The following is a 144,179-nucleotide window of genomic DNA, read 5'->3' as shown; positions in this document are numbered from 1 at the left end:
TTTTTTTTGAGAAAGGATGGGAGAGAGAGAGAGAGAGAGAGAGAGAGAGAGAGAGAGAGAGAGAGAGAGAGAGATTGCTTCCTTCTTATATGTGCTCCTACTGGGGATCAAACCCTCAGCCTAGGTATGTGTCCTGACAGGGAATCAAACCCACAATCTTTATTGATACATGGGACGATGCTCCAACCAACCAAGCCATCCAGCTTGGGCTTGATCATATTATAAACTTTCTAACCTCTAGCTATCTTATTTGTTCAGTGGAAAGATTACTGATATTGAAGAACCTAATTATGGGATATTATTTTGATGAAATGAGTGCTGGAGAAATACTTTTTATGACTGTAGCATATTTATTAGTCTATCTTTACCATCCAGTTCTAATAGATATTTGATACATATTTATTTAACCAAATACAACTGCAAATAGACATCTGCTCATTTTCATAAGTATATAAATAAGCTTGGAAGAGAATCATTATTTGAACATATTTATTATGCTACGCAACTTAGTAATGGGTGTGTGTGTGTGTGTGTGTGTGTGTGTGTGTAAATATTTGGACTTATTATCAGGTTGTCCCTTTAATTTCATGGACACTTTTGATATTTAATATTAAAATTTTCATAGATGGGATAAATGGAAAACCAACTTTTAAAAGCTGCCTCAAAGTTTTATAAGTCTAGTCATATTTAGCAAGAAAATGTAACTGGCTTGGGTGGAAAGTTGTCAGTAATAGTCTAGAGATTTGAACTGTACATAAAAAAACCTGTTAAATCCTTGAAAATAATTAAATTCATGGTTATATGTGTTTTTATATGTATTCCTAACAATAGACAATTTTGAAAAAATTATTATAATTTGTGACAACTTCACTAGCAAACATGATAAATTAGAGTCTACAGTGGGATTGAAACGAAATAAAAACGTTTGCAGCTTCTGAAAAGAAAGTAGCCACTAGAGGGCACTGCTGCTCTATATCAAACCAACTTGTAGCGACAAGAAAGACTGAAGATTTAAAATCTAGGTTGAATGTGGCAAATTTAAATTGTAATATGAAATGCTTTAAAAGAAGAAAAATAAAATTTGTTACAGTTAATATTATATACTCGACCATTTCAAAACTTTGAGCACTAAATTGATGCTTCATCAAACTGATTTTACTAGTCTTTGAGATGTACATTTAGAAAAAAACACACATGCAGATATTTATGTCACAGTAACTCTGCTTAAACTCTTCTTAGATAAATCCTGTTATATATTTATAACATAGTATAGAGCCATGTTTACATCCCACAGTGAGGAGGTAAAGACGGGTAGTACAATCACCAAATTAAAAGGGAAGAAATTGAGCTGTAGAATGTCACTGCTTGTCTAAGTTAGAAAGAGAATATGTGTGTGTGTATGTGCATACACAAGCATATAAATGGGATAAATAAATACTTTCTTCCATAAAGTTAAAATAAAAGACATGCAAAATTAAATAATGGGTTATCTACACTCATATAACACAAATTTTGAAAATAGAAAATGCAATTTAATGATTATATTTCATTAGTATGACCTTCAAGAAAATACAAAAAAGTGTGCTTACTATGAACTAAAAAATGAGTGGGTAATATAGAAATATGAGAAAAATTCTCAAGTAAAATCATGGAAATAGAGTTGAGATAAGATATATAGAATGCATTGCAGAGTTTTATATGATAAATATGCAAAGTGTTGCATATACAAAATTTAGGAGATCATCGTGGGTTGGTGTAAATGAAAGTACTCTATTGAGGGTCTTGAAATTTGAGAAATTTGAACTTGGTTTTGAAATTTGAAAAAAATTCACATTGGTGGTGAGGATGTGACAGTGTGGAAAAAGACTCAGAGATCTGGATGGTGCAGACACATACAGATGCCAGTTAATACAAAAATTGGTCTGTTTTCATGAGGAGGGCTACGGAGGAGTAGTTGAAGAAATCTAGAGATACATTGGGATTTATTGTGTGCAATTTTGAATTCTAACTGAGATGCTTTGATTTGATGGAAAGTATTTAAATCAGATCCATGGCCTGCTCAAAGCAGGATTTAGAAAGGTCAATCTGTTTGCAAGGAAGATTCCTATGAGGAGGAGCTAGAGCAAGAAGACCTTTGAAGACTGTTTCATAGAACAAATGTGAGATGGTATGAGCCTTATTAGGACAGTGGTGATGGACACAGAGAAGAAAGAACTAAAATAGAAGTCATGTAGAAATAGCAAAAAGTATGGATTAAATGTGGATTAAATGTGGAAGTCTCAGAAAGGAGAGGAGAGGAGAAGGGGACATGAACATTTAAACATAGAAGACATGAAGCAAAATGAATAGAAACGGTATCAAAAAGACAGAAAAATCTGTTCAGTTTTAGATATATCAAAATGTCTTTCATTGATTCAATGTAATGGTCCTCCTCAGAGATGCAGGACGGAGCTGCAGAAAAGACTTCGATCGTCAGTAGTGATGTGACAGTTATACTTAGGGATGCTAAATTACCGAGCAGGAGGGGACACATTTCTGTATGAAAAGGAAAAGAAAAAATAAGGAATTGAAGGCTAAAAAGTGGCTTCATCCACATTTAATAGAGAAAGATTAATCACCATTGAAATATTCAACATAATTGCCTTGGATATGAAATGGAGAGTTGAGATCAATGAACCAGAGCCAGAGAAAGGGCGGTTCCCTCAAGTAAAAATGCGGAAAATATCGTGCAGGCCAATAACTAGGAACAGGTCAGTGTTATACCAGAAAGTATCATTTGATTGAAGTGCTGGAGAAAGAAGGAAGAAGTTGATGGGTTTAGAATGGAGAGAAGGGGGAATAGAAGCTGGAGTAAGCCATTATATGTGAATACAGGCAGTGAAATGAAATCAAATGGGAAATTAAAGGGTCAACTATCAGGTTTAAGTATTGTGTTATAATGGAAAATATATCACTGAGGAAATAATTGTGTTGTGATATTTGGGAAAAATTGTTTTCTAGTTAGGAAATATTGTGTGATACTATTTAGGAAAGCATGTTGTACGTCTACTGTCAAGGAGGAAAAATAAAGAAGAAAGAGAGTGAAGAGAATTGGAGGACAGAGTGAATGTCAGAGGAGACAGAATGACGTAATGGCCTGGGAAATAATCCTGAAGAGACATGTTAGACTATGAGTTTTGATGGGGCTATTCTTAGCTATCTCAAATCTATTGAAGTTATATAAGAGACAAGACAATCAGTAAAAACCAGGTTCATTTCAGTCAACTTTGTGTTGTAGAAGATGAGATGACATGCAAAAAAAAAAAAAAAAATAGCACAGAAGGTAACTTCTCCTGCCTCACAATGTTCCTGATATTTAATGCTGAATAAAAATTCTGCTGTGTGACTTATATTTTCATTGAGACTGTTCTGTTGATCTGCTTATTTAAATAAAATAAGTGAAAAGCAAACTGAGCCTTCTTATAATCCTGAAAAAGAGTCAACGAAACTAGAGCTTGATGATCTATGTTCTAAACCTACCTGCTTTTGTCACTTTAGTGTCATGAGCTTTTATTTTTAAAAGGACATTTCCATCTTTAAAAGCCAGACATTAAAAGTCTGAAATATTCTGTAATTCACAAAGAACAAAGCAGCAAACCTGCAGGGTGCGTTTGATTGGGGCTGGATGGAGACCTGTTGGTGAGATTGCCTGCCTGTCAAATTTTCTCATTCTTGTGCTAATCTGGATGCAGACCCACTGACCTTGCTCTGCTCTTTGCTTCCTATGAATTTTCTCCTTCCTGACTAGCTGCTCAGCCTTTCACTCATCCGGCAACTTTTCCAGGGACTCCATACCTGTGTACTTCTGATCCCCAAACTGCCTGTCCAAGCTGATTGACTACCAAGCTCTGACCTCTTGTACCTAAATTGTTGTTGATCAAATAGTGCTTACTTTAGTGCTAAATTGCTTCCCTCAGCTTGGTATAGGATATGTTGACGTCTGTAGACTGCCTGCCTGAACTCCTGTACCATCTTCATCAAGCCCTGCTTGGCCTTTCCTAATCCTGGCCCATTATCCTTCTCCAGAAAATATTTCCCCCAAATTCACACAGAACAGTAATTCAAGATAGTTCCAAGGTTTTTAATCCTAGGTGATGATGATACCATTGTTATAGCCTGGTTATTAATTAACTAGAGGCCCAGTGCAGGAATTCATGCACAGGTGGGGTTCCTCTGCTTGGCTGACAATCAAGGCCTATCAGGGGACCAGCTGGCTGGGGGGAGGGGTTTAGGGAGGTTGGCTAGTGGGGAGGGGGTGTGGAGGGGCCACAGGAGGTTGGCTGGCCCAGGGGGTAGGGGTCACAGGAGTTTGGCCAGCCGGCCCCCCCATCAGGGTCAATTGAGGGGTCCAGCCAGGCGGGTGGGGGAGGGGCCACGGGAGGTTAGTTGTGGTAGCACACTGACCACCAGGGGGTAGCTCCTGCATTGAGCGCCTGTACCCTGGTGGTCAGTGCACATCATAGTGACTGGTTGACTGGTCATTCCGGTCATTTGGTCGTAAAGGTTGCTTAAGCTTTTATATATATAGATAACTGGAAAAGGGCAAAGGAAAGCTGCAATTTAGATGTGGGCCCAGTAAGGTCTCAGTGACATGGAAAGGTGCTTACCAATCAGTCACACCTGGGAGTGAGTCATTGGCCAGAATAGGTGTGGCCACTGCAAGGATCCAAAATCTGAGATATTTAACTCCTAAACAAAGGGAGTTCTCTTCCTGGGTGCTCTTGGCTCTCTGGTGCTCCTGGTTGATGGGGGTCACAGAATCTGCACTTGCATTGTGGGCCATATGGACTATACACAATGGACTCATGGACTTTAGCTAGCCTGATGCTACACCGGACTCAGCTCCACTATGGAATGAAAACTTTGGGCACTGGCTTTGCTTCTAGCTTTATTGAAGCCCCAGTTGAACAATTCCCAGGGCTGGTTTAAGGGATCTGGGACTTTGGAAACCGAGGGATATAATTTCACACAAATAAAAATCATTCATTCTCCTGTGCAAGTCTTAGAAAATTCTTTTCCTCGAAATATTGCAAGGACCTCATTCTTACTAGCAATGAAGGAATTTCACCCATGTAATTCTCTGTCAGCAATGATGCAAACAATTATGATGGCACTGAATGGATAGAGAACAGTAAAGGAGATAACATATTTTATTTAGGGTTATAATAGATGTATTGTATTTTGAAAGCTATCTTGGATGCTCACAAGAATAAGGATATTATTTGCTACTATTCTACCATCAGGTAAAAAAAAAAAAAATCCCTGCCTAATCTTATTATAATGTATTTATTATCTAGGTCTCCCTATAGTGGAGTTCTATTTTATGCTTTGTAAGGTTCTAGTTGTGGACTGATATGATGGATTTTTTCTATGAGTAAAATTATGTAACTCTCTTAAGAAGAACCATTTTAGACTCAATTAGGGCTGAAAAAAACAATTATATTCACTACACACATATATATCTTACCAATATGTGTTCAATATCAGAGATAATACCAACAATATTTCTTTCCTGAAAGACTTATTTTGGCATGATATTTAGGAAAGTGGAAATTGTTCTTATTTGTGTCAAAGTTCTCCATGAAGTTTCTTCCTAAACTGTTCCCAAGCCACACCATTCACAGGAAATGAAAATATGTAAGGTGCTTCCAAAGAAATGTATCAGGTTTCTCAAGGTTTGTGGTGATCCTGAGAGCCTAGAATATCATAACATCTGCCTAATTTTAACCGATAGCCATAATGGAGGGGAAGTTCTGCTTGGAAATCACCATCTACCCAATCAACCTGGAAATGTGAGAATTACCCTTAAACCTGCCTCCTACTGACCCTCATCTTTAACCTCAAATACCTAGACACATTTTTAATCCCTTCCTTTCCATACCTCTAGTTCAGGTAACGTTGTATTTTCCTAGAACTCTTGTCATACCTTCCTAAACTGGTCTTCCTGAATCTAGGATTTGTCCCCCTTCTTTGACATTGATCACATTGCCTTCTCTGCATGGAATGCCCTTTCAACACCATTAGCAAGACTAGGGATTCCAATTTCTGAATCTCAGCTCAAGGGTCACTTCACGATGATGTTCCTGATGCTCCAGCTCTTCGTATTAATGTGGTGCTGCCAACAGGCTGTGTGCTTCTTCTCTATTTCTAGAAAACTCTGCTCATCTTCCTGCTTCTGCATGTAAAACCAAGAATCACAATTGTGCTTCTGGGTCTGTTTCTCCCATGAAACTCAGAGAACATTAAAGACAAACAACATGTGTTATTGTTTCTCCAGAACTCAGTTTAATGCTTAATATATAGTAGGTACTCAATAATAAACAAATTAATACTGTACATATACTTTCTGTTTTTATACTTCACTTACTTTCTGATTTTCCATGGGCAAGAGCTCATATTTGTGTCACACTTGACACAGAAACAAATATACTGTATTTTTTCTCTCTCAAGGTCTTATGTGAGAAGGGCTCATACCATATATTTCTTCCTAATAATTTGTACATTGTGACAAAAATCTTAGAAACTCAATAAGATTTTACTATAAAAAATGGATGGTGGAAAGTTTAGGAAAATGTTATGTAGATCAGTGGTCGGCAAACTCATTAGTCAACAGAGCCAAATATCAACAGTACAATGATTGACATTTCTTTTGAGAGCCGAAAACCGACTTTTGTGCATGGGCCATGAAGTTTCAATCGCACTGTATGTGCGCACCCGCATGTGGTATTTTGTGGAAGAGCCACACTCAAGGGGCCAAAGAGCCGCATGTGGCTTGTGAGCCGCAGTTTGCCGACCACTGGTGTAGATACTTTGAGAAGTATCTACACATTCCCAAGATCTAGACAAGAAGAGTTCATTTTAGGTGAATTTAGGATTACAATTTAGGTGAATTTAGAATTACAATGAAAACTATGCAGGGCATTGAATCTCTCCCAATACTAATTATTAATGTAACATAATAATATAATATTATTAATATACTACATTGGAAACCCCTCTTTGGTAAGGAGATATCTGTGAAGAACTTGGGATAAGGTGGGGAAGGGGTTGATTGATTGCTCTTGCCTCATACCACCATTTGCTATTCTGGGAATTCAAAACTAAAAATAATTAAGGAGGTGGGCAGACAGGATTATTTCAACTCAATTTAGCATTTGACACATATTCTTTGTTTATTGCTGTAAGTGCACTTTGGAGTTGTTTCATAATGGGTCATGTGCCCATCACCTCACCAGAACTGTGGATGCCTGCTCTCCAGTTCTTATTCATATTTATATATCAAACACATAGAATAGTTTGTAAGTCAGAGTAAGAGCACAGATATACTTTAATGGTTGAATGAATATACTTTTTGATCAACAATGTGTAAATCACTGTTAAAGTAAATACTGCCAGGAATCCAAGTATGAGTCAGACACATTTCATACACTCAGTCCAATAGGGGAGGGGATGAAAATGGGATGAGAGAGATGGGTAATACCCAAAGAAGAACTTGACAATTTTTATGAGAAAAATACATACAAAGTACAATAGCCATATGTACGCAAACTTTCATTTTTGAAGCTCAAATTTGACAAACAAAGCAGAATGGGTTTCCTGTCAAGAGATCATGGTACTCTGAAACCTAGATTTTTGGATTCATCATCAGATTCTAAAAATATTTTGACATGTTGCATCTATAATGTGAATCTAATAAGGCAATATATAATAGCGATAAATGGAAAGCCTATGTAACCAAGTAGAACATTAAAAAAAGAATAAAAAAAAGCCTTAGATTTTATTAAGTCCAATACAAATCAATAGTGAGTTAGTTTCTAAAGTATTATAAGTATCAAACTTCATTGATAGTATGTATGGTTTCTACAATAAGACAATTTCCTCTCCGCTCTGGGCATGTTGGAATTCACTGACTGCACTAACATTTAAAAAATATATTTTTATTGATTTCAGAGAGGAAGGGAGAGGGAAAGAGAGACAGAAACATCAATGATGAGAGAGAATCATTGATTGGCTACCTCCTCCATGCTCCCTACTGGGGATTGAGCCCACAACCCTGGCATGTGCCCTTGACCTGAATTGAACCAGGGACCTTTCAGTCTGCAGGCCAACACTCTATCCACTGAGCCAAACTGACTAGGGCTGCATTAACATTTTATTGATTCATTATTTGCTTAATTTATATCCTGTCTAATTTCCAAAATAATTTGAGACAACCACCATGGCTGTCTTTTCATATAAAGATTCCAGACAAAGTAGAGTGTAAAAAAATTAAACACATTCAAAATGATGACTGAAGTCAAAGCTGTGAACATTAGCAATAATTGAGGCACTAGCAATATGTTTATTTATTTACTAAAAAGGATTCATTAAGCATGAATACCTACTATGTACCAGGTACTGTAGTAGGTCTTGAGGATTTCACAGTGAAGGGGAAAACTAAGGAGGAAAAACTCCCTCCAATGTTTAGGAAGCTTCGGATCTAGCTGAGGAGACAGAGTCAAATTATCTCAGAAATACATGTATAATTGCAACTATGTTAAGTGCTAAGAAGGCCAAGCATGTTATGTTCTGAAGACACAACTAATGGGAAGTATTAGATTTGGTAAAGGTGGTCAGTATGGGCTCTCCTAAGAGAGTGAAAACTGAGTTTAGATCTTGTTGATAAATAAAGTATTGTTACATATATATTCCTCGATCTATTGTTGATAGATGTGGAAATTAACATAATATTTTAAGAAGGTAATTTTGTAGTAACTATCAAAATGTAAAATGTGAACATCCTTTTGCCCAGTATTTTGGACTGCAAGCTTGTGTCTCCCCAAAATTCATATATTAAAGCCCTAATACCAAATACCATCCCCATGATGGCACTAGGAGACAGGACCTAGGGGAGGTAATTAGGTCAGGAGAGTGGAGTCCTCTTGGTGGAATTAGTGCTCTTATAAGAAGAGACATGAGTTTGCTCCTTCTCTCTCGCTCAGCCATGTGAGGACTGTGGGAGCAGCAAGTCCGGACACAGACAGCAGCGAGCTGTCCCCCACAGTGCACCATTTTCTAATGATCTCCTGGCTTTCCACAAGCCTTTTGATTTGCAAGAACTAAATATTATAGAACCCAGGGCATTTGTGGAAACATTTGACCTTTTCTCGTTAGCATTTGAAGATATATATTTTATGCAGTTTAGAGCAATACTTTCATTCCATCATTCTCTGAGAAATGTAAAAATTCTTTAAACAATTCCCTTGTAACACAGAACTGAGGCAATTTTTCCCCCTGCTTTTAGTGGTTGGGTTATTTATTTTCACCAGCCCCTGTTTTACTACTTTCCCCTAATCCTGATGTTTTTATCGGAGCTATTTTACATTTGGAAATAGGTTAACTCAAAAAAAAAAAAAAAAACTCAAATAAAACAGGAACATTTTTAGGTGCTTTCCCCAATACATATTAAGCTTAACTTGGGTTTGTGTTTTTTTAAAGAACTAAAGCAAATTTTAGGGGGCTTAACTAATGTGTGCTATAGCCCAGACACTCAAAATATTTAAAAAGTGAAAATTAAGTTTATTTATCTACAACCTTGAGAAAAAAGAGGATCAAAAAGTTCAAGATCCCCAAATTGAGAAGAAGCCACTCGGGTGCCACAAACAGCAGAACCGGGGCAGGTATTGGACGGCAGGTAGTGATGGCGATTTTGTTGTTAGATTTAGCATTGCTCTGCCTCCTTATTTCACCAATAGCTGGAAATTAGGCTTTTGTATAAAGTTGGTCAGTTTTTAAAACTGTTTCATTTGCTGAATCAATGAGCACACATATGAATCTGTAGGTTGGATTTAGACCTCAGAAACTGTTGAGCTAATTGCAGTGAGGAGGGAACAAAATAATTAAGGCCTTGAGTTGGAGGACAGAGATAAAGGAACTGGGCCATGGTGGATTCTAGGCAACTCCAGAGGGAAGGGAAGTCACCCTGTCACAACCATGGCCATGCTAATCAGCATGAAAGGCTTCAGACAGGGCTTTCACAGCTGCTGGCAAGTTTTGTCTTTGGGGCTATTTCTGCTACAGTGAATTACATTATAGTGCTTGACTTCTCAGGAAAATGAGAGAATATAAAAATCCAGAGACCACCCTAGTTCTTGGTAGCTTAGCTGGCTTTCAATGCAGGCATTTTCAAGAAACAATAAAGGGTCATGCCTATAGAGAGCACTATCTATACCAGGGGTCCTCAAACTTTTTAAACAGGGGGCCAGTTCACTGTCCCTCAGATCGTTGGAGGGCCAGACTATAGTTAAAAAAAAAAACAAAAAACTATGAACAAATTCCTATGCACACTGCACATATCTTATTTTGAAGTAAAAAAACAAAATGGCAAAAACACCTGCATGTGGCCCGCGGGCCGTAGTTTGATCTATACTAATAAAATGCTAATTAGACTGGAAGACCTTCCAGGAGACCTTCCAGACATTCTTCTGGACAAAGCCATGGTGGCAGGGCCAAGGTAGAGGCGGTTAGAGGCCAAGAGGAGAGGGCCGTTGTGGGTGATCAGGCCAGGATGGACGGCAGTTGTGAGTGATCAGGCTGGTGGGGGGCGGGGCCATTGGGGGTAAGCAGACCAGCAGGGGGGGCCAGTTGGGGGTGAGCAGGCCATCAGTGGGGGTCAGTTGGAGGTGATCAGAACAGTGGAGGGGGCAGTTTGGAGTGAGCAGGCCAGCAGGGGGGCAGTTGGGGGTGAGCACACTGGCACAGGGGGCAGTTGGGGGTGATCAGGCTGGTGGAGGGGCATTTGGGGGCGAGCAGGCCAGCAGGCAGAGTGGTTAGGGGCAATCAGGCAGGCAGGCAGGCAGGTGAGCGGTTAGGAGGCAGCAGTCCTAGATTTCGAGAGGGATGTCTGACTGCCAGTTTAGGCCTGATCCCTGTAAACCAGCAGTAGGACATCCTTTGAGGGGTCCCAGATTGGAGATGGTGCAGGCTGGGCTGAGGGACACCCCTGCCCCGTGCATGAATTTCGTGCACTGAGCCACTAGTTACTCTATATTGTTATTCTTAATGACATATTACTCTTGATTTTTTATTTATTTTTAGATCTTAGTATAAAGCTTTCCTTTGGCTCTTATTTCTCCAGGTATTAACAATGGTTCATAGACATGTTCTTTAATTAAGTTTCAGTGTAGAAACAAACAAACATATACACAAATAAATGTAGGGATAATTCACTTTTAAATTGCCTAGACATGCCTTTCTTGAAGTATGATATAATTTACCAGTTCAGCTGTCCTAGCATTTACAAGAATAATAGACACACTGGGCAGATATTCCTATGGTGAGGTTATCTCACTGGAAATATACTTAATGGAACATCTAGTCAGTATTTACTACAGAGTTAAAATTCCCATAGTGCCAGGATACACATCTGTGTATTTGACCACACTCTCCTCTTCTTGGCAGAACAATCAGAGAATGTTCTTGAATGGTCTTTTCCAGAGAAACTTGACTGAAGAGCATCATTTCTGATTCTTGTAAAACACACATTCGAAACACATGATTTGTTTGTTTATTCCCTTTCCTCTTGAGAAGTTGGGTCAATAGGCACACGGTTGACTACCTAAGATATTACACACTGTTGGGTGGGAGTATAACTATATTGAGGGAAAGGATTCAGATAAGAAGGAGAGAGAACTACCACAAGGGAGGCAGAAGTAACTTTCTGTCTAGAAAAGTAAGCATTATTGACAAAGAAATAGAGAAAAGAGTGATGGGCAGATACGAGTAAAGAAGATGTATGTGATTATTGTCTATTGAATAAGGTATTGCAGATATCTATACAAGAGTTCTCTAAAAGGTCAATATTGTCCATTCCTCCCAAATGCCTTTTATGTTTATCCTTAATCTTATCCACTTAAAAGACAAAGGAGTTTTATATAGTTTTCCTCAGGGTGATCATTAATTTTAGTTTTTTTGTTTTTGTTTTTGTTTTTGTTTTTTTGTTGTTGTTAATCTTCACCTGAGGATATTTTTCTATTGATTTTCAGAGAGAGAGGAAAGAATAGGGAGAGAGAGAGAGAGAAAAATTGATTGGTTGCCTCTCACATGCCTGGAGCCTGCAACTGAGGTATTTGCCTTTGGCTGGAATTGAACCAGGGAACCTTCAGTTCACCCGCCAATGCTCTATCCACTGAGTCAAATTGGGTAGGGAGTTATCATTAATTTTATGTGTCAAGTTGACTGCACCAAAAGTTGCCCAGATTAAATGCTATTTCTGGGTGGATCTGTGAAAGTGTTTTCAGATGAGATTAGTATTTGAATTGGTAGACTCGGTGAAATACGTTGGCCTCCTCAATGTGGATGGGCATCATCTAATCCATTGAGGGGTTATAAAGGAGAGATTCACCCCTTTTGCTTCTTGTCTGCCTGTGGATGCTGGGACATTGGTCTTCTCTTGTCCTTGGACTAGGGTTTATTTATATCATTGTCACCCCTCATCCTCTGGCCTTGGAATTTGAACCGGAACTACACCACTGGCCTTCCTGGGTCTCCAGATTGCAGATGGTAGGTGGTGGGATTTCTCTGGAGAACCCTACCAATAAAAAGACCCTCATTCAGGGCATTACCTTACGTTCTTCTAGACACCACCAGTGACTCCCCCATCTTTGTAAAGCCCTCACTTGTGGGTCTCATTGAATTTTTCTTTTAAGGAGAACCTGCAATTTCTTCTCACAATGCTACATGGTATTTGGAAAAAGCATAAAGTTAGGAAGGTGGAGAAGTAAGAATGGCACTTCTTGGAACAATTTTTCTCTCTTTCTCTCTCCATGAATATGTGTGTGTGTGTGTGTGTGTGTGTGTGTGTGTGTGTGTGTGTGTATTATTGATTTCAGAGAGGAAGGGAGAGGGAGATATAGATAGAAACATCAATGATGAGAGAGAATCATTGATCGGCTGCCTCTACTGGGGATCTAACCTGCAACCCAGGCATGTGCCCTTGACTGGAATCAAACCCGGGGATCCTTTAGTCTGCAGGCCGATGCTCTACCCACTGAGCCAAACTGGCTAGGGCAATAATGGCACTTCTTCGAACAATTTTTTTTCTCTTCACATGCAGCTTTTTTCTTTTCCATCCATAAAATCACTTTTATTATTTTTTAGGGATTCTCATTCCATTCACCTTTCAGTCTGTCTTTCAGATACATTCTCATGTCAGCTTCTGTTTCCATTAGCTACTGTCTCCAGCTGAACTGTCATAAGGATTATTCTCGGTTACATTACATATCAACATAGACTTTTATTATTATAATTTTACTGTAACTGTTTCCAGAAACTAAAATTCTGTATATAAGAGTGCACGTGCACATGTGCGCGCGCGCGCGCGCACACACACACACACACACACACACACACACACATAAAACTGTATTACCACCCACACACCCTTTATGATCTTAGATTACATAATATACTCTGCTGTCTCCTTCAAAGTTTCTAAGAAGTGAATTGTTCTGGAAGCCTAGTGATCTAAATCTCACCATCACTTTCCCCTAATTGAAAAGCATAAGCCCTAGGTAGCTAGCATGCCTCTTGTTCTGTAAGAGACAATAAGTCCAGTTAGATAAGTCATAGCATATCTGTCAATGAGGGTGCAACTCAAGTGATACCACTTGTTTCACCTTCTGAAAATGTAGTCAGCACTCTCAGCTCTGAGTGAAATATACCGACCCCCAAAATATTAAACCAGAAGCATAGTATCCCTCACCGATTTGTTCCAACCTCAGTGGAATTTATATAATTGTCCCTCAGAATCGGGTCTTGGTAGCCTAATTTACTGTGGCTCTGCTTTACAGTAATGACCCTGGCGTGGGACTCGGTGAACAGAGGACACCTGCCATTAATACTCTCATCGCAGTGACACATTAATGATGAGCACCAGAACACAAATTTTCTTTCCCCGGGATCTCAAACACATATTTTTATCTTCCTAGTAGCTTCTCTTAAAATTCTTTATTGTCAATGGCAGATTAGGAGCAAGGGAACGCAGGCCTCTGGAAAGGGTTCCCTACATGAAATCTACAATTAGGAGTGAAATCTACAATCTACAGCTGACAAAACAGAGTCCCAGGCACACGCAGAGAGCATGGCAGGGGGAAGTGGCCACTGGAAAAGTTAGGAAGCAAATACTTAGCTGACATTGCAGTACCAACAAAGGTACATGGATTTTTCTCCCTTAACTGTCCATCTTTTATTGTAACGATCAAATTAGCAAGTGTGGTAGAGTGCCATGCTCCCGGGAAGGGGCAGTCATTTCTTCTCCTCTCACTCTTCCTCCTGGTTGACAGTTCCCGAGGGGGACAGCAGAAATAAATGTAGGCCTGCCCTGATGGAGGTGAGCCAGCTCATTAGCAGCTGTCATCACAGCATTTTACCTTCAGCTCACAGATGGAGACAAGGGCTCTTTGAAGGCAATTCTGAGGCAGCTCTGCATAGAGCAGGATAAGTGGGGATCCCGTAAAGTGCCGTTTCCTTGGAAACCAAGTGCAACAAATACCCTGCTGTCATCAGTTCGGATGTGTACAGTTCACACATAAATGCTGGGTTTGGGGAGAAATTTGCACAGTGGATGCCTGTGTTATAGATACACAGAAGCGAGAGATCTTTAGACTGCCAATCAGCTCCTTTGTGGAGTCATGAACCCCTTTGAAAGAATAGCATGTTGGAAGATCAGAAATAAATTACTCCTCTTCGACATGTGCATGACACTGAGTTCCTGTGCGAAATGCAGTATTTCCTTGCACAATTTAGAAAGCGGTATCAATTTTAATTGAATTCTATCCTGTGTTAACATAGAGGCTTATCTCACTCATTTAAATCCCCAGATTCTTAGTGGGAAAACCAGCAGTGGAGCTTTTTATCTTATTCCTCAAGTAACAATATCATCTCCAGTTCATTAATACTCATTCAATTCAAAAGACAACTAAAAAAAAAGAAGTATTATTTTTCATAATGCTTTTTTACTTAAGCCTTTGAAGCAACAGGTTTTAAGAGGTGTCTGACTTTAAATTGTGTGTGATTCAACTGTAATGAGTAAAAAATAGGTTTAAAGAGTGAATAGCTTGTAAATCTGGATTTTAGCTCTTAATCGCATAACATGTTTTTAGCTAATAATTTAGTGTTGTTAAGTTTATATTTCGGTATTTTAGAAAGTGCCACTGATACCATAGACAAGCAATCTTTACATTGTTTGTACAGTTATTACCCATCTTTTCCGTATTTCCTACTTGAATCTTCCCTCATTTTTGGGTGGCATTCTTTCTTAAAATAGAGGTAGGTATTATCCTGATGTTACATGTACGGAAACGGAGGTACTAAGAACCTGGGGCATTTATCCGTGTTCACATGGTGAGTTACTAATAGAGCCAGGTCTTTGAATTTCCCTTCTTACCATTTAATCACCAGTTTATGATAGGCTACAACTCTAAGTAATTATGTGTAATCATAATGGTTGATTGGTTAATACAGACACATGTACTTACTTAACTTCAATTTCATCTACTTAGGCTTGAAATATGGCTTTGTACTTCTAGACTGACAGAAGAATGGAACTCTTCCTTTTTTATGCCCTGCATATTAAATCTCCCTTGACTCTGGCATTACTGTACCATGGCAGCATCTCGTGTATGGCTCCTCTATGCAAGGAAACTCGTCTTCATTTTTATAACTGTTAGTCATAGAATTCTAAACATATTACAAATGATGCTGAAGTGGAATATTTTTACTCCACTGTGTGTTTCTAATGAGATTTTACCATAGAGCATGACTTCTCATCATATTAATATTTAATCAAGCAATAAACCTGTCTTGTTACGAAGCTCAAAGCCAACAGAATTCTCTCTGGTGAAGGTTTTTTTTTTCTATTAAGTTGACAAGAATTTTTGTTGCTTGATCTCATTATTATAAAATTGGGGTAAATGTTTGAGTGTTCCGTAAGTGCCTAAAGGATTTCTTCTTAACTCTTCTAGCTAAATTTAGTAAAGTATCCTAAAGTGAGCTTTCATATATTTTCATAGAGTTCTGCTTCTTTAGAAGTAATCTCAAAAAACATGGGCCTATTAGATAAAGGGTTTTGAAATAAGATGACAAAGGAAAAATAGTCACTTGTTTAATTTAAGTGCTTGCATTATAATATATTGAGAAATTAAAACAAAAATGAGTGTACCAAGGAAGGCAATGATGATTCGTATAATACTAGGAAAATTGGCCCAATATGAAAGCAATGTACTTAAATTGTACTTAGATATTTATTTTGTACAGGAAGGTGGGATGGGGCAAGGTTACACAGTCACCATACTGTTTTTTTCCTCCCAGGGACACCAAAATACACCCCACCACCTATGATTATGATGGGGTGCTTCTGACTGAGTTTTGGCCAATAGTTTCTGAGCAGAGGTGATATAAGCCACCCCATTCTTGTTCTTAAAAACCATCCTGTAATATCCTCCAGGCTTCTCCTCTCCACCTGCAGTAACCTTGAAAGCGTCCTCTTCCAGATGGTGTAGCTGCAAGACAGAAGAAGCCTGGGCCCCTATGGCTTATAATTGTGCCGTCTTCTATTAAAAGTACTTGTAGGACACAGCTAACTTCTTCAAATTTCTTAACATTAATTTACTAGCTTTCCCGTTGCAGGAAAAAATCCTGCAATAGGATTTCCTGCTGCACTCTACCCTGCCTCCGTTCCTCCCTTGTTCGCCCGCCTCACCTTCTCCTCCAGCCCGCCCGCGTTTCCCTTCGCCCCCGGCCCCACCTCCGCTCCGCCCGCCCCGCCTTCTCTTCCAGCCCTCCCTTGTTTTCCTTCACCCCTGGCCCCGCCTCCGCCCCGCCCTTCTCCTTCCCCCGGCCCCGCCTCTGCCCCGCCCTTCTCCCCGGCCCCGCCTCCGCCCCCGCCCCCCCCCCCTTGCTTGCTTCTTCGAAGCTTTACTCCCTTCTGCAGCTGTTGGCTTCTTTGGACACTGTCTTGATATGCAAATTAGCCGCCATCTTTGTTGGGGCAATTTGCATACTCATCCTGATTGGTTGGTGGGCGTGGCTTAGGTGTAGCGAAGGTGCGGTCAATTTGCATATTTGTCTATTATTAGATTAGATAGGTTGATTTTGACCATCATTGTGAAATCAAATAAAACACACAATCCTTTAAGTTATCTGTTGAAGCTATTCAAAATGGTATCCTGGTCATGACAGAGTCCAGTCCTTTTTTAAAAAAAATATATTTTTATTGATTTCAGAGAGGAGGGGAGATGGAGAGAGAGACAGAGAGAGAGAAAAAAACATCGATGATAAGAGAGAATCATTGATTGGCTGTCTCCTGTACACCCCCAACTGGTGACCGAGCATGCAATCTGGGCATGTGCCCTAACCAGGAGTTAAACCGTGACCTCCTGGTTCATAGGTCAATGCTCAACCCCCGATTCACACCAGCCAGGGCAGAGCCCAGTTCTTTGATTAGCCTTCTGATTTTTGTCTTTGACTCTGTCCTTCTCATAATCCGAAAATTGAATTTATGGGTAACTATTTTAGTTAATAGTCAGTATCAAGCAAGTGTGCGAGTAGTGTGTGTGTATTTTACCAAAGCAAGAGTATGATGCTCATCTCACTCCAGGCTTCTGTGTGGCATTTGTGGCTTTAGTTGTGAATGGAGCAGCCCTAGTCAAGGACTCGCGGAGCAACCCGAGGCCTACAGGAGCCTTAGCATTGCTCAGGCTTGATCAGACCAGGGACTATGCTAGAGAGACTGGAGCTCTCCTGAGCTGTCTCATGTTTAACATGGCTGATACTTGTGTTGCCAGCAAGCCTGCCTTTATCTTTAATATATAGAGGAAAACAATTGCTATTATTTAGCCTCTGTACTGATGACAGTGCATTCTTAGTGATTATTTCGAAATGGCCATCAAAACATTGGGTTCTCATTGATTGGTTTGCCTGATGTTTTTCTTAGGATTGACTCTAAGGAATTGACAGAGCAATCATTATTTGTTCAAAAGGGATCCCTCTCTAATGTGCAGGTTGTTTATCCCTCCTATTTATTCTAGCACTGTGCAATGACTATTTTTGTCAGTCTCTCAAATTATTAGTTTGCAAAATGAATAAATATGAGTATAGTTGGATCTTTGCTATTCCTTAGTTAAATTCTGTTCCACAATATACATTTGAAGGAGTCAGGAGTATGTCTCTGCATTTTATGAAGAATCTAAGCAGGGGGCTTGGTCTAAAGGGTCTGGGGAAGTATAAATGTTGCAGTCGATCTATTAAGTACTAGTTCCAAACAAATGCCATGGAGTACAAGAGTAATTGCCAACATTTGCACTCTTAACTCAATTTCCTCCAGAAAGAACAGCTGAAAAAAACTATTAAAAATCCATTACCTGTTGTTTAAGAAGCAAAATAACATTTTTCAGAAGCTCCTTATCAAGCAATTGGATGCAGCAAGATGATATACAATGGGAGTGAGGGTTAGGCTGGCATTGACATTTTGCTTCCTAACTTAAATGATTAAACCTTCACCAAATTAGATCAAGGACTTTAATTTCTTTTCAAGCCTTTATGAATTTTCTCTAATACAGAAATGATCCGAGACAGAACACTCAAGAAAATTAAACAGAGACAACAATGAAAAAAAATCTTCATTGCACCCTGTGGAGGGCACTCATGGACCATCAAACACAGAGTTTCTTGGGCAAATCTCTCAATACATTGTCAAGGCAAATTCAGATTTGTTTGCTATATATTCACAATGCATTCATGAAGCAAGACTTGAATGGGAGAGCTAAGGCTAACGTGAAAGCAACCACTCTTTATTAAGTGGTCATAAGCACTTTTATACACTTAGAATCTAGTCATGGTGTTAGTTATTAGATACCTTATCTCCATCTGACATGGGCAGCACTAAATCCTAAGCAGCTTAAGGAAACATAGCATCTTTCAGAGCAGCCAACGATGGACTGTCCCTGGACCAAGCAAGGTCAGAAAGCTATTGGGTCTTTCCCCGCAAGGCGAGAGCAGGAAGGGCCTCTGTCCATGGCATGGTGGTGAGTGGGGCTCACAGGTCAACATGGCCACTGAGAGCCCAAAGTCTGCACTTTTATCATCTAAATAGTAGAGATGCCCAGGTTGGCTTCTGGGGAGGCTTTAGATCTCCCCTCAAAAGAGAAATAAGTCTCGGTCAAATACTCGGTTTGTTGTCTGAATATTGTTTCAAGCTATTTAAATACATGCAGGATTTAAATGAAAATATCCAAGTGCATGCCACTAACAATAATCTGGGAACGCTCAACAAATGGAGTGGTCTCAAGTCCCACCCCATTTTCAACTAACTGCCCACATTTAAATTTCTCCTCGAAACAACCTACATACCTTAGACATAACAGGATCAGCAGAGCAAAGACACAAACGTCCTCAGGAAAGAAAAGAAACAAAAGTAAAGCAGGTCATCACAGAACTTGTTCCTTAGGCCAGCGATTTTTAACTGGTGTGCTGCAAGAATTAAAGCATGCAAGACCTGACTACTTAGTCAGGGGCACTGCCCGCTTTTCCCTTAGGTTGTCAAAACAAAACAAAACAAAACAAAACAAAACAAAACAAAACAAAACAAATGACAACAGCCAACACACACAAAAAAGCTGTCTGGTGTGAATGAATAAAAATTATACTTATTTTTTTGTCAGGTTGGCAAAAAAAACATATTTTTGGTATTCTGCAGAATTTTGATCATAATTTTATGTGTTCCACGAGATGAAAAAGGTTGAAAATCGTTGCTTCAGGCCATGACTTTAAAGACAAGGAAAACGAAATACTGGGGTAGAGCAGATAAGCTCGTGTCCACACACCTGCAAATTTAAGGAGGCATCTATCTATGAGGATGAAGAGGGAGTTGGTATATCTGGGCAGAGGGAAAGTTGTGAAAGAAGGAAAATAGCATTTCCAAGTATTTTTAATAGGATCTGTGAAAATGACATGTTCACTGAATGAAAGGCCACCAATTTGATAAAATAAGGAAAAAGAAAACAACCGAGAAGCATCCAGTGCCTAGAATATTCTGTACAAAAACTTGAAAGCGTCAGCAATCAATAAGGTTCTCTTCAATTAGACTAGAATACGCCATTGTAATTTGCTGGCTGCTGAAACGTAAGAACATATTTTAAAAGTTGTATGTGAAAAAAACAAGTTGTATTTGTTTAATTGTATATTACTCCTAGTTCTAAAAAGTAACCAACAATTGTGTGTGTTTTTTTTAATTGCTAAAGAAACACATATTTAAGGGTTCTAGCAAATCAGCAGAGAGTAAACTGGTGTGACAAATGGAGCTGCTTAAAGTAAAATAAATGGCCATTCCCTTGTAGCTATTTTTTATATCTGAGTGATATGTTTTAATATCCCACACACAGATGGTATGCAATTTATATAAGAAGAACATGCAAATCAATAAAATAATATACAGCCTATTTTTATTTATTTCATACAAATATCAGGATAATGGAAATTGACTAATGAATGGCAAAGCCTCATTACTCTCAGAAGTGACACTAAAGAATTTGATAATTAAGACTTCAAGATCAAGTGCTAATTTATCAAGCACTGCTTTTCATAATATTTTTGGTGAGAGGATTAAACTGAAGTGCTGCATAAATTGAGTCATTATAAAAATAGCCAAAATAAGGTTCTGTTATGAAATTTTTTAGCCATCTGAGGCTATTAAGTGGGATAACGTGTTAAACTTTTACCTTTTTTTTTTGTTAGTAGTGTCTCAGGTAAAATGGAGATACCCAAAGTCAATGTCATCCTTATCGGACATGCTGTTGAACCTTTGCCTACATTCCAAAATGCCTGCAAGCGTGTCAGTGTTGTCGGACTCTACTTATTGGGATGCTGGAATCTGAATGGCAGTAGGAAAATGAAATGAAAAATGAATGACTACATCATTTGGCTTCTTTACAGTTCCAAACCTGGGCTCAATACAGAGAGACGAGGAATTCTCTAGAGCATCTGAACCCTGTAAATCATGACATATACTAGTGCCTCTGTGCCAGCCACTGATAAACTGTGCCCAGCCCTCCTGATGAAAGTAACAGATATGCCTCTCAAACACTGAGACAGGAAATCACCCAGGGAGCCAAGCCTTCCACTGGAGAAGGAGGTAGACACGGCATGTTGCTATTTCTTGCTTTCGTCCAAGGGAAGGTGTGTGCCGAGCGTACATTTCCAAACAATTCTAGGGATTCATCATCACTTTACATTTTCAAAGGTTTTACAGAGAAAGGTGTTGGACAGGATCGTGCATGAACTTGGGAGTTTATTTCAGGAACTTGTACTTTGGTTTCATTTAGGCCTTATTGCACTCTGGTTGAAGGCCATTTTTTACTTAAAGCTTAATTAAGCCTACTGTCTCCAGGGACTGATTTTGTATTAGTGCTCCTTTCCCCAAGGTCTCCAAGTCATAATAGGCCTCCTTGAAACATCCTCAGTTAATGATACCCGCCAACAGGATATTTTCTCACAACAGAGAAATTCAAATTATTCAATGTATCATCATCTTAGGCACACCGCCAAATCTGCTACGAGGTTGCCCTTGCCATTTTTAGATGCTGATTGGAAAAATCTTCCATTAAAAAATATGGTTTGGTTATCTTTGCAAATTAATTTAGTGAACAATTTGGTCACTAGTGTATTAAATCATGCAATTAATATTAAGAATATTATTACATTTAAAATGCTTTTGGTTTTAAAAATTTTAATATTATTATATTAAATACTATACATTTAATACATTTAACATAGCTTAATGGTTAACAGGTCAAAGCAAAAGTTTGAAATTTTGATCTTAATAATTAAGGAGCAAAAGAAAGATGAAGTATAATACATATTTATTCACAGCAGAGCAGATAAAATCTGATAATTGTTACAAAATTATCCTAACAAGCTTATGTCCACATTTTAATGTGATTTTATGTGTATTTTATCTAGATTAGTTAAAACTCTATCACTTGTTCTTTAAAAATACATTTCAAATTATTATATACATATTAAAATATGTTAAGTTGACATATGTTTATTGCAGAATATATTTTAAGTGTGGTTTTTTAAATCTTTTACAACGTTTCCAATTGCAAGTAACAAAAATTCAAACTCAAATTCACTTAAACAATTAAGTAGGTTTATTAGTGTAGGTAATTGCAAAGTCTGGCAATAAAGCAGCTACTGGGTAGGTTTGATGTACACAATTCAATAATATTATCAATAACCTTTTTTTTGTTGTTCTCTTCATTACTCTCCTCCCTCCCTCTCTCTCCCTCCTTCCCTTCTTTCCTCCCTCTCTTCCTCCCTCCCTTTCTTCCTTCTTTCCTTCTTTCTTTCAGTATGTATAAGCTTTATAGCTGGATAGCTGGACTCTATAATGTTGGGAATTTTTCAACAGTGACCCCAGATTTAATGTCTGTGTACCATACTATTCAGTAATGTTTCTCCCCCAGAAACTTCTAGTACTAGTCCTGTTTGGACTGACTGAGTTAATTAGATCCTATGCTTACTGATGTCTGTGGCTCTGATGATAAAATTCAGGGAATTATCTTAGATCAGCCCTACTCCTGAAACAAGGAGGTGTAGGTTTCTTAAAATAATATGGGCTCAATTGTGAAGATTCGAATACCTAAGGGGAAATTAGGGTAGTTTTTAGATGAAAGGGAGAATGGATTTGGGGAAACAGCTAAAAACCTCCAGGCTTTGTTTACCTCATCTCTCTCTGACTAGAAACTTTTTAAATGAGAACCAAGAAAACTATAGAAAATGACATGGGCCCACCCAGAATTGCTGAGGCAGTATCTCTGGGTGTGGAGGCCGGCAATTTGTCCTTCAATAAGCCATGTATGTAGGTGTTTTGGTACTTGGGGAAATTTGAAAACCAGTCCCTGAAACATCATGAGAAGGAAGAAAATATTTACTTCATTCCACAGCGAATATCTGAAGACAAAAACAAGTAAATTATTCATTCAAGTATACTGTATTTCATTCTGTCTGAAATGTGATGATTTCTAGTCTGAAGCCATTTTCTATTATTAATTTGGGTTCTTCTGTTTAAAAGATTCTCTCTTTCAGCTTTAGTTGAAATATCTAGTAGCTTTTGTAGGAGTATTTTAAACCTATTTCTGTTTACCCTAAGTTTTCTCAACTTTACACTATTCAAATATTTTTTTTTTATTATGGGTTTTACTTATCTTTTATATAAGTATTTGTGAGGACAAAGTCATTAAAATTCATATAAAACCCCTATGAATAAACTAAGTACAGATGCTCTAAAAGTAAGTATTAAACTATTGTTCTTGCTATCCCAAAACTTATTACTGGTTCTGTGTGTGCAATTGGTTTTCCATCAAAGCCAATTAATACCACAAGAAAAATATTGAGTTGCATTGGTTTTGGAATAAGCATTGAAGGAGAACGCCAACTTTAAGTAAATGCTTTCCATTATGACTTAGATAAAAATCACAATTTCATATATTCTTAGGTTATTTATTCTGATATTTGTCTCAATTGTTTAAAATAATTTTTTGAAATCAATAATTATTTTGAATTTAAAATATTTTTTACTGGTGTGTGTATAAGCTCCTTTCAGATTTTAAAATATGTAAACATGAAAGAAATAACTTATAGCATTTACTTTAAACTAAAAACATTATTGTTCCTTTACTTCAAATGTATACCACAGCCACATTTGTAAAGGCCATTGTTAACTTGCTGCAAAATCTAAAAGATTAAAATATACCTGATAGTCTGACTGGTATGGCTCAGTGGTTGTGTGTTGACCTATGAACTAGGAGGTCAGGGTACAATTCCCAGTCGGGGCACATGCCTGGATTGTGGGCTCAATCCCCGGTGTGGGGTGTGCAGGAGGCAGCGGATAAATGAGTCTCTCTCATCATTGATGTTTCTATCTCTTTTTCCCTCTCCCTTCCTCTCTGAAATCAATAAAAAATATTAAAAATTTGATAAGATGTGTTTCTAAAACATTAAACTTGTACTTTTACATGTCACTTTTATGTTATTTTGTCCTCATATTTAGCTTGCTACGTTGTAAACTAAAATGTAATTATTTTATAAGGGCTTTCTATTTCTACAAAGGCAACAGCTGGTAGCATCAGGCTGTCTTTTCTGTTACCAATATATTCACTGTCTAGTTTGTATGTATGTATTTTTTAAAATATTTTTTATTGATATTTAGAGAGAGGAAGGGAAAGGGAGAGAGAGAGATAGAAGCATCAATGAGAGAAACATCAATTAGCTGCCTCCTACACTTCCCCTACTGGGAATCGAGCTGGCAACCTGGACATGTGCCCTGACCTGGAATCAAACCATTAATCTCTTGGTGCATGGGACGATGGCTGCATGTACGTTTTTTAAAGGAGGGGAAAATAATAGATACTTTAAAATGAATTATTGAGTTGGCTTCATTCTACAAGATCTGAAAGACTTTGTCATAAAGAAAAGGACCCTAACATTGCTTAGGTTTCTGATTGTCTGAATCAGTTCAGCTTCACAGTATTCTACAGAAACTCAGCTGTCGCTGCCAAGGACTCCAGTGCTTCCACGTTCAGGCTGTATGATATCTGACTGCCAGAGTAATACATCAGTCATTACACGAGGTACACCATCCACATCTTGGCAAGAGTATACTTATTGCTAACAATCACATTTCTTTGGAAACATTTAAGCATTAATGCATTCCTATTTTTATTCTAACCAAAAACTTCCAATCAGAAAAATTGTCAACTTTTCCTACAACTGTACAATAAATCTGGGCACTTTTTAACTGTAATTAGAGGCTAAATTTTATAATTTAACTAGGGGCCCAATGCATGAATTCATTCACCTTGAAAGGAACTATGGGCTGCGAGGCTATGGTGGGCACAGGGGCAGGTCTCAGCACATCCTCTGAGCTCCTGCCCAGCCCCTCCCACCATGGCCCCTGGTCCCCTGTCTGTCAGCAGCTCCGCTCCCACCACCACCACTCCCACATTCTGATGGATGACACCAGCCCCGCTCCCACCCGCTGATGGCACAGAGCAATTGGGGCCAGGACCGGCAGTAGGTGTGAGCAGAGGGGGGTTGTCCCTCAGCCCAGCCTGTACCCTCTCCAATATGGGACCCCTCGAGGGATGTCCGACTGCCCGTTTAGGCCCAATCCCGGTGGGCAGTCGGATCCCTAAATGGGCAGTCGGACATCCCTCTCACAATCCAGGACTGCTGGCTCCCAACTGCTTGCCTGCCTGCCTTCCTGATTGCCCCTAACCGCTTCTGCCTGCCGGCCTGATCACCCCCTAACCACTCTGCTGCCAGCCTGTTTGCCCCCAACTTCCCTCCTCTGCCGGCCTGGTCACCCCTAACTGCCCTCTCCTGCAGGGTTGATCACCTCCAACTGCCCTCCCTTGCAGGCTTGGTCCTTCTCAACTGCCCTCCTTTGCAGGCCAGGTGCCTCCCAACTGCCCTCTCCTGCTGGCCATCTTGTGGTGGCCATCTTTTGTCCACATGGGGGCAGGATCTTTGACCACATGGGGGCAGCTATATTGTGTGTTGCAGTGATGATCAATCTGCATATTACTCTTTTATTAGATAGGATAGAGACCTGGTACAGGGGTGGGGGCCAGCTGGTTTGCCCTGAAGGGCATCCTGGATCAGGTGGGGGTTCCCTTGGGGCATGGGGCAGCCTGAGCGAGGGGCCTGTGGTGGTTTGCAGGCCGGCCATGTCCGCTGGCAACTCAAGCAGAGGCCCTGGTATCTGGAATTTATTTTCCTTCTACAATTGAAACTTTGTAGCCTGGAGCAGAGCCAAGCCTGGGTCTCCCTCTGAGGCCGGCAGCCATTTGTGTTGGGGTTATAATTGAAACTTTGTTGCCTTAAGCGGGTGGGCCCGGCCAGGGTGTGCTGAAAGCTTTGCTTCCCCTGTTGCCGGCGGCAACCCTGGCCTGCTCTCTCAAGCTCCATTCTGCCGCCATTTGTTTGAATTTGTTTATTTTCTATAATTGAAACGTTGTAGCTTGAGTGGAGGCTTAGGCCTGGCAAGAGCAGGCCTAAAGCTTGGCATCCTCTGTTACCTAGGAAACCTTGCTCTCTGTGGCTGTAGTCATCTTGGTTTGGGTTAATTTGCATACTCGCTCTGATTGGATGGTGGGTGTGGCTTGTGGGCGTGGCTTGTGGGTGTGTCGGAGGTATGGTCAATTTGCATATTTGTCTATTATTAGATAGGATAGATAATGTTCTTCTGATTTGTTCCTAAACACCAATAATTATTGCCAAATTATAACTCTCTTGTTATGTGTGCTTGTATTTGGATATTCTTTGATGTCTATTTGTAATTAAAAATATGTTGATTCAATTATTAGGCTAATATTTTATTTTTTTTATTTTTATTTTTTAAATATATTTTATTGATTTTTTACAGAGAGGAAAGGAGAGGGATAGAGAGTCAGAAACATCGATGATAGAGAAACACCGATCAGCTGCCTCTTGCACAACCCCTACTGGGGATATGCCCGCAACCAAGGTACACGCCCTTGACTGGAATCGAACCCGGGACCTTTCAGTCCACAGGCCGACGCTCTATCCACTGAGCCAAACCAGTTTCGGCAAGGCTAATATTTTAAATTAAAATACATAAAAATAAATAAAAAGAAAGCTTTTTTTGTGATTGGTAAATCTAATACTCAGAAATAAGATTGAAAAAATTAAAATTTTTGTTCATCAGAATCTTTTGTCTTTTTAATAGCAAAATTTTATCACCAAGGTAAGACTAAAAGTAGGACTAGGTATACAGCCCATTTTTTAATATTACAAAGAAAGATATATATGATCTGCTTTCTACATTTTGTTTCTTTAAGGTGTGACTCATTTTTAAGTGCACAGTGATAATTGTTATTTTAAAATAAATTGCAAAACATAAAAATGCATGACCTTATATTGATTATAATATATACTATGTGTCACATTTCAGATACTGTATCTATATATATATATATATATATATATATATATATATATATATATATAATTTAAATGATCTCTGTAGTAGTTTGAAGTAATTTTCAGTGTAAAAATGAGAATGAAAGATTTTAGAATATCTATTATTCATCAAAGGGCATATAATGGTTCAATTTAGCTGTTGTAAAATTGACATGACAGTCATAATGAGCTCAACTTATTAAGGATATCTAATGCCTTTTAATGTTCATGTGAACCAAATAATGGCATTATTTTCTTCTTAGAAATTACTGTCTAATCTGTTAAAAAGTATTTCAAGAAGTGAACTATGTCCTGTCTTTCTGAATGTGCACTCACACACACATAATTATTGCAATGGCTAAAAAATATGAGCTCAATTTCACTGTTAAATTGCTTAATATGCATTAAGTTATTTAAAATAATTATTGTTAGAAGATGTATAACATGTTGGAATCCAAAGCCAACAAACTCTAGCAGCAAAATTCATACAAAGGATATTGATTGCAGAATATCTATGTTTCCCATATATCTGTTGTGATACAAACTTACTGATTATTTTTCTAGGTTTTATTTTGGTTCCAAGGTAGTGGACTGCCCTAGGAATACTTTTAGATGTGGTCGATCGGATTTAGTATGATTACATGATTTGGAGGTGGTGTGTGAATCTGGGGGAAATTGTATCTGGGTCAAGAATATGCTATTTCCAAAATTTTAATTGGCTAACACCTTTCAGGTGACCTTTCAGGACAGTCTAGGAGTCAAGTTGTTCTGATGGCAGATGAGGCCTTGAGTGTTCTATAGCTTAGCTGGGAAATAGTAATGGAGACACTTAGATCTTGGGTCTACACTACTCTTCTTTAATAAATGCCTGTTGCATTTATTAAATAATTTCTAGTTCAATAAGCTATCAAAAGTCCAATAAGAGGTATCCTAGGAACACACTGATTGTTCTTTGCTGCCATCAAATGATATTTATATTATAGGTAAAGGTCATGCCTTCAAGTTATCACCATAAATTGTATTTACATATTTATACATTTTTAATAGATAGCAGGTAAATTCCCATGTCTGTGGAACATAATATACAAACTATGTGGTTGTCCCTCCTGGACAAAAGCAATTTTGGATTTTTAAAAAAATGCATACATGATAGACAGAATGTAAATAATAGGTTGTTAGATCAATTGTATAATAGGAGGAGTAACTGGATCTCTTTCAGAAAAGAAACCTTGCTGAGTGCTAGTTAAGCAAGGACAAGAATACCTGAATTCAAATGGCACAGTCTATCTCTGAAAGGATACCAAAATATATTAACAGCTGTCTACATTCTTTGTTATCGTTTTAATATGTATTTATTATCTCTTGCTTAGATTGCAGTAATCTAGCTGGGTCCTTTATTTCAACTTGTCCCTTCTTAATACTTCAGACAGAGACCTTTTAAAAACATAAGTCTGACCATGTTGCTGTGTTCCTTGAAATCTTCATCTCCTTGGAATAAAACCCATTCTCCGACGATGGCCTTGGTGCTCTACACAAATGCTCTAGTCCACTTTGCTCCAGTCTTTCATTTATTTCCTCAAGGAAACCATAGTCATTTTTGCTACCAGGACCTTCTGTGTGTTTTTTGTTTGTTTGGTTGACTTTGACAAGCTTGATTTTTTTCCTTCAGATCTTTGTTAAGCTGAACCCTTCTGTTTATTCAGATTTTAGTATAAATGCCACCTCCTCAGAGCGGTTTTCTTGCCAACTATCTAAATTATACACACCTCCCTATAGTCATTGTGTGCCATAAAACCATAGTCTACTTTGTTGATAGCATTTCCCACTACATAATAGTGTCTTATTAATTTATTTTAAATACTAACATTTATTTTAAAAGTTAATTATTTTAAATAATTACCACAAGAATAGAAATCTTGCTTATAGTTTCACTTCTTATCCCCAATACATATAGTGATACCTCATGTGTCAATCTTTCTCTCTATTGAATATTTGAAGGAATGATATCCTGTTTGTCATCAGAAGTGATCAGTTTTTGTCTGAGTAATTTAAAAGGTGTTAAAGAGCAAGTAATTTATCCATTTAAGCTTTATGATCTAAACTCCAATGACATAATCAAGCTCTTAATTGCCATTTGAGCTCTATACTAATACAAACTAAAGTTTTGGTAGGCAATGTGCATTCTACTGGCTTATATTTAACTTATCACCAATACTCTAATTTTCCTGACACTGTGATAGTTTACCCTTGAAAAGCAGCTGGTACTTTCTCAATTTTGACACAAGTCAATACTGATCATGCGTTCAAAAGAGGGACTCCAGCCCAGCCGGTATTGCTTAGTGATTGGTGTTGACCTATGAACCAGGAGGTCATTGTTCGATTCCTGGGCACATGCCCCAGTTGTGGGCTTGATCCCCAGTGTAGGGCATGCAGAAGGCAGCTGATCAATGATTCTCTCTCATCATTGATGCTTCTCTCTCTTTCCCCCTCTCCCTTTCTCTCTGAAATCAATAAAAATAAAATAAAATAAAAATATATCAAAAGAGGGACTCCAAAATCTCCTTTATTCCTTATTTCAAATGTATCTATTTGAATATTTATATTTGTATATATACATTTATAATGTAATAATATTACATTATTTTTATATTGCCACTTTTTTCTATTTTTAATCCTCACTGAAGTTATTTTTTAATTGATTTTTAGAGACAGAGTAAAGGAGAGAGAGAGAAACATTGATGTGCAAGATAACTATCCATTGGTTGTCTCCTGTATATGCCCTGATGGGGAACTGAACCTGAACCTGCAACCTTTTTGGAATATGGGAGGACGCTCAACCAACTGAGCCACGGGCTGGAGCATTACTATTCTTTTTAAAACCTGTTTTCTTGTCCACATCACCTTTCACATAAGTAAAATGCAAAATTGCACAGTTCCTGCAAATGAAGATAACAAATGGAAAGAGCAGTACTATATTGTATTAGATTGATTATGATATGATGTATTTTATTTATACTATCCATTAACAATTTTAAATTAGACATTCAAAACAATTACTGGAATTATGTACAGCATTAAATAAGGTTTACTTTATCTATTTCTTGGTCACTGATCTTAGCACAGCAAATTATTATTGATTTTTATTACTACTCACATAAATTTTATTTCATTAATGTGTTAAGTATTGATTTTACACATAGTTTTCAAAGTAGAACATTCAGTAGGCAATCTGCTGATATAAAGTAAAATTAAAGGCTTTCATACACTAATGTTTTACTTTAGTTATGTATTTTTGTGCATCAAAATCCCATATACAAATTTAATAATTTTTCTTTCTCTGATTAATTTGTTTCTCCACTTTGCCATAGCAGTTACTAGACAATTATACAATTGTGTCCTCCATGTCTTTTGACACTTTTGAAATTGAGTCCCAAGAGTTATGTTCCTTTTTACCTCAAGAAATATTCATAGTATGAAAAGAGGTCTATTTAAAAAAAAATAGATTTCTGTCCCTCCATTCCCCTTTATATATTTCCTTTTGCATACAATTTCAATCATTATTTATTTAGCATTGTTTTGGAACAAAATCTATTTAACATCATATATGAAATATCAGACCATAAATTAGTAATATAGAAAAAAAGAAAGAAAAAGAAGCCTCAACAAACATTGATTATAGTCCTTATTCCAGTCATTGTGCTAAGGTTTTGCAATTACATTGGCAAAAAATACATGGTTTTGAAATCAAGAAGCTCAATGTTGCCCAGCTGGTGTAGCTCAGTAGTTGACCTATGAACCTGGAAGTCATGGTTTGATTCTGGCCAGGGCACATGCCCAGGTTACAGGCTCTATCCCCAATAGGGGGAATGCAGGAGGCAGCCGATCAATGATTCTCTCTCACAGGTGTTTTTATCTCTCTCTTCCTCTCTGAAATAAATAAAAATATATTTTAAAAAAGCTCAATATCTAGCAGATGTAAATACATATAAACTAAAGTGTAATAGAGTGCTATACTTGCCATTAGATAAGATATTGGAAGGCATTTAATAATAAATAAAGTATAATAATTCACATGGTGTCTTTACACCAAATAGTGAATTTTAATGCTGCTAATCAGAGAGAACTCCTGACATTTATAGGAAGAAATGAGCCTGGAGGGGTTCATCTGCTGAGATCAGTTAATTAAGAATCTCATACAATACACAAGGGAATATTTTCATCTATATTTATATTCTGTTCCTAATTAATGGCTTTAAATATTACATATATGTTGATAACAACCACATATACATCTCAGATTTTTATTTTTATTGATCCTTCATAAGCAATGTGTTGAGGGAGAGAGTCAATACTATTTCATGAGAGATTTGTTATGATGAAATGTTGGAAGAGTACATTAACACATGATAGTTCTGCTTATTTATCTGGGTGGAATCTGGGCTATTAAGTTAATAACAGTATATAACTACTACTAATAATAATGACAACTACTGTTTATTGAATCTCAATTTTGATTCATTCATCCTTTATTCAAACAATGCTGATACAGGCATTATTGTCTAAGTATTATAGGTAAAGATTTAAAAGTATAGAGAAATTCATAGGGAAATTTAAGTTGCAAAGTCACAGTTCAATCTTAGATCTTCCTGTTTCTAAAGTGAGAGCATATATTATGAAATATGGAGAAAAAATATTGAGTTTGAACATTTTGATTTTGCTTTACCCATGTGAGGTAAAAAGACTACTGAATATTTTGTCTGAACTTCTTGAAAAGGATCCCACACAGAGATTTGTTCTTCAATATCATGTACAAGGCAAGTAGAAGGTTGTGTGTTTGGGTCTTCTGAGATTATCTGTGTGAAGAATAATGAAGAGGCCAAGTACAGAGCCTTGAGTAACACAAACATTTCATGCACAGTTGGAGGTAAATGACCAAGGGAAGGAGAAGGAAAGAGTTTAAAAGGTAGGAAATAATGAAAATCTGCTATGACATGGAAAACAAGGGAAAGTGTTTAAAGTAATTGGAGATGGCAATAATGTTATTGCTACAGAAAGATGGAGCAAGAGGGGAGAGTCAGCTATAAAGCTCAGTTTTATTTGGATCCTGGCTCTACCAATCCCTAAACCAAGATGAGCCTCATTCTCAGTGCCAAAGAATTTCCAGGATTTTTATCCAGCCCCATTTCTCTCCAATTAGAATAAGGATATTTGATAAAAATTGGCATAAATTGTCAATAATATTCTGTCTGAATGTCACTATCCAGTTGAATTGGTGAAGTTAGAAATAGTGCACTAAAGTGTATATCATATATAATTTTATCTATTTCGGGAACTTTCTAAATTGGTTTGGTAATAGGCTAACTTTATTTTTCTCAGTCAAGACTTACGTCAGTCAAGACAGAAAAATAAAAGAACAATATAAACCATAGAGGTGTACTTTGGTTGAATCAGAGGTAACATTTAACTTTTACTTATCCTGAACCCATTTTCCTTTACCTTCCTGAAAATTCTCAGTGAGCTCTTGGCAGCGAGTGTTAATTAATTATATATATAAAAAATTAATGTCACTTAAACACTTTGCAAATGTCCTCATTTGAGTAGGACCCAATGCCTTAATGGGAAGGACTTTGAACTTTGTTTATATGAAGGTTCAGGCATCCGTGAATGTGTCTGATAAACTGAAGAAGTTCTAATAGAATCATCTCTGTGGGAGGATAAACATGGATGCTGACATGTAAACTGTTCAGAAAGAGACAGGGGCTGGTGTAGTGTTCCAGACACCATGGAGGCAGTGGTTCCAGGAGCAGTGTGGGTCCATGTGTAAATTGTTTAGTTTTCATGCCATAACCCCATGAAAACCCACAGACTGATAAGGTCTGGGAGAATCTATATGTCTATGTAGGATATAAAACGTTTTTTCATGCACTTTACAACGTTTTCAAGCCACATAGAGATACCCAGGGTCTTTTTCCCTAGAAAGAATTAGTGATCTTCAAAGGAAGACAGTTTTACAGTGCATGGAGCTCTGTCAATTAGAACAAACATACATTCCCATTAATAGAGACTATATACTATCCTACCTGAAACAGTATAATTTAACTGATTACTAAACTCTTGAATGAAGTGAATTCAAATTTCATATGTGGAAGTCAATAGTGGGTATATTATACATTGTAAATTAATATAAAATATCTTATCCACTCTTTAGTGTTTAACCTGACCCCTTAGGGTGCCTAGAATTTTGCTCAGAAGTATTTCTAGAATTTCTAACTCCCAGATAAATTGGCTGAACCATTCTCACCCTCAATCAAATGTAAGGTATAGAATGCTCTGAGCTTTCCTGAATTAAGTGGATTGCAATTTCCCCCCCCTTATTTTTGTTGTTAATTTCTCCCTTCTATTATCAGTATCTTTGCTGGAGTGGCCATTTATAATTTCCACTACTACTTCATCTTTTTGTCTTTAACGTATTTCTTTTTTACTTCTTCCATCCCCTGGCATTTTGGCTCTGAAACAAGCAAAAAGTATAACCAAAAATGCTATCTGTTTTATTGTCTACGGATTTGGATAGCCAGATTTTTACTGCCTATATACTGCAAAGAATCTTCCCATTTACCTGTAGCACAATGAGGATTTCTACATTATGCTAAAACATTACATACTGCCAGTAGCTCAATTATATATACTTTTATAGTCCATTACCCAAACCATCTCTCTCCCTGAGAAATCCAGAAATTTAGCTATGCCTCATTGATTCACAGTAGATATTCCAATCTGGATGGAGTTTAAAAAAATTACAGAATTAAAAAACAACTGCACTCATTGATACACATACTATACTGGTGTTCTTGTCTGTTACTATATTGCACCAAGGGTTCTGTTAGGCCATCGAATAAACGTTGTTGTATTTTAAAAAGATTCTAAAACCAAGTTCTGAACCTGATTTCTGTGTCAGCCAATCTTATCTCAGTTTGCAGTGTGTTCAGCACACTATAGCTGGAAAGGCACAGGAGAGTTTCTCGTACTTTAGAGACAACATTATTTTGAACTGTATGCCCTTGTTCCTGAGAGAAGCAAATGAGTGTATTAGCACATAAGGCTTATCACTAGAGAATGCTATCACATTATCCCAGCAATTAAGGTTTCTCTAGAGTCTTTGTTGCATGTAAAGGCAAGCATTATTAATGTTACTATGATTATTATGATAAAAATGTCGCTCACTTGTAATCTGAAAGAGTGATTCACCATTCCTTACCTTCTTTAATATTTTACACAACCGTGTCTGCTATGACTCCATTTAAAGGATATAAGTACTTATCAAAACAATTTAGATCATGCATAATCCATGATGTTTGATTTATGATCCAACAATGATATCTGAAGCATATAATGTTAACCTATACATTTGTTGTAAAAACCATTAATTACCTTTTACATTGGACAGGCTCCAATTGATTTGATAAAAAGTTTATTTTTGATTATCATCCAGAACTTGTCACTAAAGTTGTATTTGTTATAATCTCAGCAGAGTAGGTAAACATATCTTAATGGAGGTATTAGGCATAAAGTAGCAGGCATTCACAAGAATTAACAAAAACCATTTCAAGAAAAACAATTTTATAAAAATACCAGTTATCTTTGATGTAACTTTCTAATAGGATATTTTATTTATTTTCCTTTATACAGAATAATACTGAACAAACACTCCAAATGATTTCAATTTTGTTTCTGATCCAGCAAGACAGTTATGTAGAAGTCTAGTAACCATGTCTAAATTATGTTAAAATCTTTAGTTCAATGATTCAGCCATAGTTTTAAAATTGATTCAATATCTTCTGATAAAATAATGATAAAGAAATGGTATTTCCCTCCATTTTATTTAAGAAAATTAAGTCAGCCAAAGAACTCCTTACAAAAAAATGAATGCCACTCAAATTTCTACTCTTTACACTGTGGACCAAAATTGTAGATTATGCTGTTCATTTGAACATCATGCTGAAAATTTGTACTTTCCCAATACTTAAATAGTATTTTTCATTAATGGCATTTAATATCCAATTGTTGTGCAGATATTACATATACCATATGATATTCTTCTTTCTTCTCATCTGAAACTTTTGAGTGTTTACATGTTTAAATTGCCGCTCACTATTTCCAAAGTTGCATTTTTTGGATAATTACAAATAATTTTTGTGGATAATATTACATTTTGCTCATTTTATACAAATCCATTAAACTTAAATCTCTTCAATAGACTATCATGGGAATATAAAATACCAGTCTGCAAAAGAACCAAAAATCCAACCAACCTAAAATAAAATGAACAAACAAGACCTGGTTTCCGTGGAAGGAAGTGAGTACTTTTTGTACTCTGGGGACTAGGTAATCAAGAAAGCTCACTAATGAGTTATCAGGAAATTAGAAGAACAAGCTAAAATAGGAATTCTTTTAGAACTGTCAGTGCCAAATTAGCTCTATCAGAATCACAATAAGAGATACAGAGACTACTCAGTAGTAGACTAATTACCCTTCTCAATGTGATATGACTCAGGTCTCCTTGGAAATAATCAGGATTAAAAATATATATATTTTTTTAGCCCAGCCAATGTGCTCAGTGGTTGAGCATTGACCGATAAACCAGAGGTCACGGTTGCTGGCCAGGAGTTAGGGTTGTGGGCTCGATTCCCAGTAAGGAGCATGCATAAAGCAATCAATCAATGATTCTCTCTCATCATTGATGTTTCTATCTTTCTCTTTCTCTTTTCCTCTATGAAATCAACAAAAATATATTTTAAAATAATATTCATCTTAAAGACCCTGGTTCTACTCACATGTATTTGATGTATTTACATGCCCAGAATCTGAAATTTTAGGATTTTAGGACTACCATACTTTGGGGGGGGGGGCGGCAAACTTGAATATATATATATATTTCCTTTTTTTATAGGAAACTGAAGCAAAACAGTAAATATCATAATAAAGTGTATTAAATTTATAAATTTTAAAATCTTTAGTAAGAAATGGTCTTCAGGGAGAAAATTCATCTAATCCTAGGAAACATTTTCATTATTTTAGACCTTAAGCTTAAAAGTACAGTTGAGAATTCTTCACATGATTCTCCACTGACTAATTGCTGTCTGCTTTCAAAGAAGAATCATTTATAATCTTATGATATGATGGTGAGTCAGTGTCATCTTAAGGCAGTTTCTTTATCATTAATTAACCTTTCTATTAACTCCACAATTTGGTTACAACAAAAACAAATCAGTCAACACTTCCGTAATTTTCATTAGTGGCACAGCTTTTCTCTCTGATTCAAAAATAAAATCCTTGGCTGATGTGTTCATTAAATTCTGAGATTGTTTTTAGTTTGGCCCCTATGTTGTATTAAAAAAAATCTGTAATTTATTTTAAAGAGAATTAAAATTGGAGACAAATCATCTCTAATATGCTCTGGAGAAAGGACTGGATTCCTCAGCTGAGTCCAGTTCAGCATTCAAATTTTATGTGTGGCTACTATGCAAACCCGATGGATGTTTTATGAATACTTTACACTTAAGGGGAAAAAAAAAAAAGAGTGATATGCCATGATTCCAACAACTAAAAATCTTAAGCCCATCTTGTTTTAGATAACAATTGGACAAATATTGGTTACCTTTCTTGAAATGATTACTTTCTTATTTTCTTCTTGGCTCCTTATCCTTGGTACAAGAAGTTGATGCATTAATATTGCTTTACCATGAAGATGTGCAGGTTTATTACCTGGAAATTGTGTCTGATGTTTCAATTCATTTTATAAAACATATGTATACATGCACTATACAAAGAATTTACAGTGAGCCCTAAACCACCGAATGTAAACCACATAAAATATTCCTTCCCTCACTGCATAACCTATCATTAACTTTATTAATGAACTCAATCTTTAAAGAACACAAAATCCTTGTATTATGACAGAGCTCAAAGTTTTTGTGTGTTTAAAAATATTTTTGAAAGGTTAAAGTAATTTAAAACATGGTTATTCCCCTTTGGCTGTTTTGCTTAACTATTTGTACCACCATGTATCTGAGTGCAGAGTATGCTCTCTAAAAAAAAAAGATGGAAAACAAAACAGTGACCATTATTGCCAGAGGTCAGTACTGAAAAGACTTTAAAAATTCTATTAATAAAGTTAACAATGTGTTATTTGAGTAGATGTTGACAGGCAGTATTTTATCAACTGCTCTTGGAACACCTACTACTTTTGTATGACAATTTTCATTGCTGGGGTAATTTGAATTGCCACATTGAAATAACATTGCTGAGAGTTCAGCACAATATAGTGTCATGCGTAGTCTTGTATCTCAAACATGATGACATTGTTCCTTCCTTCTAAATACATCCGGGTTTCATGAAGAATATCTGGTGAGAACAAACACGACAATATTCTCATAGCATTTGAAAGTCATTGACACATTTTATCATCCCAATGAAATATTTTAGGTCAAGTGGCATAGATATATAAAATAAAGTATGCATGATAATTCACTTTGCCAAAAGTTTATCACAAAATTCCCTTAAAAATAAAGTTTATTAATAGCATCCCAAATGTAAGTAAATTTATAAAAGTACAATCAAAACATACATTTTTAGTAATACTTTTACAACTTAAAATTTCAAACAATATGCAATTGCATACAATACCATATCCATATAAAATTTCACTTTTTGAAGGTCTGGATAAAACTGGTCATGAAATAATGTACAAAAGAGAGCAATAGTTTTTTTAAATCTATATTTTTAAGAGATACTTTATTAGAGTTTCTTTTCTACCCAAACTTTTCTTTTAATCAACTTTTCCCTTTCAGCCCTGACTATCTTTTTAAAGCACTTTAGCATAATCACATAATTGAATGTAGAAGGTAAGAAGTGTCCTTTTAGAATTGCCCCTTCTTGTTTCCAACCCTAGCCAATTGGATTACATTTTCTGTGCTTAAAAACGTGATGAATAGAAAATTGAGTCATTTAAACCTATACATCACCTAAGATATGTATAGAAAGGATCTAAAAGCTGAGAGACTTTTTGTGTGTGATAATAAGCGCAAGATTTCATCAGATTTTTACAACAGCTAACAGGGTGAAGAATGGCATAGCTTCACAATACTAGAGATAATGTTCCATTCCCGTAATAGTTACATAATACCAATCACAGGCTTACTTAGTCTTTAACAAAAGACCAAATGAGATCTTTCTGGGAGTTACTTAAAATATAGACCAGGAAATAAAGAGAGTGAGTGTTACTATGTATTGTTCACAGGAAAGGACAGAAGGCGGTGGGAGTTGGGCAAAGCAATAGGTGTATCCGAGACAGCCTGGCGACTAGGTGACCCTGACACATTTATACGTGAACGTTTTAGCCTGATCTCAGTTCCTGCTCAATCTATCCCTGTGAGATTTAAAGATTTCTGAGGCCAAAGAGACTTTGAGGGATTTATTCTGGTAGTTGTTTGCCTCAATTCACATTTACAGTTAGAGAAAGTAATTCATTGCTTTTGCAAAATTAATTAGGGCTTTTCACAAAGACGTAACTGAGACGTCTATAGTTCTGTAAACTACTGCCTTTTGACACATTCCTATGACTCAGTTAAACCTTTTAACTTAAAGTGGGATGGCTACTGAATCCATATCAATATCTCAGCATATTGAACTTAGTTTACTTAGTATTTTATGCAGTCCTCACTAGAAGTAAAAAAAGAAGAGTTAACAAACAAAGATGAACAAATGAGAATGATTTCAAGAAAAACATTAACTGTTAGCCTCTGTGTGTCGGGGCTCTCTCTCTCTCTCTCTCTCTTTCACTATATATATAAGTCTTATATATATATAAGTCTCTGAGAGAGAGAGAGAGAGAGAGAGAGAGAGAGAGAGAGAGACTTATTAGAGAGACTTACTACAAAGAATTTTCTCATGTGCTTATGGAGCTGACAAGTCCCAACCTCAACAGTCAGCAAGCTGGAGCTCAGGAGAGCCAACAGTGTAGTTCTAGTGCAAAGGTTGGTAGGCTAAAGGTCCAGGAAGAGCCAATATTTCAGTTTGAATCCAAAGGCAGGCAGGCAGGAGGAATCCCCTTTCCCCTGGAGGGCCAACCTTTTTGTTCCACTCAGCCCTAAACTGATCGATGAAACCCATCCACACTAGGAGAACAATCTGCAGAACAAAATAAGGAGTCAAAACTCATGACAATTACAGTCCCTTTTTCTGTTACTGGTTGCATGCTCATAGCTGGTCTTTATAACGCCAGTATCTGTGGGAAAAATAGTGAAAACATTATTCGCTTTGCAACTAAAACCTTATAGACAGAACATAAAGTAATGGGGACAAGGAAGCAAATATTTTGCTTATGAGTCACTAGGGACAATAGTGAACTCCCATTCCTACCTAATTCCTGGACTGATTAATCCTGGCCATGGGAAAACCAGCACCATATATCGCATGCTGATTTTGAGCATCTATAGCTTTCTGTAGAACCTTACCTTAGCCTGGCAAGGTATTGCCACCTAGTTGGCATTATAATGGAGTCTTCAAAAGGCTGTCAAACCAGCCACTTCAGGGTGGTGGTAAGCGTTCAGTCTCTCCTAAGGCCCAGTAGCAGGCCAAGAGCTATTTCTCAAATGGATAGTAATTATCCAAAGAAGAAAGCGGGGCTTTGATCCAAAATTCTAAGTGCCTGTGCTGTGACTCACCTACCGGGGCCTGCCAAAGGCTCCAAAGAGCATCCCTGTCTGCCCCGGGCACTTCAAACATTATTGATCAGGTGGATCAGATGGGCCAAGCAGCAGGGCAGCTTCTGCAGCAGCCTGGGCTTATTGCAGAGGCTTCTCTTTCTCTGGGCCTTGCTCAAAACTAGCAGCTCTTGTGATTACTCAGTAAATAGGCCAAAGCAACACACCCACATGAGGAACATGTTGCCTCCAAAATCAGAAGAGGTTAATTAAGTGTTGTGCCTCTTGTTTTGGCTGTAGGATGAAGCGGATAAAATGATTCTCCTTCATTTTAGAAGGGATATCCTGACATGCCCCATCCTACTGAACTCCTAGAAATTTCCCTGAGGGAGAAGGCCTCTGCATTTTTGTCATGTCTTTCTCAACACTCTGGGCAGAACAATGTCCTACCTGAGGTTCCATCAGTGTAATGCCCTCACTGTAAAGGACCATTGTGAAATCTTATGGAAGGCAAAAGTTTTTTTTTTTTTTTTTAATATGTTTTTATTGATTTCAGAGAGAAAGGGAAAGGGAGAGAGGGAAACATCAATGATGAGAGAGAATCATCCATCAGCTGCCTCCTGCATGCCTTTCTCCCTAAATCCCCCTAACCCCCACTGGAGATCAAGCCTGCAACCTGGGCATATGCCTTGACCTGGAATGGAACCTCGACTTCCTGATTCATGGGTAGATGCTCAGCCACTGAGCAATACTGGCTGGGCAGGAAAAGTGACCAAGATCCCTGGGAATTAAATTGGCTTTAAGAGTTACAGAGTTGATTTGGTTCAATACTGCCATTTATCAAAATAAAATTTATCCATCAATTCAGTGATAAGACTTTCATTTTTAATAAAAGAATATTTATTAAAGAGACAGGTAATAGTAGTAGTAATGATGAAACATGTTTGAACAAGATGTCAAAGTTTTAGATGGTATGATATTCTGATCATCATGTTGATTATTTGAAAAATTTAAGTATTTGATATTTATTCCTTAAGTTTCCAACTTTGCTCAAAGGATATATGATAGACCTTAAAGTATTTGACACAGTGAAAGGTTGTAAATAATGAGTATGTTCTGTATAAGCGAATGAATATTTCAGATTCTTTATGACTGACAGAATTATTAGGAAGAATGCAGATGAAGCATAGCACTAGCAGATTCAGAAATCTATAGAAGGTACACATGGAAAAGCTTGGCCATTTCATGGTCTCAAATTACCAACTCTAGAAAGAAACTTTTCTACATGCCCTTGGAGTTTTGATATGAGTTAAACATTGTTTTGCATCCTTACATTTATTTTCAGGGTGATAGTTCTGAGATGAATTCTGCATAATCTCTCACTCAGAGGGTCTCTAGTGGGCTTGAACCCAGTTTGCCCTAGCACTAATAACACATTTATTGGCTTTCCCTCTATGACTATGTAGTATCCCCACTCCTTTGATGTTCTTTTTGGGATGCCCTCCCAAATAAAACATCTCAAAAATGTAAAGGAGGCAAGTCCTCATTAAATGCCCATTTAATTCACTAACATTATTGTCAGCAAGATCTATGTCACCCCACTAGTTAAGCAATCTAGACCAGTAGAAGTGCTGAGTGAGACTCAGTAGCAGAAGAAAGATAATGGGTATCAATTCTGATTTTAGGATTAACTGTATCAATTTAAACTCTAGTTTAACCACCCTTCTTTTTTCTTTTAAAAAATATATATTTTATTGATTTTTTACAGAGAGGAAGGGAGAGGGATAGAGAGTTAGTTAGAAACATCTATGAGAGAGAAACATTGATCAGCTGCCTCCTGCACACCCGCTACTGGGGATGTGCCCACAACCAAGGTACATACCCTTGACTAGAATAGAACCTGGGACCCTTCAGTCCGCAGGCCAATGCTGTATCCACTGAGCCAAACCGGTCAGGGCAACCTTTCTTCTTTTCTTAGGAATAATGACTGTCCATTAACTTGAAGAATCAGTGAAGGGTGGTGTGGTCATGAGGTCTGCATGGTGCAAGGTTTGGATTGTAGATGATGCACTCGGTGCTTCACTCAATTTCCTTTAGTCTACCCCCTAGGATACTGCAAGTTTGCCGACATCTCCCTGTATGTCAATCAGTGGCTTTCTACATGTGAAAACACTCATGTATGACAGTGGAGTGATTATCAGAACCAGCTTCATGAAAGTGGTCAAGTCATTAAAGTCATAAAAAGACAAGAACAATAATCTTGATAAAGAAAATGAAAATTGTAAATTAACCAGAAATGGCAACTTGCCAGAAAATGACCTGCTTTAAGACCATTGATGGAACTTTAAGGTCACATAGCCAACTCTACCCAAAGAGAACATGTTCTATGAGGTATATTTTCAGTAGATTTGCTACATTTACATTGTGTATCAAGATAGCTCTCATGAGAGTAAAGGCAATAGTTTGCTACAGAGAGAAAGCAAAACTATTCCCCAGGGAGACCAGGACCACAAATTAAATTCTTTGGCTTTAACTCCTGGTATGTCTGCTTTCATTACTTGACCCTTGCCCACAGGCTCTGCTCTGCCTACAGTTCAGGATCAAAGATGCTTCTAGTGTGGACACATTTAGAAAACTTTAATTCAGTTGCACACAGTGGCCAGTACAAATGCCTTTTGTCCCAGAATAGCTTCATTCTGTCTCATTGCTGTGACCCACCCCCAGCAGTGCACTAAGGCTGTTCTCCCTAGTTACCAACTACTCCTATGGTAAAACCCAGTGCTCTCCTCTCCCTTATTCTCTGATGTCCTCATGATTTCTACTTTTTGAAACTTGTTTCCTTCTGTCTTGATCCAATCCTACTCCTTCCATGGTATCACTCAAAATGACTACACTATTCCTTTTTACTGATTTTTTGTTTTATTTATTATTTTGCCTTATCGCAGATATATAGGAAATCATGAATATATATCCTTTAAAATATGGATAAGAGAAAAAAGGGTAGAAACATAGTTCAAAAAAATAAAATAAAATACAAGGGTACTTATTGCAATCAAGCCCATGATATAGATCTGAGCATGCAGATGGTCCTAGACTCTATTTTCCACTTCTGTAATTTCACCCACTCCTGCTGTCTCACTGAACCACTATGCAGATGTCTTATAGATACAGGGCCCTGTATGTTCATTTTGCACTGGGCCCTATAATTTATGTAGCATTTCCTGGTCTCATATACCATGCCATAGCCAGCTCCTCTTAGTCTTGGCCTTGACAAAATCCCCTCCTGAGCGATCTTCTGACAAAGAGGGGGACATGACCAATATATGTCAAGCACTTGCAATCTGTGAGGTTCTGTGCTAACCACTTGCTAAAAAAATCTAATTTTTGTTCACAACCACATTGTCATGCAATTTCTCCTGTTAGTTCCATTTCATAGGTGGTGAAACTGAAGCATAGACAGTGTAAAAATTTTCACCAAGGACTCATAGCCAGGAGGTTTCACATCTAGGACTCAGACTCAGAATATTTGATTTGGGAAACCATAAAGTTCTGCCTCATGTCAGAAGTGGGCTGGACCAATACCAAGCAGAAAAGGCGTCTCGGATTGCAGCTTTAAATGGGGCTGTGGACTTTAAAAGGATTTGTAAGGCTATGATTAATGGATTTAACTGTGGGCTCTAGGTGAGTCCTAGGCAAATTCAAGAAAGAAGAAGAGGAATATTTAACTGGCCTCAGGACTCGTTCAGAAGATCATTCAGGCTTATCAGTGCATCTGGCTCAGGGAAACAGGGTACAGTTTAGGAACCCAGAAATAGCCATGTAATTTCACCAAACCCTTTGGTAGTCCTGCCAAGGCCAGAGGCCCCAGGCTTGCTCTTCCTGCATGTACAGAAGTCTGGCATAGGGGACTGAGCCATTTCCTGGCTTTTACTCCACCTCCGCTGCCTGAAGCAGGGGGACCAGCTGTCCCAGCACAGGCAGAAGTGGCTGCTGATCACTTGTGGGGTGGCCGAACCCTTATTCTTTTAGGTTCTGCTCTTTACACTGATCCTTGATGGTCCTTGTTCTGGAGTAAATGAAATGGCCCTTTAAAAGCCTTTCCTATAGCCTGTGAAATGAATGATAGTAATTCAGGCAGCAAGATTAGCTCCTTAATGGTGATCATGGTGACTGAGAACACCCAAAGAGAGGCTAATCTTGCCAGCCTTGCTCTGGTGGGACAAATCTCTGCCCTCCAGGCCCTGAGACATTCTCCGTGCATCGGGGAGTTGAAAGCTGTCCTCGGCTGAATCTCGAGGCTTTGTCGTATGACCCCTACACCCCTCTGCTCACAGCCACTGCCCTGATAGATATTCTTCCTCAGACTGGGTCCTGGACAGTAATATCTCCCCAGCCCCCTAACTAGAGTCTCAGGCTCAATATTTGAGTGGCTTGGGTCCCGGAGAGAACACTGAAGACTTGGTTTCCGATGAGCAGAAGTCTAATATGACCGGGACAGGCATATTAGGAGGCTACATCTGGTGGGTAAACAGCCTGCATCCCAGGCTCTCAACTCGGGAAGGCCTCTTCCCCTCATTCCATCTTAGAAGGATATCTAGGGCCTACTTCCAACTGAACAGCTCCCCAAAACTGTCTTCCGGGGAGATCTTTTTCCTCTTTGCCACTATGTTCGTGGGCATCAAAGCGTTATCTCACCCATTAGTGCCGAATCCCTCATTTCTATCCTTTGTAACCATATCACATGCAAATGTCCTTGGCAATCTGTACTGTGAAATACCCATCAGTAATTTTCATGGAAGAACTTTGATCCAAACATAGAAACCGAATTAACTACAAAATCCCTGAATGTAAGTAGGGTGCAAAGTCCTGTGCAGTCTCTCCAGGGGGTGGCCTATGGCCATGGAAACCTTAGGTCCCCTCCAGAAGAGGGATCTGGGGTTGGATGTGCAAGTGGCGAAGTTTCTCTAGCTCAGACTATAATTAAATTATGAATTCAGTTCTGAACAAATTTTTACTTCACAGATTTGTATGTTATCCTCAGGGAATCAAGATGTTATTGTTGATATTGCTGTAGAAGTGTGTTTATATAAAGTTGTCTTCCTTTTTTCCCAGCTCTTTTGAAGACAATAAGTAAAATCTCACTCAGACAAAAGAAAAATTCAATTAATTTCTGAGTAGTGTTATCAATCATAAACAAAGAAATCTAACTCTACGATGTAAGGCAAAATTCTCAAAAGGAAGTTCAATCAAAGTTAAAGTTTGAGTGGAATGAAAAAGTCAGCCAAATGAAGAGTGAAAAGAAGAAAAGCTTTTTGCAGAATACAGCTCATGAAAGTCACAGAGGAGAGGAAGAATGGTGCATTTGGAAAATGGTAAAGAAGCCATGTTAATTAAAAAAGGGGGTCTATTTGAGGGGGTAAGAGATCAACCAAAAGACTTGTATGCATGCATATGAGCATAACCAATGGACACAGACAATAGAGGGGTGAGGGCATGTGCTAGGGGTTGGGAGCGGCTGGGGAGAGGTCAATGGGGGAAAAAGGGGACTTACGTAATACGTTAAACAATAAAGACTTTAAATTAAAAAAGGGGGGTCTCTTTAAATGAGGCTGCCTCAGGTGAAAGGCGAGTCATTATATTTTTATTTTTAAAATATGTTTTTGTTGATTTCAGGGAGGAAGGGAAGAGGGAGAGAACATCAATGATGAGAGAGAATCATTGATTGGCTACCTTCTGCATGCCCCACTACTGGGGATGGAGCCTGCAACCCAGGCATGTGCCCTGACTGGGAATCGGACCATGACCTCCTGGTTCATAGGTTGACACTCAGCTACTGAGCCACACCAGCTGGGCTAAGATAGTCATTTTAATCTTCCAGGCCTACCTTGCTTCCATTAGCTAAGTAACTATTTTGAACATTGAGGGCAGGTTTCAGCTGAGAAGATATTACCAAATTATATGGATTCCCAAATACAGAGTAATGGTTCAGGAGATCAGGATGCTGTGGGAAGTCTGTAAGGGGTAAAATAGTTCAAAATGGGAATGAGGATTGAGGAAAAGTTTTAAATTGTGGGGAAGAACCCAGCATAACAAGTAGGGAATACATGTTGAGACTTAGCAATTTTTTAAACAGTCTAGGAGAGTTAGGCTTGGCTTGGACTTACTGTATTAATGTAATGAAGTCCTGGTTCAGCTCTGGCCCCAGTGGACCCAACAGTTCCCAGAACTCTGATTAGTGTTGGAAGCAGTTGCAACCTCAGGAGACAGTATGACCTCTGGAAATTGGACTTGGGACCTGGTTTCTGATGTTAGTATTCTGCGAATGTCACCAATGTTCTCTAACACCCACACTAGGAACCTTGTTCAAATGTACTTTTGGTTTCCATATTTACAATATAACTACCAAAGTATGTTTCACCTCTGCAATGTCTCTTTTCTTCTTCCTATTACTTTTTACTCTGATTACTGCCATTTTCATTTATAGGAAATTTATTTAATTATTATTTAGGGTTCATTGACCTCAAAATAAAGAAACAAGAACAATAAAACTGATATTCCATTAAACTAATGAAAACAATAAAATAAAAGGGAAATAAATAGATCTGAATTTCATAGTTATTGCCACAACATAACCCTTTGCTTATATTTACTGATTTTCTCCCTAAAATATCCTTTCATACAATCAACTAAAGTAAATATTTTTTCTCTTCTTCATTTTCATCTTTATTTCCCCTTTTGTGCTTTTGCTCATGCTATTTTCTTCATCAAAATATTCTGATTAACTACCTCACTGTATTCATGCCTATTATTTCACAGGTATTTTAAGTACAAAAATACATAGCTCAAATACAAAAATGCCCCATGAAGCCTTTCTTAATATTCCTATCCATAGCTTTCTTTCCTTTGACTATCCACCCTGCTTTGTATATCTGTTGGCATGCTAAAGATATGATGAATCAATGATACATTTTATTTATTTGTGCGAGGGCTGTGATGTACCATCTGGAGCCCCTTAGGGATAAATAACAGTCTTATAGCTGCTGGGGGTGGGCAATATTCATTCAACTTTCAGCACTGTCTCATCTAAAGAGCAAAACCTCACTATCAGTGCATCCTACAGACTGCACGGATGACTGATTAACATATGGATAGAACACGCAGCCCCCTTTCTCCAAACGCAGACAATTTTGAAACAGTTCCTTGTAGATTGAGTGGTGAGTCCTTCACTGAGACTGCATCCCAGAGCAACCCTTCCCCTTGCCTAACCCTGCACCCTCCCCTTTTCTTCCATAGGTGAAAATTCTATAAATTTCCCCAATAAATCTCTAGTGTGTCATATTTATCTTATAATGTGCTTTCTGGGGGAATCCAAATTGTATTATTTTTCATTCATTGAAACATATGTTGAACTATTTACAAGGTAAATATTCACTGCTTTATGTGCAAGACATAGTTCTAAGTGTGGCTGAAAACATAAAGTAGAAACCGAACTTTCTCCGGCTCTCAAAAATTCTAGGGTAAGAGATGAGTAAAACATATAAAAGGCACCAAGTGATTAAAACATATATATATATGTAAATAACACAATTCTGCTACAGGAATCACAGTTAAGCAATTCCTATCTTCTGGGAAGGATTTTCAGCTCTTATGTGGAATGAGTATGTTTTCATAGACTTGTTGTTATCCTGTTGTATCCAGTGACTTGAACAAAACTGGTACTCAGTATGCAATTGCTGAATTGATCTCATGTTGGTTGTCCTGAAAAACAAATTTAAGAACCACAAGAAACATTTAACAGAAGCTTCTCTTACACAATGACTTAGAATAACTATGAATTATTTTCAATATCCAAGGAGTCGTGTATTCATGAGTTTATTTATTACTGAAAGCAAGACTAATAACAAAATAATGCTGAGCCAGAAACGTTAGTGCTAAAACCTTAAAAATAGTGCTGAGGTTCACATTGAAGGGAACAGCATTCATAATTTCAAAGACTCACATATTGATTGTTTCAGCTTCCTGGATAGGTGGGTACTGCCCTCCACTCACAGTTATATAGAAGCTATTGTATTTTGTATTTTTGTAATTCTAATTTGGTCCATCTCTAACATAATCTCTCTGGCAAGGCTAATGCACAAGACCATTATTTACCTGTTTTTGTTTTTTTTACAGCTGGTTGTTTAAGAAATTTTGAGATGGTTATATGGGTCACTAAGTGCTTAGTCTAAAGAAAAGAGAGTTCTGTGTCAGTGTCCTGTATAATTATCTTATTTTCTTAAAAAACTACCTTGTTTAGGTGAAGCAAATAATAGTGTGGTTTAATATTATGTATAGGATAATAAGGAATTATACTTAACTAGTGGCCCAGTGCATGAAATTCATGCACGGGGGAGGGGTGTCCCTCAGCCTGGCCTGCACCCTCTCCAATCTGGGACCCCTGGGGGGATGTCTGACAGGTTTATTCCTGTGGGATCGGGCCTAAACCGGCAGTCGGACATCCCTCTCGCAATCCGGGACCACTGGCTCCTAACCGCTCACCTGTCTGCCTGTCTGATCTCCCCTAACCACTCTGCCTGCCAGCCTGATCGTCCCCAAATGCCCCCTCCACCAGCCTGTTCACTCCTAACTGCCCCTCCCCTTGCTGGCCTGCTCGCCCCCAACTGCCTTCCCCTGCCAGCCTAATCATCCCCAACTTCTCTCCCCTGCTGGCCTGGTTGCGCCTAACCACCTCTGCCTCTGCCCTGCCACCATGGCTTTGTCTGGAAGGTCTCCTGGAAGGTCTCCCAGTCTAATTAGCATATTACTCTTTTATTAGTATAGATTGTTGAATGTATTGCTAAATAGCTAATCTTTTTATTAGACAAACATAAGATAGCCAAAGTAATTTTATTAACATTAATTTATAAAGCCCTCTATTTCACTAAACATCAGTATTTACTAGATATATTATTTTCAGTCTTATTTAATACTGTTTATTAATGTAACAAAATATAGAGATGTTTATTACAGAAAAATTAGGGTATATAAACTAGACCCCCCCAAAATATGGTGATTATTCTGGACTTTCAGGAAATTATATTCAGTGATGAAATTAAATGGTAAAGAAGTTGTAGTTAAATTTTGAATCCCCTAATCTGAAATCATGATGATCATAAATTCACATCCAGATCTAAAATTTCATAAACATTTTAATTTATTGCTACCCTTATGACCTGAAAATGACTGAAGATGGGTTTAATTTCTATTCCCTGCTGTTTGTTCAATTAGTTTTCAAATTCCTTAATTAAAGGTAAACAGTTGACTAATGACTCATGAGCAATTTATTTTTCAAAAATGTCAAAAACACATCATTACAAAAAGTTGTTTTTATAAGCTTAGATACTGACACCTATATATCTCCTTCATTCTCATAAACTTGGCACCTACCCTGTAAAAATAGCTATTCCCCTGATGAAATGTACGAAAACCCTCTGAAATGGAGAGAGCCATTCAAAGTCTTAGTGTTTCAAATGTGTAAATGATAATCACATGCATGTTATGTTATGGAGCTACTTAACTTTTTGCCCTCAGAGAATTCTGGCTCTGCTGTGAACACTTACTAGTACTTCCCTTGGAATCCTCTCAGATGGTGGTGTTTTTCTCCCATGTCTTTAATACCATAGATCCTGAACAGAAAGAAAAAGTTCTTGCTCCTCATTATATATCCAGGCCTTTCTTCTTTTCTCTTGCTTTGAATATTATGCCAACTGCTGATACAAGCCTATATCTTTCCTGTTGCAGTCATCTTCCCACTACCTATGGCCCCCTCCTTTCTACCACCTACAAATACCCCCATGGCTTTCCTAAAGATTTTTTTACTTGAGTCATTGCCATCTCCTTAATACTATTGTTGTTACAATTCCTATCTTATGTGTCCATATTGGTATCTTTCAAATTGCTTGGAGTCTCAGTGTCTTGCCTTCTTTTCCTCCAATGATCTTGATTTCCAATCTAGATCAGTCTATGGTCTATCCCTAGTTCTTACACTGGCTTAGGCATTGTTATCAGTAATAACTACAGCTCTTTACCAACCTTGGGATCAATGTATGCATTCACTTTCTGAACGTCTCCTATCTTTCCATAACATTTTCTATAATATCTAGTCTTTCAGACCTCACCCGTACCTACAATTCAATGACTGTGCTATATTTTCATTGAGAGTTCTTTTCTTACTTTCTTCACACACAGGTTAAACCACATAGGTTGTCTTTAAGCACAGTAGCTAAATCATTTAATTCTCTTTTTATTTCTTCTTTTATTTTATGTTGGTTAAAAATCCAACATTTTGCTTGTTTCTCTATTGATGAACAGGGCTGTCGGGTCTCACTTTACCTTCATGACAATTATGTCAAGTGGACCATACTAGCTCCCTTCTATGGTACTGCATTTCCCTGGTTCAGATTTTCTCCTGGTCTTCTAGTCAACTACTTCATTAACTTGCCCATTTTCAAACTTCCAAACCTACACAAAATTCTCCATTTGATACTACTGCTTCTCTTTACACTGAGAAAAGAAAATACATAGATTGTTTCTAAAAGTTTACACTGTTACCTCTACCCAATGTGCTAAATCTATATAATACATTGTTTTCACTGCTTCTCTCCATACAATATCTTGGCTCTAATATCTTTGTCATCTTCTCAAAGAAACATTCTCTCTCTCTCTCTCTCTCTCTCTCTCTCTCTCTCTCTCTCTCTCTCTCTCTCTTCTCTGCTATTCTTTTCTCTTCCTAATGATTTCTAATCTCAAGGAAGTATATGCGAGAACTCATGGACACGTACAAATGTGGTGATTGCAGGAGTGGAAGGGGATGAGTAGAGGTGAAAGAGGGCATAGAGGGGATAAGTGGTGATGGAAAAATAAATTTTAAAGAAAAGAAAGTATACTCCATTACTCCACTGTCTTTACTGACATGTCTGACCGCCTTACACTACTTCACTTCCAAATAAGAAAGTAACTTGATTGATGTCCATTAGTTTTCAGTGGTCCATTCAGTTCTCCTACCACACTAGTTCAGCAGGATAATCTTAAACTCAAATGGGTAAACAATTTATGGTACTTTGTTCTTTCCCTTGGCCATGTTTAAATTTATCAGATAGTGCACAGTATAAATAGAGCATTAAAACCAAGTTAGATGAAGTTTAGATATTAAGCAAAAAGCCTGGAGCAGAGGCCCAGATATCATCACCAGAACTGTCAAAAGAACACAACTGTCCTTTGTCTCTTTCACATGAGCATGCTAGTTTTTGTGTCTGTAGGCATCTGTATCTGCACTTTCCCACACCCAGCATCTCTTTTTTTGGTACATAATGCAAGTATTCATTTTTTTCCTCCCCTCCCCGCTGCAGAAGTCTTTCACAATTAGTCCATCCATGGGTTTTGGGTTGTGTTGACCACAAAGCAGACCACAGGAAGACATATGATTTAGACCAGGACAAGCAAATTGTCTCATGATTTTAGAAAACAGGGAGACTTTTTCACTAGAGATGACAAGCTAGTGCTTTATAGTCTGGAGCTTCTGATGGTGATTTTTGCTAAGGTATGGAATGAGATACCTGCCAATTGAATCAATAAATCTAAAAGCTAATGACAGACATATCACTAACAATATTTTTTGACCACCTAGGTGTCACTCTTTCTAAGCGATTTTTCTCTGAGTTGCCATTTGTTTATTATTAAAGAGTTAGCTATACTTAAGTAATTACCAGAAAAAAACACACCAAAACAAAGTAATGAGAAAGAGGGTCCTAAATTGTGAGCAAAGTTCATTATGTGATTTCTAAGTTTTCTTTCAATTACAAATACTATGACACCTATTAATTTTACTATAGTAATTATAATAGTTTTTAATATGTAGCTTCAATTTGGTAAGAAATTCATGTAAATTCAATTTCATATTGGAAAATAGAAGATGATATTCATAGCCTAAGGTTGAGTCAAACATCAAATATGATCGCAATCAACCTTTGCCAATAAGACAATTTAATTGTTAAAATGTTTAATTATATATATCTGTCTGATTATGTTGTTTATTTAATTGAATCTGGTCTTCATATTATGTGCTTTTCTTAACTGCTTGCTGATCTTTGGCTCCTTGTTTGTATTTAAGAATGAAATTAAGAAATATATATAAACTTTATATGAATGGGCTGGAATTATTGATTGATGTGTTTGAGAATTATCTGGTTGATAAATGGGCATTCCATTGAGATTTCCCCATATGCCCACATCAATGGGTAATTTATCTTGTGTTGGATGTCCATATTTTGCCTGCATTATTAAAATCGCATTCTAAGCACTGATTTGAAAAAGAAAGCTTAAATTCTTTCCATTATGTGTGCAGACATGCCTGAAGTCCCCGTCAACTCAGCTGATTTTTCACTCACTCTGCAGTCAGGAGAGCCTGATGGCTCCAAGTTTGAGTTCTGTTTGAACCTCTCCAGCCTGACTACATGGGTTGGATGAAAGTTTCTAGTATTACACTTTCTCTTTCTACAAGCTTTCAATAAATTATCTTATTTTTCTGCCTAATCAGCATTCTTGTCTCCAGAAATACTGATTCTTTCAGTCCCTGAGTCTTTTCAGGATGCAGAGGTTGAGTTTCTTGGCTTTTTATTGGTGGCAATGCTCCAGATTTGCCTGCTCTTAGAAGGCAATATTGTTTCTCCTATCTAGCTTCCAGCTTCCAAATATTGTTGGCTCTGCCATTTATTATTACCTCATCTATTTACTCAATGTCCTCTAATGGTTTAATGAGGCTTTCCTGGGGTCAGCTGAAAAGAATTTATGTAGTTTTTTTTTGTGTTTGCCATATTTAATTGGCAATCTCAGCACAGTACTTAGAAATAAATCCCAGGAAAAAAGCAGTTAAGATATTTCAAAGTAGTTGTTTCTACAGATAATGGCTAGGGTTATGTGGAGTATAATATTGCTATTGATTTTGCAAAAGTCCTTTAGTAGAATATGACATATTTTAAAAATTATCTGAATATATTATTTTGATAAAACTATAAAATAATTTCAGAAAATAAAAGCCAATATTTTTTAATTTCATCTTTTGAAATCTGTACGTTATTTTTTCATTGTAATTTTCAGATACATGTTTGGAAAATAAGAAAGGGTTTCCCTCTACTCCAGCCTGTGGCTCCTGCCTACTGTTCTTACTGTCTGTCCCACCAGGTCTGAGTAGACTTTCCATAACTGCTGATGACAGTCTGCTAAGCAAAAAGAGAGAGAATGTAAGGCCAGGATAAAAAGTCAGTTAATATGGAGAATAAGGAGGTCACAGGAAGACCATAATTAAAATGTGAATATCAGACAGAAAAGGATGGGATAAATAGGAAAAGGAGTTGAGAGCTTTAAAAAACTGTGAATCCACATGAAAGACTGTTAACTTCCCTAATGTAAAGGAGAGAGGGGAATAAAAATAGTGCCATGGTTAAAATTAATATTTAAGAGACCATGAGTAAGTATAGTCATTGATAACATCTGTACTTATATTACACTAGAGGCCCAATGCACAAAGATTCGTGCAAGAATGGGCCTTCCTTCCCCTGGCTGCTGGCACCGCCTTCGCTCTGTCCCAGAGCCGCCTTTCTGCCTTCCCAGGCTGCCCAGAGGCCCAGAGGGGCTGAGGCGGTGTGGAACACCTGCATTGTCGCCATGGCAATGACACAAGTGTCCTGCCCCGCCCCTGGCCGCTCAGCGCCTGCATATGCAAATTAACATACAACCTTTGTTAATTTGCATACCTACACTCCTGATTGGCTGGTGGGCGTTGCGAAGGTACAGTCAATTTGCATCTTACTTTTTTATTAGTGTAGATTGGTCAGAGCCCTAAGTACCAACATGCTTTTGAAATTTAGCATTGTCTTAAACGAACAAACAAACAAACAAACAAAAGAAAATAAAAAGCCATGTCCAGTGTCTTTCAGTTGGTTGAGCATCTTCCCATGCACCAAAAGGTTGCCAGTTCGATTTGAAATTTGAAACAAATTATTTAAGATATTTTTACAGCCTTACAAAACCTATATTTATAGCTGATCTTGCTTTAGACTGTTCTGACTTTAAGTTAGAAAACACCCTGTATTTTTAACTCAACTCAGTTTGCTCAAAGATTAGGATTTGAAAACTGTGGGTCTTCAGATTAAATGTGAATTTATATGTAACTAGAGGCCCAATGCATGGAATTCTCACAAGAGTAGGCCTTCCTTCCCCTGGCTGCTGGCAGCCATGGCTTCATTGGGAAGGTCATTCGGAAGGACATCCAGTCTAATTAGTATATTCTGCTTTTATTATTATAGATAGCTATAATCATTAAACAGTACATTGCAGTTTAGAATTTGCCTTATTTTTTAAAGTCTACACTATATATGGATAGAGTAATTTTTATATTTGTTCTACCCAAACAAAAAACATAACTACATATGTTCTTTCTCCCAAGTCTCAAGTTGCTATATTTGTTTATGTGAAAATTCATTTCTTAAGATTAATTCTTTTGTTCATGAATATAGTTAAAACTATCTTGCTTGAAAATAGTGAGAGTGTCTCAATACATAAATGCACTTTTGACCTTTTTTTTTTTTTAATTTTAAAGAGGGTACTGCAACATACTTCAAGAAGCACTCTAAATGGTTAAATGTTGGAAGAGATCATCTTAATTATTCAGCTAAAGTAAATGTTCTTAGGAAAGGCAATGAAAGATAAATATTTTTAAAATAATTCTATAAAAATTTGAAAACAATTTTATGACTTTATTAGTATTTAGTTTTAAAAATTCTAATTACCTAAAAATATATATGAATTAAAATCTGATTATTTTTAAAATTGATTTCAGAGAGGAAAAAAGAAGGAGAGAGAGATAGAAACATCAATGATTAGAGAGAATCATTGATTGGTCTCCTGCATGCCTCCTACTGGGGATCGAGCTTGCAACTCAGGCATGTGCCCTGACCGGCAATTGAACCGTGACCTCCTGGTTCATAGGTCAAAGCTCAACCACTGAGCCATGCTGGCTGTCTGGTTATTTTTTAAATGAATATTTATTTTAAATACACAGAATCACCAAAGACTGTTAATAAACAATTTCAAGACTTGGAATAATATATTTAGCATAATTCAGTCTTTTGTTTGTTGATTTGGTAGCTATAATTTTAAGATGCAAATGGTAAAATAGACTATAACAGTAGTGTACTATTCACACTGTCTCTAGAGCTTAGGTTCCAATTGGACCAATAAAAAGGGACAATTAGTTCTTTTTATTTGATTGCTGTTAAGGAAAATAAAACTGTTTCAGTTAACTGCCTACTAGATACTACTCTTAAAATCTTGGTACTAGGAACCTAATTTTTTTCTTTCAAATTCCAAGTTGAGAGTTCTAAAAAAGTGAGAAGTGTCACCTTCTTTAATATTATGGTCTATTAATTATGCCACAGCATTGACGTTTATTGGTGCAATTAGTTGACAGATAAGAATATCATTCTTTATAAAGTTGTATGTAGTGAAGACAAGGTTAATGCTAATTTAGTATGTCTTAATAATATGATTCAGTGCATTCAGAGCTCAGAGAGCTGTGATCTCAGTGAAATGGTTAATGATTTATTTAAAAGTTTGAAAGTAAGAACATGCTCTAAGTATGTATTTCTTCACAAATCCAATACTATTGGCACCTTGGAAATGTGTAATTATTTTTTATTTAGATGTACATTATTTTGACAACAACTTTCAGCCATACCAAATACAAACACCTGAATCTAGAAAATAATTTTATTCCCCCTTAATTACACATATGACTGCAGTTTAAAAAGAATAATAAACATTGAATTTTAATAAAAGTACAAAGTAGGTATTCTAGCTTCCAGAATAATTTTCAAACATAGAAAGAATATGAATGCCAAATATTACCTTTGTTATTTTAAATTTTATTTTTCATGCTTTATGGACATTGTGGTTAATTTACAGAGGCTTTTAGATATTTCTGAATAACCTTTATAATTTTAGAAAAGAGAAAACAGAGAACCTTAAAACAGATATATAAATTGAAATGACTGACATTTTGCATTAACTAACAATGACATTAGCATTTTTGTAGATTAATTGTATTATTAGTTATAATTAGGATAATTTGAGCTTTTGCATTAATATAATGGAGTTTACTTGTAATGTTTCAGTCTATGTTTTAATTCTGCCAACTGTGAAATGGAGGAAAATGTCAGTACTAAGAACAAAGCAAAATTTGCATAGGAATGGAAATAGCTACATCGTGAGAAGCAGATCTTGATTTAGCTCATAAGCTGAATAATGTCATGAGTTTTTGTACTTAGAAGTTTATTTTTTAAATCCATATATACCATGAAAGATTGATGAAGACAGCTGCATTTTTAATTCAAATAAGATCAGCTGTTTGGCAGAGGATGAAGAGCAAAGAAAAATTGCTACAACAATTTAAGTGAAGTGAGAAAAATCAAAGACAAAGTGAAGCATAATGAAATCATCAAGCAAAATACACATTAAATGTAACTTCATTCATTTCAGAAAGTTTGCCGAATTTGCTTTTTAGTGTGACTAGTATAGTTTATACAAAAAAAGTTTCCCTAAATAAATATCCCTAAATGAGGACATAAGACAATTAATGGTTCAACAAATTGATTACTATTAAAGGAAACATAGTCCTCAATTATGTTGGTCAATATGATGCTATCATCACTATACATTTAGGCTTTGTGCTTTTATTTCACCTTTTATGACAAAATCTTCACCTGGCACACTATTTCTTACTTGGCTTCCCTAAGTCTTATTCCCTGTTGCTAGTACTATCCCTGACCCAGAACTGAACAGCTGAATGATCAGATATTTACACTACTTATTGACAGATGCCTTTTACTTACAGATTATCTGGATTTTTCCTGCTGTCTACTGGCAGATACCTCCCACACCACCTCTATTCACCCACCAATGTTCCAGTTGGATCCTTACATGGAATCTGCTTATCTGAATGTTCTAGTATTCTAAGAGCTGCCTGCAAAATTGTCTTCTTCAGCCACTTCTGTTAGTTAATGGATTGCCTTTCTTGTCCTATTGGGGGGTTCATTCTCTAATCTCAAAAGCTTGTCCCACTCAGTTGCTTAAGGAATTAAATTCTACCAGTAGTATTCATTCAGTACTTACTGGTCTTACTTATCGGTCTTTTTAGAGTTTTAGGTGCTAGTTATACACATAAACAAAACAGGCATAGTATTTACTTGCCTGGACCTTAGAGTTTAGTGGGCTGTATGGGTTATACACACACAAAGAAATAAATACATATGTAATTAAGATTTTAAGATGATTAGGGTTTGGTGTTAGAGACCAACAGAAAGAATCTAGTTAGAGGAGATAGCCCTTGAAATGAAGCAAGAGTTATTAAAGTACCTGCTCTACTTATAATTGCTATTGTTTTAAGAATTACTAATGGACTCATCAAGAACATTTTATTGAGATAAAAGTCTAACAATTGACCTTTATTCAGTGTTCAAAATACATTATACACTCTTCTAAATTCTTTATATATATTAAGTTATTTATTTCTTATAACAAGTTTTTAAGATAGCTAATATTAGCCTCATCTTATAGGTGAAAAAACAATATAGAGATATAGTAAACTACTCAAGGCCACACTGGTCATGAAAGCTTGTGTTGGTATTAGATGGTGGGTGGTTCTACTCCAGTGCCATATCATAACCACCATGTTATACAATCTGTCAAGTTTTGAGATCCCAGATCTCAGCTAAATCGAGAAGTGAAAAATAATAAAAATCACACATACACGTAATGACTATTATTTAGAAGTAGAGCTGGAGAGTAGTGACATGGATGTGGCAGTGTAACTCAAGATGAGAGCTAAGACATGTTAAGGGGTAGATAATATAGGGTTCCAAGGTCAAAGGGAAGTCACAAAAACATTCTTAATAGGACACCAACCTGTTCCAACCCATGCCTTTGCTGTTTTTTGTTGTTTTACTTTGCTTTGTTTAATAATTCTGAATGTTATGCAAAATATTAATTGGAATAAATCCGCAGACAAGTAAGTGTAGATACCAATTCAGGAACTATTGCTGTGGTTCAAGAGGATCTGCATGGTAGCAGCAGAAATAAAGCAGAAAGCTGACCAGAGTAGAGATATATTTTAAAGGAACAACATATATGTGGGATACACATGGCACTAAGGAATGAAGGCTGATGCTAAATTTTCTGGCCTGGTAAAGGTCTTATTCTAATAAAGACAGAAATATTAAAATAGAAGTTTAAATAATTTAGGAACATTAAATATTCTGAATTTTAAGCAAACAGACTAATACTTTTGTGAACTAGAAAGTGTGATACCTGACTAACACAATTATTAGTAGATGAAACTTCTGAATCTTTTTCTGAAAAATGAAGAAACATTAAATAACAGAAGGCTAAAGAATTATAAATAGAAAAATTACAAAAAGCAATAGTATAATATATTTCTGTAAATTCCTAATAAGATATGCTTATATTAAAATAAATGTTATAAATGTTAAAAATATAAAGGCATAATTAATAGCATAAAGTTTAAATAATCAATCATTTCAGATTTACTGGGCAGATTTAAATACAATTCTAAAATTAATGGAGGAAAGAAATAAAGCAGCTCTCACATATTTTGTATTGCCCCTAAAATTTTGGATTGTGCAGTTTATTCTTTAAAAAGGTAAAAATGTAGTCTGAATAACTGTAGCTAAAGACATGACCAATATCTATCTGATAAATATTATTTTTGGTAGCCTTATATCTGATAATATTCGACATATGAACTAAACTAATAATTAAAAAAGGAGAGAAAAACCAAACCAACTTGGAATAGTCTAGACACTTGAGTTTAAACACTTGAAGAGAGAAAATCCTAATATACATAAAGGGTTTTACTTATGAGTAGGTTTTTGAGGGAAGGTGAAGTTTAAAATTAATTTAAGAAAAATGCTATTTTTCAGAAAACAAAAAAGCATTTGGCAACGTAGATATTAATAAGTGACACACACACACATACATACACATGCACATACACCCACACACAGTAGGACATGGATTGAAATCTTTCCAAACAGTGAAAAATGAGAAGCAGTCAGATTGTTGAGAATAATATGCATACACATGTCTGGTGTTAGACTGAAATCAGCAAAGAGTACATTCTAAAAAACCCCCACTTACTCCTTGAAATTTGCTATTTTGATGAATCTCATGCACATATTTTCAAGATGACCCCTCTTATTTTTCAATGCTTGACATTCTTGAGGTAGGTTTAGATTACACTGAAGATTAAAAGAAACTCTAAATGTTTTGATAATCAATCTAGGAAAAGGAGGACTGGCAAATCCTAATGAAATCTAAAATCTCTAACTGGGGTAGAGTTAAATAAAATGCTACAACACAGGAATGTGTCTAAAATAGATCTCCAAAATGAGTTCAAATTTTTCAGAAAACAATGCTCCAACACAGGGAAATGTGGTATGAAAATTCCAAAATATGTTATTTACTGGAGCATACATTCACATATACTAACCAAATTGGTCTTATGGCAGATACAATAAATTATAAAATACACTAATTTCTGTTTGAGTCCCCTCTCATCTTGTTAAGAGTAAACATCCCACTATCACAAATCTTCTATATCAACAGTCTTATTTATAACTCTTCTACAACTATTATGATTTTTATAATAATTAAAGTGAAAAGCGAACTTGTTAAGAAATAGCCCTTATGGTAGGTTAAATTACTTTATGTACTGCATGTAAATGGCACTAAAAGATTAATTTCTTGAAGGAAATGAATAAGTTCAACAGAACTTAAGTGACATCCAACATTTTCCCAATTTGTCACTTAACCACAAGTAGGCCAACCATCTCCTTGTCTGGACTGTGAATGACTCACATTCCACCTCCTTAGGTTTTTAGAATGTGAAAGCAACACACTATTGTTTCTTCCAGGGTAGACAAACATATATATCTAGGGTATTCCCCCCAAAATGTATACACACTTAATCAACTGATAGCTCAATTGATGTTTCTTTCTTTTCAGATTTAACCCATTGGAAGTAATAATTATTCAAAGTGTCTATACATTTTTGAGACATCCTATACTTAAGGATTTGTCTTATTTATTTTAGACATTAAGTTTAAATATATGTAAAATTGATATTAAAGTGACTAATTTCTATAACTTTCTATACAATGAAAGTTTGTTTCTCATGTTATCATTGCACTTATGTATATAATACATCAAAATATAATTTAAAATGTCATGATGAAGTCTAGGTATAAAACTATAAGTATACATGCTCACTTCATAAGTTATATAAATGTCCAATTGCTATGCTATATACCTGAAATTAATATAATATTGTGTGCCAAGTGTAATTAAATTTTTTACATTAAAAATTTAAAAATAAAGGTATAAATATATACATAATCAAATACCTTTCTAAACTCAATGGATACGTTTTCATCTGGAAGAGATACCATGAAATAAAATTTTTCATTACTAACAAACTATAGCGAAAAAACACATCTCTTTTGCTAGTTATTGATGGTGTTTGGTTTTCTGAAGCAGACAAATGCATCAAATACAGTATCAATATACTCAGCTTTTGGTGACAGTGGTAGGTTCAAAATCTTTAGGGACAGCTCTAGCCAGTGTGGCTCAGAGGATAGAGCGTCGGCCTGTGGGACAAAGGGTCCCGGGTTCGATTCCAGTCAAGGGCACGTACCTTGGTTGCAGGGTCCTCCCCTGCCCAGGCCCTGGTCAGGGTGCATGCAGGAGGCAACGAATAGATGTGTTTCTCTCACATCGATATTTCTCTCTGTCTTTCCCTTTCTCTTCCACTCTCTCTAAAAAAATCAATGGAAAAATATCCTTGCATGAGCATTTAAAAAAATTAATAAACCATCTCTCTTGAAACAACTTTATAAAAATAATCTTTAGGGACAGTTCTTTTTTTTTAGATGTACTATTGGTCATAATGGTGCAGCTAGTATGGTGTAGTAATATGTCTGAGTAATAGTCAGGACTGACAAAATAGCCAGGAAGCAGACATAATAAATAATTTGAGAAAATTAACTGTGAAAATATGATAACAGAATAAGCAAATAAGCATCAATTAGTGTAGAGAAGTAAATCATTGGGGGAGGCTAACTATATTTCACTGACCACTGATTATGGATCCTGAGTAAACAAATTTACATTTCATTGGGGAAAGTTGTATATTGAAAGAACTCATCAGAAATGCAGTTATATATGAAGAAAAGGGAAATAATTTAATTAGAAGTGTGTTTTAATAATAAATTTTGATTCACAAAATAATCATCTAGTACAAGTGTGAAATATTGTGATAAGATATATTTGAAATAAGATTGGAAAATTACTAGCAAGTATCTATACTAATAAAAGCCTAGGTGGTCCTCACACCCTCGTGTGTGATGGCCACCACAAGATGGCCGCATGCACAGGGGAGGTGGGGCACGGTGGCTGCTTCATGCGGTGAAGCCTGGGGGTCCCGAGGTTCTGCTCAGCACAGAGGAGGCCAGTCCCAGTGGAGGAGACAGGTCATGGCAGGGGAGGGCAGTTGTGGGCAATCAGGCCAGCAGGGGAGGGCAGTTGGGAGCAATTGGGCTGGCAGGGGAGGGCATCTGGGGGCGATCAGGCCGGCAGGGGAGCAGTTAGGCATCAATCAGGCTGGCAGGGGAGCAGTTAAGGGGCGATCAGGCTGGCAGGCAGGCGAGCGGTTAGGAGCCAGTGGTCCTGGATTGTGAGAGGGGCATCCCCCTGAGGGGTCCCAAATTGGAGAGGGTGCAGGCCGTGCTGAGGGGCACCCCCCCTCCCCCGTGAATTTCATGCACTGGGCCTCTAGTATAAGAATAACATTGGATATTGTGATATGTGTGTTTTTTTATTTAAAATTTCAGAAGTAATTGATTCAGTTTAGCTTTTTAGTTCATTTGAAAAAAAAACCACAAATATTGTTCCCTAAGGTTTATCAAAATGTACCTAAAGTCCGTCCCTTCTTTGAATAAATAAATATGAATAATTTCTCAAATTAAATTTTATACCTGCTTAGTGATGAACATGATAAGATGAAGAATTGCTGCTAATTGATTAGCAATTCCTTGTCTTATAAGGCTGTCGGCAATTGTCTGCCTGATGTTGCAGGTGGCAGTCTCACAAATCCTGACTGTCCTCTGCCCTTAGAAGAATAACACCAGAGCAGGTGCTCTGTTATGATCCTCAGAAAGCCATTTTGTTTAACATGAATAATGTCATTCAGAAGGTTAGCCATCTGTTTGCTGAATGTTTGTCAGATCTACTCCCACAGCAGCATAAAAGCGATACATGTGGGTGCCATAGTCATGGATCTTCCAAAAAGCTTTGTCTTGTGTAAAAATGAAGCAATATTATTTTAAGAACCAAGTTATATTGGAAATACAGTCACTTAAATACTGTGTTTTCTTATTGCTTTATGGATGTCAAATATGAAAATCAAATAATTGAGTTTAGGTTTCTGCTTATAATTTGTGAGCTTAAAAAAGAGATAATAAGCAAATTATGGTCCAAAATGTAGTCACAGAATAGTCAGTTGTGTGTATATTTCTTAGATTTTAGATCCCATATCAAAGTGTAATTTTGCCCCAGAATATTTATATTGGCTTTACTTTGTATTGTTTATCAGAAAACAAAGTTAAGAATATCCTTTCTAAAAATAATAAGCACAAATTAATCATTTAATATTTTCCTTAAAAATGTATAAGGGAATTTTAACAAAGAGCTGAGTAAAATCAACATTTTCTTTGTTTCTTACTATTTTGCTACTCAAATAATAACCTCAGATTTATCTCCAGTTATTAAAAGTTTATACAATTTTATCTCTAGAACACTGGGCTAGTCCCACCAGAATTAATACTGTCAAATTCTGAGACATAATAATACAAGATAATATCTGGAAAATAATATTTGTGAAACTTTAAGAAATGTGTTATTAAAATTTAAATCTATTAAAAATAGAGCATAAGATTTCCAATATATTTACATAGAAAGTGAGTGATAACAGAATTCAAACTTATTTCAAGCAAAACTTGTTTGGCAATGTAGTTTTGAATATTTGAAAGTGTAGACAACATTTGGAGCAATTTAATTCCATCAGATACATGGATTTAAAATAATATGTGAGACAATATGCCACAATTTGAAATAAATTTATTTGTTATTCATTGTATATACATTATTAATATTTATTGATAGGAAGCATCTGATCATATATAGCAACACTTGGACTGATATAGAATTTCATGATACCAAGATTATATAATCTCAGTACATAAAAACAAAATATGTAAAATCACTTAAGATTTATGGATCTAGACTCAGCAAGAGAATAACTTCAAGAAGTTCAAGTACTTCCTGGGGACATTTGGAACACTGCCACCATGGTCATCACTGAATGTGAGTTCATGGTTATGGGTGTTAGAGCTACACTCTAGGTCCAGGGAATGTAGAAGTGCATCAAGGAAAATGAATGAAGAAGAGACATGGTGCTGATTTTGAGAGTCTTACAGCACTGTGGGCAAGGGAGAGAAATTCATCCTACAGACACTTCAAAGTATGCTCATGCATAGTGTGACCACCAGCTTATACATGAATCCAGTTCACTCTTCCTAGTCTGGGGAACTTCATTTGACTTCAGTGGAAATGAGAGCTTAAAGATAAAATGGAAAATCAACACCTCCTACATGATGTTGTGCACAGGGGGTCTAAGCTCTAGGGAGGAGTTTTGGTGGCTTTTACTCTACACTGAGTGCTGAGTGAGAGCATGAGCTATGGAAGAACAGCAATAGTAGAAGGTCTGAACTAGAGGCCATAAAAACATAATGAAGTCTTGTATATATTTACTGACATTGAAAAAAAAAAAAAGAAAACAGAATTTATTTTCTTCTTTTCAAGTGATTGAGATGATGAGATGATGGGCATCTGAGAGGTTGCCACTTCTAATTAGCAAGTCAGAGACAAAGATCTTCCTGAATACAATAGCCTCTTCACTTAGGAGAATAAAGACTCATTGATTATTTTTTAAAATATACTTTATTTTTAAGATGTGTTTGCCACTAATTTTTTAAAAGTATAAAATATATGTAAAAAGTAAATGATTAGGAAATAACAAATTCTACAAATCTCAGCTCAGGTACTGTTTTTTTGAGCAAAGCCTTCCCTGATTTACCATATAAAGTTATTCCTTCAATTTACTTGCACAGATCATTTTTTGCCACATCCATTTACAGCTAGGGCTCAGGATCTGAAGAAGGGGCAGCACACAAATGAAAACACTAGACAAGAAATAAAAATTTAGGAGGCATGGGGAGCCAGGTGGAAACCTCTCTCTAGTGGAGAAGCTCCCTGGAACCCTGGACCTGTCAGCTTTTATTCACTTGAATACACATTTACCCTTTAGGAATGCATACAGGCATATCAAAGGTAAAGTTTGGTAAACAGCAAAAGGATTATCAGGTTAGGGAATTGCCTTCAGCCATTGAGCCCACAGCAGGACAATATTATGCTGATCTTCAGCCCTGCTGAATATCAAAGTCCATTGGCCTTCTAATGGGTCTTTTTGCATTTATGCTAACTATTGTTGGTTTTGGCCTCTGGCAATTTTTATAATCTTAACCCCACTGAGTCATGTTTGTTTACTTTTTACATTTTTTAAAATTCCTCTTGCTTACTAGGTCCTCTAGCAGTTTAAATTAAAAACTTTTAATTCTCCTTCATATTCCCAGCACCTAGCATAAACACTGGCACACATATGCACAATAGTATTTATTAAAGGGATGAGGAATAAATAAAATTGTACTGAAATGTACATATTGATACTGTGGATATTGGTTTGATTCATTTAATACTCATTTAAAAGTTATACATTTCCCGTACTGTAACACAATGTTATTCTAAATAAAAAAATAGTGTTGAATCAATCTTCAGAAGAAAATCTGGGACTAAATAAATAGATGTGGCAATTGCCTTCTTAAACATATGCCTGAAACTGTCAAAAGGGTTATACACTAGAGTGAGAAGTGCATGAAGGTTACAATACATGTGAGAATTCTGAATAAATAAAATCACCCATCAGGGGATTTCTTCATTTAAATGGGAGGCACAAAACCATTTTTTCTTCTAATGAATCTTTGCAGTTAGTTAGAAACATATTCCCTTAATTATTTATTGTGCTCTTTTTTTTCTTGCATTTTAATTTTATCATTACCATCTAATAGCAAACATTCTCTTTAATTTTAGCCAGAATGATTTCAGCCTGAATAAACTGTCTTACTGTATTTCTGATTCTGATGATGGACAATAAACAAAGTTCTCTTCCAGGGTCAAGAGGAAAGGATTTTACAATATAAAAATCACAGAAAGAAGAAAATATAGATCTCAAGTTGGAATTGTTTGTTGTAAGAAGAAATTATAGAGGGTATCTATTTTATAGAAATTTTAATATGCATTAAAACTTCTGTTGTGCTAGCTCCGAGCCTCAGCTCTTCTCTAAGTACTTTTACTAAGTCACCCAGTTCTCACACCCACCCTGAGAGTCAAGTTTACAATTTTATCTCCATCGTATGTGTAAGGAAGCAGAGAAAAGATTACACAGCTGGTAATAGGGAAGAATGGGTTTAGGGCCTACATTTTCTGGCTCTGGAATATCTTTTAATCACTCTTCTATGCTCTCAATAGCAAGGGAAGGCATCAAGTTTAGCTTGTAGAAATCAAAGCAGCCAGTACAGATGGGAGGAAATATTCAGGTCAACAAACTCTAGGGACAAAAGCAAGGAGAACAGCTGCTAGAGATGTGCAATTGTTTGAAATCTGTAAACAGTGGGAGCTCTGGGATGAGAAAAGGCAGAGATGCAACATGCTTAATGCTCTATGCATGAGCTTCTCAGCGGTGAGGTTCCCATGAGAGGCAGGCCTTAGAGTGGACCACTAAGAGGGAATACACTTCCAACTTCCCATCCTTGGAGGTGGGCACTAGAGAGGGCCAGGTGCAGGAAAACCATTTTACCTCCTCTGTCCTGGTCCTCTCTCTGGAAGCTGGCCCCTGCAGGGGGTCCCTAACGGGGAATCCACAATAACATCAACTGATACTGCTAGCCTTACTTATTAGAATCAATTCACTGAGTGGAAGTGTGAGATAAGATGTGCATACGCTTTGTGAGTTGTTGCTGGGATGTGCCTCACTCCCAAATCATGAATAATAAAAAGCAGAATGTCTCAGAGCGAGTTTGGCAGGCGATGAAGAGCCTGTAGCAGTGCAGGAGACATATGCTTGCACTTTAATTGGGAAATTGTGTTCTTAGTTTTGCCTTCACTAGAGAGATATGGATTGGTTAATGGCGTTATAACTACTTAAAATACGTAAAGGGGTGGTTGGCCAGATAATATTGAAAGTTTAATTTTATTTGTAGGAGTCTAAGATTTTTGACAGTGGCAAGAAAGAAATTCTGTAGTTGTACATTGTTGGGTATGCCATACATTCAGTCAATATTTTGAAAGTCACTTTATTTTTTATGGATAAAGCAACTTGAAGCATTAGAGGCTTGTATTGAATCATGCAAATACCAGAGTTTATCTGCTACTAAATGTTATTTGGCATAGTTTCATAAAAACTCAGAGCAATCTATAATTAGAGTTTGATCTCAACTTTCTGCTGGAAAATTATTTAAAATATAAAAAAGTTTGCATCCATTAGACACTATCCTCCTTTTTATTCAGCAGTGTTAGTCAAAAGAAGAATCTTGCATCAGAGTATTTTTGTAACAGAAGAAAAGAGAGGTTTAATAGGAAAAAAAGAATCAAGACAAAGCTTTATACAGAAACATAGGTGTTCATCATAAATCCCTTATTTAAATCCCACTAAAATGACATTTTAAATAGGGTATATGCACAATACTAAAGCGAATGAGATAATTTAATTTTTTAAAGATGCAAAATGGATGTTGAATTGGGAACTAACTCATCGGATCAGGGAAACTGATAACGCTAAAGATGGATTTCTGATATAACAACAACCAAAACAAAAAGTGTGACATTGCTTTAGAGGCCAGAGAAAGTATAATGAGGAACTAATCAGATGATAGAAAGTGCATAATTAATTGCAATTCATTTGGTAAAAACTCTGTGACAACTTAGAAAGCAGTAATGTACTGGACAACTTTGGGCCAAGTAATTGAAAAACAGATTAGTAGAGAGCTTTGTTTCATTGGCTACACCAGACAAGAGAATGTATAAAAAAGATGAGCTCACTAAAAAAAAGTCCAGCTTTCAAGCAGAAATAACAGGAAAATATTAAGAACTCTCAGGGATCTGAGATTATAGACTACTTGCTAGTTAATTAGTTAACCTGTCACAATTGCATGGGGAGGTATTGGTAGAGGACATGAGACTTCTGGGTCAGAGACAAAATTATAGAAATAGTGGCAGCCAGGAGGGTGTCAGCATTTTGTGGCTGTGTCTTAAGGCATGATTCTCAGAGGATGCTGGGAAGAGGGCCAGATGGTATCTGTACATGCAGTGGGTTGCATTATAGGAGAGAAACTCTTAGCTTGGGAAGCACATATTTCATGATAGACAGCAAACACACGTGCCCTTTGCTCTCTTCATTCTCCCAGATGGGGAGCATATCTACCCTTTGTTCTGGAGGGAGGACACCATATCTTCCAAGGCTATTAGCTATATAAACATCCTTCAGAAAATAAAGAGAAGTAGAAAGTGCCCTCCTACTTGTTAGATGGGATGCTGCTGGGTTCATGATCCCAATTAGATCTTTAAATGTACTTAGTTGAATTTTTTTAAAAAAAGATTTTTATTACTTTTTAAAGAGAGAAGGGAGAGGGAGAGAGAGATGGAAACATTGTTGAGAGCGCCGTCTGCATGCCCCCTCTGGGGCTAGAGTCAGAAACCTGGGCATGCACTCTGATCTGGAATTGAACTGGCAACCTCTTTTTCTCCTTCTTCTTCTTCTTCTTCTTCTTCTTCTTCTTCTTCTTCTTCTTCTTCTTCTTCTTCTTCTTCTTCTTCTTCTTCTTCTTCTTTACATATGTCCCCCTTTTTCTCCCATTGATCCCCTCCAGCCCCTCCCCCCTCCCCAGACCTTCACAATCCTATTGTCTGTGTCCATGGGTTATGAATATATGCATGCAAGGTCTTTGGTTGATTACCTCTCACCCACCCTCCCCTGCCTTCCCTGAGATTTCGCACTCTTGAACCAGCAACTTCTTGGTGCATGAGTCACTCAACCACTGAGCAACACCAGCCAGACTTGGATTTTGTTTTTTAACAAAGGGTAGGGCCCTAATCCAGTAGGATTGGTAGCCTTACAGGAAGAGGAAGAGGAGAGATTTCCTTCCCTCCAGCTTGCATGTGTTCTTATATAGCTTCACTTCCAAGAGGTGAAGCTAGACGTTGATAAACTCAGGGAACTGGTGAAAGTGCTGGGCAAACAGCAGTGCTAAACAGGAAGTCTCCAGAGTAAAAATACTACAACTTCTATGCTTATTGGCTTCTTCCCTCAACTTATATTTTTGAAGTTGCTCCAATCTTAAGAGAAAAAAGACAACTCACCTACTTCTTTATCCCATTGTTCTTTCATAGGTCTCCTGCCTTCCCACTCCATTTATCACTGCAATCTGGCTTCTACCACTGAGGAGGCAAAAAGGGCTAATTCCAATGTAGCCCTGATATTTGGGGCTAGTGATCTGAATCCAGGCTAGTAAGTTCAGTGTACATTCCTGATAGCCTATAATTAAGTCACTGCCTCTTTCCCAGACACTGGTCTTACAGAACCGGTTACAAAGGCCATTGGAATGTGGACAGTACACTGGCCAGAGGGAAGGCTCCTAACTCTGATGCCAGGCCAGACCACCAGATATGGCCTGGAGACCCCCAACACCTGGGGGCCTTCTTGCAAGGCCAGAGAAAAGGAACGGAAGCATGATCCATGCTTGTGGGACAAAGAGCACAGGGAGGGAGATATAAGGAAGGGTCCCATGCATGTTCCTTCACTCAGATTTGGAAGGCTGTTCCCTGAGTCCGCTGGCGTTATTAAACAGTGTCCCTCCAACTTCCTCAGAAGCGTCCTTGGTCTTCTTGGTCTTCTGCAACACCACCACCTGTCTATCTACAACTATTCACACTGAGATAAAACTACCTTTTTCTTCTAAAAAAAAAAAAAAAGAAGTAAAGGGCAATTCATGTCTCACTCATGAGATGTGTAAAGGGGGGTACTGCCATGAAAAACTCTCTTCCAATAAAAAAACAAGGCCCAGAAATTCAGAGACTGGTAGGACAACTTCTTGTCAATTGCAAATTTTAAAATATAATGTTGATATTGAATGTCAGCTGTAATTGAAAAATAAGAGAAACTAAAATTTAGAAAACATTTGAGTGACAAAAGCCAAATAAAACATAGCCTTGTGTCAAAGACCAAATTAACAGTATGATTGGCAGGCCCTTTAATGCAATGACCGATGAGTCCTTTTCTTTGAATAAAATGACTCCGTGAAAAGAAAATAAACATGTGGCTTTAGGAAACCAGTGAATAGGCTCAAAATAATCACAAAACAGCCTGAGGAGCCAAACAAATTGTAACATGTCTCCTGGCACATAGACTTACCAGAATCAAGTGGATAAGAAACTCAGTTCATAGACTTCTTCATTAGTTTTAGTAATTATTAAGGTTTAATCCCTGTAATGAATTGATTGGTCCATAAATTCTGTTCCTAAACCTGAACCTCTCTAGCCATAACTACCATGTGTGATTGTAAACAATATTCATTATTGCAAATCTCCACAATAATTTTTCAAGGAAGGCATTTCTATTTGTAATTTAGACAGGACAAACCTAGGGCAAGAAACATGGCTCCCTAAAGGTAAAATCACTAGTGAGCCATAAGACTTGCATTTGAACCCCATGTTTTTTTACCACGTTCTTTACTTTATGCTATGCTTCTCATCACAAAATCTTTATTCATTAATTCTGGCAAAACTCTGCTGATCTACAGCATTACCATCTAGAGGAGGTCATTTTGCACATTTTTGCTGCCAAGTTGCAACCACTTTTTGGAGTATAGCAAAGCTGTGTACCCATTTTAGAGGCCAATAATGACAGAAGAGATGAGCCACAGAATATTACACCGCATGCTGCAGTGCATTTACACACAGCAAGGAAGGTTCTAATATCAGCAGGAGAGAGGAAAGTGACAATGAACATTAACGCTGAGCTTCTGCCTTCTCTCTCAATGGAGCATGAAATAAGGCATGTCACCACGTCAGCAGATGCTGGGAAGGACTTGCTTCGGCCCTCATCCTTTCATTGCAATGAATCTGCTTCACGGTGAGTCAAATTCTCCTACATTGTGACTCTTACACCTTCTCGTTTCTTCCCCTGTTCAATTCTCCGCCTTTACACATCTGTGATATGAAATTGCTACCTTGTCAGGAATATGTACAAGTCTTTTAAGTTTCTCATATGCTATGAAGTTTTGTGAAAAGCAGATTACTAGAGTACCACAAAAATATCATTTGGTCAGAGGGAAGAGATGTTAAGCCGTGGTAAAATGCATCTTCATCAGCTCTGCCTGGTTTATCTATCCACACCATGTAAATAATTGCATTATTATGTCAATATTAATCCTAAATTCAACCTCAGATTATAGTAACACCAGTAACTAAAAACCACCAATAATAATTTTTTCAAAAATACCTGACATCTCTTATCCGTGGTAAAATAAATATGTTTTCAAGTCAGATTAAGATACTTAACCTTCCTAGGCCTCATATATACAACTTACAACTCGTTTGTAAAATAAAGAAGCAAGTTTGGATAATCTTAAAAGATACATTCCTAGGTTTCATTTTAGGAAAATTTATTTTTCTAGGCTTTATCTAATTTCTTGTATAATTATTTAGCCGCTAAAGGTTCTAGTTGTATGTTAAATAAAATGTCATTTTATTTGTATTCTGTTTTAATATTAATAAACAATATGCTAAACAAGTTAACATCATTTCTAAAAATACTTATTATAGGAAAGTTCTATTTAAAATAATTACATTATAGGAACACAATGTTTGAAATGAAAGCAATGATGGATTCCAACTTATTCTTTATACACTAACTTGTTCTTTTTCTTCCATACGTCTTTAAGGAACATTTTTAATGCATAGTTTAAAATTAAGGCTATTTGCAAATTCCAGCCAAGTTGAAATATAATTCAAATATAGGTAGATCCAGGAAAGAGTGGAGAAGAGTCTAAACAGGGTCCTTGAGTCTGGAATGTTTGCACTATATTTGAGAGACAATGAAGAAATGGTTTTGTTACTGTTGTGATTAGCTAGTTATAAATAGGAAAGGAGCAAAAAGGAGACCAGACATGATAAGCATGGCTATCTGGAAAGCTTCACCAGGAAGCTGCAATTCCCCCCCCCCCCCCCCCCCCCCCGAACCATAGTACATTTCCTGCAAATCACTGGGGGGTGGGGGTGGGTGGGGGTTGGGGGGAGTGGTCCAACAAAGAAGAGATAGACACGCATGCTCAGTGAGTCAGGGTAAGGTAGGGAAGGTGCCTATCAGTCTAACGTGGGAGCAGAGATCATTTGCTCTAGGGGAGCAAAGTCACTGCAGGCATGTAACATCTTGAAAGGTTAAAGTCCTGAGACAAAGGTATTCTTACTCCCTTAGCTCTTGGCTCTCTTGTTTCTCTGGTTTTGCTTCTGCTTCCTTACATTCACCTATGTTCCTATAAGCCACACGGGCCATAGCCATATGGACCCCACACACAGTGGACTGACTGATGGACTATAGCTGGGAAACAGGCTATGCTAGCCTGATGCTGGACTGGACTGTGCTCTAATATGGAATAGAAACTTTGGGCAATTCTAGCCATATTGAAGACAAAGCTGGACTTCTTCCTTGGTGGAATGAAGGGAAATGAGAACTTGGAAACTCAGGGATGTAATTTCATGCGAATAAATGCCACTCATTCTCCTGTGTGAGTCACAGAAAATTCCTTTTCTTGTGACATCACAAGAACCCCACTTCCACTAGCAACAGGAGGGTACATGGAGCGCTCCCAACCAATAAGTTTCTCACATACAGTGTGTTTCATTAAATATCGAAACTGCATGGTGTTAATAGGGTGTCCTGATGGGGAGAAAATTATTCTATGACCATGTAGACTTAAGAAACTTCCTTATTGCATGTCTATCTCATAGGTTTCCAAGATACTTTAATAAAAACTCCAAGAAGGTCAGCTCTAAAGAAAATTTCATAAATATGGTTTGCATTTGGAACCAGATTATATTGTTGACTCAGTGAAATTATGTTTCTTACCAAAATAATTAAAGGTGCTTACTATCAGTAGACTTATTTCTAGATGAAAAGCTTATGTGTATAATAAGCCAAATAAGTAAAACACTTAGTTATTTGAATTGCATTTCTATATCATTCACATGTTAAGTAATGTATTTTGACTTCATTAGGAATTCTAGCCTTGAACAGCACTTTGTTTTATTATGCTAAGCCACAAATAATTACCTAAATGATTCTCTAATTAAAGCCAAGCCAATTAACAGATTTCTCAAAATCAAAAACCAAAAACCACAAAACAAAAACAAAATATATATTGCATTTAAGGCATATAATTTCACAGATTATAAAAATATCAAGTCTTCACCAAAATCAAATGCCAATGACAATTAAAAAAACACCTTTTCTAAAAGTGTTAAAAACAACAACATCTATACATATTTAATTACAAGCCTGATTTCCAGATATAAGATAGCAGCAGATGATGTGGACACTGATTTAGGGTATGTTTTAGAGATGGCGTTTAGTATTTAAAAAATATATTTTTTATTGATTTTTAGAGAGAGAGGAAGGGAGAAGGAGAGGAGAAACATCATTGATGTGAGAGCAAAATATTCCTCCTGCATGCCCCCACTGGGGATCGAGCCAGCAACCTGGGCATGTTCCCTGACAGGGATAGAACCCGCAACCTTTCAGTGCCTGGATGATACCCAGCCAACTGAGCCACACCAGCCGGAGTGATTTAGTAATGTAATGAATTAACCAAGAATAGCCAGTCCATTCATTTCTTTCTGATTTCTGAAAAAGTACATTGCTAGATTTTTTTTGGCCCATTTTCTTCCCTTTCAGCCATCTTGCAAAATGAAGAATAAAAGCATCAGAAAAGCTTATTTTGCTTAATCCTGCTTTTTAAATTTTATTTTATTTTGAGAATTCAGCGAATACTCCAAGGTACATGTAACACATTGAAAGTTTAATAAAATTTTCTCTGTTGAGATATTTATAGTAGCCGCAAGCATTCTGAAATAGAGTTATTTAAACTATAGGGGCTGAAAAAAATATTAACACTTTTCCTACCACCTTCTAAGGTCTTCTAGCTGGGCTAATAACCAAATTAACAGAGCCAGATTGACAGAAGAAAATCAAAGTTTAATACATGGGAATTCACACAAACATGATTATTCCATGAAACTTCCAAAGACAGTGAGGCAAAAGTGGGTATGTTGACATAAAATACATCCAAACCTATAGAGAATTTTGATGAGTTTATTTGAGTCAAACTGGTGACAATTGCTGGTAAGCAAAATCTTAAAGGATTGAGAAAATGCTCCACAGAATGGCAGTTTTGGACCTTATTTTATATGTTAAAGTCAAAGGAGGAGGCATAAGGAGGAGGCATAAGGAAGTTATATGAAATTCATTGGTGATGGGTTAGGGAGGCGAGAGAAAATAAAGTAGGGAAATCTCTGAGATTGGTTAAAAAGTAAAATGAAGAGACAAATACTTATTTTACATTGGTGGATACAGAATAGTTAACAATGAACATTTACAGCACATAGACATGTTACATGGGGAACAAGATAATAATGAAGGGTTCTGTGAACTCGTGTTCTGGTGAGAAATTATATCCTGAAGGGTCTGCAAAAAGAAAATTACCCCGAAACGCCAAAAATACATTATCCTAGATGCAGAAAGACAACAGACAGGCTCAGTTATGAAGATAAAAGATTGACCTTTGTCAAGGAAGACAACAGCCTAGGACATGACTACCCACCATGACTTGCTTTTGTTTTTCTCAGAGGATTTTCCATTTCAGACCACTCTATGTGGTTACTTTATGGCTCTGAGTTTGTCAGGCCCCCCATGCAGGCCTCCTCTGAGCTTGTCAGGTTTAGAATGTGGACCCTTTTTCATCTGCAGGTGTATGAGATATTTTGGACAAAGGGGAAAGGGGGCTAAAAGGTAACAGATTTCCGAAGTAAGAATGGGCGTTTTACAGGTATTGAGGAAGAGCTGAACACACATGTCAGGAAAACCCCATAGGTGACTCAGAAACAAAGGGACACAGACAGTATCTAGCAAACAGGCAGCGGCCAGAAGCCCTCTGTTTACCATATTTAATTCAAATGAGGCTAAGTGGAACATCCTAGGATCTTCCTGAAGCAGGTTTCTCTGTCTGATCTCTGGGGAGGAAAGGGAGGAAGGTCAAAGTTTCTTTCTGAGTCTTTTGTTTCCTAATAAATAATTTAAAATCAAATTCCAAAAAAACAGCTTCGGGGTGGCAGAATTTTGACCCTTTCAAAAACAATTATGAATCCATGATTACTTAGTACAAAAATATCAAAGCATGATATGTATTTCCTGGAGGAAATATGGCCTTTTATCATGTTTTTTTTTTTTTAACAGTTGGATATCCAATGCTTAAGAAATATATATTTCTAGACAATATTCTGTATGTTTGTGCATATTCATTCCAGATCATATACTATGACTAGTTGGTTGGGGTTCAAAATGCATTATTCTAGATTCACTCTGCGCTGATCTTTCTTTTTGAATAAAAAGTAATTCCCATTCATATTATGTATGATATTCAGAATTGGTCAAAATATTTGACACTTTTTAAAAGGTTTGACACTTTAAGTAACAAAAAGAGACTTTATTTTTTATTTATTTAATTTTAAAATAATTTTTTAAAATATATTGATTTAAGAGAGAGAAAGAGAAACATGGGCCTTGACCAGGGATCAAACTCGCAACTTGAGCATATCAGAAAATGCTCTAACCAACTCAGCTACCTGGCCAGGGCCTAAAAAGAGACTTTAAAACTATGCATCTCTAAATATCCAAATCTCAGATATTAGCTTACTAATTTTTGCTTCACCACAAGAGTTATATCTCAATGGCTATTGTGAATTTCCTATCCATATTGTGGCTGTAGAGTATTGGAATGATAAGTGCCAGATGCTGTCTCAACAGCAGGTCTTCAAATGAGAAAAATTAGCTCAGCCTCTGCAGTCTTTGTTTTCAATCATCACATATTCACATCACTGCTGGGAATCAAAGGGGTCTACTCATTTCAGGTAGCCCTTTTGCCCTTTATACTTTCCAGAGAAAAACATATTGACCAGAAACCAAGTGCTCACAGGCATTTGACCTTTAAAAGAGTATGAATCCTTGTAAGAACCAGATAAAAAGTCATAAGAACAGTTTTCTTTCTTTCAAGCAAGCAGCTGGGCTCAGAGAAATGTGGTTGTATGTGTCAAGCAGCATTTGGACCTATTTTGGACTTAAGTAAATTGCAATGTTTTGTTATATTGAGGGATTTGGGACAATTAAATAAGTCATAATATAAGTTAGTTTGCCCTCCCCACCCTCCACTTACCCAAGTTGAGTTTGCTCTAGATTTGTAAGACAATCTTTTTCCTCTGATTATCAATTAAAAAAAAATTTGTTATTGATTTCAGAGAGAAAAGGAGAGGGCGAGAGAGAGAGAAACATCATCAATGATGAGAGAGAATCGCTGATAGGTTGCCTCCTGCTCTCCTCACACTGGGGATCCAGCCTGCAACTTAAGCATGTGCCCTGATGGAGAATCGAACTGTGACCTCCTGGTTCATAGGTCAACACTCAATCACTGAGCCACACTAGCTGGGCTGATAATCAATTTTTGAATAAAAATAACTATGACTTCAAATACAAAGTTAGGAAAACATTATTACACATTATACCTCCAAATGCATAAATACAATCACTGAAAGTGCTGCCAGTGGAAATAAGATTCTTCCATGGAATCGCAAGAATAGCATTTGGGGCCCATGCATAGCTATTGAAGCGTTTTACAGCATAGCTCTGGCTGTGAGCGATTGTGGTAAGGTTTATCGGAGTGAAGACAAAGGTCTGTGCCCAAAGTCTCATCCACAGCCAGGTGGCTCGGCTCCATCTCACTGTGGGAGAAGTCCAGCCTCTGGGGCCTCAGACCCGCACTTGTCCTCACCAAGCCCAGGAGGACCAGGACCCAGAAATGCTGTGCTGTTACCTGGCATTGGCGTCAGAAGCTTTCGTAGTCTAGCTTAGTCTCTTTCCTGGCTGACCTGCGGCCAGCGCTGTGCTTGAGCCTGTACTTGAGCTGTGCTTGGGCTGCAGGGCTGCTTTGGAGAGAGAGCACACAAACCACCCAATGAGCCTGGGGCCTTTGTTAAGCTTCGATTATATCTTCTTGGGTTTGGGAAGGGGTAAGCTTTCTTTCATAGTAATCCATCTTTTTCCTGGCTCTTCACTGGCTTGTGCTTGGACTTCCCTTATCCAATCCCTTTCCTGGAGTTTCCAGGGTTTCATGCCCTTATCCAATTTTATCCTTTCCCGAGATTAGACACCTCCCCATTATATTCACCAGCTTGGCTTCTACTGTGCATGCTTCAGCAGCGGAATTTCCTCCACTGTTTTATTCCTCCCCCTGGTAGTCTGGGCCATGGGTGCCTGGGGAGATGAGAAAGCCAATCTTTCTGCCTGCCCGGCTTGGCAGAGGATGTGTCTGAAGCTCTAGCTTCCAGACTTAATCAGACTTAGCCTTAGCCAGTTTCGTTCCCTTCTTTTTTGTTAATATCTAAACTAGCTGCCTACCTACTGTAATAAAAGTAGTTTGGTACTTTATGTCAAAGATATCAACTAGTATTCATGATATCTTCTTTAATAAAAAAGTTCATTTTTTATATCAAGGGTACTTAACTATCACTGAATATGGCACATAAACGTACTTCTTAACTACATATCAATGTCTATCATTACTGTGTAATTTGGAACGTAAAACTAGGTTTGTCTACTATTAAGTATACAGGAGCACTGTCCTTAAGAATACTCCTCTATTCCCTCTTCCACCCCCATACTACCTCTCCCTGGTCCCCACCATCACCACACTGCTGTCCATCAAAGTAGATGGTCTATAATCCTTTTATTTCCTGACATCTTATTTTGGTTTTAATTAATATTTCTCTGGTTATTAAAGAATTTAAACATCTTTTTATATGTCTGGCATTTGCATTTACCTTTTTATAAACTGCCTATTTAACTTTCTGTTCATATTTTTTGTTGGACGTTCTGCCAAATTTCATATTATTGATTATAACTTTTCTATATAGATTTGTCTAAATGTGTTGCAAGTAATCACTTCCATTGACTAGATAGCATTTTCAATCACTTCATTCTGTCATTTTATGACTAGAAGTTCTTATTTCTTTATTAGAATATGGTTTGGTTGATTTTATTACTTGCTTTGTTATAAAAATTACTGCATTTGTATCCTATTTAATTAATCTTTTCCCATGCCGATAGTATAGAGTTATTATCTTTATGATTGTCAACAGCTTTTCATCTTTTATCACATTAGATCTCTTACTTGTCTGGGCTGATGTTTTGGATGGTGTTAGGTAGGGAGGAGCCTCTAGGCTCTTTTCTCCCCATCCCTGTGGCAGCCCTAATCCTATGACCTCCCTTGATGGTCTGTATCCATATTTTTTCCATCAATCCCAGCTTTTCTCCTTTCCAGGTTTAAACTCTAGTTTCAAGGATTATCCCAATAAATAATTGATGAGAAATTAATTGAATGAGCTATTGCTTGGATAAAACATGTAGATTTATAAACAGCACACATATATCACTCAAGATTGAATTTCCTTCAGAATATTAAATATATTGTTGAATGTCTTTTAGAAACTAACTTATATATTGAAAAATATAATGAATGCCATTGTAGATTTTGCTTCTGTCTGGTTGGCAATTTCCACCCCTCCCCCTTTTGGAAGTATTCAAGATTTTTGTTTTCTATATTACTCATGTTCTTAAATTTACTATTATGGGCCTTTAACTTTGGGGAAGTTTTATAACATTTATTATTTATTATCAACATGATAAGCTATGACATAATATAAATTATTTTATATATAATCACTCTGATAAATAGATTGCAAAAGTAACAATAATATTTAAAACTTAATGACCAATGAATTCAAAGAAATATAAAGATCTTGTAATAATATTAATAAACATTCTGAGAAATGAGTAGAAACTCATACTGCAAAGTTTTGACTAATATGTAGTCAATATATTTTTAGTATATAACAAAGCTTTTACAATAAGTTTTATAATACAAAACTTCTATGCTTCATCATTTTAGTGACAAATTAAGACAGATACATTTTTAGATTCAGGAGCAAACATTTTGATTTTCTAATTACACCTTATCCCAAAACTGCTATAAGATATATTATATTATTCATTATTACACAAATACAGATATAGTCATTGAGGACTGTTTGTGCTATGTACTGAATTAAATTAGAGAATCCATGCAAAGTGCTTCTTACAGAGCTTGTAATGATGTAGTATTTAAATATAAGATACCCTCAACTTCCTTTTTTGAAATCTCTTAAAACAGTTTATCAATTCTCATTCATGTCATCACCTCTCCCTGAAATGAAGACAAATATTGCATCATCTCTCCTTCTTTATAGCTCTAATTGATAAATTACATAATTTAAATGATCTATGTAACATCAGGTTATTAGAAAGGGTTCATATCACCAAACACTTAAGCCTGTCCTTTTTTCTTGCCAGAAGCACATAATTTATCACTGTCACCGTGGGATAATGTGAGAGACATTGAAATGTTACCTCATTTGCAAATATCTATTATTTCACCCATTTCATTGGGTTAAATAATTTATCACATATTTTGATCATTCAAGAATGTTTATTAACATTTACTATGTACAAGCCATTGTCCCAGAAATTTGGGACACAAGTAAACAAAACAACCTCTTTTCTCATGCTTTCACGGAGCATAGAGTCAAACGAAATGACATACATTAATCAAACAATTGCTCACACGTAACAATTGAGATTACAGTAAATGATAAAAGAGGAGTGTCATGAAGATACAACATAGATCAAGCTGTCTGTTGCACAGGAGGTCATGGGCACACAACCCTGGCACCACAAGTTACACATGTAACATTAGCTATATTAGGAAAAACTTGTAAGCAGAGAATCAGTAGGGTACACTTAGTCCCCTGAACGTCCATTATTTCACAGTGTAGGCTGAACACGGATGCTTTATACGCATCCTGGCCAAGGCTTTAGTAGAGAGAAAGCATCCTAATTACATAGCTGAGATCACTCTAAGTATGAATACAAATCTCATCCCCACAACCTGCTACTTAGGGTAGCCCAAGACTAAGGACATCTAGACGCAAGACACAGGTCCAGGGATCCCTACCAAGGAATTGTATTCTAAGACCCAAGATCTGCATCCCAACAACAGGTCTTTCCAGGGCACATCCTTAATGCAGGCACATTGACATCAGCCATTGGCATTGGCTTCTACCTATAGACTATTTAGGTTAACTGAGGCAACTCTTGGCAAACTTACCAAAAAGAGGGAGGGGAATAAATGTCTAGGACCATGCAATATTTCCCATCACTGACCTAATCAGGAAGTTCTTCTCTTAGGAAATGAGCTAAATCTGTATAAAAAAAATTATATAAGCAATAGGTTGAAGGTGATAAAACAGGTGTTAGGAAGATGTGCATTGAGGCAAGGAGAAATGCATGTACAAAGAGTTGGACAGAAGAAGACAGTATGTCACCTCAGGAATCTGCGTGAAGGCTAGGGGGTTGGCATGCAGACAGCAGGAATAGTATGGCACATGAAGCTGGAGAGTTGTGGGATTTGGAATTCATAATAAGAATCAATTGGTCATTATGAATAGTCATGGGATAGAGTATATTATGTGAGCAGGGTTGGAGGAATATAACATCATCAGATTTCAGAAAGGACAAACTTAAGGATGCCCTCCATGGATATCCAGAGACTAGTAACATCTCCTCTACTCCAGAGAAAATGATGACAGTGCAGACTGAGATGGTAGCTGTGTATGGATTTGAGACACATTTGGAAAAAAAATATTTTTAAAATACAAGTTACTTATAATTTAATTTTTCTTGTTCAAGTTGTCAATTGTCAATAGTTGTTCTTATAAAAATAATTAAAAGAGCTAAAGATGGCTATAAAATTGTATTAGAATCTTTGTTGAAGAAAAGGCAGTATTCTTTACCATGAACCAGTACAGAAGGATTCTTGCTGGTAAATAGGATTCATGATGGGTTTATCTCCCCAGGTGTGAAAGAACAGTTCTTGGCACATAAGAAAACTTTCCTATTTACAGCTAAAGAAAAGCCTACAGTATAGTAATTGGACATATAATTTATTGTTCAAGCTAGGACTTTTTTATAATAAGGGTGAAAGCATGATTAATGATTACTTGAGAATGTAAATTATATACCAGCACTGACACAAGCAAATAGGGACATATGGTTATGTTAGGTAGCAAATGTTGGTATAATTCCTAACAGCAGAACAATTGTGCATGACAATTATGGAAACATTATGTTTGAATATGAAGGTATTTTCCCCAACTAATCAGTGTTCCTCTATCTCAAATACAATAAAAAATGTCATTATAAGAATTTCCTATTAGTACAATTTTCTACTCACATGTGTCTAGAATTTAAGTGATTATAAATTCTGTGGAAATACTTACAATACTCTAAAATGACTTAATAGCAGACTTTTCTGACTTATTATGTAAATAGCATTTGGAAAACAGAAATTATCCTAAATGATTAAAAGTCCTAAAACATTATAGTTTTATTAGAATTAAGGCTCTGGTAATATGAAAGATTATCAGAGCTTTATAAATGAGGAAAATATAATGAAATAAATTAAATTACTATTGAGATTAGAAAAAGATATATGTCAATTTATTGCAATGCTTCATTAATTTTTTGATGTTCAGGAATCAACCTAAACAAAGCTACTTTTCTCAGTAATCATCTTACAATTACCCTGTTTAAATAAGAAATAAATATATATACATATATGTGTGTGTTTTGTTGTTGTTGTTGTTAATCCTCACCCGAGGATATTTTTTCCAGTGATTTTTAGAGAAAGTGGAAGCGGGGGGTGGGGGGGTGGTTGGAGGTGGGGGCGTGCGCGGGGTTGGTGCAAGACACAGAGAAACACCAATGTGAGAAAGACACATCAATTGGTTGCCTCCTGCATGCGCTCTGACCAGGGCCTGGGCAGGGGAGGAGCCTGCAACCAAGGTACGTGCCCTTGACTTGAATAAAACCCAGGACCCTTCGGTCCATAGGCCAATGCTCTATCCACTGAGCCAAACCGGCTAGGGCTAAATGAGAAATATTTTAAAAGAATAATTCCATATGAATAAAACCTGAAAGAAACATAGGTTATAAAAGTATATGAAGGCCCCATCTTCAAATGTTATATTCTGAGGTACTAGGAGTTAGGACTCCAATATATTCATTTATGGGGTCAGGAGAGACACAATTCAGCTCACAAGAATATCATAACCCTCTCCCTCCAAATCCTGGTAGCCTCCACATGCAAGTCCCATGCATGCCAGTTTTCTGATAGATTCTATTCCAGTTAGCAATAGATCTATGTTCAGGCCCTCTGTTTGCATTTTCATCTTTTACCCTGTCTCTGGAAAGAATCAGCAAATCTCTTGAAGCAAAAAGTCTGAGCTGAACATATACTTATCATGTCACAGTTTCTTTTTTCTAGATATTGGCCCTTCACATTCTTTTCAGTCCACCAATTCCCCAATATGCACACATGTACATATGTGTGTACACATACACACAACTACATATATATAGTAAAATCTGGCTTCTCTAGTTTTTCTTGGTAAGAATATTGATATTCATTGAGTTACTCCATAATGTCTAGAAACAAAAAAGCTATACATAATTAAGGACCTAAATTAACTACATTAGAGTGGATAATTATGGGAAGAGAGAGTGGAGGTTAGATACAACATTCACTTGCATATTGTATCAAAGAGAGAAGTAAACCAATAATGACAGTGTACCACTAAGACATTTGGATACAATAAATGTAAAAAATGATCATACACATAATATAAAGAGCTAAAATAATATAGGATGCATGAAGAGAAAAGTGATTATCACATAATTTTTACAAATATATAATAAGAGAGGAATATGATAATTATCCAATACAACGTGAGGCGTAACAACTGACCACATAATTACCATATCATGGATCTGCAGGAGGGTGGGGCAGCAAACTACAAGCGGGCCAGCGGAGAGCTACAGGAGGAGGCAAGGCAGCAAGCTATGGGGGGGGGTGGGGTGCAGGAGGAGCTACAGGAGGGCAGGGCAGTGGGCAGAGAGCTACAGGAGGGCAGCAGAGAGCTACTGGTGCATGGATTTGTGCGCAGGGCTACTAGTAAATATATAAAATAAGGTTTCATTACATTTGGATTTATGTTAAGCATGCTATTTTTAAACTCCATTTTGCACTTAAAATCTTAAATACTTTTCAAAGTCAATATTCATGGAGACTTTTTATCATTCCTCAAGTTATTTTGTATATATATTAGTTTTTAAAACCCAATCTCCTCTTTACGAATACAGTAGTCAGAGTGGCTAGTTTTAGCACCTGCACTAACAAAAAGACACACATGCATACACAGAGCTGACTTCTCTTCTTTATCCTTGTCATGAATATAAACCTTAGCCTCTGCCCTAATATATGGACTTCTCTACCAAAGGAACTATCTGAAAGGTCATCATCAGAAAGAAGAAGTGTTTTATTTAACAACAACAAAATGTTTCAGTGGAAAGAGTTTGGGATTTATTTTTCTTTTCAGTCAGTTTGTGCTCAGGCACTGCAGACAAGATAAATTATCTGAGTCTCTAGGCCATAGAAGCAAATCCAAACTGTGAACTGAGTCAAAATAAATAAATGAGAAGACATTAAACAGAGAGAGAAACATGAAAGCAGAGAATCTGTTACTTTGAAGGAAACACGGTAATATGATCATTCACCACTCTGCCTGTTGTGAACTCAAATGTCTTCCATTCTGTGCAAGATCCTGGAATTGTTAGGTTTACAGCTCTTCTTCTGAATATCCCCAGCTTTGTGGAGTTCCCTGTGTTTGCAGACCAGTAATTACCTAAAGGCAGGATGCTGGAAGAATGCCAGGGGTCTCCTCACTGGTTTCTTTCTCTCAGAAATCACTGTTGGAGGAGTCATTACGAAGACATGACTGCCAGTCCACCTGAGAGCTGGACCCTGGCAATTGGAGGCTCCTCATCCTCTCCCTGGACCGTGGAATGTGCATTCTGCTTGCCTTTCCAGCTCACAGAAGCTGCTCTAACAATACAGCCTTGAGACAGAAATGTAGTGTTTAGGATATCTGAACTGGGTATGTGACAGAACCAGTTAAGACCTCCACATGCACTTTTAAGATTCTGGTGGGCAGATGCAGAAATCTACTAATCTTCTTGCCTCTTAAGACAAACCTCAGAAGGGAGTATCCTTGCTTATTAAACTTGCCTCTTACCAACCTGGAGTGGTCATCCTATTTCTTCAATATCTCTCTGCCCTCCAAGGAAGGGGCTTGTTTTAGATCACACCCTGGAAGCTTCTGAGGAGGTTGCAACCCAATGATTAGCCAACCAGTTATGAGACCAAAGAAATGGGCCTTCGGAAAGAGACATCTGCAAGTGAAAATCCTATGTTGGCCATTGACCTCTATGTGGGGAGGAGTGGAATGTATGTTGGAATCTCCTGAACTTGCATTTGAGTACAGGACGGAGGCTGCTTTAATGAGCTTGTTTGGGTGACCACACATAAGGCACTGACTCAAGGAAGGGAAATAAAAGGCTGCTGTAGTGGGCTTGCCTCTAATGTGGGCAGTTTGACTGGTCACCAATGCCCATCTAGAGGCCAAAACTCAAATTAGAGAGCTGGAAATAAAACTGAGATCAGAGGACATGCAGTTGTCCACATTCTGCTAGCTTCAGGGCTAGCAAACAATCTGGGAGAGCAGAATAAGAACTGATCATGCCATACTGCAAATCTAGGAGGGCACAGGATGTCTCTGATTAAGGTTTGAGTGTTTGTGATAAAGCATTAAAATTGTAAGAAGTAGAATCCCTGAGAAAATGAAGAGAACCAAGGGGATGATGTTACGGTGATTGACCTTGAAACAAATGGAGTGCCCATGCGATCTGACCACTAATGCAAATGAAAAATTTAAATAGCAATTACCTTAGGCTTCTGATAATAGAGAAATATACCGTTTAGGAAAAAACTTGCATTCTTTGTTTCATGAAGTTGTTATTCTCTGTCTCTTGACTAAAGGGAAAAACAGAGGAAAGAAAGTTTTTTAAAAATACAGGCTGCTACAGAAATTCCCTTTCCAAAATAAATTTGTAAAAGAGCTAAGTTTTGCTTTTGCTTACAAAACTACTATAAAATAATAAAATAAAACGACTGTATACGAAAAGTAGAACTTACGTTTTTGGTAAAAGAAGATATAAAAAAGATGCATTTTTATTGAGGGACAGGAAAATAAAATAGATCTAATCTAATAATAGAGAAATATGCAAATTTTCTGGGATGCTGTAACGTCACGACTGATCTATAAGTGGCAGAGAGCTACAAGAGGGTGGGGCAGCGAGCTATGAGCAGGGAGAGCTACAGGAGGGCAGGGCAGTGAGCTACGAGCAAAGAAGCGCTACCAGTGGTGGTGGGCGGGTGGCCAGCTGCGGCAAGTGGCAGCGAGCTACTCATGCACGGATTTGTGCGCAGGGCTACTAGTTCTTTATATATTAAAGCCTAAGCGATCATTCCACCGGTAGCTATGATGCGCACTGACCACCAGGGGGCAGATGCTCAATGCACAGGCATGGAAACATGGAACAGACTGATGTATCTCAGAGGGAAGGGGGATGGAGGAAGGCAGGAAGAGATTAACCAAAGATCTTATATGAATACTAGAGGCCTGGTGCACGGATTCATGCACTGGTGGGGTCCCTTGGCCTGGCCTGCGGGGATTGGGCAAAACTGGCAGTCTGACATCCCCTGAGGGGTCCCAGATTGCAAGAGGGCACAGGCCAGGCTGAGGGACCCATACCAGGCCTCTAGTTTTTTAAATAAATAAAAAAAATAAAACAACCTATTATTTTGGTAAGAGAAAAAATAAAGGAATTTGTTGTAAAGTAAAATGATTATTTTAAAATAAGAAAGGTAAAGATAAGAAAAAAATGGAAAAATATATGAAAGTTGCAGGTTTATGGAAGTTGTGGGTTTGTGGAAAAGGGATCTTGAGAAGAATTTTATGTGTGGTTAAGCTAAGATTGGAATTGGATAACTAAATCAATTGTATCATTTTTGTTATATAAACTATCATTAACTAAGTAAATTTTAAAAATCTTATTGGCTTTATTCAGAAAGTCATGGATTAGGCAGCATCCCATCTATCAGATAGAAAGGTGCTCCAAATGAAAGACTTTTATAGGCAGAAGGGAGTGGGAGGAAAAAAAGTTATACCAGCAAATAAGTGATTGTTTGTGGCCAGGTCACCTTTCTTTAGGGGACAGCACAGGTCATTCAGGAGATTGGCTCACTATTGCTGACCAGATAATTCCAGATTGACTGGTTTAAGATTCCATTTTTGGGAGAGGTTGAAACTGTAATTAAGTATTAAATCTCAGTTTGGTACTATAGGACTTCACACAAGTGACTCTTTTTTTACATTATCATAAATAATATTGGTCTGTATTCTGAGCCATTGCATTAGGTTGTGGGGATAAGATTTTGGTAACCTCAAAATTATCTGGCATGCTTTCCAGAATATCCTTTACATTCTTCAGATAGTTTAGAATTTTTTTATGTGATTGTCTAAGAGAAAATAAAACAACCAAACAAAACCCTGTATATTGGTTTCCTATCTTTTGTGACAGTTATTTTTGGACATTCTTTGCAATGTATTCCAATGGTACATTTCTCCCAATGTTTCTTCTTTGCAAGATATTTTGCTATGCTATTTTATTATATTGTTTTCCTAATTATGACTTCTATATTTACTCTTGCTTGAATTTATAGCATTTTTTCTAATTTTTTGTTCTCAAAGAACTCGTGTTTTACCCCTCCCCTAATTAATATATTTGGACTTGTATCTTTCTCAACTCATTTTACTTAGTTTATCCATTCTATTTTTATACCTATGTTTCTGAATTTAAGTGTATATTTATTCATTTAAATCATTTTTGTCTTTATCGTATTTTAATGTTTGAAATTGCCCCTGTTTTATTTTTCTTTTGTTTCTGAGTACATGCATTTTAATCTTGTTCTAAGTAACCTCCAAAATAAAAAATAAAGTTGATATTCATTGATGCTAAAAACTAAAATTAAAAAATGCGTCCATACTTTTCCAATTTAGAAACTTTTTCCTGGCAATAAAATTTAGTAAAGTTTTATCCTACATAAAATTATACTGATTTCTTAAGTTTGGATAATTTTCATTCCTTGTTTCTATGGAATTCTGCATCAGGTATACTAATGAGGAAAAAATAACCCATCTAGAGATTAACTTTTTTTTTAGCTAATGAGTAACATAAATACATCCTACATATCACTGGGTAACATAAAAGTTTCCCATGTCAGAAGATAATATAAACATTTTCCACACCAATACAGTAGCATAATTACATAAGAATTGACTTGACCTGTTGCAAATTTTATGTAATATGTGTTTTTGTAAACTACTGTGAAAATGCATATCAACTTGTTCATTAGAAATTTTCACAAAGCATTAAACTCCTATAAAGTCATTATCTTAACGTAGAAAAGAAAAATAGAAGCAGCTGCTACAATTACTGCAGAGTGCCAAGAAGTTATTAAAACCATCAAAGGAGACTAACACTAATTCAGGAAAGTAATAATGAAAGGTCTCCCACATCTCATGCAATATTGCACAAAGCCAATAACCTATAGCACACACATTCTTAATTAGCAGTCTGGAACAAAAACCAAGAGGAAAGAGAGAGAGAGAGAGAAGGAAAAAAAGTAATACAAAAACTCTAGATCAAACTTGAAGAGTGATGTGGGTAAAATGAAAACAAAATTATTATTTATCATTATGCTTCAGGAGTAAGAAGAGAGTCATCAAGTGGGACTATCTACCTAATAAAAGAGTAACATGCTAATTGACCATACTTTCGCAACGCCCACCAGCCAATCAGGAGTGAGTATGCAAATTAACCCAACAAACATGGTGGGTTAATTTGAATACACAGGTGCCGAGTGGCCAGGGGCAGGGCGGGACGCTTGTGTCGTTGCCATGGCAATGATGCAGGTGTTCTGCACCACCCCAGCTGCTCCTGGCCTCTGGGCAACATGGGAAGGCAGAAAGGCGGCTCCGGGCCAGAGCGGAAAGGCTGCTCCAGCCAGACAGAGAGAAGGTGGTGCCAGCAGCCAGGGGAAGGAAGGCCCATTCTTGCATGAATCTTCATGCATCGGGCCTCTAGTATTAAACTAAAAGGTTCTGCACAGCAAAGGAAACTATCAACAAAGTGAAGAGGCAATCTACTTAATGGAGAAAGTATTTGCAAATCAAACAAGTGGGTAATATGCAAAATCCTATATAATAAAGAGGTAATATGCAAATTGACCTTCACACCATAATGCCATCACAAGATGGCTTCCCAGCCCCACCCCTGGTCAGCCTCTTCCAACCCAATTGAGGGTGGGGTGGCTAGCCAACTCCCCCCACCCCCCACGGCCCCTCACCCAGGCCAGCCACACCCCCATGCTTTCCCAGGACTGGGGGAACCCAAGACAGTCTGCAGGCACACCATTTGTCAGAGGCAAAGGTTCAGGCTTTCCCTGGTCTAGAGAGTCCAGAAAACCTCAGCAGTGACCAAAGACCAAGACAGAGTGGAAAGGTCTCTGCCGGCACTTATGGCTCAAAGTGCCAGGAGGAGGTGGAGCATCTTGAACCTGCAACCCTGGTGTCTGCAGACCAAGTCTTGGGGCACACCATGCCAGTGGAGCCTGTGGGTGAAAGGGGGAGAGCAGGGAGCTGGGGTGCAGAGCTGGGAGGGGTCTAGAATCCTCAGGAACAGCTTGCCTGCCAAGGTTGTTGTGACCCATGTGCTTGGGCTTGGTCAAAGCCCCTCGTCAGCTGGGCCACTTGCCTTCCAGGTGCGGCTAGCCCTGAGCTGGCTGGCGTTGCGCTCAGAGAAGCAGCTGTCACTGGGCTCAGTTAAATAAGAGAAATCAAAGAGCTGAGAGTAAATATCCTCCCAGCCCCTTCCTATGCCCCCGGGCGAGGAGGGCTGGGGATGGGGGTAATGGAAAAATGGCTGCTGCTTTGCATTTTATAATGAAAAGACTCCTGCTATGTAGAGAGGAGAGCTGATTCATTTCCAGCAACACCTGGCATGTTCCCTGCCCCAGCCCTGAAGCCTGACAGCACCTAGCAAAGGTGTGTCCGCACAGCCATGTTGGCCTGGCTCTTGGAACGTTGGGAGCAAGTTTGAGCTGCATTGATTAAAAAAAAAAAAAAAAAAAAAAAAAGGTAAAGATTGAAAAACACCTCTTTGTACTCAAATGGCAGTATAAAATGCAGATTACAGCATCTGATTTTATCTTCTGTGTTGATTTTGAGGCAGAGCACAAATAGGTTCATGGGAAAAGCAGAAAAAAACAGGGAAAGGGAGAGGATTCTGCTGTCCACAGCACTGAATGTTGTTTTTTTGTTTTGTTTTGTTATTTTTCCTTCTGTTCTTCAAGTCAGTATATGCCATTTAAACCACTTTATGGTGTTAGGTAATGAGCTAATGCTTCTTCTATTAAAAGCAAGCAGCAGTGCCTTTCATATAAGTCACATATATTTAATCCATTCAAATGGAGCATACTGAGTGGAGAGAATGGTATGTGTCATTATATAAAAAACTTGGCATTATGATGTCAAGCTGAAGATCTTATTTATTTTGAAATTTAGAGAACGTAGACAAATCAGGCATTGAATATGAATGTGCATGCTTAAGTGCATGACTTTATTTTCATCTGTAATGACCAAACGACCAGTCACCAGGAGGTGCATTGATGGGTCCCGTGGCGCGGTGGGTCTGGGTGAGGCTGTGTGGCATGGGCCAGGGCTGAGGGACCTGAGGCTGCACCCCCTGTCCCAGCACCGGGCCAGGGGATCTGAGGCCATGCCCCCCGCCTGGCGGGGCTTGAAGGGGGTGGGGCTGGCCAGACACTTCTATTATAGAGAAAGGGCAAATAGCAATATTAAAATATTGCCTCTAATTAATTCCTTTTTAATGTGCACGAATTTCATGCACTGGATCACTAGTGTGTGTGTATATATATATATATATATATATATATATATATATGAACTCAAGCAACTCAAGGGGGAAAAACAAACAAACAACCTGATTAAAAAATGGTCAGAGAAATTGAATATACATTTTTTCCAAAGAAGACATACAAATGGCCAATGGCTACATGAAACGGTGATCAATATCCCTAATTATGAGAGAAATGCAAATCAAAACTAGAGTGAGCTATCACCTCACCTGTTAAAATGGCTATCATAAAAAAGACAAGAAACAACTAGTGCTGGGGAAGATGTGGAAGAAAGGGAACGCCCACACACTATTAGTGGAACTATAAATTGGTGCAGCCACTATAGGAAACAATATGGAATTTCCCCAAACAATTAAAAATAGAAGTACCGTATGACCTAGATATCCCTCATAGGCATAGATAGCTGAAGGAAATGAAAACAGGATATAAGAGATATCTGCACTCTCATGTTTATGATAGCATTATTCACTATAGTCAAGGCATGGGAACAATCTAAGTGTCTGTCAACAGATGAATGGATAAAGATGTAATATCGGGCTTGTTTCTCTCTATTCACCTGTCTTTCCAGATTCACTGCAATTCTGAGATAAAGGCAACAGAAGTCATTGCTTTTCAGTTTGTTCACCTTTTTCTTGTAAAGATAGATGTGAGACATCCAAGCTCTTTCCGTGTTGAAACTGAAACCGGAGTCCTGATTGTTTCTTACCTGTACAGAATCTTAGTCTATGTAGAATATACATAGCAACTTCCTAGATACATATTTATAATCTCCTAATTGCGGAAACCTAATTTTCATCACTCTATAAGAAAGAGCTCTAATTTTCCTCTAATGCAGTAATACATTTTCTCATAAATTTTATGAACGTGCCTACAGGTAAAAGAAGCATAAAGGTAAAATGGCTTTGGATATAGAACCGATTATATACAAATGTCTAACGAGATGTGTGTGCATCCCAGGTACTCAATATGCTCAACAATGGCATTTCTGCCCAGGGGCCTTTGGCCTTATTTTGCAGCAAGGAACATTAATTGGCAGCCGGATAACAGCCTTCATTACCTGGCATTCTCAGTTTTAATGGTAACATCAACGGTTCGCCTGTGCTCTGACTCCTTTCTACCATCATTATTGATTTGCACTGTCATTTTTCATGATTGAGCCACATTTCCATTTTGATATTAATGATTGATATTCTGCCAGTTTTTTTTATCTTGAGATGAAATGGAGTAATTTTTCCTTTCTCACTCGCAAACAACCATTTTCAATGACTCCTATAAAGGTAACCAAGTCAGGCTTCTCGCTCAAACTGTGCTAATTTTTCTGCCTTTTTGCTATTGTGTCTCTTGTGCCATTTAGTGGTCATGTTTAAACTGATAATCAATGAATCACACTACAAATCTAGAACACTCTGATTTAACGAAGAGTCAAAATTAAAACAAACAAATTATTTCATAGTGAAATATTGATTAAGAGTTGTTTTGAAACTTGGAAATCTGACAACATTATGTCTGTATTTCCAAATGACAAAAACTGGCTAGAAGGAAATACATGGCACTGTCTTTGGATATTTACTACCATGTTTATCATTTCCTTGGTTGTGTGTGTGTGTGTGAAAGAGTATGTGCATGCATGTATATGTGTATGCATAGGCCCGATTTATTGAAAATTAAGGCAGTGGGCTACTTCATTAAATACAATGTATTTGTTTGTATGCTATTCTTCCTTTCAAATTTGCAAATAAAATTGAGAGAAAGTTATAAATAAACTAAAATAAACTATTTTGGTATACAGTAAAGCAATTTTCAGTGTTCATTGCAAACATGAGTGATGATTGTGATTTGTCAAGTAAATTATTGTCTAGATAGTATTTGCAGACTGTACCGTACAAACTAAATTCATAAATTCCTTTTTCCTTAGCTCAGGCATTTTTCTTTTAAAGAAACACATTACATTGACACATATGTTCCTAGTTTGAAAATCAGGTTATTTTACTTTTATATTTCTGGATTTGGCAGTCATTCTTTCAATAAAGCTAACCAAGAAAAATGTGCTCCTTATCAAGCATAATTCCATCCTCACTCATATTCAATTCTTAAATTTTGATATGATCTCCATATTGCCATTTTATGAGAATTTGAATACATAAACAGTTCACCTAGAGCTGGTATCATAAACACATAACAGATTTTTATTGGCTTCCCTGAAAATAGTTGAAGTTGAGTTATAGATTCTCATGAATGATTTTCAAATATAATTAATTAATGTTTTTTGTTTTAATTACTCTTGCTGCATATTGATATATCCCAAAACTGAGTGGCTTAAAACAACAACATTTATTTCACAATCTATTCCAATATCAAAAATTCAAAGTACAATGGAAATAGCTTGTTTTTGCTCAGCAATGGCTGGACCTTTAGTTGAGGAGACTTTGCTCTACTGCTTGGAGCGAGAATAATCTGAAGGGATATTCACTTACATGTCTAGTGGTTGTTGCTGGCCGTTAGCTTAGATCTCAGCTGAACTGTTGGTGTACATACCTACCTATGGCCTCTCCATGTGACCCGGGCTGCCTCTTAGCTTGGCGGCCTCAGGGCCATTAGATTTCCTACATGACAATTCAAGGCTCCAGCATTAGTGTTCCAGTGAACAGTGCAGAAGTTGAAACACTTTTATGACCCAAGCCCCGAAGTTACTGCATGCCACATCTGTTCCTCATTCTCTTGGTCACAAGCAAGTGACAAAAACACATTTTAAGGAGAGTGGAATTATCAATATCCATTAATGGGATTATGGCAATGTTTAAGTCAGCTTGATGAATGGGAAGTATTGTTGTGGCGATATTTAGACAATACTATCTGCCTGCCACTTATTGCTTAAAGAAAAACTAAATTATAAATTCTACTTTTTCCATATACATACATATATAAAATCACATATCTATATTATGCAGAAACATATATGTCATATGATTTTATATATATATAGATGTAGATATTCCTTTGTTTTGTTACATATAGAAGATTTTAACGTGTGAAAATCCTTGATGGTTTGAGTAGTCTTTGTCTATATAAATCTGTTACTTATGGGTCCTCTAAAGTCCTACGCTGCTTATTTCCCTGTGGATATTGGGCTTTGGGATTTCTAAATGAAAGCTAAATATGATAAGAGCACAATAGAGAGTGATTGATCTGCTAGTACACTGGCACCCCAAATACAAGAGGACTTGTATTAAAATATTGAGATTTAGAAATGTGAAAATTGACTTTACTTATCAGAAATGATGGACCTATCTACCTTATTCCTCTGAGCATATACTTTACAATGTAAATCTGTGCTTTAGAATATATAAAACATATGCCAATATTTTCAAAGAATTCATGAACAAGGAGATACTAATGCTATTAATTACTGTTAAATCTATTTCACAATTGCTGGTATTTGTTATTAAATATATATTTAGTGTTATATCAAAATCTATATTGGGTTCAAGTTCCAACAAACAATTCTGATGATAGATGTAGTTATAAATCTATTTGAGTGGGAGAATTTAAGCATTCAATTTAAGAATGAGCAAGAATGTATATGTTGATTAAAATTTGCTTTCCATGTTTAATATAATCATTAGCAAACCCCTTATATTTTAGTCTTTCATATTAGGTGTTTTGTTTCTAGAAGGAGGAATTATTTATTATTTATCCTTTTCACCCTTCTAGAAACTTGACACATATTAAGAGCTCAATATATTTTAGATTGTTAAATGAAAGAGTAAACAGAATTTTATAATTCGACGTCCTGTTGATTATCTGTAAAAGCTTACAAATGAACATTTCTTACTAAATGTAGACACATGATCTGCATTGATTACTTCTCAGACTTGCACCATTCAGAGTGCAATTAACAAATAAAACAAGATATCAAGATACTTCTGAGAACATGATTTGATTTAAAATTTAATCATCGCTCACTCATGACTGCCATTGGAGTTTAACTTATTAGATACCATCTGCTGCCTTAACATCTAGGGAATATTTTTAAGGAATATCTTTCTGGAGAAAATTATAATCTTGTGCCAACTTGTTTATCACTTATCGGGTTGCTGGCATTTAAACCTTGTAACAACAAAAATTATAGTTGAGTGCATATGGCAATAAATGAAAGCTAAATATGATAAGAGCACAATAAAAATATAAATAACATTTTTATTTTTTTATTTTTGCCAGACTCATTACTTCTAGTATCATAATGAGCTATGTAATGTGAGACCAGGTTACATGGCAATAGAAAGGTGATTCAGAAGGCAAGCTTTGTTCACACCAGTGCTAATTTGAGTGTTGGCTATATTTTTAACTACAGTTGCAAAACTATTATATGCTTAGTTTGTCCATGATTATTAGTGAATGATAATACCAATATTGTAAAATATGGTAGCAAGTGTGTGTATATTATGTACTTAGTTGTTTTACTCAGGGCCCACGAGATTTGGATAAGATGGCCATTGAGGTTTGAAGAGGCCCAAAATATGCCAACTCAAAATATGCCACTTTGGCATAGGAATTATTTTGATAACAATTGAGAATCAGCAAATGTAAGAAGAGTTCTATGCCCCCCACCTTTTTTTTTGCTTAAAAACAGGGCATACAATTTCTCCTTGCTTTGGAAGGTGTTCCTGTCCCCCTCACTAGGAGAGTGGAACTACTTATCCCTGGAGACGGAGAGCTGGAACCAAATGAGTGCAGAAAGAAACCTTGCCAGAATAACCCTTATATTTAATTACTCTCCCCACATGTTTCCTCATGACTCAATCACAGTTTATCATCCCTTCAAGCCCAAATCCTCTTTTTTTTTAAATTATTAATATGGCATATAAGACTCCAAATCTAACCGCTTTTTTTGTTTTACTTTTCTGTGAACTCCTGTGCACATAAATATTAACAAAAACTGTATACCTTTTCTACTCTTAATCTGTCTTCTGTTAATTTAGTTCACATGCTCCTAGACACAAAACCTAAAAGAGTAGAGAAAAAAGTTGTCTTTACCAACAGGACCCTTAGATTTTAGTGATGTTTACTTTGATAATGGGTATCTATACCAAAAATGAGATGCTTTTTAAAATTTATTTCTGAAAACAAAAGTTAAAAGGAAATAAAATATGTTAAAAACCAAATAATTCTTTGAGAGTTACCTAGATTATAAATGTTTCTAATTACTAGGAGTTTTGCATCCCCTGTGAATCCTTGCAGTCTATTTAAAGCAGGCATTCTGTGCTCAATAAATGTGTTACTGTGTGCAATGTCTCTGTGTCCTCTTTTAACTATTCATTCTTTATTTTTGAGGTAGTTGTATTAGTTTTCTAAGGCTGTCATAACAAATAACCATAAACGTGGTAGCTTAAAACAACAGAAACTTATTCTCTGACAGTTCTGGAGGCCGCACTCCCAATAGAGGCTCTAAGGATAATTCTTCCAGCTTTGAGTTGCTCAAGAGGTTCTTTGGTTTGTGGCTGCACAACTCCAATCTCTACCCTCTTCTTCACATGGATCTCTCTCTCTCTCTCTCTCTCTCTCTCTCTCTCTCTATCTCTTTGTATGTCACTTATAAGGATACTTGGATTTAGTAGATGATCCAGGATGATCTCATCTCAAGATCACTAACTTAATTTTATCTGTTCCTTCCCTTTTTTCAACCAAATAAAGTTATATTCATAGGTTCTGGGAATAAAAATGTGGATCTAATTTTGGGAGACATCATTCAACCAACTACAATGATGGATCACTTAACTTGCTATCAAGTAGTTTTCTTACAATTGGTGCTGTAGACATTTTAATTTTTCAAATATGTTTTTGCATTCTCTCTCATTTTCCAGCTTGATTGTTTTTGACAAAGGTGCATGTATTCTAATATGATTACTACTACCATTATGGCTACTATGTATGGAAAACATACAATGTGTCAGGCAATGAGATAAACACTTCACACCCCTACTTAACTTAAATCATTACAAGGAAACTGGAACATACCCGTTGAAAGATGTAGGAACTATTATGCTGAAATATTTAGAAAGATTTGATGACTAATTCATGGTCTCACAGTCAGTAAGAGACAGAATTAAAATCTGGAGCCTATACCTCTGTTTACAGTATTCTTAACCATGATTTCTTTTTTGAACTTCATTTTTAATTATCTTAAGAGAGAGGCTGGTCAGTGTTTTTCTCTGTTTATGTTGGATCTGCTATTTCCAAAGCTGCCACTTCGTTATTGTATATTTTCAATATTATTCTGTTTACTTGTAACTGCATCTTGCTAGGAAATGAATTTTATCTGCTTAGGAAATATCCAGCTGTAGCTTTTACCTCTTGGATCTAACATTATGCCATGGCTTTCCTCTGGACTGGGTCCTAGCTCCTGGCCTCTATTACCGACCTATGACAGTTTCCTTTACTTCTCTGTTCTACACCTTGCAGCTTTTTGATTAGCTTTTTAGGTTCCCCAAACTTTCTATCCTCCAGCGACAGCTTCACATCTTATTTCAAAAGCAGACGTATTTGAACACTTGGGATAATTTACCACTATCCGAAGAACCATTTTTAGCTGATGCCTTAATGTGTGATTGGGTGCGCATGTGCATAGACGTATAATATATTGCTGCGCTATGAACACTATAAATTATGCACAAAACTAGAAATTGTGAAATTAAATTTAACAAAAACAAATATGTAGAAATTTGCCAGTATTTTTCCATTCACCTCAATTGATGGGCTAATGCAAGCACTGTTATTTTTACTTTGAGGTGAGGTGACTTTGGTCTTTTTGAGCACCTGCTCTCATGGCAGTATTGGCCTCAGCCTAACCATAAGATCCAATTACTTGAATATCAGAATCTATTTCATTTTTGCCTATACTCTTCCATAGAAGAAGTTTTACATTCGTACCTGCCCTGTAATACTGACACTCATCTGTAATACTGACAACACTAAGCAATTCTCAGAGTGTTGTTCTTCAGATATTTTCCACTTCTCAAACCCGTGAGAAACAAAGGTTCTTTCAAGTTTGTTTTTTTCTGAATTATTTTTTAAACAGTTATGGAACAAGAGCCAAACGTGAAGCTTCAGAAGCTCATTATTATGCAGTTGCTGGCAGGGAAGTTTATTCACCACATTAAAATTATGTAACTTTTCTAGTTTCCATGGCATGTAACCACATAGCTGGTGCCTCCATGGGAAACTCGTGCGAACTCACACAGAATATAAGCTTCTGTTTTAACTGATCCCTACCAGAAGTCTCACTTGAATCCCTACTTCAGATGGAAGCATTCCTAACGTGCTCTTGGACATTGATTTTGTGGGAGTTATGACCCTCAGTAAATTGTTTACAGCTAATCCTAATACGGAATCAAATAAGCGCAGACAAATAAAGGTAGAGAAGATTCACTTTCCATTAGCAATTGATCTAACCAAATCCTGTCAGCCATGTTCAATGGAGAGATCTTTAGAGTTTTTTGCCTTAACATTTGTAACAGTTGGGGTGGAACGGAAGTGATTATCTCAAAGATTTTGATGGTAATATTTTTCGAACCTATGAAAATAATTGATCAGGAGGTAGAATAGTGCCACTTTGTGAGCCATTCTTGTGTCATTCATTTACTCATCGTTCGATATGGTAATTTAAAAATACGAATAAAATCTTTAAAACAAATGTATTGTTTATTTGTATGTGGTAATTATCATGCATTTAAAAATGTGTTACCACAAAAACTCTTACTGATGGTTCACAGTAGTCATGAGCCCAAATGTGAAAACCATTTCTTTTCCCATCCCTTGGTCTCTCCAAACCTCTTAATAATATGATGTGGACATTTTGGTGACTTCTCTGAAAAAATGTAATACACTTACAGGTCCTATGCAGAATAAGTTGGAAAGAAGTTTACATGGTTTCAAGGATTGAAATCAGGGTTTTAGTCCTAGTTCTGACACTCACCAGATGCCAAAGTGTGTGTGTGTGTGTGGGGGGGTGTGGTTTCTTTAAAAAAAATATTTTTATCAATTTCAGAGAGGAAGAGAGAGGGTGAGAGAGATAGAATTTCCAGCGAGGAGAGAGAGTCATTGATTGGCTGCCTCCTACAGACCCTCCCTCCCTCACAGGGATCAAGCCTGCAACCCTGGCATGTGCTCTGACAGGGAATCAAACCATGACCTCCTGGTTCATAGCTTGACACTCAACCACTGAGCCACACTGGTCAGGTGAAAAACTGTTTCTTTTCTTCTCAGTGTATCTATTCCTTTTTAGGAAATAATGGTTTTTGACTGTTTATTAGCCATCAGGAAGCTTTTGCTATTGTTCATCTGTTAAGGTAGGACAGGCCTAGTTGTTATACACTGCTCCAGATTTAAAATAAATAAATAAATAAATATAAATATATATATATATATATATATATATATATATAAAATTACAGGTGACTTAAGAAGTGAGTGACTGCACATATCTGGCAAGAAGAGTGTTTTATAAAATAGATACAAACTCATCAAGCTGTCTTTGTATATTTTATGCTATATAAATTGATCTGTTCATACAACTATTCATAGGAATATGATTTATTTATTCAGAATCAGCTAAGGCATAAACATATTTTTCCTACTTTCTGAATTTAAGATTACTGTATCAGACACTCCGTGGCTTCTATATTTTGGCATCACTGAATAAACATCATTTATGCTTATGTCTTGAGTAGTTTATATCAAAATTCTTATATGTCACATTTCTTGATGTTATTTCTAACGTTTTATGATTCAGTGGCAGATATAGTCAGTGATAGAGCTCAGTATTACATTAAATACAACATAATATTTTCTATGACTGCTTTGTTTTCTTTCTACTTACAACATATTTAAATATTTTTTATAAAGAGTAATGTATTTCTAGACATCAATGAGCTTCAAGAGCTACAAAATCACATCCACATCGCCAGTTACAAAGTTAACTTTACCAAATATTTATATGTAATTTCACAAGTCTCATGTCTTTGTTAATTATCTATCATCTATCTATCTATCTATCTATCTATCTATCTATCTATCATCTATCTATCATCTATCATCTACCTATCATCTATTATCTACCTATACCTATCATCTATCTATCAAATATTCATCTACCTAATCTATCAATCATCTATAACTTTCTAATGAAAACAATTTGAGCCAATACATTTCCTATATGTAGTTTTAATTAATTAATCAGAATAGCTTTGATTTTATGTGCAATATCATTGCAAAAAAAGGATAAGATATTGTTAGAATATTTGAAGAGAACTTTATTCAGAGGGAATGATTGTGACATTAAGATTGGGAATCATTTGGATAGATGTAAGGAATGGATGTTATTTCAGGTTATAGCAGGAAACTTGAAAAGACAAGGAGGTTATGACGAGTATCTAACAAGGCGCAAATGGTGAGTTGGACTTGGTGAAGACAGGACTATGGTTCACATGCCTAAATAAAGTTGTCTTGAACATATGGTTGTGGTTCCTGTGCCCCCCACTTTCTACTCAAAAGACTGTCTTCTTTAATCCTATAACCAAATAGCTAAATTGTTTAGAGACAATTATATCATCATGAATATATTTGTCATTATATACTAGTATATGAGGATTATGACCATCACTAGGCCTTCAACATTGCTGGGTCATCTATTGCACATTTCTAGAAAGTTCCCTATCCTATTAACCTCATCAACTATTTTACAACTTCTATGTTATTAAGGCTCATAATTTCAACTTTGTCTCTTCATATTTACCATAGTATTCTGTTTCCTTTTTATAGAAAAATGAAATCCACCATGCAGGAATTTCTTTAGATTTCTCCTTACTCCCTTGCACATGTATCTGCACCTTGGCATGCCTCCTTCCTGCCAGTCTCAATGAAAGGTGTTTCTCTTTTCAAAATACAATCCACTTACCTGGCATAAGATCCTGTCCTCTGCCCTCTCCCTGGGAATTTGGTTCAGTTTCATGTACCTCTAATCTACCTATTGTCATCTTACCTCAAAATGAAAACCCACACATCAAAACCTATCCCATACTAATTGTCATTCTATAAAGCTCAGACTTAGATCTTATTCTGCACACTTCATCTGAGCAATTTTATTTTGTGTATTAGATTCTCATTTATTGGAGATGTTTCCCAAACTTTCCCTCATTCTCCCCCATTTGTATTTAGGCTTCTAGAACTTTCACGTCTATTAGCCTAAAACATCCTATATAATAAAAGGCTAATATACAAATCAACCGAATGGTGGAATGACCAGTCGCTTTGACATGTACTGACCACCAGGGGGTAGACACTCAATGGAGGAGCTGCCCCCTAGTGGTCAGTGCACTCCCACAGTGGAAGCGCCACTCAGCCAGAAGCCCTGAGCCGGGCTCATGGCTCACAAGCACAGCAGTGGTGGCGGGAGCCTCTCCCGCCTCCATGGCAGCACTAAGGATGTCGGCTGACAGTTTAGGCCATCAGTTGGACATTCTCTGAGGGCTCCTGGACTGTGAGAGGATGCAGGCTGGGCTGAGGGACACCCCCCGCTGAGTGCATGAATTTTGTGCACCGGGCCTCAAGTAATCTAATAATTGTTGGCTTCTTCCAACTTCTAACTCCTCCCCTATTTTCTAGTTCAGGAACCTCACCTATTTTCTAGTTCAGGAATGGAACCATCATCATCTCCCCTGTTTCAAAAAATAAGAAATTTCTATTTTTCTCCAAATCCCTGCTTTTAACTTTCCACATTAATATTCCAAAATGTAGTTTGCTGATATTTGTAATTGTCTCCATAACTATCTGTTCTTCACATTCTGATTTCTATTTCTTTGTTTAGATCTTCATTTTTTTTCTCAACTGAATTGTTTTACTTCTTTCCCACAGATTTTCCTGTCATCAGGCACAATCTTGCCTAATCTCATGTGTTCTATTTCTGTCACACTTACCTCTCAAAACTTAGAATATGTTTATAAAATCAACTAGAGGCCCGGTGCATGAAATTCATGTACTCACAGGTGGGGGGCGGGTTGTGTCCCTCATCCTGGCCTGTGCCCTCTTGCAGTCCTGGAGCCCTCAGGGGATGTCTGACTGATGGCTTAGGCCTGCTTCCTCCCTTAGCAGTTGGACATCCTTAGCTCTGCCAAGGAGGTGGGAGAGACTCCTGCCATTGCCACTGCACTCACCAGCCATGAGCCCGGGTTCTGGCTGAGCAGCACTCCCCCTGTGGGAGCACACTGACCACCAGGGGGCAGTTTCTGCATTGAGCATCTACCCCCTGGTGGTCAGTGTGCATCTTAGCAATTGGTCATTCTGCTGTTGGTCAATTTGCACATTAACCTTTTATTATATAGGATATTGTATGGCATTCACCTGCTTGTTAGAAGCATGGTTGGATGAGATTCTCCCAAATCATATCTTTCTACTTGTTGACATAATATTGTTATTGACTTATTAATTTTTAAATTTCTCAACCATAATGTTTAAGAAACAGTTATAACTATGTGTCAAGTAGGATTTGAGGGAGTTTATTATTTTAAAAGTTGAAGTGTGTCTGTATTTTAATGTAGAGACTTTGATAAGTACAATGAATTACAATGACATCAACATCACAACCAAATTTTAATGTCAAAACTGGATCTATTGCAAAGCCAAGTGGATGAATTGTTATTCAGAGAAATAAAAACAAATGTATGTAAAAATGTTCTCATAAGTCTGTTTCCCAGATTGCAATTTACATCAGTCTTTAAAAATTTAGAATGATGGAATTTAAATATCAAAAAATGACCTAAAATTATACAGAATCTAAAAGAAGAATCTTTCATAGTGTAATGCAAAATGGATACCCTTTCATAGCACATCACCTTTTTTGCTGAGATTAAACATTAAAAATGGCAATATTTTCATACTGATAAATAATCTGAGGGAGAACAACATCTAAACATAAAAATATGAAAAAAATGATTTTCAGAATCAGAAGACAATTTGAAAATAATAAAAGAAAGCTATAAGATAAAAGGAGCTATATAACATGAAAGCTGCCTCAAAATGGGTAATTGTTTAAACTTCTCCCCAAATACAGATTTTAATTAAAACTAATCTCATTAAAAATTGAAATGGATTAAACTATTTTAATACTTGCAAAGGGTAATTATTAACAAAGCTGCACAGAATTCTATATTTTATGTGCTTTAGATTCATAGAATTTCAAATATAAAGGGAGGATTTTATGTTTCAAAAATAGTGCTGTGTGGAAAGTACAAAATACTTTTATATTAACTAAAGAAAATATTTAATTGCTACCTATTATACTAAAGTTTAAAAACATTACTACATAGAATATATTTGCCTTTTATTCAAATGAACTGAATGGTAACTTCAAAGTGGATATCACTGTGTCCTAGAATTTTGTTCTGTTTCTTTAAATGTGAATAGAGGTTGGTAAATGTTCTTCCTACTATCTTGGTAACTGAGTTGGCTCCTGTTGAGAAATAGTTGTCCTTTACTTAGTGATGAATTCCCATGGTATCTCTGACTCACACAGTTCCCTCCAGTGGTTTACATGTAACCTTGAACTCACAGCATTTCAGGCAAAAGTATGCATTTCTGGATGGTAGAACCATGGTATTCAGTTTTCTGAATATAACAACAAATCCAGTGAAACACCATTAACCAGATGCATGAGCATCCCTCATATATGGGACATAAACCAAAAGAACAGCTTGAGGGCTAGTGGCTCTTGAACATGGGATGTTAATATCACCTGCTGACCATTTCCTCCCCAACATACATACAAGCCATTATGGCCACAGAATCTTACGCATGATGCTGTTCTGGTAATCTCTATTATTTTTATTGGAGTTAATTCAGAAGATGAAATCCATTACTTACCTGGCTCTAAGAGATGAGAGTTCAATGCCAGCTAAAAGAATAGAGAACAAAACTGGTAATTAACTAGACAGAGTTCTTAGAGGACAGCTCTGTTGTTAAAGGTTGCTTTTATATTTTTACTAGAGGCCCGATGCATGAAATTCGTGCATTAGTATGCCTTCCTTCCCCCAGCAGCCAGCACCGGCTTCCTTCTGGCACCTGGGACCCAGGCTTCCCTTGTAGCCCCAGCTTCGTCAGGAAGGTCATCTGGAAGGATATCCAGTCTAATTAGCATACTAGATATTTAGAAAGAAAATATTATTATTTTTTATTATTATAGATATTTGTTATATTTATTATTATAGATATTTGTTATACTATTTATTATTATAGATATTTGTTATAATATTTTTCAATTTGATATGACTTAAATTAAGTCAAATTTGGAGAGGAACCCAGAAAATATAGTAATTCAGAGAAATTCCCTTGGTCTTAAAATAAGATTACTGAGCTATACATTATTTTACATTATACACATGAACTCAAATTTGATTATTTGAAATGAGTAATGCTGGTGTGTGTTTTAAAAATCTAGAATTAAAAGAGTCTATACAAATTTTGCTGTTATTAGAATGTTAGAAAATATATACTTTTTAAAATGATATATTTAGTTCATTTTTTCTGGAACTCAAAATATCATGAATTTTCATGTTCTTAGGTTCAGTGTGTGGAAAGAACCAATTCTAAATATCTCCTTGGCATAATAAATCTAATCCATTAGATAGAAACTCTAAAGTAAAAAATTCTATAGGGTCCTACAGACCCTATCAAAATATCCCTCACTCACCACTAAAATATAACTGCATTTGGAATAAAACATTGTAATATACTTTTCTGCTAACACCATTCACTAGAGATTTCAGCCAAGGAAATGAGAGTTTCTTTTAAGTATTTCCACCTACAGTCTCCTGGCAATTTTAAAATTCTGTGTAACATCATAAAGCAGTCAATGGATATTCAAGACATCACATACACAAAGCTTATTTGCCTACAGCAAAAATGTGTTTTTACTGTTGATAGCAAATACTCTTACAATTAATATTTTATTCAAGATCATATGGAAGTATCCCGCTTACTGAGAATTAAGGTATTATTCATTACCAAATATCTTTTATTAGCATAATTGAGATACAATGGATATATAAATAAATTAGTTTTAAAATGTCATTTTAATATATTCTATATTTTTACTCCTGTGAAATCTTCTGCAATATCAAGATAAATGCATATATAATATCCATCGCCTGCAAAAGTTTTCTTGTGCCACTAAGTAATCCTTCATTCTTGTCTATCTCCATTTAACCCCACCTCAACCTCTGGCAAAAGTTATCACTAAAAATGTCAATTTCTCAGTTACAAATTCACAAATATTTGTGTATACAATGGATATATAAATAAATTAGTTTTAAAATGTCATTTTAATATATTCTATATTTTTACTCCTGTGAAATCTTCTGCAATATCAAGATAAATGCATATATAATATCCATCGCCTGCAAAAGTTTTCTTGTGCCACTAAGTAATCCTTCATTCTTGTCTATCTCCATTTAACCCCACCTCAACCTCTGGCAAAAGTTATCACTAAAAATGTCAATTTCTCAGTTACAAATTCACAAATATTTGTGTAAAAGAATGACCCCATTTATTTAGATGTTCACTGCTCTTAAGAAGAAAAAAATTAGACACAAAATAGTACACTTTGCATCCCTTTGAAGTTTTGTACTTTCAAATATATGTGAAAAATTTATTCCCAACTTAAAAAGTCCATTGCACTCAAAACTTTTAGTGAAGAAAAATATTATTTTACAAATGTTTTCTAAAGTGAATCTAACCTCCACATATAAAAAATTGTTTCTCTCCCTGGCCAGGTAGCTCAATTGGTTGGGTTATATCCACTATGCCAATGTTGGGGGCTCATCCCCAGACAGGGCATATACAAGAGTCTACGGCCTGGGCGAGTCTATTTTGAAGAAGTTTAGAAGGCGTTAGAAGTTTAAGTTTAAAAAATTTGGCTCTCAAAAGAAATTTCAATCGTTGATATTTGGCTCTGTTGACTAATGAGTTTGCAGACCACTGTCTTAGCTCAAGCAGAGAGAGAAAATTTACCCTTCCTCTGTTCTTTTGGGGCCCTCAACTGCTTGAATGATGGCTACCCGTATTAGGGAGAGCAATCCACTTTACTCAGTCTATGATTCAAATGATAATTTCTTCTGGAAGCACCCTCACAGACACACCCAGAAATAATGTTTAACTAGCTCTCTGGACTTGTCCTTGACCTTGTGAAGTTGACACATTAGGTTGACCATCACACAGAATAATCACAAATAGTCCATGAGTGATTAAATGATAGCTAAATAATACATTAAATAGATAATATAATAGTAGTCATAAAACAACTAAAGTGCTATTTATGTTTATTATAAGTAGCAATATTTTTTAAAATTCCAAGGTGAATCAATATCTTAAACATGTGTATGAACTTATATCCAGTAGGCTATGTCTGTGTTATGAAAGATATATTTTACCATAAGAAAGGATTAGATTGTATATAATAATATACTGATGCTACAATAAACAACGCTGTGGAAAGTCACTATAGTTTCAGTTTTCTTTCTAAATATCCAGTGTCCATTCTAACAACAGGCATTTAGGAGCACAAAGCAAGTGTTGACTGAGTCACTGTTTAACAGTGATTTGTTTTTACTTCTTTCATAAATAAAATTATTAATAAAACCTATTTTGGAATGAAACATTTAATGTTACATTTTAAATATTCCCGTAATTATTAAATATAGAGAGTACTTTGTATTACAAAGCAAAGAATATTCTATTAAAAGTAGTCATAAAAATTAACTATATCCAATAATACTATAAAGAAAACACTATTCTAATCTGTGATTACTTTCAAATAATATAAATTGGTGATTTTCAATAGCAAGAAATAAGATAGTTTCCTTTTTAAAATAGATTTTTAAACTACTTATACAGTATCTTATAAATGGAGCATGATATTTACAGGAAGTCCAGCAAGATATATTTTTTTTTAATTTAAGCATGCTTATTTTAGTAAAATAGTATATTAAATATAGTATTTTAAACAAAAATTTACTAACTTCAATGCTGATTGTGATTCTATAAAATATTCTAACAAGTAAAATATAAAACTTTACTGAGATCAATATTACCTCCCGGTGGAATCTTTATTTCACAAACATGCTGAAGTTGCTTTCCATTTTCTGTAGAGAGAGGAAATGGGTTCTTTTTGGATTTTTTCCTGTGCATGTTCAGCAATGACAATCAATGTATAGAATGGGATGGAGACCAAGAGCTGCGGGGAAGTGCTGGGAAGTACACCCTAAGTTTCCTGAACTCATGAAGTAAACAAAATATATGTTCAAGCCATTGGGAAAATATACCTATTTGTGTGCATATGTGTGGGGAGGAAGCCAAAAACACTGAGGGGGGGAAATCTATCAATTTTAGTTTCTAACAGCTAAAAACATAAAACATCATGGAGTACAAATCTGAGTCCTAACAGGAACTCTGTTTTCACTTAATTTCCTTAGTTCAGCAGAGAAAACAGAGAGAACACATGGGGTCCACAGACATAAACCCATGGAAATTTTGGATTCCAAAAGACAGGAACAGAGACAGAAGCCATTCCTGAAGTTATATGTAAAAAACACTGTTTGCATATGCAATAGACAACATTATTTAACTGACATTTTTCTGAGGGCTGTTCAGTCTGCAAAAGCTCCTGATAAACATTATCAATACATCGTTCACAAAGATATCATTGTTTGATTAATTAACTGATACTGAAATGAGAAGCCTAAATTCAAGACAACAGCATCTTGACAGAGACAGACATGAGGTGAGCTCAGTTTAGGACTCACAAGTCATAGGATTCTGAATCACAAAAGAAACTTTTAGCCATGTTTTGCATAGTCCGCTCACTCATTCTGCAGAAGAAAAAAAATTAGGGAAATTATTAGCTTGTTTTGAATATGTAATGATTATATTTTTTCTCCTCTGTAGTAGGCAGAATAATGATCCCCCTTCAGGAGGTCCATGTCTTAACCTCTAAATCCTGTGACTATGTTACCTTACACAACAGAAGAGAATTTGCAGATGTGATTAAGGATAAAGATATTGAGTTGGGGAGACTATCTTGGATTACATGCATGGGCCCAATCTAATTACATGAGTCCTTAAAAAATGAGGACCTTTCCCAACTATGATAAAAGGGAGATGTGACTATGCAATAATGGCCAGAGAGATACTGGGTTGCTGAGTTTGAAGATAAAGGCAGGGTCCATGAACAAAACAATGCAAGCAGCTTCTAGACTCTGGAAAAGGTAAAGTATACGATCTTCATTCCATCTGCAGAGTTCCTTTGCCATGTAACATATTCTCAGGTCCCAAGGATTAGACCATGGGCATCTTTGGGAAGGAGGTGGGGGATTATTTTGTTTACCACAACCAGTTTAAGGAATGTATTTTAAATAATCTTTTTTGCCCAGCTGGCATGGCTGAGTGTTTGAGCATTGACCTATGAACCAGGAGGTCACTGTTCCATTCCCAGTCAGGGCACATGCCTGGGTTGCAGCAAGAAGAAATCAATCAATGATTCTTTCTCATCATTGATGTTTCTACTTCTCTCTACCTCTCCCTTCCTCTCTAAAATCAATAAAAATTAAAATATAATAAAATGAATCATCTTTTTGTTTGCTTGTTTGTTTGGCATCTATAACCACAGAAGTAATCAACTCTCTTATATTAGCAAAGAAGAAAACAATGTCACATGAACAACCAGCTCACTTGGAAGTTGAGTTGATAGTGCATGTGTATCAACAGAGCTGCATTATTTTTTTCTAGAAGATCAAGGATTATATAATTCTTAAAAATGCAAATTCATGGTAACAATTGATTTGGAAAAATAGTTTACACTATACATTTAAGGAAATTCTCTGTAAGCTCAGATTTAAAACAGAGTATATTTGTTTATAAACTACTATAAATTTGAAGTTATCTTGTTTATAATAAGAACAAAACCACAGTGACAGCTGTTTATAAAAGCCATTCAATTCAAAAATATCTTAACCTAATAGTCTGGTCCTTTTCTATCCTATTTATACCTATCAATGTCAAACATTTTATTTTGAATATTTATAATTTTTAAAAATTATTTTGATGACACGACAATGAAAAATTTATATTTTCTAAGAAGCAGAATTTCCAAAATACACTGAGCACCTATTTGTACAAATGTGTGATGCTTATTTGTTTCGTATAAAATGAGGTTCTTCGGTCATATTATATTCCAAGTTACCTTCCACATGCATATATCTGAGAATGATGTTAACCTGCTCCTAAAGCAATTTCACTCAATGCAATCACTCAAAGTAAGCACTTGTGTCTCTGCTTCCATTTCATTGTAGCGTTCAGTGCTGGTCTGATGCCCTTATACCAGTATTGAATGAGTGAAAATGTGTTGGCTGGAGGCATATCTAAGATTACCATGCATTGCAAAATAATTGACATAGATTTTGAATAGTCATTTTTAGTACAAAGATAGATAGAAATTTGCACTTGGAGAATCCATGTTTGGGTGAGACTGAAAAATGTAATAAGTCATGAAGACAGTGTTCACCAAGTTACACCCTGAATAGTTGTAGCGGGTGGTGAGGCTCTGCTGCACAAACACATCATTTTGTTTGCGCTTCCAGAGGAAAATGTAAGATTGCCATTGGGTTACCCAGAGAATTTTTGTGCAGGACAATTTTTAACTTCTGCAGTAGGAGTTATGTGAGCATTGGGATTAGTGTCTGTGACTCAGAGATCAGATGTTGTGTAAAGAAAGTGCACCGCCATACATGGGCAGTTTTGTGGGGGGCGGGGTGGGTATTCATTCATTATTTCTTCAATAAAAATACCATATGTACTACCTTTTAGCAATGCAAAATTCAACAAAGTGGCCAGGAAGATTGTAAAAGGACACTGACAATCAAAATGAAGAAGTTTGCATCGATGGAGAACAGGGTTACTTCACAGTAAAGATAGTTTGCTTGATTGTGAGGCTGACATTAGAATATGTGGTCACAGATATTTCCATGACCATTTGAATTTTCAAAACAACTCATGAGCATGAGAAAATAAAGCTAGAGGAGATTCTGTTCACAATTAAGGCTAACCGCCTAATTGGCTACAACATCGTTTACTTAATTAGCATTAGAAAATAATTTACTGATATATCAAAGAATTCTCAAATAATATTATTAATATTGTTGTTGTTTTTCCATCATTTAAATTTTACCCTCCTTCTCCAGTGGAATTATTTCATTGTATAGTGTTCTAACAAGTGATTTTGATCTTTGATCTATGAGTCAAGTTGTATCTCTGCTGGGAGGGAAGCTAGATAATTTGAGGTGCTACTTGAAACCTTTATTATCCTTTCCCATCAGGTAAGATGTTACCTGGAACAACTGTGCTAGAAATGTTGACGTTTTCCCAGGGTGAGCGTGGCAGTGTGACTCACAGAGGTAAGATTTAGGTCTATTGTGTTCTGATCTCATTTGTCAATTGTGGCACCTTCACGTTTGATTTTCCCCTCTCTTTACAGGATAGCGTTTCCCATTCATGGGCCAGTCAATGCTGTAAAACATTGCAAGCTTTTCTATTCAGCAACCTAGACATAAGTGTGGTTTGGCATGACTAGACATAGCAGAAATGAAATCCTGAAATCTGTTTTAAAAGGCAGGAGTCTAAGATTAGTTGTCAAGCTTTGACTAACATGGCTTTTGATAATACACATTTTTCTCCAGAGTTACTGGAAGTATTTAGAGCAATGCAGGAAAAAAATGTTCCAGAACACAGCCAACTTGAAAGCATAGATGATAACCAGGGATCATGAACACAGGCAAAGAACTGAGCACAGCTCACTTTTTAAAAATCTACAGAAAGTTTGCTCACTGCTCAATTCAACTTTTGATAGAGCAGCCTCTTGTACTGTTGCTTAAAGACATCTTAAAAGGACAAAGCATTCTCTTTTGTTTCTAAACACCTGTATCTGTGCATTGTTGGAAAACAGAGCTATGCCATACTTAATACATGGTGTTTCTTTGTCATTTTATTTAAAACACTAGAGGCCCGGTGCATGAAATTCGTGCACAGGGGTGTGTGTCCCTCAGCCCAGCCTGCACCCTCTCCAATCTGGGACATCCCTCTCACAATCCAGGACTGCTGGCTCCCAACTGCTCACCTGCCTGCCTTCCTGATTGCCCCTAACCGCTTCTGCCTGCCAGCCTGATCACCCCCTAACCACTCCCCTGCCAGCCTGATTGATGCCTAACTGCTCCCCTGCCAGCCTTTTTGCCCCCAACTGCTCTCCCCTGCAGGCCTGGATCTCCCCCAACTGCCCTCCCCTGCAGGCTTGATCACCCACAACTGCCCTCCCTTGCAGGCCTGGACCCTCCCAACTGCCCTTCCCTGCTGGCCATCTTGCGGTGGCCATCTTGCGTCCACATGAGGGCAGCCATCTTGTGTGTTGGAGTGATTGTCAATTTGCATATTACTCTTTTATTATAAAGGATTGCAAAGGTCTTTCGACTGCAACTGCTAATTGTGTTCAATGTTGTTACCCCAGGTATGTTGTACTCCAAGTGGATTTTTCTTCTTGTTGATAAGTGTCCTGGCTTTTAGTTTAACTGCTGAAATAATGGGAAAGGTAGTCAATCAAATTATACCTCTGTGCATTCAAATGAACCATTTGGAAAAATGAATAACATTGAAATTTTTAAAAGGCCCTAGTATGTTCACTAAGTGAAAAAGTGATTAATCTTTTTAGCTTTATGTTGGCAGCAGCCATAAAGTGCATGCAATTAAAGTCTATAATGATATATGTCTATGGCATGTACTGTGAAGCTGTCCAAGAGAGAGCAGGATAGAAAAAATAGGATGTGTGCACTATGCTCCGCAAATAAGATTCCCTAATAAATGTGTTCAGTGCCATACAATTTGGACATGTCAATGGTTTAATAAAATATTTGTTTGTAATAACTGTTTTTCTTCCCTGGGACTGTGCTATATTCTGGAATAATGGCATACAATAATTCTTTTTCATGGTCTTAATAATTTCTAGTTTAAGTGAATAAACATCTTAAGCAGAGTTTTATATTTGGAGACAGGTGATGGAGTCTATCAGTAAGTGACAATATTTCTGCTCTTTTATACAAAAGGAAGGGCTGTTACATAACATTTTAAGTTATAAATTATGTAAAAATCATGCATGACATAAAGGTTCTTCTCTGAATAGGCTACAGATCTTCTTATCTTTCCACCTATTCACTCAGTAATTTTTGCAAAAACTACTACTTTTTCCCCAATATCTATTCTACTTCTATAGAGTAATAGAATACCCATATACCTGGCTGCATGAACTAGACTGAACTGCTCCATCTCCCTCTCATATGGCTGTGACCTGAAATTAATATCTGACTTGTGAGATATAAAACAGATACTGTACAAAACATTTCTATGAAGGAATAACTTTCTTTTATCTTCCTGGAAGCCTGGATGCTCTCATAATGACTAGCCATTGAGCGGTGGCTTTGGACCACAGGTGGAGGTTCAAGATTGACGGTGGCTGAGCAACAACATGGATGGGACAATGATGCCCGTGGAGCCCTCAACTACCAAGTTTATGAGAAGGCGGAACAATATTTCCAACATTTTTAAGTCGTTGTTTTCTGTAACTCAGCATTGAACTTAACGCTAATGTAGTAAGCAACACCTTTAAAAACTGTGTAACAATAAAGAGGCATCTGCCATTACCTTTGAGGTGGCATTTTGTACTTGGCAAGTTCTTTCTTTACAGTGAATATACACATTGGAAATGTTAAAATAATGTTAAAGTAAATTTCCCCATTTATGCTTAAAATTATCTCCAACTCACTTGGATTTATCTAACAAAATTATAGAAAATGTCATTTTGTTTTTAAAATTATCTATTCTTGATGGGAAAACTATAGGCCTATATAAAAGATGATTCTTTTGCATTGAGAATAAACTGTTCTTCATAAGTCAGAAAAAATTGTGATAGCTGTCAGCCTTGGAAGCATCAGAAATGGTAACTATACGGTATATGCAATCTAATTTGTCTTCTTTTTAATCCCTTTAAAAGGTAATTGGCATAAACCTAATAATTCTATATATGAGTGCAGATAATAATAATACTTCAAAAGAAAAACAAAATGACATTTTCTATAGGAGAAATAGACAAATTGATAATTAGACTTGATGATTTCAATATTTTTGTCAGCAACTGATAGATAGTATATATAGCAAAATGAATCTATGGATTAATGGCCTATGCCTCTTTAGAGACTGACTTATAAGCTATATAACTCTTGTAGTATAAGATAGAGCTAGATCATAATTTAAACATACCTGACTCCTGTGTGAGGAGAGGCATGAAATTATGGAATCCACATATTATTCTTGTCCAGAAAGTGCACATCCAGTGCAGGGAGAAACACTCGGGAAAGCCACAATCTAAGTCTTGGAACCCTTCCCTCTGCATCTGGGACACCTGATTGACTGCAACCTTAAGATTATGAAAGGAAGCTTTATGCTTCCTGCTCAGATTCTCTTAGTTTTTTATGAGTCAGATTTGACAATTATTCCTTTATGATAACTCACAGGATCTGCACCTAAAGCTTTTGTCCTAGGATGAGATGCGACATGGAACAGACACACAGTCGACCATGCCCTAAGGACAGCAACAATGGGCCAGCAATTTTCATGTAATGCAATCAAGAAATAACATTTTTCATTAGACTCTGAGATTTGGGAGTTATTGCCTCATCAAATGTGACTAGCTTATCAGGACATGTTTGCAGGAAGGGTTCCATTTTAAGCAGCCTATAAATAGATTTGTATTTCTATTTTAAAAGTCCCAAAGCACTATTTTGTCTGGAAGATCAAACAATGAGAAGAAGAATAACAGAATACATAAAAATCACAAAAGAAATGTATGTTATGGGAGGGTGTGGTTGTCATTCCTTCTAGATAATTACTCCTGAATGATGTAATGATCAAGTCATAATGTGATTTATCAGAAATGAGAAGAACTGATTCCATGGTTCATAAAACAATTCTATGAAAATTTCCACATTTTCTTTCACCACTTTATATTGACCATTAGATTTCCCATAGCAACCATAATACAGCTTTTAAAATATGACAGAGTTATGATAAAGAATAGCAGAACAGTACCATATACACCTGTACACACCCACAGAGTTGCTTTATTAGCACTTATTATTTAACAGTTAGACTTAGTTTTACTTTCCAACTCCATATTTTGTTAGTCTCCTTTAAGATACAGATGCATTCTACAAGTGAATTGTAAAATCTCACTTTACTTTTATGGAACACTTATTTTTCACCATAAGAACTGGTTTGGATGGATAAATAGCAGTATTAAAGAGAGGGGTTAACACGTTAAAAGGAAATATTGCACAATGTATTACAGGAGTAAATTTCTAGTCTTCTCTGTGTCAATTCAAATAGAACCATCAGAAGTGTTCCTAGCCTAAGCTGTCTTTAAGGAAGTTATAAAAACTAAGATCAGGATAAATAGCACTCAACTTACCACTGAAAAATCATTTCTAAATAGAGCAATCAATGTCTATTTGTAGAGACATAAAATCCTAGCCCACAAGGCTCGAAATATGAACCATAAACAATTTAACAATAAACTAATAGATTTATTGTAGGACAGCAGAAAGCATCCTAGGGAAAATTCTATGACTTTATTTCTTTAAATTACAGATTGTAACTAATGTATTATAACTTCCTGTCAATTTTTTTTAAAAAAAGACTTAAGGCAGCTAAGATTCCCAGAGATTGCATTGAAGTACATCCCTAGAGCCCTTAAAAATAAAAGAGTCTATTTAAGCTAACATTCCTTTCCCCAACACTTAGCAAAAATGGAGTCTTTTATAGAGCTTACATTAAAGGTATAGGATGAGGCTTTTTCTTCATTTAAATAACACCAAAAAATTTGGGGGAATATGTATGTTATCTTTTATAGGAAGATATTTGAATGTCAATAGATTAGGGAATGTCAATAGATTTGATTGTCATACTTTAATAGGATAAATTAAACATGCAGGGAGATCCTTGAATGTTAATTTTAATATATACATCCTCTATGGCCAATGTTGAATTTACTCTCATCTACCATTTTTTTAATTAGCTGATTTACATATTTGTAACTTTTTACAATGGCAGTATCTGAATACCTGTCATTGCAACTCTGTTAAAACAGTTGCAGTAGCCTCTCTCTGAATCCGGTATATGAATCCTACATACCTCCTCTCACCTAATTTGTTAGTCTCTTTTCTCTGTCTAGTTCACTTGTAAATACCCTTCAGAATTTATATAAAGCATCAACATTTTCAGTAATCCTTTCTAGAATAATTAATGTGATTTAAATTTGCCTCTTCCTATTTAATCTCATCTACAGTTCTTTCCTTTTTGCCTTGTTTTTCAACACCCAAAAAAATGTACTGCTTCAAAAGGAATAAATATCTTTGAATCATTGTAAGGGTGAGTATCAGAAACTCCTAGAAAACTATTTCCAAAATGTACTGGAAAGTTCTATTTGGCTTTATATAGAGATCTCTTCTCACTTTCAACTTAATAATTACAAACATCACCTGGCTGGCATGCTCAGTGGTTGAACATCCACCTATGAACCAGGAGGTCATGGTTCGATTCCCAGTCAGGGCACATGTCCAGGTTGCAGGCTTGATCCTGAGTGTGGGGTGTGCAGGAGGCAGCCGATGGATGATTCTCTCTAATCAGTGATGTTTCTATCTCTCTCTCCTTCTCCTTTCTTCTCTGAAATCACTAAAAATATATTTTTAAAAATTACAAATAACTATCTGCTTTAAATACATTACCTATCAAACTGTATCCACAAAAACATTTTAATGAGACTCAGATAAAAGGGGAAACAGCATATATCCATCCCAAATTCTCTAGAATTGTACTTTCATGCACAAACCTAATTTTTAATTTCTACAAGACCATGTTTCTGGCTTGTTATTGACAAAGAGGTCCAGGTTCACGTTTTTATGTCTGCATCAAGAAACAACAAGTCTGTAGGCAAATGATACCTGTGTTTTATTTTTCTTCAAATTCTTCCATGAAAACAGCATGTCATTAATTTGTCCAATTTATCAAAGATTGTCTCCTGGGAGATGAGAAAAAAGTCTGTCATTAGAAATGTTCATTCTATTGTGCTGGGATTAGAATTTCATTTTCACACAGCCAGCGGTGGAGCCAGGGTTTGGGAGGACTGAAGCTTGCATCATTTTCAGGGATCTCGTCAAAAAAGTAATGTGAAATTGTCTTACTTTTCCAGATTTTACAGAAGCATTGGATGATGTGAACACATTGCTGGAGCCCCTGCCTGGGAGTTGGTACACTTTAAACTAAAGAAACTTCTGTTTCATGGTAGATGTGCTTTGTGCTCAGCATTGAACCTAGAGATTATCATCTGAAGGAGGTGTCAAAGGGAGAACACCTGCAGGGAAGAAACAAGTAGTGTAAATCAATGAAAAGATCTATTTGTAAAAAAATAGTGTAAGTCTAATTACAAATGGCCACTTGCATCATCATCATTGAAGTGATGCAAGGGAATAATGATTTTGACACTGCCAAAGTTCAAATCCACTGAAATTCTCACACATCATAGGCTGCTGCTTATTTTTCCCACATTGAATAAATCAAAAGAAATCTATGTTTTTAAATATATCTTTTATTGGTTTCAGAGAGGGAGAGAGAAATGGAAACATCAACGATGAGAGACAATCATTGATCAGCTTCCTCCTGCACGCTCCCTGCTGAGGATCGTGGTTTAAAGGTTGATGCTCAACCCTTGAGCCATGTGGCTGGGCAGAATTCTAGATTTTTATTATGTAAGTTTCCATGAAAAAAACAACAACACATATCAGCAACAAATTTAAATAATTTTCCAAAGAAAAATATCTCCTTTGGAGTATAGACCATTCGACTTTCACCAAGTTGAACACACATGAAGGTAAATAGAGCTTGCCAAGTATGGCCCTGTTACTAGTCCCAGCCAAGGGTGGAGGCAAATGGTAAGTGATAAGTTGGCCCCAAAGGTATTACTTTATTTGTAGTGATTTACATGAGCAAATAGTCAAATAGAAAAAAAAAAAGTAAGGACTTAAGATTTGGCATAACTTAAATTTAGGGAATTCTGATGAGATGGAGAAAATCCAGTGGGTTGCCATGAGAGACCACTTGGTCTAAGCACTCTTCTCCTTTATTATTTTCCTTAAAATGGATCCATAGATACTAAATGGTTATGAATCCCACCGTCTCAGATTACCTTTATTAATAAAGAATACTTGGCGAGACTACAGATCCTAGTGCCATGTCCCTAGTTCAATGGGCCAAGCTGCATTTCAACCACAACTTTAAATGGATATGTACAGAATTAAGAACGGAGAGCAGCAAGAGTACTTACAACATATTTCACAGGTGATATTTATTCAGGGCTGAAAAATAGGGTAAATGTAGGCGGATGGATTCCAAAGAAATCAAAGGCTTGTCGAAATGCAAATGTTTCCAGGAAGTAAAAACATTCAGAGAAGAAATGATATATAAATAAATTTCCTCCCAGCAGAATGTTTTCTTCTTCAGGTTTTCAGGAGGCAAGCTCAGGTGTCTAATGGAGATATACTGAAGAACTAAAAGTGGATGCCTTTGCAAAGGAGTTTTAGTGCCTCTAAAAGCCTGCCGTCGGAGGCACTTTATCTACTGAATTGAACCTGCAACCAAATTACAATCTTATGTCTCTTTGCGTTTTGTTTACCAATCTTGACTTCAAGATGAGTTGGTACTTCAAGGCATAAAAGTGTAATTTAGTCTCTCTTTTAATCCCCACTTAACTTCTGTGATAACAAGCAACTACTTAGTGAAGTAATTAATGGGAAATTATGCTTGTTTTTTTTAAATTGGCAACTTGGGATGTACTTTCTAGGATCAAGATAGTAAGCGCTGAATCATAATTTGATACCAATTATTTTCTACCTCAGCTATTCGGTCATAGCATCAATATTAATCAGTAATCTGAAAAGTGGGAAAGACGATGCATCTTGGCCTATCATGAGGTTTTTGGGGGGATGAGGGGAAAGACAAGTGAAGTGCATTCTACAATGAAGATATACTATATTCAGTACAAATGTTTTCTCTAACTTTTTGCATATGGCCTAATAATTGGACATGATATGCTTTTTGATTTGTGAGATCATTGAACCCCATGAAGTGCAGTGAAAAATTCCTTACAGAAAAGAAAAAGATGAAATCCTCATACCTCACTCACACTTTTCTGCAGTGGATAAAATGAATATTTAGCAAAGCAAGCTAAGCAGTTTGCAAATGTGCAATTAAAATTCTGGCTCTTCTCTAATTATGTAACACTTAAGTTAAATGGTCTTAATAGATGTCTAATGATAGCTTTAAAAACCTACAGTTACTTATAATCAAATGTAATTTCTATTTCGGTTTTAAAGCACCCATTAAATGTCTATTATGATTTTTAAGTAATTTGGCAGGCATTTAATGAATACTTTGCAAACCTAAATAGTAATTATTTCAAGAGACAACTGTTAACATATAGGAGTAATGAGGTTATTCTTTTGAATACATACACAGCTTAAAACTGATTAGTGAAGTGTATATGCAATACCCACGAATTTACTACAGAGGGAAAAAAGTCACAATTTTAAGGTAATTTTATATCTTAATATGGAAACTTATTTTCTAAGTTTATTCTGAGTTCCATGACATAACCTGTCACTTTACAAAAATATAGCACTGGAAAGCCACGCCTTTTCAGAATTTCCAATATACTCTAGAAAAATGATTTCTGAGGAGGATAGAGTAAACATGTATTTTATACATTAATTCACTGTTATATTTTGGGTATATTGCTAAGAAACTAAAGAGAAAGAGTTCAATAGAGATTTTTTTTATTGTAAATTGTAGGTGACAAGTCAGTTTCTAATTTTTTTCAGATAAATGCTACTATTTTTAATAGAAGACTACTATTCCTTTCTATAACAAGTCTAGGTTGGCCACATTTTTTTTTACAACTAAGATGCAGAAACATTTTTAAATGACAGGAAAAAACTGTGTCTCAGAGTCACTGAAATTTTCTCACTAAGCAGAAGCCTTTATTTTTGGACAATGATCCTTCATTCATGAACTTTATAGGAGGATTTGAAGGCCTGTTTCAAGTAAGATGCCTTTGTATTTATAAAATGGATTTGTTTTATTGTTTCTATAAGATATAGATATTTCAGTGGTTCAAATTTCAAACACTGGATGATATAACTACACAAATATAGATAATTATTTGAAAGTGAGACATAAATATTAGTGTTAATGCTCATTAATAAGTATTACATTTTAATTATGATTATGGTATTATGTGTTAATGTCATAATCTTAGTGTTTTCATTGTCTCAACATTGAGGTCATTTGTGACATTCCCTTTTTTTATCTTTCTTGCCTTATATGACAATGAAAAATAAAGCTAGCATTTCTATCTTTACTGACAATCTATAAAAAGATATATCTAATTATTAGAAATTATTGCAATACAAAATACGTGTGCATATACAGTATATGGTATATGTGTGTTTATACATACACATATAAAATATGTAATAACTATACATATAGTACATATGTTTATACTTACATATATGAATATATCATTATATCCCCATGTATAAAAGGGGTTACATATATGATAGCACACCCTTATATACAAATTCATGGAAATCTATAACATGTATCTCAGGTTATATGTAAAATATAAACAACTTATAATTTTGTGTTAATCATATATAAACATACTAGAGGCCCGTTGCACCAAGATTCGTGCAATAGGCCTTCCTTCCCCTGGCTTCCGGCACCAGTTTTCCTCTGGCACCCAGGACCCAGGCCTGCACTCTGGCTGCTACCTTCCATCTCCGCTCTGGCCTGAGCCTTCAGTCTTCACTCCATCCAGAGTGCCACTCCTGTAACTCCCTCTGCTTCCCGCCCTCCCCCTCATAGCAGGCGTCCCACCCTGCCTGGCCGCTCCGTGCCTGCATGCATGCTGCCCAGAGGCCCTGAGCAGCTGGGGGGTGGGGCCACCACCATCTTTGCTGGGTTAATTTGCATACTCACTCTTGATTGGCTGATGGGCATCACAAAGTAAGAGTCAATTTGCATATTTCTCTTTTATTAGTGTAGATTATAAAGTAGTGGCAGTACAATGTGGCATTTAGATATAAAGCTAAACACTAAACTACTATTCTGTACTCTCTATGCATTTCAATGTCCCAAATTAACAGACATCAAATTTGTGATAGGCTCCATAGTTGGATTCACATGACTACAGTTCAGCAGAGTGGTCTGCATTGGATATATCAATCTGCCAGGCACTTGGCATATAGATAGTGATTAAAGCCATATAAAAATGTGAGGTCAAAAAGGGGTTGTATAGCTAGAGAAAAGAAGAATCAAAGTTCAAATTCTGTGGTATCCAACACTAAAAGAGAAGGAGAATGAAGCAGCAAAGAGAATGACCGAGGACTAGGACGTCAGACTGAAATAGATGACTGGAAGCCAAAAGCAGCCATTCCTCCAAGAAACAGGGGATGTGTTATATGCTATTGACATGTAAAAAGTATGTGTCAATACATATTATATACTATTGTGTTATAATAACACAATAAATGTGTGTTATGCTATTAAACTATCAGGCTACCAGTAAGTATTAATCATTAGATTTGACACTTGGAAGTTAATTTGTAACTGATAAGAGGAGTGAAGAGGGTGTGAATAAAACATTCATGAAGGGGGCTCAAGAGATAAAGGAAGATAAGAAATTTTGGTATAAATAACCTTTCCACTATATATTCTTGTAAAGAAAAGTTTTAAAAAATGGGGCAGTGGCTGAAGGTAGAATTGTGATTGAGGGAGCCCTTTTTGAAGAATATAGAAGTAGTGACATATTTATGTGTTGACTGTACAGATCCAGTGGAAAGGGAAATTTTAAAAATGTATTGGAGACACGAATAAAATATTGCTGCCAAGATTTGGCATAAAGGAGATGGGATGTAGAAGACAAGTTGAGGTGAAAACTTCAGCTAGGAGTTTATCCATATGAACCAAGGAGCAGGAAGAGAATCTGGACATAATTGCAGGTGGTTGGATTGATATGTAGTGAGTGGTGAGAGCCTGCAAAAGTTCTCTTGTAATTGATTCAATTTTCTTAGTGAAATTGGAAGCAAGATCATTAGCTGAGAGTTAAGATCGCTTAGGTGGCTCTGGATATTTGTAGGAAATATAAAATAGCCTCCTAGCAGAATGAGATAAAAAAATGAATGGAGATGTACAGTTTGATTTCTGAGTAACAATAATGCCCAACTTCCCTGAGGTTAGTAGTCACACGTTTAAATTAAGAACAATCAGCATGATCTATGTTTTTCTCCAGCAATACTCAACTGAATAGGCATGTGCAAAACGTTGACAGAAAGTTCAATATTAAGATGGGATACTTGTCAAATTTATAAGATAATGCCCAAAAGGTGTGTGTGTGTGTGTGTGTGTGTGTGTGTGTGTGTGTGTGTGTGTGTGTGTGTTTGGGTTGTCCTAGATGCTCTATATTACATTATGTTACCAAATATTTAATATAGGGTATCCCAAAAATCTACACACATACTTTGAATAAAAGCAGTGCTTATTAAAGTACATTTCATTTTCAAAACTGAGCTATCAGCTGTTATAATGCATATACATTTTTGGGGACACCCTGTATATCCTATATAATAAAAGCTTAGCCCTATCTGGTTTGGCTCAGTGGATAGAGCATTGGCCTACAGACTGAAGGGTCCCAGGTTTGATTCTGGTCAAGGGCATGTACCTTGGTTGTGTGCAGGAGGCAGCTGATCGATGTTCTCTCTCATTGATGTTTCAAACTCTCTATCCCTCTCCCTTCCTCTCTGTAAAAAAATCAATAAAATATATATTTTTAAAAAGCCTAATATGCAAATCGACTGAATGGCAGAACGACCAGTGGAACGACCGGTTGCTATGATGCGCACTGACCATCAGGGAGCAGACACTCAATGCAGAAGCTGCCCCCAGCCCGCAGGCCCCAGGCCAGCCAAGGCGGGTACCAGCAGGGGCCTGTGATCACCCCGCCAGTCACCCCACAGATCAGCCCTGATTGCTGGCCAGGACTAGGGACCCTACCTGTGCAAGAATTTTGTGCACTGGGCCTCTAATATAATAAGATGCTCTGGAAGAAAAATAATGGTAGTTTAATTTTGAATTTTCCCACTTCTCATATAAAACATATAGAGGGAGGTATTAGTTTACTAAGGATGATATAACAAAGTACTGCGATCTGAAAATCTCAAACAGCAGAAACTATTATCTCATAGTTTTGAAGGCCAAAAGTCCAATATCAAAGTGTCAACAGGTTGTTTGGTTCTTTCTGAGAAGTGTGAGGGTAGGCTCTGTTTCAGGCCTCTTTCCTTGGCTTGTAGGTGATTCTCTTCACCCTGTATCTCTTCACATGGCATTATTCTTGTGTGTGTCTGTTTTCAAATTTCCCCTAGTTTTAAAAACACCAGTCATATTAGATTAAGGCCCATCTTAGTGGCCTAATTTTAATGTGATTACCTCTATAAAGTACATAAGTTTTGATTAAGGGGGACATAGTTGGACCCATAACAGGGGAGAAAAGCTGTATCATTGTGATATAGGGAGACAGGGAGGACAGAGATCTTAAAAATCACCTAATAAAATGCATTCCTATTAAAAGATGGCACCGACCAAGTTAGGAACTCTGTGGTTAGAGCTGAGATAGAATAATGTATCAGTAAAAAGCAATAGACAAAGAAACAGAGGTAAAGAGTGCAGGAGAGGAGTTAGAGGTAATGGCAAAAAGAATTCTAAAATACTAGAATAATAAATGCAACAAAAAGAAAGTGAATAACTTGCCTCATGCTTTGGTAGAATAGCTAGGAATGGATTTATCCTTTTGCTCCTAACAACCAGGAAACTGAATGAAATATATGAATATTTCAGACACTGGATAACAAGCAGTATAGAATTAGGATCCCTAAGAGAAGGTAGAGAATTGAGGTAAGCTGTCCAATTACTCTGGCTTTCTCTGTAGGGACTTTCTTGAACTTGATGAAGAGAGTGGTATCCACATGACAGCATGATGATCTCCCAGAGATGAGTTAGGAATTTGGGGATATGATTTCAGAGAGGTGGATTTGGCTGGGAAATTGCAGAGCCGGTAGCAGAGGGAAGGATGGTGCTCAGACCATGAGCTTGTATCCGCTTTATTCTGCTGTAAAGTACAAATGACATGTACTTAGAGTGAAGGTTTATTCATAGTGTACAGAAGATCAAAGATAACAATGTTCATGGATTTCTCATTAGAAAGGATGTCTGGTAGATAACCGGACATTTTTAAAGTTGAAATAAAGATTAACAGTCGACAGAATTTTATACCAAGTAAAATATACATCACAAATAAAGGTAAGATAAATATTTTTCTAGAAAGTTGGGGAAATTTATCACCAACTAAATTGAACTTGATATAATATTATAGTTTTTCAAGCAAGTAAAATGATGGTGGATGGAAACTGAAAAATAAAAAAAAAAAGGAATGATTATAAATATACATGTTTTTTTTTTCATTCTTTAACAGTCATTAGGATATAATAGACTCTTTCTGTTGTTTATGTGATATAATATTATGTGAAAGTAAATTAATAACATAAGGATGTATTATGAACACCAAAATAACCATAAAAGTAGTTATAGTTGATTAGCTAACAGAAGTAAAGTGAAATAAAAAATACTAAATTAAAAAAAAAAAGCTGACAAAGCTGGAGTAAAGACCAACAAAACAAAATAGATGGGAAAAAATAGAAAAAAAAGGACTGAATAGAAAAAGAATTATTATGGGTCATTTTTTTTCTTTTTCTTTTCTTCTATGTCATTATTTTCCAAATAAGTAAACAGTGGAAAGTAACCGTGGGGGGAAATGACATTATAGGGTTTCTGTGTTATTTGCATTGCTTAGAAAGTCATTACCTGCTTTTTTCATAGCCTCATAGAAAAACATAGCCTCTCAGGGTTGTCAACCCCTGCTCACTCATTCATATATCTAAAATGTACATCTTGTACTTGCTTTAAACCTGTTGACTATTCATGTGTGCTATGTCCACTGGACTTCCATGCTCGCTGGACATTGCAAATACTCTGTAAATGGAACAGCAAGGAACAGTGAACACACCTATCCTCCACAATTCCTGATCACTCTCAGGCTCCAGTGTCCCAATTAAACTTCATTCATAAAACACAAATACAAAGATCAGATTATTAAGAGTTTCAAGGCAGTGACTAAAGAGCATTAAACCAAAAATAGGGACCTTCTGAGCATGAGGCCTTGCGGGAATGTGGGAATACGGGAATGCACAGGCCACAATGCATGAAGTTAGTCCCAGATAAAACAGAATTATTTCCCTCTAAGTTCTGGGACAAGGCAGAGACACCCATTCTAACCACAGCAACTCAACATTGTATGTAAGTCCTAGCCGGTACAATATGAAAAGGGAAACGTTTCATACAAGGCACCACACATATTATTAATAATAACATGAAGACTTGAACACTTAAGAATAAATTTAGCAAAATATGTGCTATACCAGTCCACTGAAAACTTCACCACTTTGCTGAGAGAAAGACCTAAATAAATTAAGACATAAAGCATGCTCACTGATCGGAAGACTTATGATATTAATCTTTCCCAAATTGATTTATAGATTCAATGAAAACTCAGCCAAATTTGAATTATCAAACCAATTCTAAATTTTATGCAGAAATTCAAAGAACTTATCACATCCAAAATGATTAGAAAGAAAAACAAAGCCAGAGGAGAAACATCTTTTTATTTTAAAATTCATTATATAGTCTTTTTATGTACCAGTCATCAAGGCAGTATAGCATAGGTGACATACACATTTGTGGACAACTGAACATATAGATAATGGGAAAAAAAATCCAGAAATAAGCCCAGACTAATAAGCTTAATTTTTTTGACAGTGGTGTCATGGTTATTTAACCAGAATATAATAATGTTTTTGACAATTTGCCCTAGAACAAATGTAAGTATATTTGAGAACCAAAGAGAAGAATCCTTATTTTACAGTATGCATACAAACCCACACACAGACACACAAGAATAAATGGAAGAGAAGGACCATGAAAAAACTACAGCCCAGAGACAAACTGCAGTGAGTTAAGGGCCACTCACCCTTTTCTTGTAATTTTTTCCCTTATGGAGAGGTAACTAGCCACAGAAAACTAGAATGACTTACAGTGAGTGCCCCTTATATTGAAAACCTAGGGTTTGGTTAGTGTGCCACTCATATTCTATCAGACCCCTTAGGCATCTGTTTCCATGAAGCAGCCATATACAGGGTGGGACAAAAGTAGGCTTACAGTTGTTCATATGGAAAATAATACAATCCTACCTAATAAAAGAGTAATATGTAAATTGACCCTAACTCCGCTACATCCACAAGCCATGCCCACAAGCCACACCCATCAGCCAATCAGGAGCAGATATGCAAATAAACCCAACCAAGATGGCTACAGCCACAGAGAGCAAGGTTTCCCAGGCAACAGAGGAAGCCAAGCTTTCCGCCTGCCATTGCAGGCCTAAGAATCCACTCAAGCTACAAAGTTTCAATTATAGAAGGTAAACAAATCCAAACAGAAATGGCGGCAGCCATGGAGCTGGAGAGAGCAGGCCAGGGTTACCCCCGGCAACAGAGGAAGCCAAGCTTTCCACCTGCCCTGGCTGGCCTAGGCCTCCACTCCAGGCTACAAAGTTTCAATTATAGAAGGTGAATTAACCCCAACAGAAATGGCTGCCGGCCACAAAGTGAGCTGGAGGCTTGGCTCCGCTCCAGCTACAAAGTTTCAATTGTAGAAGGTAAATAAATTCCAGATACCAGGGCCTCTGCTTGGGTCGCTAGGGGGCATGGCTGGCCTGCAAACTACCACAGGCCGCCCCTCGCCCCAAGGGAATCCTTATCCTGATCTGGGACACCCTTTAGGGCAAACCAGCTGACCCCCACCCATGCACCAGGCCTCTATCCGATCTAATAAAACAGTAATATGCAGATTGACCATCACTCCAACACACAATATGGCTGCCCCCATGTGGTCAAAGATCCTGCCCCCATGTGGACACAAGATGGCCACCACAAGATGGCCAGCAGGGGAGGGCAGTTGGGAGGCACCAGGCCTGCAAGGGAGGGCAGTTGAGAGGGACCAGGCCTTCAATGGAGGGCAGTTGGAGGCGATCAACCCTGCAGGGAAGGGCAGTTAGGGGTGACCAGCAGAGGAGGGAAGTTGGGGGCAAACAGGCTGGCAGGGGAGCAGTTAGGCATCAATCAGGCTGGCATGGGAGTGGTTAGGGGGTGATCAGGCTGGCAGGCAGAAGTGGTTAGGGGCAATCAGGAAGGCAGGCAGACGAGCAGTTGGGAGCCAGCAGTCCTGGATTGGAGAGGGTACAGGCTGGGCTGAGGGACACCCCCCCTCCGTGCATGAATTTCATGCACCAGGTCTCTAGTAATTAATAATAAGACAAGAATAAACTCTGTGTTTTGAGTACTCACAACTGTAAATCTACTTTTGCTTCACCTTGTATGTTTTCATTCCCAAGAGTCAGAACTTGCACCTCTCTCAGATACCTATGCACAGGTGCTGAGAACCAAATTTGCTTGCACAAGTAGAGAAAAAGAGTTGCCTCAGAAGTGGTGTCCTCCTGTGAACAGCTCTTAAACAATAACAAAAGTTCATAGGGGTATCAATACTCCAAGCTCCTGTCTCTAATCAAGAAAACTCTGAAGTTCTGCCCACACTCTCAACAGATCATCCTTGAAGGATTAAACTAAAGTTACTCTCCATGGATCTTTTAAAATCTCTCTCATTTTTGGATACCTCTTATTTCTTGTCTAATTTCCATATATATCTAATTTTTTTTCTGGGACCATGTACTAACAGATCATAGTTGTCTCTGGACAAAAGTCCACTAATCCTGATTTTAACGGGACAGTCAGATTTTATGCCTATGATCCTAGTGTAATTATTATATCATTATATTGTCCCATGTCATTCTAAGAATTGTTCCATTTTTTGTGGTAACTTATATATGGTCATCATTTTGTAATGAAAATTTGTCACAGTCACAATCCATCTTACTCAGACGAGAGAATATAGAAAATTTTATAAGATACCCTAGGAAATAAATTGTGAGGCAAGGCAAGTTTACCTTAAAGTTTAAAAACAAACAAGAACACATTTGAACAAGCAAGAAACTTAGTAAATAAATAAATAAATAAAAGGAAGAATAGAGTTGACGGAATGGACTGTAAATTTCACATGCTCTGACAATGTGGAAATCACTCATATACCATAAAATCGGAGGACATGTGCTTGGTAAGTACTTTAGAAAGTAAAATTAGTTTGCTGATTGCCTCATAATTGCTAGGTATCAAAGGGTGTTATTTAAGTTTAAGAATTCAAAGAGTAAAAAGTAAATTGTGTGTAAAAAATAAAGATAAATGAATGAAAGCTATTAATATTTACTAATTGTGGATGATGGTATAATTGTTGGGAAGAAGGAGAAAGAGAATACAACTTCATTTAATGGGGTTTTATTTTTTTATTATTATTTTTTTAAATTTCTTTATTGATTAAGGTGTCACATATTTGTCCTCATCCCCCCATTCCCATCCCACACCCCTCCCCACGGATGCCCCAACCCCCTGTTGAACTTAACCATTGGATAGGCTCATATGCATGCACACAAGTCCTTTGGTTGATCTCTCCCCCCTCCCCCCACCTTAAATAGAGAGCCAAATAAAGACAATATTTCATAAACATAAGATCATTAACATAACTTCTAAAGCAAAATTACAAACTTTCATATATATCCTATATATGAATAATTGCTGGACATACATATTCTGGTTTTTGTTTTGTTTTTGAGAACCTGACTAAACAAATACCTATTTTGATACCAAGAGTGGTTCTAGATCTAGAGCAGTGGTCGGCAAACTCATTAATCAACAGAGCCAAATATCAACAGTACAACGATTGAAATTTCTTTTGATAGCCAATTTTTTTAAACTTAAACTTCTTCTAATGCCACTTCTTCAAAATAGACTTGCCCAGGCCATGGTATTTTGTGGAAGAGCCACACTCAAGGGGCCAAAGAGCCGCATGTGGCTCACAAGCCGCAGTTTGCCAACCACGGATCTAGAGGAACAGAATTGTAAGGATAAGTCTGGAAGACTGATTCTGAGGTTGCTGGAATTTATTCTTTTGATTTAAAGGCTCTAGATGGCTCAATTCTTGGAAGTAAATAGAGCACCATTGTGAGAAATAGGTACAGAAATACACAAAATATCATCATCAGATACTCCTAATCAAATACTTTTAAGAGGCAAGATTCTGGGTAACCATTTATTTGAAACTTTAGAACACTTTTTGTCAAACTAATGGGTATAATGAGATTGACTCGTTGCCCTGAATGGCCCCGGACTGAGTAGGGGAAGAAAAAGATCAGCTCAGGGATTCAAACTCCCAGTTCCTGTGCTGCCTAACTTGTAAATGACCTGAACGTTTTCCATGTCTGCCCTGAAAGAAAGCCCTCTATGCTGTAGCTGCAGAGCTGAGGTTGCTGAAAACCAGAGTTTTATCCTGAGAGTGTGAATTACAACACAAATTGAATTCCCCGTCTTACATGATGTCTGCTGTTAAGGTAAAGGCATTGGTTGGGAAGCAGTGAGGTCCTTAAAATTGGAATGGGACATGTGATTCTGGTGGAGCCAGGGACATTGATTAAACAGTGAAATTCTACAGACCCATCTTGTCAGGAGAAAGAAGCATTGCTTTCACCTTCGTCTGAAGAGATTAATCCTGCTTGCCTTCCAAGACAAGACTGATTTTGCTCGAAATCGGCTCCATCTGAACCTCTTTATTCTAGATCTGTAACTAGACTCAGGTCTCTGTAGGCAACAAAAAGGTGAAGTAGAAAGTGTACTCGATAAGTAAAAAGTTTAATCCTGTACTCCAAAGGAACTACATGATTTTTCTAAATCCTGGCTTTATGTGTGGGAATGGATATTAATGGGTGTGCAAGATAGTGGTGAAAGGAACATAAAGTTAGATCTGACCAAATTTATGACTATAGGCTCACAAAGCAGAGTTTTTGCATCTTGTGTTGCTACAAGAGGGGTTAGAAAGGCTCTAATAGTTTTGTTGGTTGACTGAAACATAGACAGAAAGGTGGCTTACACTAAATTATTTAGGATGAAATGCCAACACAGCCTTGGTGTACTGTAGTGGAGGGGAGATAAGAATGTTATAATGGATTTATCTTGTGGATCTGCTCACCCACTCTGGGAGGATCCAGCGGACACATCTTTCTTCACAACTGTGAGAAATAAATTTGTTATGGGTCCCCATTACCTTAAAAGAATTCTGTGGTTATTCTTCTTTGTATATCAGAAATTACTGTGGGAACTCCTGCCACTTAATTGAAACCCTAAGTATAATGGGGATAATTGAATGCCAGGAAGCAGGGGCAGATGGCAGCACTTAATCACCAAGGTCAAGGTGGGCATGGTTACCATTAAGGGCCGCAGAATGAAAGTGGCAATCAGAATACCCTGACACAGAGACATTGGGTTGGCTAGTATATCAAATGGAAGAGATGGGCAATCTACTAAATTCTTCCTTGATTTGTACAGTGGAAGCGTTCTAGGTCAAAGGAGCAGAAATCTAACTTGAACCGTAAACAAAGAGAGTCACAGCCCCTCAATCAATTCCCAGATTTAGTGCAGTTTACCGACTGACAATCCTTCAAATGAAGGGGAGGCTGAGTCCCCCAGAGGAAGGTCACTCTTCCACTGCTGACATTCTCGACAGTTAACCTTTCTCCCAGCCATTTCTGAAGGGACCTACAGCCTTTTACAGGGTGACCGTCCATTGGAGAAAAGGAAATAATCAGACTTTTTGAGGATTGTTGGGCACTGTCTCTGGACGGACACTAATTCCAGGAGACCCAGAAGGTCGCTCACTCTGGCACTCCAGTTAGACTAGACTAGACAGGGTTTTAGTACAGGTCTGTCCCACAGTGGGTCCAGTGGGACCTGACCCCATCTTGTGGTTATTTCCCCAGTTGTGAAGTGTATAATTAGATTGGATATACTCAGTAGTTGGCAGAATCCCTACTTTGGTTTCCTGTCTTGTGGAGTATGGGATGTTATGGTAGGAAAGTTCAAGTGCAAGTTTTTACATCTGCCTCTAGGAAACTAATAAACCAAAAGCAACCCTGATTCCTGGAGGGGTTACAGAGATTATAGCCACCATCGAGGACATAAAAGATGCAGGGGTGGTGATACCCACCATATTCCCACTCAACTCACCTATTTGTCCTACACAGAAAACTGATGGATCATTGCCCAGCTGGTGTTGCTCAGTGGTCGAGTATTGAGCCATGCACCAAGAGGTCATGGGTTTGATTCCCTGTAAGGGCACTTGCCCAGGTTTTAGACTCTATCTCAAGTGGGGGCCATGCTGGAGGCAGCCAATCGATGTTTCTCTCTCATTGGTGTTTCTCTCTCATCAGTGCTTCTCTCTCTCTCTCTCTCTCTCTCTCTCTCTCTCTCTCTCTCTCTCTCTCTCTTTCTCTCCCTCTCTCTCTCTCTCTCTCCCTTAAAAAAGAAAATCAATAAAAAATACATATTTTTAAAAACTGATGTATCATGGAAAATGAAAGTGGACTATTCAAAACTTAACCAGGTGGTGACTCCAAATTACAGTTACTGTTCCAGATGTGGGTTCAATAGCCTGAGCACATAAACACATCCCTTGGTACCTGGTTTGCAGTTATTGATTTGACAAATGCTTCCCCCACTCCTACTTCTTACTAAAGGCCCCCAAAGGCAGTTTACTTTACAATACACCTTAACTTTCCTGCTTCAGTGGTGTGTCAATTCTCCAGCTCTGTGTTATCATTCAGTCCTCTGGGATCTTGCTCACCTTTCCCTTCCACAAGCTACCACACTGTTCACAGTTTCATTCCATTTATAATGCTATATTGATTGGACCTAGTGAGCAAGAAGTAGCAACTACTCTTATTGGTAAGATATTTATGTGTCAGAGGGTAGGAAATAAATCTGACAAAAATTCAGGATCTTCCACTTTAGTGAAATTTTTAGGGGTCCAGTTGGGGCATGCTGAGATATCCCATCTTAAGTAAAGGAGAAATTGTGGCATTTGGCTCCTCCCACAACCAAGAAATAGGCACAATGCTTAGTAGGAGTCTTTGGATTTCTGAGGTAACGCATCCTTGATTTGGGTGTGCTACTCTTGTCAATGTACCAAGTGACCCCCAAACTTGTAGTTTTTCAGTTGAACAGAGAACAATCAAAGGCTTTGCAATACATCCAGGCTGCCTGGAAAAACACTAACCCAGATGTATAGTAGTATTTCACGTCTGTTTCTGCCCATTTTCTCCTAGATCAGGGACCAGTGATTATTTTTGGTCAATAGTGGTTCTTTTATGCTTTCAGATTGTCTACAATTCTAGGACGTAAAACAGGCGTAAACACAATTTTAAATCACTATTTCAGTTATATTATTGAAGGTGTGTATTTTTTTATTTGATTATTTACCTAGTATAGAATATTAAGGGTTTTAAATTATTTTAATAATTATGTTTAGTGGTTTTCAATAATAAAAACATGTATATTTCAACATATCTTAGATTAAAATGTATGATAAATATTTATATGCTTTTAATAAGAATGTTTTCTGGTTTTACTATGTTAAATAAAAATGTAGAGCCAATTTAACTATTAAAAATTAAGTATTACACCATCTATAAAATTAAAGTTTTGTTATATAGTTCTAAATGTTTCCTATATTGGTAGAAATTGTTATTTATTCATGAAGAATGTTGATTTTATTGCAGTTAATATTTCTTTCTTTCTAATAATTAACTTTTTAAAAATATAGCAGTAATGTTCATATAACCAGTTCCAGAGTGAAACAAACACATAGGTTACTCAACTCAAGCTTCTTTTTGTTTTTAGCAAAGAGAATTTACTAATCTCTGAATATGTCAATAGCTTAGTCAAATAATATATAAACTAGTGGTTCCTCTTTAACTGCAAATAGGACAGTTTCAAGGATTCTTTATTAGGCAAAATGACCTTTGGATAGAAACTATTGAAAAGACTAAGATGACAAGATATTTTTTTAAAAAACTCCTAATGGAGTCCATATTATAGAGTGTGTTTTAGACATGATTTTTTTTTATTTGCACTCCTTCCACACTCTGACCCAGTGTAGTGAGTATTTAGTCAGAAACTGTTTAATTCACACTGAGTACTGTCTGACCCATGGCATGTATCTATTAATTCATATAATGTTGCAGAAAGAGCAAACAGAAATTGAGACCAGTAAAGCAAATGGTAAACTTTAGTCTATTTTCAGAATCTTCTGGGAGAAGCTTCCAGGACCATATTAAAACAAAACAAAACAAAACAAACAGACAAACAAACAAACAAAAAAAAACAGTCGGGAACCTGGGCCAGGAATGGAATACTATGCTGTGTTAATATTTCTAGAGTTTATGTGCTATTAGGAACTGAATGTGTATGTCTCCGTCAAATGCATGTGTTGAAGCCCTAACCCTCAATATGTTGGTGTTTAGAGGTGGGTCCTTTGGGAGGTAATTAAATGAGATCATAAAGGTAGAGCTTCCATGATGAGGTTAGTGTCCTTTTAAGAAGAGAGAGAGACCAGAGCATCTCCCCCCACACCCTTTCTCTCTCTGCCACATGAGCACTGAAAGGCTGCTCTCTGACAGTCTGCTGGAACTTTGATCTTGGACAACCTAGCCTCCAAAAATGTGAGAATCAAATGTTTTCCCTGTTCAAGCCACTCAGTCTATGATAATTTTGTGAGAGCAAGCCAAGCTGACTAAGATGTGTGCCTTCCTTTTTGTTGGTAATATTCATATTATGATCAACAGCTTCTCTCATTAAAATAACAAAGGTGCTTACTTTGAGGTTCATAGGGAAAGAGAAATATAGAGCTAAGTACACTTTCCTCCACAACCATGTTTTTGCTGGGAAGCTTCAAAACAGAGCAAATGGAAATAAGTGCTGTGAAAACAAAAGCAGACTGAAACCTTTGGATATAGGAAGGAAAACAAAAGGGCCCGTAGGCACCAGCCAGGAACTGAGAAACATCTTTCATGAGCAAGCAACCTCGATAGATATATACACCTGAGTGTTGAGGAATCCAGAAAGTTTTCCACTGATATACTGTTATCAAGTACAACATTTATAACAACCTTTTTCTCCGGTCTTTATGTCTGTACTCAACTACATGTCTTTATTCAGTCTCCAAGTACCTCAAACTAATTCTCAGTACTTCCAACCGGTGTTTGTTCATAATCGACTCCGTTCCTTGTTCTTATAAAGGAACAGAACACCGCTGCCGATTGGAAATTCCATGAAAGCTCTCACTTCTCCACACATATAGTTCGTCAGTTTCAACTAGTAAAGAAAATGTAAGCCTTTTTTATTCTCCACTTTCTTTAGTTAATCTGGATTAATAACTGGAAAATGTGCATTCTGCTCCCCTTCACACATAATATGCATTTAATGGGATAATTAGATCAACATCACTCATGCTTTCTACTGTCATTGTGTCTGCGTTTCATAGGAGTAAATGTGCCGGTACTAAGGCATATTTAGTAGATAAAGGTAGTTTTTTTATGTACAAGCTAGATACATAGTTGTGAAATATATCCACTGTCACCTAAGTGTTAATGAATATGACAGTTATTCCTGACACAATGTTCACTCAGTTGCAAGCAATCAGTTATTGTCATTTATAATATTTTATTTATAATGACTATTGATTATAGTCTTTCTATAGAAGCTATATTTTATTGGATTTATTTTGTAATTGGGTTACTTTAACCTATATTGTTAATATCTCTCACCCTAAAAAATGTATGGACACCTACCTCCCTTTTATTTTATTTTATTATTATATTTTATTTTTCCAATATATTTTTATTAATTTCAGAGAGGAAGGGAGAGGGAGAGAGAGATAGAAACATCAATGATGAGAATCATTGATCAGCAGCCTCCTGCACGCTCCCTGCTGAGGACTGAGCCCACAACCTGGGCATATATGCCCTTGACCTAAATCAACCTGGAACCCTTCAGTCCACAGGCTGATGCTCTATCCACTGAGCCAAACTGGCTAGAGCCTTTATTTTATTTTTTAAATCTTTATTGTTGAAAGTATTACATATGTCCCCTTTTCCCCGCAATTGATCTCTTCTAGCCCGCCCCTTAGCCCCCATTTAAATAAATAAAACATAAACAATACATTTGAAGTTCCCATATTACTAATTCCCAATTTAAAAATTCCCATAATATTTTAGTCATTGCATTTTATTTTACTTTTAATATATCTGTTGCTAAATAATATACTATTGTTTTGATATTTCATATGTTGTGAAAATGTCATCATGCTGTGCAAATTCTTTGGCAACTTTAATTCTCTCAAAATTGTGATTGTAATATTCATATTTAGAGACCTAATTCATTCATTTGACACCTGCTTGATATTGTATTATGTAAAATACCATAATTTCTTTAAGATTAATCTGGAAATGCTTATTTTCTTTTTTTAAAAGCTGTTGAGTCAGCACTGACTCCTGGCAACCCTAGGAATGAGTGATGTCCACAATATCCTGTCATCAATACATGTCTTTATTCAGTCTCAAAATTCTTATCTTACTAGGTATCTCAACACACTTGCCAAGAGGCATCACATTTTGCAATTAAGACTATGCATCTCTGTATGTAAATTTTCCATCAATAAAAACTAAAATAAACAAACAAAACTTGTTAGAAAAGGAGAATATTGAAGACATAGAATTAGAAATTTGTGGGGTTGCTTTTCAGAGCCCAAGCTCCTATTTTATAAATTCAGGTCAGGTCTTTCTAATTCACAAAACTGAGAACTAGGCTAATAATATTCTCATTCTAAAGTTGTGAAGAGTCAGGAATTCTTTTAAAAAATAGAAAATAAGGTATTGGTTTTGAAAATATGTACTCTCAATTAATGTACATTTTTTTGTATGCTGGGGGACATTATATATTAGTGGGAATGAAGCTTACTGTGGTTATATGTTCATTTCACTTAAAATTTAAATACCTTTGCTCCAATTTTTTGTCTACATCTATCATTTTTAAATGACTTTAGGGATGGTTGAAAGAAATATAGCCTTTACAAACTTTCTCTAATTTTGAGACTTTATAAAACTGGAAGCACTTTACTTAAATTTTTAAAAACTTATCTTGCCCTAGCCATTTTGGTTCAGTGGATAGAGCAACAACCTGCAGACCTGAAGGGTCCTGGTCCAAGTCACTTGCAGGCTCCTCCCTGGCTCTGGGCCCTGGTCAGGGAGTGCAAGAGGCAACCAATGGATGTGTTTCTCTCACATCAATGTTTCTGTCCTTCTCTCTCTCTTCCACTCTCTCTAAAAATCAATGGAAAAATATCCTCAGGTGAGGATTAAAAAAAATATATTTTTATTGTTGGAAATATACAGATGTCCCCTTTTCATCTCCATTGACCCCCTGCACCCCGCTGCCGCCCCTCCTCTCTAGGCCTGCACTACACTATTGTCTGTGTCCATGGGTCATGCATATATGCATATAAATTCTTTGGATAATCACATCCCGCCTCTCCTCCACCCTTCCCTCTGAGATTCCTCATTTGAATTTTTTTTTTTGTAACTAATATTGCTAGAAATGAACAGTAACCTTATTAGGTATCTTATTTTCTTTTAATAACTCAGCATTCAAAATATTTTTCTAAAATATATTTATTGTGTCAAGTTTTCTAAGAAAACATATTATGAATGCCTTGCAGAGCAACTTTTAAAATAATATCCAAGGAATGAATACACAGTTTGTGATGTATATTGTCCTAAAATTAAAATTGTTTTAACTTAACAATAAAGTTTCAGGGTGTGTGTGTGTGTGTGTGTGTGTGTGTGTGTGTGTGTGTGTGTGTTTTAACCTTATGGTCTATGAAAAGTAAAAACATAGAGAGGTAATTAATGTTTATCTTCTTCCAGACATTTATGTGTAGTCAATAAGTCATTTAATCTACTTTAAATTATTTTGCACAATAATGCCTAACAAATGTGGGGATGAGGTTAAGCCTTCTATTGATAAGTAGTAGGTCCCCTCATTAAACTTAATCCATTGTACTGTAAATGTCACTCCACAGGCTCTTCCTCTAATCAATATCTTCTACTATCTTTGCTGTCAGATGAGATCAAGTCCACCTCTGTGAGAGCATTGGCTCCACTCCTATTAGATGATAACACACACATTGAATATTTTGCAATCTATTTTAACCTAAACAGATGTCCATATATAAAATCACTTTTCAATTAAGTATTTACAAGTTTAAAAAAATACAAGGGATTTTTTTTGCCTTTTTAACATACAAATACTTTTCCAGAAGGGTACCCTCCTAATATATAAAAAGCCAGGGGCTGTCACGACCAAAACAACTGGATGGATGACCGAACAGCAGGCTGTGTGGGGGCGACAAGGCCGGCAGGGGGGTTAGTGAGGGATGGCCAAACAACTGAATAGTAGGCTGTGTGGGGTGACCAGACCGGCAGAGGAGGAAGTTGGGGGTGACCTGGCCAGCAGGGGGGCAGTTGGGGGTCACCAGGCTGGCAGAGGGGCAGTTGGGGGAAACCAGGCTGGCAGAGGGGTCAGTTGGGGGCAACCAGGCCATCAGGGGGCCAGTTGGGGGTGACCAGGCTGGCAGGGGAGAAGTTAGGGCAACAGGCTGGCAGAGGGGGGCAGTTTGGGGTGATCAGGCAGGCAGGCAGGGGAGCATTTAGGAGCCAGCAGTTCCGGATTATGAGAGGGATGTCCTAAACTGGCAGTCAGACATCCCCTGAGGGGTCCCAGATTGGAGAGGGTGCAGGCTGGGCTGAGGGCCCCCCCCCCGCCTGTGCACAAGTTTCATGCACTGGGCCTCTAGTACACTATGTGTGATTCCTTTTTAAACACTTTCACTTTATTATTTTTTAAATATTTTTATTTATTTCAGAGGGGAAGAGAAAGGGAGATAGAGATAGAAACATCAATGATGAGAGAGAATCAATCATTCATTAGCTGCCTCTTATACACCCCACACTAGAGCTCGAGCCTGCAACCCGGGCATGTGCCCTTGACCAGAACCAAACCCTGGACCCTTCAGTCTGCAGACTGATGCTCTACCACGGAGCCAGACCAGCTAGGGCCCTTTTCACTTTATTTAAAAGACATTTATATTGTCAAAATCCTGCCAATTAGAATAGCAAATTCTAACCTTCAGATATTTAAGAATATAAATGTTGTGAGCAAGTTTGGCATTTGGCACATGGAGGGGATTGAACTTAACATATGATATTAATATTATTATTAGCTGTAGTATTCAAAATATGAAAGAACCTCTAGGTCCCCTGCTTTCCACATCCAGAAGTATCCTGAGATATTTACTTGTCCACCAAGAAGTGTGTATTTTCCAATGCCCCCTTTAGAAATGGCTAGCGGCTAAGAGACATGGAAATACATACCAGGGTACAGAACCAAAAGCCAACAACAGTGGACTGGGGAGTCATTCACAGGGAAGAGAACACAGGCCTCATAAAGAATCATTTCTTACCCTTAGAATAGAGCATGGTTTCTCATCCTTAGCACAATTGATATTTTGAGATGGATACATTTTTGTTGAGGGCAACTGTTCTGTTCACTATAGGGTGTTTAGCAGCATCCCTGTCTTCTATACACTATATATCACACAACCCTCATTGTCAACAACCAAGAATGTTGACCACCTGCCATTGTCAGAAGTCTTCTGAGAGCGAATCACCGCCAGCTGAAGACTACTGGAACAGGGGGAATGAACAAACAATATTTTACTGGAAAGATTTTAGCAGTACTAGTGGATCAGTGATTGCTCCACGCTTCCCATTCTTCTCCTTTCCAAACAGGATTATTTATTGCACTTCTATCCTTTCTGCTCCACTGTATGTCGGCAATAAAAGAAGTACTTAACTTGTCTTCATTTTATATAGTTCCGGATTGAGAGCTTGATACAATGACTAAACAACACTTTTAGGATCCTGGGGTGGGGTGATCATGTTTTGCATGTGGAAAAGAACCACTATCAAGAAAGCAGACTCTTGTACTTTTAATTATTGGCCCAAATATGCTGCTGGTCTTCACCACAAGACTGCATTTATTCCCAATATAGATGGGCTATAGATTTCACATTCCCAGACTTCAGGTCCTCCACGTTGGCCAGGATGACATGGGCCCCTAAAGTGTGATGCATCCCTTTGTGGGCTGTCAAACTCTTGCAAGGTGAGCAAGACATTAAACTCAGATGGTAGCCTCGTATATAGATTGAGAGCCTAAGCAGAGTGAGAAGGAGAGACACTGGGGAGCCTGGAAAGGGTGTCCCAGCCCAAGCAGAGAGCAGAGGGGTGTATGTGGTGTGGTGTCTTTTCAGAATCTGAGGAGAATGAGAGATACAGCCGAGTGTGGATATTGGAGTCAAATCAGGAAGTAGCTTAACAGGCATCACCTTAGTCAAGTGATCACACTGAACATTATCAGCAATGAAAAAACTACAAAACGGTGTGTAATTTAATAGAAAACAAAGAAAATTACAGCATAACTATATTCCTATTGGAGATATAGAACCTGAATCTAACTATGAGGAGGCATCTGACAACTCAATTTAGAGTCCACGAAATATCTGGCTGTAAACTTCAAAGTTTCCAGGTCACGAAGGCTGAGATACTGTTTCAGACTGTTCAAGGTGTGATTTACAACCAGATCCTTTTTTCTATAAAAGACATTATTGGGACAATTGTCAAAACTTGAAAGAGGTTTGAGGATTAGATGGTGGCTATGTATCAGCATTAATTTCTTATTTTGATAGTTGTATTATGGTTATGTTGGAGAATATAAGACTGTAGTATTCAGAGGTAATGGGATATCAGATATAATAGAATTAAGTAAAAAAATAAGTAAAAGAGAGTGAAGAACTCAGAAAAATATTCCATTATAAATCAGAAAAAAGAAAATTAATGTATTGCAATATGAGTATTTGCAAACTGTTTGGAAAAGACACTTTATTTAATAAATGGTGCATAATTGATTAAATATATAGCAGACATAGCAATGTGAGCCACTGAGTTGCATTATAATCACAAATAAATTGCCCATGCCTTACAATTCCTGTATTGCTGGTCTATCATCTGTCCAGGACTCACAAACATGGGCAACTCACGGAGGTGGTTTCTAATTCTTATGGGCATCTTTTCTTCTGATTCCCTGCCTCTGATGGGTTTATCACAAATGTGCTTGCTGCTTTCCTAAACTTATCCGAAGAGGATTTTTCTAGTCAGTAGTGACTCCTTGCTATTTGGGGTAGATTTGTTCTATTAGTTCAAGAACTAGAGAACAATCTCTCCCCTACAGCCTTTAATCTGCACTCTCCGGTTTCTAATCATAAATTTGTGCATGCACCTCTGCCTCCCTTACAAGCCCTTGGACTTCATTCTTTCTTGATTTTTATATGTTTGAACTCATTCGTGTTTCTTGCATTGAGGTGTTCCCTTTGTTAATTACAAGTTTAAATTTATATTGAAATGTATGCGTGTGTGTGTGTGTGTGTGTGTGTGCTTTAAGCAGCTGGATTCTTTTTTAAAATATATTTTTTATTGATTTTAAAGAGAGGAAGGAAGAGGGACAGAAAGATAGAAACATCGATCGGCTACCTCCCGCACACCCCTTACTGGGAATGGAACATGCAACCCAGGCATGTGCCCTGATTGGGAATCAAACCATGACCTTCTGGTTCATGAACTGATGGTCAACCACTGAACCACACTGGCCAGAGGCAGCTGAATTCTTATACCAGCTCAGTGCATATTGGTAAGAAATATGCTATGTGCTAAACTCTCTATGTTTTTCTATAATTTCTATTCATTTATAGGAGAGAGGGTTACAGTGTGTCTGTCAGTTTCAAAGCATTCTATCTGTTTTTGGTCACTTATTTGTGTAGAGGTAGCAATTGTGAACTGTGTAAGAAAAAATGGCTTAAAAGGCTGAACATGGAGAACATTATATTGATTATTTTTGAGAATTGTGAAAATTTTAACCTGAGACTTGTTTAGTTCAATAACCACTTACTTTGACTCACAGGATGTCTGTATTTTCTAGAAGTAGTAGTTGAGAATCATCGCACAACAATTTATACCTTATAAGCCATTTATATATAAATTATCTTTTTTGTTCTTTACAATGATCTATTGACAGAAGTATTATTTCTGGAACTTCCCACTATCCTAGAATGTGGCACAGAAGAAAATGGCTAATCTCAGGTTGTTTTCCCAAAGAACAGTAGATACGTCATTCAAACCTCAGAGAGAGATTCCAGATTTCTTAAAATTTTTTTATTAAGCTTCATGGCTTCCAAATGTGTGGGTGCAAAGCATAATTTCTGCCCACCATTCTAAACTCTTCTGGCCGGGCTAATAACAAAATTAACCTGAGACAGATTAAGAGGAGGAAATCACCAAATTTAAAACATATGTACCTCCAGGGGTGCTATATGAATACTAGTATGAGACCCAAGGACACGTTGGGCAGTTAAAGCTTATATGCCATCTTGAGCTAAGGAGAAAATGGTGGAGTGGGGGTTTGGAACTTCAAAGGACAGGAAGGCAATGCACATGGAGACAGAAAAGCAAATGTTTTGTGAGTAAATATTTGCTGGTACATCTTTAACAATGGGACACCTAAAGAACTCTGATCAATGGGGCCTTGTCAGGTCCCTCCCTGAGGTCGAAAAGGGGGCCACATGCTAATCTGACTAGCTCAGGGAAGGCTTGTGTGGCGGCTTTGCAAACTCATAGACCTAAAGTAACCACAAAGGATGGTGTGAACTTAAAAGTTTTTAAACTGAAAAAGAAGCAGTCTATAGTGGGTAGTCATATCCTAGGCCAGTATCTTCCCTGACAAAGTTCAATCTTTACCTTAACTGAGCCTGTCTATTGTCTTTTGCATCTATGATAACTTATCATTAGAATATCAAAGTCATTTTCCTTTTTCCGGACCCCTCAAAGCACAGGCACCTCTCTGCAGAGACCACAAATCCCCTCGTTGTTATTGAGTTAATTGTTGACTGTTAACTACCCTGCACCCGCCTAAGTAAAAGAAGTATGTGTCTATCATTTTTACTTCTTATCCAATCCCAGAGGTTTCCCCACTTTTCTTTCTCCCACCTCCCTAAGCTATCACCTGTGAATTTCATGTAACCCACTTAGGTCTCCTTTTTGATGATAATGTGTAAAACAAGGTGCAAAACCGCCATTCTCTGGAACATTATCTCTATTGGTTGAGATTCTGCTTCCTGGCATTTGTTGACAGTTTGGCTCAAATAAACTCACAAAAAGTCTTCACAGTTTTGAATGTTTCTTACGTTGACATCCCTGTCCATCACACTTAGTTCATATTAAACTAGAGTTATCTGTGATGACATCTCTCTTTCTGGAACAAGCCTTCTACCTACGTAAATTCCTTTTAGACAGTGAGGGAGAATGTCAGAGGTTTTTCCTAAGTCTTTTGTTTATTAAAAATAACTACTTTAAACTGCCAATATTTAAAGAGGCATATTTTGGAGTGAGAAATGCCGCTCCCTCTCACAAGCATAAATCATAGTCAAGCTCCTTTCCCTCTCTCCTTCCCTCCCTTCCTTCTTTTTTTCTTTCTCTTTCCTTTTTCTTAATCCTTAAGAAGGAATTAGGCAGCTCTCTTTGTAAAGAAAGTTAAATGACTTTCTAACAGAAACAGAAAAGCAGTAACAGTTTACTAAGCTGGTTGTAAATTAAAAGCAAGTTTTACTGTCCGGAGACTTAACTGGGTATTAATGAGTACAAAGAAGGTCCATTCACAATAGAACATTGAAAAGGGACCCAGTGTGACTTCCTCCTCAATCAATATAAAACACAAAAATATTATCTGCCCCTCAGAATGGCCTTAGTTTATTTATTTTGTTTAATAAGCATCCTTTAAGCATTAGATAAGGCAAAAGCTACATCTTTCTTTTTTACTTCTATTCTACAGAGTAGGACATAATTTAATTTTTAAGAGAGAATGCCTGCCTGCTCAGATAAAAACTAATCACTACACATCATTTTCCGGGAGAAAAGAGGAGCAAATACTTAAAGACTAAAAACAGTGTTCCTTTCTGAATAAATATCTCTGATTATTCTTTTCTGTGGTTGACTACCTGTCTAAAACATGATTAGGTCTAATGCTCTATTGATGTACTGCAGTCTTAGGGGGAGTTAATGGAATGCTTAGCTTGGGCCTGCCTTTCTTTCTTTTCTCATTTTCGGAGCTTCATTGTGGCACAGCCCTTAGTCAATACAGCAGCTCCCTCCTGAGCAAGCATTAAATTGAACAGATGAATGGCAGCATTTTAAAGTAGATCTGATAACCCAAACATGCTTATGGGTTTTAAAGAGACCGCATCAGATAAAAAGAACTACTGGTCACTTGAGAGCTGACATATTCTTCTAAAAGAGAAAGGATCTTGAAAAATCAATTGGGCCATAGAGAATATTCTCCAAAAGATCAAATGGGGCAAAAGAATGTTCTGTTTCTCTAAAGAATCATAAAATATTTAGTGGAAATATTCTTTCATATAGTCAAATGGACTCATTCCTATTGTAATTTCATATAAAAAGAGTTGAACCTAAAAGTTATTTTTTTAAAAAGGCTTTAAAATCTCTCACATTTTGTCAGCAATCTTAGACTTTAATCCAGGAAAAAGATAATCTTAAAAATGTTTTCTATCAAAGTAGATGCCCACAGAAAAAAAATACACTCCTCAAAAAGTGAGTTCATAAATCATTTAGTTTTTCAGTACTCAGAGAAAGGAGTAGAATATCCTGAAGGCTGTGGAAAATGTGTGCGTGCATGTACCTGTGTTTGAGAATGTGTATGTGAGAGAGAGAAGGGGGAGTTTCAGAATAGTATAGTATATTTAAAGTTTAACACAATATTGTCATCAGATTTCATAAGAAAAAAGTTTTAAAAAACCTTCTATCTAATAATACTATCTTTTTAAATCTAGCATTTTGTGTATACTGGGAATTAGAACATATTTGTCATTATCTAAATAAACTATCAGTCAATGGACTGCATCTGCTTATTAACTTAAACCATCTCTGTAATTGCTTTTACCCATTAAACACCTAAATACCAAGTCAGAGGTGTATTAAAGACTATCACATTAGTATCATGAGACTGTCTAATTTGGTGCAACTCTGTATTTTTAAAATGGCTGCAAGCAAGCAAATGCTCCATGACCTTAAACCAACCAAATAGAACAATGGAAATGAGTAATTAAATTGAATATATATGCTGATTTCTTTGAGTGTAAGTCCATAAGAATATATGATCCTAGAGGGCAGAAAGTCTCTCAAAATTATTTTTATTTCCCAGAATATTAAGATCGGTGTTGGGTAGAGGGGTCAATAATAGATGGTCAATAAATAAGGCTTGAATAAATATATATTTAAAGAATTATGTGAAAACTACAGTAACAATAAAGAAACTGTCCTCTTACTCTGTAAAGTATATTAATTGTTTATTCTTCCTTCTCAGTGTACTCACTAGTACAAAATAATGAGATTGTTAGCTATAATATACAGTAGTTTTTCTCTCCATCCAGTCCTCCTAATGATTCCATTGTAACTAGCTAGTTATTAATAACTAGTGGCCCGATGCATGGATTTGTGCACATTAAAAGGATACCAATAGAAGGTGGCTGGCGGGGTGGGACTGGGCCAGACACGCTGGACGTGCCCGGGAACCAACCTCCCGCAATATCTCCCCTGCCAGCTGCACCTGGGTCTGCATTTCAGCTGGAAGAGTGTCTGCAGAGTGAGGAGGGTCCCTCAGCCTGACTTGTTGGGATTGGGCCAAAACCGGCTCTCCGACATCTCCTGAGAAGTCCTGGTGTGCGAGAGGCTACTCTGCAAAGTTGCTGTCGTACAGGGTGTGGAATGCAAACCCAAATGTGCAGTAAACCAGATTTGGGGCTGACAGTGCCCCAGCAACAACATAAGCCATGGCCACAGGTGGAATCGCTCGGCCCTGCGAGGAATCGGGCTCCCTCCTCTCTAGTTCCAGGGTGTGTCACCTGAGAACCCCTGCTGCCAAGTCACCACAGCTAGGCAGCTCCTGCATTGAACGTCTGCCCCCCAGTGGTCAGTGCACATTATACCTACTGGCTGGTCAGCCAGTCAGCCAGTTGGATGGTCGCTTAGACTTTTACATATATAGATAGGAAAGGAACAATGGGAAGATAAGACATTATAGGCATGTTCCCTGAAAAACATTGGCAGAAGGGGACTGGACAAAGGGAAGATTGACATATGCCCAGCAAAGTTGGGATGGCATAGGGAAGGTACTTGTCTGTCAATCACATCTGGGGACAAGATGGTTGGCCAGAATGGGTGTGGCCCCTGCAAGAGCAAGGAAATTTGGGACATATAATTTCCTGAACAAAGAAGTTTGCTCTCTTGGGACTCCTGTGACCCTGGGTTTATGGGGTTCTTTTGGTTCTGCTTCTCTGCATTTGACCCCACACTCAAGGAACTAATGAACTGTAACTAGTCTGATGCTGAACTGGACCCAGCTCCAACATGGAAAGGAAACTCTGGACATGGCTTTGCTTCTAGCTTTACTGAAACCCCAGTTACATTTCCTCTATGACTGGACTAAGGGAAATGGGACTTGGAAACCCAGAGGTGTAATTACATAAAAATAAAGCTTTCTACTATATTTCATCCTCTTATGGGGGCCTCTAGAAATGCTTATTCCACTGGTACCCCTAGAACTTACTCCTGATTGCAATGGGGAAGGATAAGGCATGTTTTTCTCCAGTAACACTAACACTTTCTGTCTCTCTTCCTTCCTTTCTTCATCTTTGTATTTCTGACATATTATGGTGTGATTTATCCTATATTATAAAAGCCTAATATGCAAATTGACTGAACAGTGGAACGACTGGTCACTATGACACGCACTGACCACCAGGCTGTAGACACTCAACACAGGAGCTATCCCCAGCCTGCAGGTCTCAGGCCAGCCAAGGCGGGTGCCAGCAGGGGCCTCTTGATCACCCTGCTGGTTGCCCTGATTCCCAACCAGGCCTAGGGACCTGGCCCGTACATGAATTTCATGCACCGGGCCTCTAGTTTTACATATATATTCTTAATTCCAGTTCCTGGCACAGAACTCCCTCAAAACCTGGAATTTCCTAAGAAATAAATAACAAGCTCTTTTCAACCGTACCTCAGTTTATGTTAATAAATTTACTTGGAAAGCCAATGGTTTAATCAAACATGCCTACATAACAAAGC

This window comes from Eptesicus fuscus, chromosome 3, assembly GCF_027574615.1.
Source record: "Eptesicus fuscus isolate TK198812 chromosome 3, DD_ASM_mEF_20220401, whole genome shotgun sequence".
Classification (NCBI taxonomy): Eukaryota; Metazoa; Chordata; class Mammalia; order Chiroptera; family Vespertilionidae; genus Eptesicus; species Eptesicus fuscus.
The sequence above is the reverse complement of the archived record's forward strand: the minus strand, read 5'-3'. Positions refer to the sequence as shown.